The sequence below is a fragment of the Schistocerca serialis genome, chromosome 3 (genome assembly GCF_023864345.2).
Source record: "Schistocerca serialis cubense isolate TAMUIC-IGC-003099 chromosome 3, iqSchSeri2.2, whole genome shotgun sequence".
NCBI lineage: Eukaryota > Metazoa > Arthropoda > Insecta > Orthoptera > Acrididae > Schistocerca > Schistocerca serialis.
This window is the reverse complement of record NC_064640.1, coordinates 621,946,586-622,090,764: the sequence shown is the minus strand read 5'-3', so window position 1 is coordinate 622,090,764 and position 144,179 is coordinate 621,946,586. Positions and strand designations below refer to the sequence as shown.

General features: G+C 39.0%; 1 protein-coding gene across 3 annotated transcripts; it reads right to left on the bottom strand.

Moving 5' to 3' along the window:
- Window positions 1-23,775: 23,775 nt before the first annotated feature.
- On the bottom strand, window positions 23,776-143,903 carry LOC126470511 (isocitrate dehydrogenase [NAD] subunit gamma, mitochondrial). 3 transcript variants are annotated; one of them, XM_050098409.1, is made up of 11 exons: window positions 143,671-143,903; window positions 138,977-139,033; window positions 131,984-132,087; window positions 122,745-122,860; window positions 112,396-112,586; window positions 98,470-98,603; window positions 78,843-79,074; window positions 71,788-71,974; window positions 66,749-66,830; window positions 35,344-35,379; window positions 23,776-25,737 (listed from the first exon to the last, which is right to left on the bottom strand). In XM_050098409.1, the coding sequence occupies exons 1-10, from the start codon at window positions 143,752-143,754 to the stop codon at window positions 35,346-35,348; spliced, it is 1,221 nt and encodes a 406-aa protein (XP_049954366.1). In that variant the 5' UTR covers window positions 143,755-143,903; the 3' UTR covers window positions 23,776-25,737; window positions 35,344-35,345. The 3 variants fall into 3 exon arrangements, with proteins under 3 accessions (XP_049954366.1, XP_049954367.1, XP_049954368.1); XM_050098410.1 differs by lacking the exons at window positions 23,776-25,737; window positions 35,344-35,379 and adding an exon at window positions 35,496-35,875 and having other exon boundaries at window positions 143,671-143,902; XM_050098411.1 differs by lacking the exons at window positions 23,776-25,737; window positions 35,344-35,379 and adding an exon at window positions 61,101-61,119.
- Window positions 143,904-144,179: the final 276 nt, after the last annotated feature.

Genomic DNA, 144,179 nt, shown 5'->3' with positions numbered 1-144,179 from the left:
ATAGTCTGTCTGTACATGGAATATTTGAGATTATGGTTAGAGAGCCCACATGCCTCAGACCCAAACACATCTGCAGGTATGTGGATAACTCTGTGTACGGCAGTGAAACCACTGACAAATTCCTTGGACACACCAACACCATCCACGAGAATATAAAATTTACAGGGGAGGTGGAGACAGATGGCTGCCTCCCATTTCTGGACATTTTGCACACTGATCTGTGTTGGCATGCATCTATCTTCCATCACTTGATCCAATGTACCACAATTCTAACTGATTCTTGGTCACAGGGCTCAGGCTATAACTGACCTGGAAAGCCTGTCCACCAAAGTGAAAAACCTGAGGACAGTTTTCCTGATAATGGCTACAGTGAGACACAAATTAAGAAGGGCATACACACAATGTGCTGCTCTGAAATAAGACAGGAAGAGGACAAGTGAATGGCATTCTTGCCATATGTGGGACCACCAACAGCAAAGATGAAAAAGATCCTTAAGAAATATAATGTTAAAACAGTCGTTCAGCCACTGCAGAAGATTAAAGATTTTGTTGGCTAGGCCAAGGATCCAGTGGGACTGTTCATGCCTGGCATCCGTGAGTGTGGGTTGCAGCACACTGGGCAGACACAATGCTGGGCTCAGCAGCGCTGCTTGTGGTACACCACATGTATTCGCCTGAGACAGAAGGATAAATCAGCAGTCGATGAGCACAGCTTAGAAGAAAACCATATGTTTGATTTTAACAGACAAGAATGCTCAGCAATCCCTGTGGATTTTGAGACAGCGTAATACAGGAAGCCATTGAAATTGAGACCAGTGGTGGCCTCATAATCAGAGATGGTCACTACCAACTAAGTTCTGCTTTGGATCTGTTACTGCCGAGAATACACTGCAGGTGCTCCCAGTTGAGAAACATTTAAATGCCACATAAGGTGACATCTGACCAAGCACACCAGGACTCAAGTGCAGCCCTCACTCCCAGCCCCCCCCTGCTCTAAGGAAGGGTGATGGGGCATGTAACATGAAGAAAACTCAAGAGCTGTGTGACATAAACAAAAGTTGGCAGGCATGTTTCTACATCTGAAAGATGATGTGTATTCAAATTTCACATCAGTCACATAACAGTGTTACTAGTACTGCCACTGGGAGGATGCAAATCAGGTTTGCTTTATATACATGCTATAATGGTCACGAGCGTTATTTAACTTTCAGATTGGATGTGGTGAGTTGATGTTAGTCAAGAACACCTTTAAGGCGACAAAAGGCAACATTATCAACAGCTCACTGAGTTTTAACGAGGTCGCGTAATAGGGCTATGAAAAGCTGGATGTTCCTTTTATGATACTGCAGAAAGATTCAGCAGGAATGTAGCCACTGTACATGACTGCTGGCAGTGGTGGTCATGAGAATGTATGGTCACACGAAGACTGGGTTCCAGATGGCCACATGGCGCTACCGAAAGGGAAGACCATCATGTTCGAGTATGGTTCTGGTGCATCGTACTGCAGCCGCAGTAGCAATTTGAGCAGCAGTTGGCACCACAGTCACACAATGAACTATTACAAGTCTGTACTTCAAGTACAGTTCTGAGCCAGACACCCTCTAGCGTGCATTCCACTGACCCCAAGTCACCACCATTTGTGACTTTAGTGGTATCAAGTGAGTGCTCATTGAAGGGCAGGACTGAGGTCCATTGTGTTTTCTGATGAATGATGGTTCTGACTTGGTGCCAGTGATGGCTGTGCATTGGTTAGGGGGAGGCCAGTTGAGGGCTTGCCACCAACCTATCTGCATGCTACACACACTGGACCTGCACATGGAGTTATGGTCTGGGGCATGATTTCGTATGATAGCAAGAGCATTCTCGTGGCTATCCCATGCACCCGGACCACAAATTTGTACATCAGTCAAGTGATCTGACCTGTTGTGCTCCCATTAATGAACAGCATGCCAGGACATGTTTTCCAACACGATAATGCTCACCCACATACTGCAGAGCATCAACTTGTTACGTTGGACTGCTCTATCATCAGAGCCATCTCCAGTCAAGCACATATGGAACACCACTGGACGACAACTCCAGTGTCATCCACAACCACCCAGAACCATCCCTGTATTGACTGACCAAGTGCACCAGGCATGAAACTCCATCCCACAAACTGACATCTGGCACCTGTATGACACAATGCATGCACATTTGCATGGTTGCATTCTACATTCTGCCAGTTACATGGGTTATTAATGTACCAGCATTTCACATTTGCAATGGCTTATCTCGTGCCAACATTAACCTGTGATCTTACGATGTTAATCACTTAAATACATTATGTAGACAAATGTAGTCCCAAAGTTTCATTACTCTACATTAGTTATTTTTAGTGGATTTTTTTTCACGTCAGTGTATTAATTTGCTGTGTAAGTTTAGTTACATCATATTAGAACACTATGTAATAAAATTTGATTTTCTCTTGGCATCATACTTCAATAAGCAACATTCATCTACATGCTGAACATATTTTGTAATATTTGAAGTAACAGTTTTGATATTCCCCCCCATTTCTTCACATGTTTCAGCAACAGTTGTTCATCTTTGTTTGCAGACCAGTAGGGACAGATATAAATGTGAACTCAATATCAGTACAGTGGATGTCTTTGTGTTCTTCCCAATCACACATGCAGCTATGAAAATACCTGGTGAGAAACTCTGTTCAGTTTCTTCTGATGTGGAGTGACTGTCCAAATTTTCCCTGTGGTACTTGGAAGCATATATATAATTTGTTTGCTAAGTATCCAGCCCTGCATACCTAATGTCAGTCCTGTACCTGTTACTTATTGTACTTTAGCTTTCTCATGTTTTTAATTTAATATTCTTTCAAATGTGATGCCATAATTGAACTGGCCCTGATAATAGTAACAGCCACAGTTCACCTACAGTGTTTCTGTTCAGATATGCTTGAAAACTTTATGGAAGAAAAGGGGGGAGGGGAAGTTCGAGGCTTATTACTTACAGTAGCTACAAAACATCATACAGTGAGGTGATAAAGTCATCGGATAGCAGTACGAACACACATGGATGGGAGTAGTACTGCATACACAAGGTATAAAAGGGCAGCGCATTGATGGAGCTGTCACTTGTGCTCAGGTGATTCATGTGAAAAGGTTTCTGATGTGATTATGGCCACAGGGCAGGAATTAACAGGCTTTAAATGCAGAATGATAGTTGGAGCAACATGTATGGGACATTCCAATTTGGAAATCGATTGGGAATTCAATATTCCAAGATCCACAGTGTCAAGAATGTGCAGGGAACACCAAATTTCAGGCATTACCTCTAACCACAGAAAACACACAGGCCGACGGCCTTCACTTAATGACTAAGAGCTGCGATATTTGCGTAGAGTTGTCAGTGCTAACAGACAAGCAGTATTGCATGAAATAACTACAGAAATCAATGTGGAATTTACAATGAACATATCTGTTAGGACAATTTGGCAAAATTTGGCATTAATACGCTACGGCAAGTGTCTTTGCTAATTACACTAAATCACCTGCAGCTACCCCCCTGGCCTCGTGACCATATCAGTTGGACTCCAAGATGACTGGAAAACCATGGCCTGGTCAGGTGAGTCAGGATTTCAGTTGGTAAGAGCTGATGGTAGGGTTTGAGTGTGTTGCAGACCCCTCGGCCCAAGTTGCAAACTGGGCACTGTGCAAGCAAGTGGTGGCAGCTCCATAACGGTTATGGCCATGTTTACATGCAATAGACTAGGTCCTCTGGTCCAATTGAACTGATCACTGACTGGAAATGGTTATGTTCAGCTAATTGGACACTATTTACAGCCATTCATGGACTTCATGTTTTCAAACAATGACAGAATTTTTATGGATGACAATGCACCATGTCACCAGGCCACAAATGCTTGCAACTGGTTTGAAGAACATTCTGGGCAATTTGAGTGGACGATCTGGCCTCCCACATCACCCATCAAGAACACTACTGAACATTTATGAGACATAATTAAGAGATCAGTTCATGCACAAAATCCTACACTGGCAACACTTTCGCAATTATGGATGGCTGGGTAGCATGGCTCAGTATTTCTGCAGGAGACTTCCTACAATTTATTGTGTCCATGCCATGTAGAGTTGCTGCACTACATCTGGCAAAAGATCTTGCACAATATTAGGAGGCATCAAATGACTTTTGTCATCTCAGTGTAATAGTGTGGAGTTCAGTAATTCAGTATGGTTGGTTACTTTTATTGCCTGACTTTACAAAAGCCAGTAATTAATATTTTACACACTTGTTACACATTTCACAAGAAATGAAACAGAAGTAATCTGCTGAATTATAGATCCACATCAATGACATAAATCTGCAAGAGGATTTTTGAACAAACACTCTATTCGAACATTATGAAATACCTCAAAGAAAATCATCTGTTGATGCGTAGCCAGCATGGATTCATTTTATATCATTCTTGTTTAACACAACTAGATCTTTATTCTCATGAAGTAATGAGTGTTACTGACAGGGCATCTTAAGTTGATTCCAGATTTCTAGATTTCCAGAAGGCTTTTGATGTCACATCATTTTCCACAAGTGTCTTCTGAACATGGTCTCATTGTGCAACTAGATTCATTAATTCCTGTTAGAAATGAATCAGTCCATAGTAACTAAAAGGAAGTCATCTCATTGTGCAACTAGATTCATTAATTCCTGTTAGAAATGAATCAGTCCATAGTAACTAAAAGGAAGTCATCAAATGTTACAGAAGTAATATCTGGGGCTTCCATAGGAAATGCTATATGCTGTCTGTTGTTTCTAATTTATAGAAACGATTTAAGAGACCATCTAAGCCACACTCTTTGATTGTTTGCAGACGATTTTGTCATTTACTGTCCAGTAATCATCAAAAAATTAAAACAAATTACACAGGATATTAGTAGCCCTAGAAAGAGGCAATTGATCCTGAACAATAAGATGGGCAGCTTGTTCTGTATTATTGTGAAATAGGTGAGAAAATGTCATGCATTTGGTCGTTCATAAGAGTACAAAAGACTTATATTAGAATTTGTTTACATGATAAATTATATAAATTTAAAGGTAGCCAATTCAACTAATTACTTACAGATTACAATAACAAATAACTTAACAAACCAAAGACTGTGTTTTACTGGACGAAGATGTAAAAGATGCAACAAATATACTGAAGTGACTGTCTCACAATACTTGTCTGTACTCTTCTGGGAGTACTGCTGTGTCATATGGGATCCTTACCAGACAGGATAGATGGAGGACATTGAAAAATATCAAAGATGGGCAGCTTGTTTTGTATTATTGTGAAATAGGTGAGAAAATGTCATGCATGTGACAAGTGAGTTGTGGCGGCAATCATTAAAACAAAGATGTATTTCATTGTAGCAAGATCTTTTCCCTGAATTTCAATCAGTAACTCTGCTGTATGTGAAAATATTTTGTTAAGTTCAACCTACATAGAGAGAAAATAGGAGAAAGTAGAGATCACATGGAAAAAGACTTACGTGTTCATTTTTCCCATGGGTTATTTGACAGTGGAATCATCATGAAACCCTCTTCCAAGCACTTAAGGCACAGTTCTTACTGAGTTACTATACACAATGCGACTTGCAATACGATGCAGAAGCATCCTGCATCAGCACAGAGCATAGAAACGCAGTGGAAGCCACTTACCCAATTCCCAATGAGATAAAAGCAAGAAAACATTGTTACATATGTCTATTGTATAGCCTGGTACAACATGGAGTGCTGGTTGCTGCATGCAACTTGTGTCTTACAATGCAGGGGGAGTCATATTTCAAGTCATTCCATGTGCCTAAAAAAGAAGTTTTTATATTGATGAAACACAGCTACATTTATCTCTGTAGTTACTTTCTCAGTGATACTTTTAGTTTTCATGTAGATAAACTAAAAACTACTGTTTTGGGATTTGTGCATGTTCTCTGCTATGCAGTCTTTCTCATTCGATTTTGAGGAAAATATTCGGTAAAAATAATTGATGTGTTTGCATCTTATAGTCTGACATCACAACTTGATAATATACTGGTTTTCTTTTTGTTGTTGCTCATGGTTATTGTAATACTTTGAAGAAAGGTAAAACAAAGAACTTATTTTGAAAAGTTCGAAGCGATAAATGTAGCTGCTGGACGGTTTAAATTTTGTTCATTTTATGGCATACTTTGCTGCATACAAAATGTAGCTAACATATCAAAATGGTTTTTAATGGTGGGAGGAGAGACATCTCTCTCTTCATTCTTAAGAAAATACGTGAAGTATACTGGAGGTAGTCCACAATGAGGTTGGCGGCTAAGTGTCACGTGCTAGGCTAAATGCTGCCTGCTGCTATGTAGAGCTGCCTCGTGTTTCTATTTTTCATATGCTACTGATAAATGCTGAAGCACTTACTAAAGTGAAAACACAATGGGATTCATCAGCTGATGATGATGACTGGATGTTTTGTAAGTCTATACTCCCTGATTTCAGGAAATTTTGTGACAGCCATAAAAAAGATTTGAAAGCTCAATTCCCATTACTTCTTAACAAGTGGCTTGACAAAGTCATGAAGGGCACATTGGGATTTTTCTTATCATCATGGACTTCTTCCACTTCTTCAAACACATTGTCCACCCCTATGAAGAGTTCACCACCCACTACTGAACCATCGATGGTGACTGATCTCTCCCTCAATCCAGCAATATTTCTTATGAATGCTCTTCAAGTGGCATCATAAATTACTTTGCAAAACTGAACAATTGTATAAATACTATCATGCTTTGTTACTTGGAGCATCTTCTCATGCTTGCTTACATTCTCCCGGACCAGGCTGAGAATCTTCTTCAGCTTTCCATTTTATTCCAAAATGCTTATCTGTTTCTTCAATAGGTGGAGTATTTAACTCACCACTGTCATATGCCTCTTGAATACTACCTCATGGTTATTTATCTAAATTAGTAAACAGATCAACCACAGCATCAAGTACTTCATCTATAACAGAATTATCACTATCAACAGCAGCAGTAGCATGAGTACGAAATGAAGTAGATCTTGCAGCATAAACTCATCTTACTGCAGCCCACAGTAAAGAACGAGTTGTACCTGTCCTTTTATCTTTCCGTGTTAATGATTTAACATTATGTTCCCATCGTTACTGCAATACAACTGAACATCTGTCTCATAGTACCTTCCTTTTATACCTATATTTGTTTGGATGGCCTTGACTGATCACTTACCAACAGCAAACCATCCCCCTTGCAGTCTCTGACATCAGCAGTCGCTTTGGGCGTTCTTGAAACATCTGCTGACATCAGAGACTGCAGTGGGGGGGGGGGGGGGGGGGGGGTTGCTGTTGGCAAGTGATCAAAGTGATCAGTCAAGGCGATCCACAAAGATATAGGTAAGTCCTGAATGCTGTGAAAAAAGGTACGTATGTAAGATATCACAAAGCAGTATGATATTATTGCATTATTTACCATTATTGTGCAGAGAGAGAGAGAGAGAGAGAGAGAGAGAGAGAGAGAGAAAGAGAGAGAGAGAGAGAATCCATACAGTACAGATTTCACTAATACTGCGTCTACTGTTGATATCACCAGGCAACCCTTTTAACTTCACCACCACAAATAATTTACAACTACCGGGCACCTTTGTCGTGCTGGAAGTATACAGTATATCCCTTCATCTTGAGTTTGATTTGGAAATAACATCATCAAAGATATTAACTCTCTGTATGTCCCTCTTTTCAGAGATGGTTGCAGGACTCTACTGTTCAGTACAGGACATGAAATCAAATGCCTTTCAGCCATCACATTTCCAAACTGTTAGTTTTTATCTGGCTACCAATTTCGATGATTTACTACACCACCTTCAGGCCCCCTGAGATGAGATGATGGTTGAAGTGATCGCTGTATCACGCAGAAATCTACAGACCCCAGTATTTGAATGCTGGCCCCTATTTTGACCAGAACCAAGGTTGGAATCTTCCTACATGTCAGTCAGGGGGTCTGAAAATGGCAAAGTAAATCACCAAAACTGGTAGCCAAATAAAATAATTGTCTGGAAATTAGACGGCTGAAAGGTCTTTGTGATTTGACATTCTCAAACTTATTCTTCACTCTAAACATTAACAATTGCTTCTCCTCACACATAGACAATGCAACCATTTGTGCAGTTTCTTCCAAATGTAACCTTGTATAGCTTGCTGTATGATCCTAATTAAAACTTTATATCACTGGAACAATGTTCTAATACCACAGTGCCTTCCACAGAATTCAAAGCTGGCTCCAAATTGTGTACCTGCAGTTTCTTTATTTTTTTCTCTGTTGCTTCTAAGTTTTGGTCATTTATGTGTATATTTTGTAGGGATTGCAGATGTTCTCAGAAGGAGATAAGTGGGCAGTATAAGTCACACACAGCTCAAAGACAGTTTTTCAACAGTTTATGCACTGCCTGACACAATGAGAAGCACCCACAAGACATAGTTGGACGTCAATATAATTGAGTACACAAGCACACCATCAGCACGTATATAAATGATTGCAATGCAATTCTCTGTAGCAGGTAGAACAGAAACCAGAGTGCATTAGTGTTGTGTCATTTGGATTTGACAGTGGCTCATTGTGAGGGCTGGCATGTGTGTCGTCAAGATTCCAGTCAACTATGTCTGGCCACCACAAGAGAAAAATCATCATATTGTTCACCAAGCAAATTGTAGTTCCTTCACACCTGTGCCAACGATCCTAGAACAAGTAATGGACTCCCTGCAACATTCTTTGTCATCCTGCACCATTGGTCTGAGACTAGCAGCCATTGAGCTATGGAATCACTGTCCCATGCTTAGGCTGCTGTTAACACCACAACACAAACAACTGAGTTGGTAGTGGTGCCATGAACTGAAAGCAGGGTCTCGTGATCAATGGCATTGCACTGTGTTCAGCAGTGAATTGCAGCTCTGCATTACCCTGGATGACCACTGTTAGTATCACAGAAATATTGGGAGAGGACCCATTCTTCCAATGTTTTGGAGGGTTACAGTGGTGATACTCCTGGGGTTATGGTGAGGGGAGACATTGGGTATAACTATAGGTCATGACCGGTAGTGATTGAGGGAACTCTGATGGCACAACAACACATCATGGACATTCAGTATCTTCACGTTACCTATCATATGACAACAGTACTGTGGTGTCATTTTACAACAGGATTATGCTCATCCACATGAAAAATCTTTGTCCACAATGTTGAAGTACTCCTGCAGCCGGCAAGATCCTCAAATCTGTTCCCGTTATAATATGTGCAGGATGATGTCAACTCTGTCTCAGTGCCAGTATCTAGAATATCCTTCACCAATTACAACAGTTGTAATGCACCCTGCCTCATGAGAGGATACAATGGCTTTATGACACCATTGCCAAATGAATCCGTGCATACATCTAGGCCAAATGGGACATACTGATAAGTGGACTCATACTCTCAAGTTCTTTGTAAATTTGACTAGATTTTGTTGTCACTGAAATAATATCAAATACCCTCTCAAACTGTGAAGCTTTAGTTTGTTTCCTCAACCCCTTTGAGTGCTTTACATTTTGTGTCAGGCAGTGTAATTGTACTATCACGCACACATTAGGTAGAAGCATGCTGATGGGCATCAAACTCACTGTGCACAATGTGCAGAGAAGACGAAGCTAGTAGTTGCTATGTCAAGTCTGGGCTGACGGCAGGGAAACCTCATGACACTTACAACCTTGGCAAGGTGGCAGAGGTGCATCATGAACTGGCACAGCAAACTTGTAGACTACGCCAATAGTTGGTCGGTTGTTGGTTGATTTAGGATAAAAGGGGTGGGAGGGGTAAGAGACTAAACAATGAGGTCGTCAGTTCCTTGATCCAACGATCCAAGAGTGGCGCATCAGGAGGTAGAGATGTCCACTGAAAATGTTTTCTGATCCAGTCAGAGTGTCATAACGGTAAATGTGAAGAGGCTAAAAATGTAATGGACATCTTATATACTCTAAATAATAAAAGCAAGATGAAGGAGATAGGAAAGTCAGCAGGTGGGTGTCCCCAGGGCTTTACATGCAACACAAAATGTTCCACCCACAGCTGTCCCACCCCTGATCCATTACAGTCAAGAGAGACCACTATTCAATAAACTGTGAAAGAGAATTGTGTGCAGCAAAATGGAGGCAAACTGAATCTAAAAGTTATTGTAAGAGACTAGCCCTGTCAAGGAGGTAGGGTCAGGGATCCCACACACCTAGCATACAGTGGGAGATGCCCCATCCCAACCACCCTGCCCCTGCTCCAGATGTAGATTAAAACCTTGTTACTGAGAATAAAAACCACATTCACAGAGAAAACTGGGAACCAGTTCAACCATCTGTGAAACATCCACTAATATTAGAGGCACTGAGTCCAGAAGTCAGTACTTTGCGTGGAGGGCCAAATGGTGGAAAGATTCCATCAAGATATGAGGTGCTGTCTGTACAGCTCCACACCCATAATATGGGGGTGGCTCGTTACACAAAAGAAAACTGGGTGAACCTGGTATGACTGATGTTGAGGTGATATAGGACTGTGGATTCCTTCTGGGAGAATGGAACGGAAGAGCACTGTGCTGCAATAGTCTCCCTGACTACATGGAGTTAATTAGAAGGGGCAGTAGCCCACCAGATGTCATTGTGTTTCCAAGCAAGTGGAGATCTCTCACGCACCCATAAATCCAGACCTGGGGTCGGCAAAGTGAACAGGAAGTGAGGAAGTGCTATTCTAGCCAAACTGTAGGCCAGTTCGTTCTCTGGGATCGACACAACTTAGGACCCAGAGAAAAACAACTGAGCAGGCAGCATGAAGGAGGTCGGAGAGCAGAGACTAAAGGGTGGCATGGATAGCATTGGTCAATAGCCTGGACACTGCTCGTTGAGTAAGTACATATTAAAACATGGTCAAGGAGGCCCAATTAATATAATCAAGGGCTCTGCTAATGGCTTTCAGCTCTTCCATATATACACTTTATGTTCTTGGCATCAAATGGCATTACATACCAGCAGGAGATGTAAATACATATATTGTGTGTTCCACACTTTTGAAGTCACTGGTGTAAGAGGTCGTAGCACCATGGAACTCTTTGAAGAACTGAGTGTACCAGATGTCAAAAGGTCATGGGGTGGCTAAGACTTTAGGACCTTTGAAGAGATTGGTTCTAATCTGTGGCCTGGGCACTGTCCAAGGGGGAGCGCACGAGGAAATTGGAGAGATTGAGACCTTGGCAGAGGGAAGCAAAGTGCATTCTTACTGGCAATCCCACTCAATGGTACTCCTTGTATGTAATGAGAATGAGATACATAGGGTGATAAGAGAATTGTTGAACAGTGACTGCATAGGAGACCAGGAGCTAGTACCATCGAATCTGAAGAGGGAGGATCCCCACTTTGGCAAGGGGACTGTCAATGGTTCTAGTGTGAAAGGCACCAGTGGCCAGAGATACGCCATGATGGTGGACTGGGTCTAACAGTTTCAAAGCTGAAGGAGCCACATTTCATAAACCTGGTGACCATAGTCCATTTGGGATGAAACCAGGGTCTGGTAAATATGGAAGGAGTAGCACGATCCGCACCCCAAGATGTGTAGGCAAGGAATCAGAGCATTAAGCTTCCCATGCAGCTACTCTTCAGGTAATGAATATGGGGCAGCCAAGTCACTTTTTAACAAAAAGGAGGCCCAAAAACAGAACTGTGCTACAAAATCCATGTACTGGGTACTTAAGTAGAGTTCTAGGCCAGGATGGACCGTACTATAATGGCAGAAATGCATGATCCATATTTTTGTAGGAAAATTGGAAACCACGGGAAAGAGTCCACGCAAAGGCCTGCTAGATTGCACCTTTTAGCTGGCCTTCAGCAGAGACTACCAAGTGGGAGCTGTACCAACTCTAGAAATTGGCGACATACAACACAGAGGTGACCAGCAGCCCAGCAGAGATCACTAGCCCGTTCATAGCAATCATTAAGTAAGTGATACTAAACAGAGAGCCCAGTGGAACACCATTCTCTTAGACCTGTGGGGAGCTGAGTGAAGTGCCGACTCTAACCCAGAACAACTAGTGTGATGAAAACTGATTAACAAAAATCAGTAGGGGTCATAGAAAGCCCCAGCCATGGAATTGTACACCTTATGCAGGTTGAAAAAGACTGTGACAGGGCGTTGGCATTAAGAAAAAACCTGTCTGATTGTTGTTTCCAACCTAAGGAGATGATCAGTTGTGGATCATCCCTCCTGGAAACCACACTGGTAAGGGGACGAAAGGCCCCAAGATTTGAGAACCCAATGTAATATGTGGGAATATGTCCTTTCAAGCAGCTTACAGAATATGTTGATCAGGCTAATTGGCCTGTTACTCTACAGAGATATTGGGTTCTTGCCTAGTTTAAGGACTGACACAACAATGCTATACCATTGCGAGGGGAAGGTACCTTGGAGCCAAAGGCAGTTGAAGACCTTGAGGAGATGTTGCATTTGGGGAACATTCATGTGTTGAATCATGTAATTGTGAATTGAATTAGGGCTTGGGACTGTGTTGTGAGATGAGGCAAGAGCCTGAAGTAGTTCCAGCCAGTGAAGTGTTCCTTAGAGGATTCAGCTTAGTGAGGAGTGAAACATAAGGGGATGTCTTCAACTTGACAGTTCTGCAGTATAAAGGTAGCTAGATAGGAAAAGCATGTTTACACTGTCACGAAGTGAGTCACAAGGTATTCTGTAAGAAATGATGGATTGGTACAAAGACCTGGAACAGGTGTTCATTGTTGCCAGCCCATAAGACCACCGAGTTTGGCCCACACCCGAGATGAAGGGGCATACGTCCCTTAGTGAGCCTTAGCATGAAGTCGCTTAAAAGTGATAAGATTGGCCTGCAAAAGATGATGTTTGAATTGTTGTAAGGTTCGTCAGCTGTCATGAACAGCTATTGCAATGTCTTTGGTCCACAGTGACATCGGCCAACAGACAGTATGGTGTGTGTAGAAAGGGGAATAGCAGTTCCAGCAACTTGAATGATCACATTTGAGATGCCTCACACAACCTCCTCATTACAATCTGACAGCAGAGGCATACAAAGGCCAGCTGGCTCTGAGAAGTGCCAAATGCGGTAGTCGGGCGGTCTGGCGGTGGTTAGGAAACAACAGGATCACCAGAAAATGGTCAGTGTCACAAAGGTCATCATGAAGTGACCGATATAGCAGATATAGCAAAGCCACATGATTAGGAGAAGAGAAGAGGAAGTTAGATTGACAGCTGGAAAGGCGCCATGAGCAGCACTGAAGTGGGTAGAAAAACCACCATTGAGGAGACATGTATCATGGTCTGAGAGAAGCTGGTCAATTATAAGGCCCCTACCAGATGAAGTGGTACTCTCCCATATTGGGTGGTGTGAGATGAAGTCCCCAAGCAGAAGAAAAGGGGGCAAGTTGTTGGATTACTGTGGTCAATTCAACATAAGTAGCTTGCCTGGAGGTGAGTGGAGGTTGAAAATCGTAATTGCTGAGGTCATTTGCACCAGCACTGCCATTGCTTCCAACAAGGTATGAAGGAGAAGCCATTAACTGACAACATTGAATGAACTCAGGTACAGACCCCTTCAGATTCCCTCTCAAGACCTGCACAGCTCTGACAGAACACATGATAACAACACAGCATTGGAGAATGGTCATCAGTGACTTGTGTGTCTTGGAGAGCAATGCAAACTACAGAAAGAGGAAAAAAGGTGTGATAGTTCCAGCAGGTGACAGTAGTACTGATTGTAGCTCCACTGAATGACTATGTGAATGGCGGCCAGGTTGGGCATGAAGGGGCCAGGAGGACCGCTCACGCCATAGGATCGCTGCCTGTAACAAGTGGAGATGGAGCCACAGCCACAAACATCAGTTCCGAATCTGACTGTGTGGGTGGATCTGGCACCTCTGGAGGGGGGGGGGGGGGGGGTACCAGAGGAGCCTTGTCCAGATTATTATTCTTTTTCTTCTTCATCATCATCATCATCATCATCTTTGGTCACAAGGTTCATTTAAGGGGGCTATCCACATTGAGTGCAGGGACAGATGAAGAACGAACAGCCCTGGTACCCACAGGCCGTAGCTCCTTCATCCACTGTTTGATGTTGGGCCTTCAAGTCCGGGGGTTGCCAGGGAGAGCAATCTCAAAATAGAGTGCTGTCACTGGTAGATGCCGAAGAGGAAGAATGCTTCCCAGCCGGGTGTGGGAAGTGGTTCCCGAAGTAGGTACTGCAGGAACCACAGGAGAAGAAGGTGGTGGGACATCTGGTTGGAGGAAGGTTGAGTTAGAGGTGGTGATGGTCTTGATGTTAGCATAATTGATGATCATATCCACAGGATGTAAGCATTCATATCTGTTCCAGTATATGACAGGCAATCAACAGAGTTGTACTCCAAATCTTCTGTTCTTTTTTGAAAACTGGTGAATGTGGAGGGTGGTGTTCCCACAAATGACACACAAAGGTGGATGTTCACAAGTACTACTCTGTCATCCATAGTTGGCACATTTTGGGTCCGCCATAAATATCTGAACCACCTCATAGGCAGTGGGACATACAGTTTCATATCACACCTGTACACCATGACCTTAATTTTTCTCACTTTCCCTGAGAGGACATTCCTTTCAAAGGATAAGCTAAAGAGGCCCGTATCCGTGTGATTATCCTAAGGCCCTTTTTGTGCATGCCTGATAAAATGTACACCTCACTCCTGGAAATTAGTCCAGAGATCCTCATCTGTTTGGAGCATAAGATCTCTGTGGATAATGAGTCCTTGGAACATTCTCAAAGTTCTGTATGGGGCAATGGTCATAGGTACATCACTTGGACGATCATATGCCTGAAGAGCTCCAAACTGGGCAGCAAATAAGTTTTAATTAATAGCGAACCATTTTGCATTTTTCTCACAGATTCACCAAATTTTTCTTCAATGTTTTTGACATAAAAAAATGGTTTTGTTGTGCTAAAAGTATCCCCCTCATTCCGAGTGCATACCAAGTACTGGATGAAATGTTTCACTTCTTGACATCTGGCTTGTCCCTCTGCCCATTGTGTAGCCAGTGAAGGAAATGTGCAGACTTATTTCTCTGCATGAAAATAAGCTTTCCCATCTCAAGAAACTGCTGCAACCTTTAGGCCACACGTGGAAGATGGTTTAATTTGCTTCATGTGTGGATCTTCTGCCATGGTACTTTCCACTCCAAATGGGGGCTCCCCCATGGGTGCCACCCAGCCACAGCTACAGTCACCTGGCCAGTAAACTTTTGCCTGAAGACCCCATGTTCCAGCCATGATGGGCACATACTCATTGGTTAGCTTGGAGAGTTTCCATCTCAGGCACCAACAGTGCAATCCCTGTGTGGTCAGTGGGCAGGAACTTTACTACTACTATTACACCCTCCCCCCACTGTGAAATGGCTACCATGCCAGGTTTTGGGCATAGTACCTCTCCTGCACAGGCTAACCTCCACTGCATGATCCACATATCTATAAAATATCGAAAAGGAGTAGCAAGTCAAACCAAAGGATGAAAAGTTGCAGAATAATAGAAGGGAAGTAAATGATTGTCCAAAATCGTAAACAAGATCCAAGCACAATGAGAACCAAGAAGATTATCCATGGAAACGCAGAATGGAGAAAAAAATAGTAGAAGGAATGACTTACAGCACAGAAATGGAGGTACCATGTCAAGGTCTGTGGACCCATGGTGCCAGGCATATACTCAACAGATGAGACCCCCTGGGGGGGACGCCTATGCCAATAGCAGGGTTTACTGGCACCCTGCACCAGCTGTGGGGACTGACGGAACTATCAACATCTGGGATGTGAACCCAAAGCCTCAGTATCTGACTGGCAGCATCAGGCATTGTCAGACACCCATTGGCTTGGTGGTTGAGAGGGTCTCAATTCGACCCCCAGTCCATTGGTAATGTGACTTTACCCCCATGCAGTTGGTCATCTCAGAATTATAACTGTGTGAAGGCCACCTCACAGCAGGAGCTTACCCTACAACACAGGGTGATTCGATCCCCAGCCTGGGCAGATGGCCAGTATTTGTATGCACCAGGATGACTTTGCTTGAGTGGTTGCTGCAGCTGTTATGTATGCTGGATGCCATAACATTGCCGAAGTGTCCCATTTTACAATAACATCACTGGTCATTGACTAACAGTCATGCTACAGCTCCTAGGTGGGCAGCATTGCATAATGCTGCATCAGCAGGTTACAGCAATGAGTCTTTGCCTTAGCTTGAACCATAACAGTTTTCTATCTACCCTAAACGACCACCTTTTCCTCTGCCTCTGTTATCTTCTAAGGTTTTCAAATTTTGCCAGTTTCTAGCATTTCCAAGGGAACTCAGCAGTTTTTATTCAAAAGAAACCGCAATGTAATGGTGGAGAGTATTTTGCTTAAAAGTTTTGTAAAAAATATACAAGAGGGCTTCCATTTGAAAGCATTGCTGCAGCCTATATGCAACGTAGCGCTACACCAATGCAGGTATATAAACACAGACATATAGGCAAAAGATTAGTATGGCATTCTTCCCTTCCCAATGTGCATTGCAGTAAATGTGGAAGCATGAACTATGGCGATTTTATTGCCAAATGCATCCAAACTGCACCAGTGTGTTGTTATACTTTTGTTGGCTGCCAAAGGAAAAACACAGATAGACATCCACTGGAGAATGAAGACTGTGTATGGAGCAGCATTTCTGTCGAAAATCACTATTGCGGAATGGTGAGCCAAGTTCCGTGCTGGTCACGATTCGATACATGATGCCGGTTGAAGTCTGGGAAAGATCAGAAGTTATACCAACTCAAGTGGGATGCACTCAAGCACCTGTCCTATAGTCCTGCTCTCCCCCCATGCAATTCTCATGCTTTCAGTTCACTCAGTTAAGTTGTGTGCTTAAAGACCCTATCATCTATTTCTACAGGACTTTCACAGCAACTAAGCAAAATATCCAAAAATCTAGCTGCTCAAACTCTTATTATTATGAATTGGCAAGGGTCATAGTCATATGAATAGTCTGAAATGATTGTTGACACATTCTATGGGTCATTGCTTTCTTAAGGGATTTAAAAAGAGGTAACATCAGGAGACAGGATGTCTATGATATACTGTTGTGCCATTGGACGCCCTCACTCACTACCAGCCGTGAACTGAACTCGTACTCAATGACTCCCCACACTTGACATCAGGAGTAACACTGCTAAAGCCTCTACTAATCACTGGAAGAATGGGTCCTCTCTTCCCACATCGCCACCACAGTTGCTGACAATGATCACCTGGGGTAGTGCAGAACTGCGATTCATCACTGAACACAGTATGATGCTAATCATCAGCAAATCCACACTTCATCATGGTACCACTCTACAAAGCTGTTTGTGTTGGTATGTTAATGGCAGCCAATGCATGGGATGGTAATTCCCTAGTCTGGCTGCTGTTAGTATTCAATAAATGGTGCAGGATGACATGGAATGTTGCAGGGAGTTCATTACTTGTACTCTGATGGAATGCGGAGTTGTGAAGGAGTTATGATGTACTTTGTGCACAGTCTGGCTATCCTTGAATGTGATTGTCAGACGTGGTTGACTGGAACCTTGACAAGTCTGCCTGCCCTCATGTTCCCTTGCAGTTCAATATCTGGCCATAGTTTCATCCCAATGTCACACATTGCACAATTTGATCAGGCTGCCAAATGGAGACTCACAATGAGTCCCATGTCAGGTGCTGATAAAGCTGTCTCACAAGTATACACGGCATCTCCATGTCACATGACTGCTCAAACTCTGATGCTGTTCATGCCCACCCCTCCAGGTATTTCTTTCTGCATCAGATATTCTCATTGTTATCTGTATACTTTGGATCCAGGTAGTCATCATCATCATCTTCTTCTTCTTCTTCCCTCAAACTCCCACCAAAGAACCTTCACTATCCCATGTACCTCCTACCTCGTTGGTTGTAACCTTCAGTGAGCACGATATACAGCAGAACAGCTCTTCCTCTTTAAGGACAATTTTTGTTTCTTTGTGCTACCACACAGTTTGGATCTATTGTACTAATATATATATATATATATATATATATATATATATATATATATATATATATATATATATATATATATATGGAGTGCCCTCAGCCCTTACTTTTGAGTAAATGTAAAATATCAAAAATTTATTTATTTTCAATATAAATATATTGTTCTGAAGTAGCTCAGTAACCAATAGTTTATTGCTTTCAACTTAATGATTAATACTATTATATTAATTTTAGTAACACAACATACACTCCTGGAAATGGAAAAAAGAACACATTGACACCGGTGTGTCAGACCCACCATACTTGCTCCGGACACTGCGAGAGAGCTGTACAAGCAATGATCACACGCACGGCACAGCGGACACACCAGGAACCGCGGTGTTGGCCGTCGAATGGCGCTAGCTGCGCAGCATTTGTGCACCGCCGCCGTCAGTGTCAGCCAGTTTGCCGCGGCATACGGAGCTCCATCGCAGTCTTTAACACTGGTAGCATGCCGCGACAGCGTGGACGTGAACCGTATGTGCAGTTGACGGACTTTGAGCGAGGGCGTATAGTGGGCATGCGGGAGGCCGGGTGGACGTACCGCCGAATTGCTCAACACGTGGGGCGTGAGGTCTCCACAGTACATCGATGTTGTTGCCAGTGGTCGGCGGAAGGTGCACGTGCCCGTCGACCTGCGACCGGACCGCAGCGACGCACGGATGCACGCCAAGACCGTAGGATCCTACGCAGTGCCGTAGGGGACCGCACCGCCACTTCCCAGCAAATTAGGGACACTGTTGCTCCTGGGGTATCGGCGAGGACCATTCGCAACCGTCTCCATGAAGCTGGGCTACGGTCCCGCACACCGTTAGGCCGTCTTCCGCTCACGTCCCAACATCGTGCAGCCCGCCTCCAGTGGTGTCGCGACAGGCGTGAATGGAGGGACGAATGGAGACGTGTCGTCTTCAGCGATGAGAGTCGCTTCTGCCTTGGTGCCAATGATGGTCGTATGCGTGTTTGGCGCCGTGCAGGTGAGCGCCACAATCAGGACTACATACGACTGAGGCACACAGGGCCAACACCCGGCATCATGGTGTGGGGAGCGATCTCCTACACTGGCCGTACACCACTGGTGATCGTACATCCAAACCGTCATTGAACCCATCGTTCTACCATTCCTAGACCGGCAAGGGAACTTGCTGTTCCAACAGGACAATGCACGTCCGCATGTATCCCGTGCCACCCAACGTGCTCTAGAAGGTGTAAGTCAACTACCCTGGCCAGCAAGATCTCCGGATCTGTCCCCCATTGAGCATGTTTGGGACTGGATGAAGCGTCGTCTCACGCGGTCTGCACGTCCAGCACGAACGCTGGTCCAACTGAGGCGCCAGGTGGAAATGGCATGGCAAGCCGTTCCACAGGACTACATCCAGCATCTCTACGATCGTCTCCATGGGAGAATAGCAGCCTGCATTGCTGCGAAAGGTGGATATACACTGTACTAGTGCCGACATTGTGCATGCTCTGTTGCCTGTGTCTATGTGCCTGTGGTTCTGTCAGTGTGATCATGTGATGTATCTGACCCCAGGAATGTGTCAATAAAGTTTCCCCTTCCTGGGACAATGAATTCACGGTGTTCTTATTTCAATTTCCAGGAGTGTATGAATCTAGTATGTGCAAAGTTTGTGAGGCAGTAATGGAAAAATAATCACATTTTCTTTTAAAATCTCTTATTCCTTAATGAACTATTTTGACATGCCCTGGAAACTTATGGTGATACAACCTGAAGCACATGCTCTCTCTCATTGTTTTGCTGATCATTTATTATAGCTCTCCATTAAGTTTGACATCACTTCGCACCCCCCCCCCTCTCTCTTTTTCTTTCTTTCACGCACGCGTGCGCCCGCACGCACACACGCGTCAGCACACACATGCGCGAGCATACACATGCGCTCGCAAGCACGGACGCCCGTGCGCGGCCACACACACACACACACACACACACACACACACACACACACACACACACACACCCACAGACAGACAGACAGAGAGAGAGAGAGAGAGAGAGAGAGAGAGAGAGAGATCCAAGCTGACTTCAACACGTTTGAAATATTCAACTCAGGAAAAGTCATCATACTGCTTTCATAATCACCTACAAAGTGCTCTTTTACTACTAACTGCATCTTCTGGCAAATAATGGATTACATGAAATGAAAGTTGCATTAATACGGTAACACTCTTATTTTATGGACTTCTCCATTCAAACACTCAGTTCTTTGCTACCAAACACTTCAACCAAAGCACACCTAATCCCAATATTGAACCTTGCATCTTCCCTATCCCACGTAACCACCCCCCGTTCCCCTTCCAGGAAGTCCTCACCAACCAGGCTTCACCATTGTTCTTCAGGATCCTCCCAACGCAAACCTCTTAACAGAACAGCCATTTGCCACAACCTGATTTAGTCATCATCCCTGGAGACAAAGGCACCACCACTGTTGTGATGAATCACAGTGACCATATGACAGAAGGCTGCTGTCCACTGTGATGACTCTCGACTACAAGCTCTGCCATAGTGATCCCATCCCAAGAGTCTAACATAACCTCAAAATTCACACTCAGATCCTTAGGCCCAGTTCGGAATCACTGCCCTGAATCCATCTCCCTACTTACCCCAATGACCCCCTACACAATCACATAGAGAGAGAGAGAGAGAGAGAAGAAGAAGAAGAAGAAATCTGCTCTTTTCAACCAACACTTCCAACCAACTGCATGTAGCCTACCCTCTTTCACCAAAACTACAAGCCACTTCCTTCAATTGCATTCTACTATCCCCATCCCATTACCACCTAGATCCCCACATGTCACTGTTGATGCCACCTCTCTATACACCATACACCAACATTCCTCATGCCAGTGTTTTTGCTGCTGTTGTACACTACCTCTCTCAATGTCCTTCAGACTCCAAAACCATTACCTCAAATACCTTATACCCATTACCACTTACATCCTCACACACAATTACTTCTCATTTGGGGTAAGTTATATAAACAAATCCATGGCACAGCCATCAGCACCTTCATGAAACCCACCTATGCCAACCTGTTTATAGGCCATTTAGAGGAAATCTTCCCAGTCTCACAAAACCTCAATCCCTAGTCTAGTTCAGGTTCACTGATGATATCTTCATGATCTGAATCCATGACAAAGACACCTATCCCCCTGACTCCACTACCTCAACATCTCTCCACCTCTTAACCTGGTTCTCCTCAGCCTTATCTACCACCTTCCTGGATGTTGACCTCCACCTCTCTGATGGCTCCTTCCATACATTTGTTCATACCAAGCCCACTGCATTTTGACAGCTGTCATCCCTCCCACACCAAAAATCACTCTTCTTTAGCCTGGTCACCCATGCTGCAACTATATCACACCCAGAAATGAGGGACACACTACCCATGACCCTTCCCCTCCCCCCGTGGTATTCCACCACAGAACCAACCTACACAACATCCTGTTCTATCTCTGTTGTACTCCCACTCCCAACCCCTTGTCACAGGAGTCATATTCCAATGGAAGACACAGGTGCAAGACCTGCCCAATTCACCCACCCAACGTGTCTTACTCTAGTTCTGTCATAAACTTATTCAATCCCATCAGAGGCAGCCATGTCATATGCCAGTGCTGCACAGCATTCTATGTGGGCATGACCATCATCTAGTTTCCACCAGACCGAATGGCCACTGTAGTCTAGAACAAGTTGACCACCAAGTGGTGGATCACACAGTAGAGCACAACATACGGAGTTTAATGGCTGTTTCACTATCTGTGCCATTTGGATCCTTACCTCCTTTTCAACACTACACAGATGAGAGTTATCCTTGAAACACATGGTTCACTCCCATAAACCACCTGGTCTCAATCTTCACTAACCCACTAGACACACACTCCCCTCCCAATTCACAGCTCTATGTCAGTCACCTTCATTGTGCGCCACAGGAATTCACTGGCTCTGATGCCTGTGCTGCACCCTTACACCATGCACCCGCTGTTTCTCCATCCTGCATTCCTATCTCTCACACCAGCTGCCTACCTCAGAGCTGAAAGTTAACTCTTCCTATACCCTTCCTCCTTTCCTGCCTATTTCTCCCTCTACTTACCTTGCCCCATACAGCCCCTCACTCCAATCCACTCTATTGCTGAACAGCAATCCTGGTCTTGTGTGTTGAGCTGCCACAATGATGCTGCACAGGAGAGTGTCTGTGTGTGTGTGGGGAGGGGGGGGGGCGGGGGGGGGGGGGGGGGGAGGTGCTCTAACTCATTAAGGGATTCGTCTGAAAGCTAACAAAAGTTTCATTTTTTCTTTTTGTGAGCCTGTCAATTACTCAACATCTCCTCTCGTTGAGAGGGGTTCTCTTTACTCCTAAATTATTTACATTCAGCCAGACCTTTCCTTACCATATTTGAAACATAAATCTGGTTGAACAGATGTGGAGCTGAACTCTGTTTCTCTTCACTGACAGCCTGGTATCTTCGCAACATCAAAATCTCTATCAGCGCATCCCTGGAGACATCCAGTGTTGCTAACAGAAATAATACATTTTCTTTAATAAGCTCAAAAGAGAAACCCGCAAAATTGCAATGATTTATTACTTTGGGTTCCACCTAAGCAGCCTTAGATTATCCTTTCTCAACCACAGCCCTTGAAATAGAGCTATTGTTGCTTTCTTGCAGACAATGAAGGCAAACATGGTAATGAAGGTACTGAGGGTCTCTTTTTCTTTTTTCTTAAAATCTGAATGAGCAAATTCAGTCGATGACTTTGGAGTTCTATAATACTGAAATGAATCATTCACAACAATCTTGTATAACTTTATACTGTAACTTTATGTCAACTTATTGTAAATTCAGCTTCATGGTAAAAGACAGGCAAATAACTACAAAAGTCTTTGTTAAAAAATGTATTTGGCAATTGGAAACTCTATACAATACATCTCACATTTTTATATAAATACTTAATTGATGCAGTTCTATGGAGGATACAAATAAGAGAACATACATATTTTAACACAGCAACGTACTATATTCCTTCCTATTCCAGTTGCTACAATTCTCATATTCTACAATCAACACTTTACCAACAAACACACTGCATAGACTCTTTTAATAAAAATGTGGTAATATTTAGGTATTTTGCATCAATAACTTTATTTCTTTATTATTTGACCAATTTTATTTCTAGATAGTGGCAAGTTTGGGTAAATGTGCATAATTCAGTTACCAAGAGAGACATATTTTCTGTTTACTCTTGCAGTCTTACTTCAGCAATGGAACACACAAACTGTTTTTGAAGATATACGGCCTCATTTACCCACCACTGTGACAACCATTAGGAGACAACTACACATGAATACATGTAAATGCAGAGGTAGCTGCCAACTATCTTACGTTTTTAGCACTTCTGTGACAATATATTACAATGAATGTACTCTGAACTTCCACTTCCCACATAGAAGAGGAAAGTCATTAGCATTGACACTATAAGTAATAAGTGACACACAGGACTTGAGATTCAGCAGGACTTCAGTGCCAACATCCATTGTGTTACACAAATAAATGTATCAAGAAAAAAAAAAAAAAAAAAAAAAAAAAAATATATATATATATATATATATAAGACAAAAGTGTAAAATGACAAAGAGAGGGCATATTTTGTTGATGGAGGACTTCATTTGACTGATCCAGAAGTCACCAGGACATCAGTACTTACGATTGGGATAAATGTGTAGGCCACTTGCTAAGTGATCATATTCCACATGGTTGAAATGACATCATACAAAGAAACGTACATTTATAGTGTGGAGAAACTAACTTTGATATTCAATAAAACAGTACACAGCAATTTAGTTTTGATGTAATGAGTCGAAAGGACGGCATTCCCAGCACCTCTACATCTTTCCTGAGGTGTGGTTGTTATTTTAAGTACTGGCTGTACTGATGAAGTTTTCTTATTTATTTGTTTTACTACTGGTAGCAAATGGAATAAATAAAATATATTTTGTATATTTGTTCACAATTTGACACACAAAGCCAGTTTGTCAAAGATCATGACAAACATGCTGAGAAGGGACACTGTCTTTGTGAATTACAGCTTTGAAGACAATGATGGCTGCACATTCAATAGATACTAATAATGTGTTTCAATGCACCATATCCAATAAACAGAAGGCTGGATAATGAGGACTGTAGTAGAATGTTATCAAAAATTCCAGCTCCTAAAATTCAGGTACCCTAAAATTCAAGTGCTACCTCAGTAGAGTTGTAAAAATTGAAATGATACAATTTCTGCAGCCCGTTCTCGGCATCTTACTCAAATTGAGTAACAGTTAACTGCAGTTTACCAAAGTTCAAGTCCACTTCTTAGCACGACAAACCTTCACATCACAACAATGAATAATGTATGGCATATGATCACTGAATAAATGGTCCAATAATGTCCTTAAAAATGAATACCAGTGAACTATGAGTACGAATCTAAGTAACACAGCTGGAATACTATGTTGATAAGCAGTTCTTCTGATTTAGTGACGAAATACAAAATTTATTACTCTACTCATGGTAGTTTCTAAAAATACTCCTTTTCCCATTAATGTGAATGTACTAATTAAGTTACATTATTTATTCATGTCATCATTTGCTGTGCATGGAATATATTTTATTCATTTTATAAGAGAGTCCACAATCTGACCATCTGCTGTGTTCAACATTACACATTTTCCAAAATGATAACCAATTTTAATCACGAAGTAAACGATCTGAATAAAATTTAAGACTAATTATTTTGTAATGTTATCTATGTTTCAAAACTACCATTAACTTCTATGTATACCTGCCTGGTGTATATGGTATAACAATTAGAACTGCAGCATTAGAGGCAATTTCTGTTGTTCCTCTGAAGAACTAAATTAACTTCTGTGCAATTATTTCTCAAATAGAAGACTCTTTAACTGTGCAAAATGACAACTCAGTGGCCTGTATGCAAGTGCTCCAATGGTGTATGAAGGAAATTAAAATACCTTTTTGGTAAGAACAGAACCACCATCAGCATGTCAATGTTACACCAGTTGGGGACAAGATGTCGTGCCCTCAGAAACTCATATATTACTAATTATAACCTGTGCAAGTGTATCACAAACAGAACATCACAGTAAATTAAATATTACTTTATGATTAAAAAATGAGTACCTGTCATTGAAATAAGAACAAGACATTTGACTTAGTTTACATTTGCTTACACTTGCAGTCTGCTTAATTCTTTTGCTGCTGAGGTTCCCTCCACTAGGAGAAATATTCATTTTGACAGAAAATTAGCTGATGTGATACAGGAAATGAAATGTCAGTTTTCAGACTGTGCTAATCTTGTTCCCATTTCAAAAACTGGGTGCTCTTAGCCACCCACAGTTTATATTGTGTTTCTGCATTCAACAATTTAAATGAATCCAAACATAATATTAATTGCAAATTTTTAAAAACAATTTCATCACAGATTTATACCTGTTAATAGGACATAAAGAATAATAATACTGCAAAGTCAACATCCAGGTTATCATCTTGGTTGTGTATTGACGAACCTGAAATAAATATGTATAAATTCTAGAAATAAACAAAAGCACTCACAGAAGAATAAATATGATTTCGTATGGGGTATGAGGGAAGGAGACTCTTTATTGATGAAATTGGATTGTTACATAAGCCTTTTCCAGTTTACTACTTTCATTAACTACCACCTAATTCTACTACATTATAAATTATTACACTGAGTATAAAAATGGTAATGAATAATTGAAGCACTGAGTTGTTATGACAATGTCAGGTAACCATATTATTTTAACTCCTCAAATTATTTAATAGTAATTGCACATGATTAAGTCCATTGAGATAATAAAGATAGCAGATCCCACAGAAGATGCATACAGAATAAAGTACTGGCACCTGAATAAATGTAAAGAAAATAGCACTATAATCAGGCCAATTCCTAACAAATGAAGATCATCATCATCATCATCATCATCATCATCATCATCTCTTTAACGTCTTAGCATGTGCAGTGCCCTACCTTTGTGAAGTACATTACGTTTTTATGAGGTAAATGTTAGTCTTTTCCTTGCAGTACCAAATAATAATCTGCACAGCTGAAAGTAAAACTGTATCTTCTGATAAAATATAGTGTAAATAAAGAAATACACACATCAAAAAAAAGTTTTGCATCTCTACAGTTCCAAGAACTCCTGAAGATAGACATTGACTGTGGATATTGTATCACAGACACAGTCCCTTTGACTGTTCAGAGATGCCACTAAACCCACCCAAAGATGTAAACAACCATGCATGAGCAGCGCATATTACACGGAGGGGGTCCAACAGCCGATCAGTTCCAGTTATTCCACCAGGAAGGAGGTACATGGCTCATGTTGTCTGCAGTTCAACCATGCCTAGACAGACAATACCACAGTTCAATCGCATCCACACTGTTACTTTGTGCCAGGAAGGGCTCTCAACCAGGAAAGTGTTCAGGCCTCTTGGAGTGAACCAAAGCTATGTTGTTCGGACATGGAGGAGATACAGAGAGACAGGAACTGTCGATGACATGCCCCACTCTGTCCGCCCAAGGGCTACTACAGCAGCGGATGACCGCTATCTACGGATTATGGCTCGGAGGAACCCTGACAGCAACGCCACCATGTTGAATAATGCTTTTCGTGCAGCCACAGGACGTCATGTTATGACTAACTGTGCGCAATAGGCTGCATGATGCACAACTTCACTCCTGACGTCCATGGTGATGTACATCTTTGCAACCACGACACCATGCAGCATAGTACAGATGGGCCCAACAACATGCTGAATGGACTGCTCAGGATTGGCATCATGTACCCTTCAACGATGAGTGTCACATATGGCTTCAATCAGACAATCGTCGGAGAAGTGTTTGGAAGCAACCCAGTCAGGCTGAACACCTTAGACACACTGTCCAGTGAGTGCAGCAAGGTGGAGGTTCCCTGCTGTTTTGTGGTGGCATTATGTGGGGCTGACGTACCCCACTGGTGGTCATGGAAGGCGCCGTAACGGCTCTACGATATGCGAATTCCATCCTCCGACCGATAGTACAACCATATTGGCAGCATATTGGTGAGGCATTCATCTTCATGGATGACAATTCGCACATCGTGCACATCTTGTGAATGACTTCCTTCCAGATAACGACATCGCTCGACTTGAGTGGCCAGCATGTTCTCCAGACATGAACCCTATCGACCATGCCTGGGATAGATTGGAAAGGGCTGTTTATGGACAATGTGACCCACCAACCACTATGAGGGATCTACACCTAATCGCTGTTGAGGAGTGGGACAATCTGGACCAACAGTGCCTTGATGAACTTGTGGATAGTATGCCACGACAAATACAGGCATGCATCAATGCAAGAGGTCGTGCTACTGGGTATTAAAGGTACCAGTGTGTACAGAAATCTGGACCACCACCTCTGGAGGTCTCACTGTATGGTGGGGTTTTCATGTGCAATAAAAATGGCGGAAATGATGATTATGTTGACCTCTATTCCAATTATCTGTACAGGTTCCAGAACTCTCAGAACCAATGTGATGCAAAACTTTTTTGATGTGTGTAGTTAACTTTACAGAAGCATAAAATAACAGAATACATTTTGACTGGCTGACTAAACCGAAAGAATGAAAGCTATTCAATCATCAGTTCAAAGACATTTACACTTATCCAAAAACTTGAAAACACGCTTCACACTTGTTTGTAACTGACACAGCTGCTACAGCCCTAGACTTGCAAAATGGTAGGTGCTTCCCTGGAAGGGATAGCTATGGCTCATTAGGTACATAATTCTTGCCTGTATTCATCAGACCTCTTTCCTCCCGTGTGTTGAACTGTAGAAGATTGTGCTTATGCTGCGAAGCAATCTGCTTCTACTTATTTGCTGTCTTTCCAAAAATAGAAAAAAATGGGTTACACTGTAAGAGATGTTCAAAATCCTAAGATTTGTGAGTGCTATACTTTTTCACTTGAAGTACATAAACAAAAACACTAATGTATGCACAGTATTGTCTATAATGATAATGCAAATAATCTAATTTCTTTACTATCACTTTATGCCATAATTGTAAGTTATTTTGTAAGGATTAATTGCTATAATTTAAATATTTTATAAATTTAAACCACCCTAACTTTAATCTTTTTCATAACACCAAACCTTGTTTCTTAACATCTAACTGCAACAATAGATTTACTCAATAACAACCCAAAAGCCATAGGCTTCACATGCTTTTTCATTTCAACTACATAACTGTAACTGAACACTTTTGAAATGCCCACTCTTACACAAAGGATTACTGAATAACAAAGTTCTAAGTATTCCACGTAATTATATTTATAAATTTAAGCAATTTCTATACATTAAAACGGTTGCTTATCTGGTAAGCAATCTTTTTTGATGACAATTCTTTCACATGAAATCATTATTAACTGACCCTTAAGATGAAAGAAATCTCCGAAGTAGTGCGTATGTGTCAAGGATAAAGTGTTGAAAATGTATAATGATAAGAAGCCTAGTGACCCAACCCAGTTTTGCACAGGTAGCATTAAGTATCTACAGCTGGTCAACATGTGTGGCATGTAGGTAATTTTGTACACTGAGCACTGCATGGTTATGATAAAAAAGTCCGAGTACAACATCGGGTGACAATACCATCACTTTCAAAAAATTTAATGATTTAAGCAGCACATGCCACTGGACGGTGTACTGCAACATCTAAAGGTGTCATCAGATTGCCCAATCGCATCCCGCTAACAACGCAAACTGTTCATCAAAGGCACTGCACCTTTGTGGCTACTCTCTGTTTGCTGGCAGTAAGAACCAGCTGTTTGCTGGAAATCATCACTGGATACTGCTCCTGCCACTGTAGGTAGTGTGGTAACTTGCAGCCCCCAATATTGCTACATGATGTTGCTCCAAAAGCCAATTAAATATAGTACATATAACATTTGTGCCTCCTGAGAGCTTGCAGACTGCAGAGCCAGTCCACTGCAAATATCAAAATCCCTACAGCCATTACTGACATTAGCCTTTACATAAAGACAGAAAAATGTGGCAGGGGGACTGGAATTCATTGTAGTTCAACCAATTGGAAAGAAATATTTAGAAATTATATACATGAACCTTTCTCATGACTTAACGTATCTATTAGTGAAAAATTTCATCAAAATCCTTACAGTTATTCCTGAGATTAGCCTTCATGTATGTATAGGCTGAAAAAGGCAGTGGAGAGTTTAAATTACAACATGTATAGAAGGAGAATGAATGAATGTACATACAGATTTTGGTAATAATAATTCCATGTGGCTTAATGTCCAAATACAAGTCTTTCATGCGGACGTCACTTCAGCGACTTGCATCTCCCTTGCCAGTTATCCAACCGGCAAAAGGCTAGCTACAATTTAAAGTGGAATCCAAAACAAGTTTCGTTTCTGGCAAATCTCCACATCACTGAGAAGTGATTGCTAGGGTGAAAAATGAAAATAAAATTCCGTGGTCCAACCTGAATTCAAACCTGTGAACTTTTTGGTTTTGAGGCACTTGCTTTACTGCTAGACCACCAGGCTCGATTACGCTTCTGCTCCAGCTCTCTGGAGTTGTGGTAACTTTACTGGGAGATTGCAATGCCTTTGTCGTCACTGTGGTGATGGATTGTGGGTCATCATAGCTCAGCCAATTTCTATGAAATATTTATAAATATATAAGAACCTTTCTCATTAGTGTGTGTGTGTGTGTGTGTGTGTGTGTGTGTGTGTGTGTGTGAGAGAGAGAGAGAGAGAGAGAGAGAGAGAGAGAGAGAATATGTAAACACAGATTTTTGTACATCTTTTGCATGCATGGACAATAATTGTGAGTACAAAGATAACTGAAAAACAGGTGACTTAACAACAGCAACTTACAAAAGAAAGAGGTTTAATCAGCATTGAGTCATTTACCTTGCCACATTTGACTACTGAATTCCCAACAAGCAAACTTTTCCCACATTATTCCAATCATTTCCCAGTTTTTGCCTTGATAACAATAGTGGAAGATGCAATCTACAAATTGATAGGCATGATAAGGTAGTAAAGATGTGAATATGTCAACAAATATTTTAAAATATTGAATCCTTCACATTTCTGTATTGCTTTGTACCGTTTATGTGTCAGATGTAACTAAGTAACAGAACACTTAGAAATTAGACAGGGCACTATTCTCTTGGTCACATTAGCAAAAGTACAGAGGACACATCTTTCTCAGTAAAGTTAATTTAACAGAACACTGTGAGAAATGCACAGTAGAGAATGACTTTGTCAGGAGGAGGAGACTGTACACCTAACTGAATATTTGTTTTTCATTTGTGCCTATTTGTCCACAAATTTCCTTAAATATCTCTTCTTCTAATTAATGCCTGAATTCCTTGTATCAATGTGGTCAGTTCTCTCCCTTTTCTTCTTTCCTGGTGGTTCCCATTCTATGAACCCTCAAGTCAATCTTTCCTCTGACATCCTTGTTGTATGTCTATACCATAGGAGAGCTGCACTTCTGACATAAATTTGCCTTCTGAAAACTTCATTTATGACTCTTTCCCACCTGAATATTCTGCAGTCATTCTTGAAAAGTCCATCTCAGTTGCTGTCAATCTTTTCATTACTTGGGATTAAACAGTCCATACTTCCAATCCGTATGTCATTATGATTCTAATACCTGTTTTGATGATTTTTTCTTTTGTCTCCTTTTAGATCTGAGGACCAAATCACCTACCATTTGACGTTCCAATGGGGAATTAATTTTTATCTTGTTTACCATCTTGTGTGATTTTTATTCCTAGATATTTGTACTCTTCAGTACGTGTAATCATCCCCATTCCTTCTTCCAGGGTCAAATCTCTCTTTGTTTGCCCTGTTCCCAGATATTCTGTCTTATTCATGTTGACCTAAAGGCCAACATTTTACACTCTTCTATTAATTTCGTAGTTATATATTCAATTCCTTCTCCAACTTGTGCCAAAATTAGCTGGTCATCTGCAAACTGTAGTGAATATATAGCACTATCATTTATTGGGATTTCCATATTCTTCCATTTTTCCAATTCTCTCTCAGCATGCATATATTTTATAAAATGTTGGTAATGGGCTGCATTCATACTGTAACATCTTACAAGCTGTAAAGGTTTTTTCGTTCCTCTCCCTGTTTTCATGGAGTGACAGCTGGCCCATTCTGAAAGTAACAGAACTGAACAAAACTCGTCTCAATCTCTTCATTGGCTCTCCCATACCCCATTTTCCTAACAAAGTACCATCTTATAAATAAAACCATTTATATTTATTTATTTATTTATATTTTATTTTTTATATTTATTTCTGTATATTTTGAACCACATCTGAATTAGTTTTGTACAATGACATCCCCGTACTTAGATATGTAAGTGAATTTACCTGTGCTATTATTTTGTTGTTTATCACTATTTTTGCTCTTCTTGCATGATTCCCTTCGATTGCCATTACTTTAGTTTCATTTAAAGATATAACTGTTTGATAATTTTGTAAAATGTTATTCAATTTAAATACATTTTCTTGTAAAGATCTTTCACTGTGCTCGGAGAATTTGGTCATCAAAAAAAAAAAAAAAAAAAAAAAAAAAAAAAAAAAAAAAAAAAATAGTGCCAGTAAATTTCTTCCTTCCCAGGTCCATCTCCTTGGGGTATGCAGAATACCATTCTTCTAGAAACTTGTTGATATATACAGGGAAATTCAAAAGTAGCTGTACATACTTCATGGGTGTAATGTATGCATCAAAACAAAAGTAAAATGTTAAATAAAGTTCATCTGAAATGGCTTTATTTCTGAGTTGTTATGCATAACATCATTTGAGGTAGGCATTACACGATGGGCCAGTAAAGGCTTTTGGCATGTCATATTCACCTGCGTATCGACTGACGTTGCTTTGTACACCCCTCTACACTGCTCAGTTGATTCTGACACAAATGCCTTTGTTTACTTCACTTCGGTGTAGTGGCGCCCAGTGTACTATGTAAATTCATTCTGTCACTATGTCACTAGATCACAGACTAATCATCATTGTGTACAGTAAATGTCGTGTGACTAGGGCCTCCTGTCAGGTAGACCATTCGCTGGGTGCAAGTCTTTCGATTTGACGCTGCTGCGGCGACTTGCGCATCGATGAGGATGAAATGATGATGATTAGGACAACAACAAACACCCAGTCCCTGAGTGGAGAAAATCTCCGACCCAGCTGGCAATCAAACCTGGGCCCTTAGGATTGACAGTCTGTCACACTGACCACTCAGCTACAGGGGCGGACATTGTGTACAGTATGATGGCCTACTTAAAAGGTGATATGCAGATATGCACCTCCATAATAGTGCAGCACAAGGCAATGCACAAGCAACAAGATGATGGCATATGTAAATGTTTCCAAACAGAAGAGTACCAAACCATAGGACTTTCACAGCTGTGGACAGGCATTTATGGGAATATGGCACGTGTGGTGTGCCACAGTTAAGTTGGTCTCAACTGGATGGAGTGAGTGTTGAGAATAGCCTGGAAATGGTAGATGAAGATCTGGTCATAAGTACCTGCTGTAAAGGTGGCACTGTAGGGGTTCCTCAATCAACTGTATGGCATTTGCTTCGCAGACAGCAATTTCATCCATCTCACCTGTGGAAGGTATAGGAACTAACACCTGCAGACTATCCAAATGTCAGAATTTCGATCAGTGGTTACATGAGCGCAATGCTGCTGATCCACTGTTCAGTCATTGGGTACTGTTTATGGATGACAGTCTCTTTATCCATGTGGGTACGGTGAACACTCATAACATGCACATGTGGGTGGATGAGAATCTTTATGCAAGACAGCATTTTGTAGTGAACCTTTGGTTTGGCATAGTAAACAACCAGTTACACGGACCGCATGTTATTTTACAGTGACCGACTGGCAGAGTGTATTGACAGTTTTTGGAAAATGAATTAGGTGGCTTGCTTCATGATGTCCCATTTACTACACCCAACATCATGGTTTATGCACGATGGTGTCCCTGGAGATTTCAGTTGGGAGCCAAGAGAGCACATCAGGTTTCTTATCCAATAAGTGAATATGTCATGTAGGACCAGCTGTCTGGCCTGCCAGATCTCCAGATCTTAGCCCCCCTGGACTTGTACCTTTGTGTCCGTCTCAGGGAACTTTTTTATGGTGTTGTAGTCACAAATGTAGCACAACTACAGCAGTGAATTGAAAATGGCTGGCAACAGTGCAGAACGAGATGAATGGCGTCTGCAAGATTCTGAGAATAGCAAGATGTCAAGCACGTCACTGTCTTCATCTACACAGAAATCATTTTGGTCCCTTCATGTCATTGCTTTCAGAGAAGAATTAACTTTGTGTCATTTGTGTTGCACTTGTGATCCCTACTCTACTGAATATCTCAGTAATAAAGCAATTTCAGACAAATCTTTATTTAAGATTTTACTCTAATTTTGATGCATACATTACACCCATAATGAGTGCACAGATACCTGTTAATCACTCTGTATACATAGAAAAGGATTGGTGAGAGATGACACCCTTGTTTTAGTTCCTGGTTTACAGTCAATAACTCTTCATTTATACTAATTTTGGTGTTATAATGATTTAATTGAATTCAACAAATTTGGCGGTACCTTGTTGTCAGCGAATATTTCCCATGTCATCCTACCTACCATATGAAAGGTCTTATCAGTCTAGGAAGAGCATAAATAGTGGTTTGTTGAATTCTCCTATTTTCTAACAACTGTTTTGAAACAAATGTTGCATCTACACAGGACCTGCCTTTACAAAAGACACATTGCCCTCTCGTAAATATGTTTCTGCTATTGGCTAGAGTTTCCTTTTAATGATAGAGGAATAAGCTTTACAAGCAGCACTTAAAATGGACAGTGCCCTGTAATTTCAGCATTCTTTTTTATCTCCTTCCTTGTATACAGTTATAATTCTTGCTACTTTCCATTCCTATGACACTAAAACTTTGGGCAATGGCTCTGTGATTGCTTCGTAGCTCTGCTAGCAAATCCTATTCTCACATCCATGAAGGTGAAAACCATATAGCCCCTGGGTAAAGCACTCTCTCATTAGGAGTGTAGCAGATGGGAGAGAGTGAAAGTTGAGTTCTTGGCATCCAGTTGTTGGCTTACATCTCAACTGGACTTTTTCGCTAAGGGAGAAAACCCCAAAAGAAAGATCAAGTAGGTCAGGAAACAAAGTGGCAGACCCACCACCTGACTACCCTAGTAAGAGACTGGTGTCCTCTTAATGAAGGAGGAGGAGGGGGAGTAGCTCTTTGTATTTTTATTCTTGCTGTAGTTTTCATATAGGTTCTGGATTGCTTTAATTATGGTATGGAATTGATTTTAAGCCTTCCACAAACTGCATGATAGATATAATCATAGGCTTTTTCTCTGTCTGCAAAAAGTGAAGGGGCTGATTCCAAATATTTTTCAAGTATTTGTAGCAAACAAAATATATGTTCTTCAGTTGATATTCAATTTCATTCCACTTCTTACACTATTTAAATATACTTCAACTATACAGTTGTACTCACATACCATTATTCAACAGTAGAAATGAAGCAAAACATCTGTTGAAACTGAAGAGTGACCCTACAAACACTCAAAAGGATGACAGGGGTATTAATGGTTCAAATGGCTCCGAGCACTATATGACTTAACATCTGAGGTCATCAGTCCCCTAGAACTTAGAACTACTTAAACCTAACTAACCTAGGGACATCACACAAATCCATGCCCAAGGCAGGATTCAAACCTACGACCGTAGCAGTCACACGGTTCCAGATTGAAGTGCCTAGAACCGCTCGGCCACACCAGCCGGCTCCACAGGGGTATTAAAGCATTGCTATTCAAGACACCTAAGATGGTAACAATATCACAGTATTAAATGACTTTCCCTTTGTCTCCCCCATCCAAATGTGTTTAATCTTGTACTAGTTTAGATACTGATATTTCACTATTTTTTGTGACTAAAGAAATTGAAATAGTTCCTACTGATAATTACAAAAAAACATTCAGATATTCAAATTTTCCCCAACACACATATATATAAATGCATATAACATTTGCTTACCTCTAAGCAGAAACCCTCATTGATCCTGGTTTTATCCTGCAGAGAAACACACGGAAGACAAAATATAATGAACAAGTGCTAAATGACTTCTGAACATGGTACACAAAATACATGTAATTTGGAGGACAAGGACCAAAGTGAAAATAATACAATACTTATTATACATTATTATTCAATTTCTACAAGAACGTGGTACATCAAATACAAATTTCTGTACAATTTGGAGTCATGAACTCCTCAAATAATATGTAGCAGTCCTTTGAGAAAACTTCATCCACTCTTAAAAATAATTACATAACATCTGGAAATAAATATTGAGTATAATGACTAGAATAATACCACAAGTTCCTTCAACAGGACTACAAGTCAAATACTGCACTTAAACATTTTTACCAGCAAAATAAGATCAAAGCAAGCACACAAGTATAAGAGCAAGATTAAGCTTACTAAGAACTCCTCACTACAGAAGAATTCTGGATGAGGTCAACAATACACTACATAGACAGATTTAAAAGAAAGCAGGTCACGAAATCTGAAAAAAAGAAAAATAATTCCTTTAACATCAAAATACAAGAAAAATAGATGTGCCTGATAAAGCTATCTGTAAATTTTAAAATAAATTTATGAACTACAATAATACGTCACAGAAAGATTGAACTCCATGTTGAGCTTAGGTCATTGCTGTGACAAATGAGCTAACTTTGTACTTTTCCATTAATGGCATGCAATTTTAATCTTATTGAATTCGGCACACAATCTACCTTTGATTTAAGGTTAGTGCAGTTAAGAAGAGTTACAGAATTAAGGGCTTTAGGTTTATTCCAGCACCCTATGCAAGCCATAATTATTAAAGCAATGAACAAGCAATCTACTGGCAAAAGAGAAGAAAAAAAATGTAACCACTTGTTTTCATGCAAAACAAGGTAAAATTTGATAACATCTTTCTAACAACAGAAGTGCATGACCTCAAATACTCAGAACCATGCAAAAATTTGTTTAGAACATAAATTGCTCATCCCAAAAACAGCAGTATAAGCCATTTGCATGCAAAACTGCATGTCTTATCATGAAATACTTTTGAAGGATCACCTATTCAAGGGCTTTAGGCAGGAACTTTGGTAAGAGGAAGAAACAAAGTATCAGTATAATAGGACAAAAAATACATATATTTTAATGTTGTGATTTACTGTTATATTTCCCTCTGCTTAATATAATTATGCTATTTGAAGAATGAACTTTCCCACTGACTTAATAGTGCTGCACAGTTATACTGTCTTCAAAGTGCAGGTGTGGGATTTCAGTCAGAACAATAGGGACATCTGACTGAAGATGCTTTTTCACTTCAACATCATTTCTGCATTCATGCAGTCCAATATCAAATGCCAATCAAACTGTGTTTTAGATATTATGATATTGGTATGTCCATGTTATGACCTGCCTTTTGCCATGCATACTATAACATAGCCTTTTACTTTGGTGTGGAAGGTCGATTCTAGAGAACAGAGTGAAGACTGGTGATGAAATGATGATTGTGTGACTTGACTTGCAGTTTTTCTCACTGTGGTTTTGCAATATCAACAATCCTTCTCATGCAGAACTTGTATCGCCTAAGGAAATAGACATCAATGGGCTGACAATAGTTTGTTGTATTCAGTGTGGTTTTGCTCCTATTACATTGGTATCTGTTTCTTCACTTTACCAAAGCTCCTCTCTTAGACCTTGAACAGATGATTATTCTAATATGTCTCATGGGAAAACACACCGTTTTGCATACTAGTTTATATTACTGTTTCTGGGATGAATCATTTATATTTTAAGCATATTTTTGTGTGATTTCGAGCATTTGAGGTCATGCATTTCCCTTACAAGAACATTTTCAAACTTAAAAAAAGGACATTTTTTGCCTGGGACTGTGTAATTGTTATTGCCCAATGTCAAAATAGATTACTGTGCTTACACTATTGTGAAATCAAGAGTATCAGCAATATCACAGGAGAAATATATAAACAATTAAGTTTCGTCAAAGTACCGTGAAGTTTCATTACACTAAATGGCAATACCATGAGAGTAGGCAATTAGTATATTTTACAAAAAGTAAGCAGATCTGCATAAACTTCAATAAGAAACATCAACACCTGAAATAAGTGGATTATTGCAGAAAGCACGACTGAGAAACTGCCAGTCAGGTTTCATATGTGGTGTGTGTGTGTGTGTGTGTGTGTGTGTGTGTGTGGTAGAGTCTAAAACCTGATGTCTGGAATAAATTTACACTGACTGTAGATGAAAACACCAAGTCTACTGTTAACTTATCATGCATAAACTGTTCAACAGTGTTATGTTTCCAGTTGTGAACAATTCCATTTAAGAAAAAAATTGTTTAAAAAGATCCCACTGACAGGTCCTTCTGAGATACCTGTAGTAATGAAAATAGTACTGCTGCAATGTGTGTTTCAGGGTGTGCTAGAGATGGGACCTTTTAATCCTGTTTTGGGTAAAAGTTGCAAAGAGTAGGCCAACAATCAACAGATGTAACTACACATTATGGAAAAATCAGTACTACAAATGTAATGCAATAAGCCTCTACTGCAAGTAACCATGTCAGTGAATAGGCTGACAATATGAAGTGGCGTAGTGCCATGTTTTAATATGGAAGTAATTACTAAGAAGTGCACTGTGACAGTCGATATGTGGATTAATTCACAGAGTCAGGTGCACTACATCACACTTACAGCACATTACACACACATTGGTCTCTTGTGAACAATATTTTATTCATAACGAAATTACCCATTGTCAAGAAGACTGGAGAGCATATAATGCAAGAAATAGAAGACAAGATGGCCGACTGGAATATATTTTAACATTTACTATTTATTTTCACTTTATTTTATTTCCCGTACTATCTTGTCATTTAGTATTTTTAACCTTCCTCAAACACACACACACACACACACACACACACACACACACACACACACAGTCATAGTATAGGAAATTATTACTCCATTTATTCCATGTTAAACTTTACTCTTTGATCAACATAATACCATTGTAAATGTCAAGCTGCCAAACCAGCAAGACAGTTTTTGTGAACCAACATTACTACAAAAGACAAATTTAAAGATGCTGTCATTTCAATATGTAAGGCATAATTTTCTACTGCAGGTAAATGGATTTTAAATAAGTTTACATTTCTATTCATTGAGGTAATAGAATATATTTTGTACACAAAATGACTTGAGAATGGTATAGAAAGCTAAACTTAGTTGTGACCTAATAAAATTATACAGCAAAAATTGAAAATGCCACTTTCTATGCTTGACAGAGAGAGAGAGAGAGAGAGAGAGAGAGAGAGACAGAGAGTGTGTGTGTGTGTGTGTGTGTGTGTGTGTGTGTGTGTGTACCCACAATAATGTACACAATTATTTTACTGTCAAGTGGAGTCTTGTTAAAACAGTTTCAGAATTTAAAACTACTTGATGTCTTTTTGAGAGAGGTTTAAGGTTCATCTGCACATTCAATCTGTGGACATCACAAATTGGAGAGTTCTGCTCATAGTCACGAACATGAAGAGAGCAATCATGCTGCCATTTTAATGTAACTATTTAAAGCATACAAGAATCAACTACACATCATTATTGGGCTCTATGTGAAGCTATCCTCACCCTGAAGGTTGGTTTAAACACCACAGTGCTTTACTACTCTCCTGCTAGGGGTAGTATGCCCTTGCCTTCCTCTCACATTTGAACTGAATGACCCAGTCAATTATAGATGGAGCTGGAATGCTGCAAAAGTATAGAAACTAGTGGAGGATGACCTCCTTTCCTTTCTTAAACATGTAGTGTAGCTGTTTTCCGAGTGAAAAGAAAAAAGAAGAATAAATTGGATGACCTAATATGTTTCCATGTCTTTTGATCATTTGAATGAGAATCATTTACATTTCTTATGTATATTTATTACAAACATATAATTTGCAGTTACTTTTCATAATTAAGTTTTATTATTGTTATTGCATCCTGATAACTGGACAGCCTACTTATTAAAGCTTTCAGATTAACTCCTGGGAATTTATTTGGTTTATCAATATCCTGTAACACCTTTGTTAATGGGGCCCTTCAGATCCCAGTATTAATGATTCTCTCTAAATATCTACCTATTTATCAATGTTGTTTGGTGGTAAATGAACATTAAAATCAATGTGGGAAATTTCAAGTTGGTCTCTTAAGAGCTTTACAATGCTTTACTTTGCATAAGGATTTTGTTTTACTGTTTATCTCCACTTTTGATGATTATGAATGACTGTTACAAATTCCACTTTCTGGATGTAAACTGTCTTCCTTCCCTGTTCTGAGGATACGTACTTATGACTTTGTCTTCAAGTTCATTACAGATCGATCATTACTCGAGCTGGAGGGACTCTTTACCTGGAAGGCTCAATATTTATCTTAGTCCTCATACTTATGAATATGAAACCACTGCCTGAACCACATTGGTTCACTTCATAGCTCTATAATAGCCTTACCTGAAGCCCAACTAACCAGACCACTGCTCTGCATATCGATTTCTTTCTTCAAAGAGTTTTGATCTCACTTACTGCGCAACACACAGTACTGCAATTGTGGCATTCCTCAACATGAATGACACTTAGTACTAGGACCATTCTGGTATGCTCAGTCTTGTTTATCTTCTTTTGTTTAGCATTATGTTTTTATCTGAATTGTCAACCAGTTTTTGGACAATTTTTCTATTTAAGTCTGTCCACTGTTTGATGAAGATTGGAAGTAATGAGGATTTTTAAAATAATCCTTGCATTTTTGTAACAGTTTCTTTCTGTAATTTTAATTAACTCTATTCATCAAATAGGGCTCTCTTTGTGGTTGTAGCTTGCAAATTTTAGCTGCCCTTTTCTTTCAGTATAGCTTAAGGGTGAATTTGTTACACTGTTAAACCACCACACATACTGACAGATCCAAAGCCACACCATCCCACATTAGGCTCAAGCATTCCCTACCCCAAGATAGTTCCCCCCTCTCACTTATTTAGGGTTGCTTGTAATGAGATAACCATAGAAATTTTTGCTACAATTAGACCTTGAATTATTTAAATTAACAGACAAATTGTAAAGACTGATATATAACCTGCCAAATCTAGAATGTATAGTATTACTAATAATCTATGATTCTTTAGTAACTATAATCAATTACAACCAGAATTATTTGCACCCATCCTGAAGTTTTGAACATGATTTTATTTGTTAATAAACAAGGATATTGTATTCACAAATAATGTTTTCGTTGATAAGGCCCCATCTTTCTGGAGAGGTCTTCACTGGCACTACACCGGCTTGTAATCTACTGACTATTCTCTAAGTCTCCCATGTACATTTAGTGCGTTAGGCTGCTCTTCTTGAAGTGGAGGCCAACTTGCAGGTTCTGAGCTGCACTATCACTGTCATAATTGACTTTAATCATTAAGGTACACATCCAACCAATTTGATCTAGTTAGAACTGTTGCCTATTAATTTCCAGTGACTAGCTCAGATTTTTCTATGGCAGAAAGGCCTGAAACTGAATCCATTCAGTCACATCAGGCCACATGAGAAGCTGCTTGATAAAATAAGCAGTGGAAGTGACATACAAGCTGCTGACATGCTGTCAAATTTAGAGATTTTGCTGCTGGCATGTTGGCCCATGACGCGACAATGTGACTGCTAAATAATTCAGCTGTCTTTTTGTTTTTTGGGGTGGTGGCAAAGGGGTACTTACATGTTGTTATGTTTGTTGATAGTGTTTTGTTTGGGTTATTATACCAAACAAAACATAAGAAAATTGATGCTGAATGGGGACAAAATAGGAAACAATATTAAAGTAACCCAACCATCAACCACCATTTAAATTCTGACATGTTGCTGGTGGTTTTTAGGTGTGCCCCAAACACAGTCAGCCACATCCATGTATCTAGATGACATCAAAATATGCAACCTACAGTTACCCATACAATTGAAATAAATATAAATATTGTAGAGCCACAGGTTATAGCACATATCTGGGTACAGCAGTGTACAGAAAATCTTGTTTCTGTGGGGGAAGAAAAGAGGACTCCATTCCTACAATTATCTACAAACATGTTTAATACATACACTGTATACCAAATTTATTTCATTTATAGGGAAATGAAATAAGATTGTGGACTAATGTATCTGCCCTCACTACAGAAAAACATGCTAAGAAGTGTAATTTTTCCAATATAAAACAACCTGGCTAAAACACAAACCTTCCTAGAACTAAAACAGAAGAGAATTTAAACACCAACAATATAATCAAACAAAAGTCAGTCTTCAGCGGGCCTGTCACAACACCTGAAAATGTACATGGATGAGGTGGTGGTGACATCAGAATGTGGAATTCCACATTCACACTACACTGCGAAGCAGCAAATGAAGAATCTGGCATGTCAGATTTTTGCCTTGTGGAGAGGAACATGACTAATCACATGCGGCATCAGTTTTACATCACAAGCAGTTTAGGTGGTGCCCTATTGTATGACGTTAAATGCCTTTTTTAAATAAAAAAAATTAGAGTACATAGTATGAATATCCCCCCCATGAACCATGGACCTTGCCGTTGGTGGGGAGGCTTGTGTGCCTCAACGATACAGATAACTGTACCGTAGGTGCAACCACAATGGAGGGGTATCTGTTGAGAGGCCAGACAAATGTGTGGTTCCTGAAGAGGGGCAGCAGCCTTTTCAGTAGTTGCAAGGGCAACAGTCTGGATGATTGACTGATCTGGCCTTGTAACAGTAACCAAAGAGGCCTTGCTGTTCTGGTACTGCAAACGGCTGAAAGCAAGGGAAAACTACAGCCGTCATTTTTCCCGAGGGCATGCAGCTTTACTGTATGATTAAATGATGATGGCGTCCTCTTGGGTAAAATATTCCGTAGGTAAAATAGTCCCCCATTCGGATCTCCGGGCGGGGACTACTCAAGAGGACATCGTTATCAGGAGAAAGAAAACTGGCGTTCTACGGATCGGAGAGTGGAATGTCAGATCGTTTAATCGGGCAGGTAGGTTAGAAAATTTAAAAAGGGAAATGGATAGGTTAAAGTTAGATATAGTGGGAATTAGTGAAATTCGGTGGCAGGAGGAACAAGACTTTTGGTCAGGTGAATAAAGGGTTATAAATACAAAATCAAATAGGGGTAATGCAGGAGTAGGTTTAATAATGAATAAAAAAAATAGGAGTGTGGGTAAGCTACTATAAACAGCATAGTGAACGCCTTATTGTGGCCAAGATAGACATGAAGCCCACGCCTACTACAGTAGTACAAGTTTATATGCCAACTAGCTCTGCAGATGATGAAGAAGTTGATGAAATGTATGATGAGATAAAAGAAATTATTCAGGTAGTGAAGGGAGGTGAAAATTTAATAGTCATGGGTGACTGGAATTCGACAGTAGGAAAAGGAAGAGAAGGAAAGATAGTATGTGAATATGGATTGGGGGTAGAAATGAAAGAGGAAGCCACCTGGTAGAATTTTGCACAGAGCATAACTTAACCATAGCTAACATTTGGTTCAAGAATCATGAAAGAAGGTTGTATACATGGAAGAACCATGGAGATACTAAAAGGTTTCAGGTAGATTATATAATGGAAAGACAGAGATTTGGGAACCAGATTTTAAATTGTAAGACATTTCCAGGGGCAGATGTGGACTCTGACCACAATCTATTGGTTATGAACTGTAGATTAAAACTGGAGAAACTGCAAAAAGGTGGGAATTTAAGGAGATGGGACCTGGATAAACTGAAAGAACCAGAGGTTGTACAGAGTTTCAGGGAGAGCATAAGGGAAAAATTGACAGGAATGGGGGAAAGAAATACAGTAGAAGAAGAATGGGTAGCTTTGAGAGATGAAGTAGTGAAGGCAGCAGAGGATCAAGTAAGTAAAATGACGAGGGCTAGTAGAAATCCTTGGGGAACAGAAGAGATACTGAATTTAATTAATGAAAGGAGAAAATACAAAAATGCAGCAAGTGAAGCAGGCAAAAAGGAATATAAACGTCTCAAAAATGAGATCGACAGGAAGTGCAAAATGGCTAAGCGGGGATGGCTAGAGGACAAATGTAAGGATGTAGAGGCTTATCTCATGAGGGATAAGATAGATACTGCTTACAGGAAAATTAAAGAGACCTTTGGAGAAAAGAGAACCACTTGCATGAATATCAAGAGCTCAGATGGAAACCCAGCTCTAAGCAAAGAAGGGAAAGCAGAAAGTTGGAAGGAGTATATAGAGGGTCTATATAGGGGCGATGTTCTTGAGGACAATATAATGGAAATGGAAGAGGAGGTAGATGAAGATGAAATGGTAGATATGATACTGCGTGAAGAGTTTGAAAGAAACTGAAAGACCCAAGTCGAAACAAGGCCCTGGGAGTAGACAACATTCCATTACAACTACTGACAGCCTTGGGAGAGCCAGTCCTGACAAAACTCTACCATCTGGTCAGCAAGATGTATGAGACAGGCGAAATTCCCCCAGACTTGAAGAATATAATAATTCCAATCCCAAAGAAAGCAGGTGTTGACAGATGTGAAAATTACCAAACTATCAGTTTAATAAGTCACAGCTGCAAAATACTAACTCGAATTCTTTACAGACGAATGGAAAAACTGGTAGAAGCCGACCTCGGGGAAGATCAGTTGGGATTCTGTAGAAATGTTGGAACACGTGAGGCAATACTGACCCTATGATTTATCTTAGAAGAAAGATTAAGGAAAGGCAAACCTACGTTTCTAGCATTTGTAGACTTGGGGAGAGAAAGCTTTTGACAATGTTGACTGGAATACTCTCTTTCAAATTCTGAAGGTGGCAGGGGTAAAATACAGGGAGCGAAAGGCTATTTACAATTTGTACAGAAACCAGATGGCAGTTATAAGAGTAGAAGGGCATGAAAGGGAAGCAGTGGTTGGGAAGGGAGTGAGACAGGGTTGTAGCCTCTCCCTGATGCTATTCAATCTGTATATTGAGCAAGCAGTAAAGGAAATGAAAGAAAAGTTCGGAGTAGGTATTAAAATCCATGGAGAAGAAATAAAAACTTCAAGGTTCGCCGATGACATTGTAATTCTGTCAGAGACAGCAAAGGACTTGGAAGAGCGGTTGGATGGAATGGACAGTGTCTTGAAAGGAGGGTATAAGATGAACATCAACAAAAGCAAAACGAGGATAATGGGATGTAGTAGAATTAAGTCAGGTGATGCTGAGGGAATTAGATTAGGAAATGAGACACTTAAAGTAGTAAAGGAGTTTTGCTATTTGGAGAGCAAAATAACTGATGATGGTCGAAGTAGAGAGGATATAAAATGTAGACTGGCAATGGCAAGGAAAGCGTTTCTGAAGAAAAGAAATTTGATAACATCGAGTATAGATTTAAGTGTCAGGAAGTCGTTTCTGAATGTATTTGTATGCAGTGTAGCCATGTATGGACGTGAAACATGGACGATAAATAGTTTGGACAAGAAGAGAATAGAAGCTTTCGAAATGTGGTGCCATTGGTTTTATCTGTGCAGCTTTCATACCTTCATAAACAAAATACGATAATGTACTCTACACCTATTTTTAAACTACAGTATATTTTTTATTGTTTTACTCTGTAAAAGTACTGTTTGTTCACTGAACTGTCACCTGTTGGCAGCTTCAATGAGTCAAAAGTCGGGTACACACTGTATCGGTCAGTCTATCTGATACTGTCAGTTGGATAGCTTCTTCCAATACTGTCAACAGACAAGATGGCTCCTTATGTTGCCACTAGCACTACGGTGTATATGTTATATCACACAATGAAATGGTTCACAGCGCAAAAAAAAAAAAAAAAAATCTATTACTGGACCATTGATTTCATCTATTCTTCATATTCTGAATATTGGCCTGTAGCCTCCTCTATACTTTCAGATCTGAAGATGGCCATTTAACTGACAAATTAGTAATCGTTTCATCCTTCCTTGGGATCTGCTGCAGTTCAGAGATAGTGGAAATTTGAGTCTCCAATTCATCCACCTACAAGGTCAACAAATGTCTACAACACAAATCTGATGTCCACTGAATAGTGTGTGATGTGAACAAAGGACAATCCAGGTGATTTCTCACAGCCACAAGTGATGAATCATTAAATATGATGCTCGTAATGTCTCAGATTTCACCCTAAAAATCTTCAAGAGAAGGATCACAAGAGAGTGGTGTGTGTGCTAGTAGTGTGCAACACATTCTGAAGAGAGGCAGGTTGTTGTTGTTGTTGTTGTTGTCGTCTTCAGTCCTGAGACTGGTTTGATGCAGCTCTCCATGCTACTGTATCCTGTGCAAGCTTCTTCATCTCCGAGTACTTACTGCAACCTACATCCTTCTGAATCTGCTTAGTGTATTCATCTCTTGGTCTCCCTCTAGGATTTTTACCCTCCACGCTGCCCTCCAATGCTAAATTTGTGATCCCTTGATGCCTCAACACGTGTCCTACCAACCGATCCCTTCTTCTAGTCAAGCTGTGCCACAAACTTCTCTTCTCCGCAATACTATTCAATACCTCCTCATTAGTTACGTGATCTACCCACCTTATCTTCAGCATTCTTCTGTAGCACCACATTTCGAAGGCTTCTATTCTCTTCTTGTCCAAACTAGTTATCGTCCATGTTTCACTTCCATACATGGCTACACTCCATACAAATACTTTCAGAAACGACTTCCTGACACTTAAATCTATACTCGATGTTAACAAATTTCTCTTCTTCAGAAACGATTTCCTTGCCATTGCCAGTCTACATTTTATATCCTCTCTACTTCGACCATCATCAGTTATTTTACTCCCTAAATAGCAAAACTCCTTTACTACTTTAAGTGTCTCATTTCCTAATCTAATTCCCTCAGCATCACCCGATTTAATTTGACTACATTCCATTATCCTCATTTTGCTTTTGTTGATCTTCACCTTATATCCTCCTTTCAAGACACTGTCCATTCCGTTCAACTGCTCTTTCAAGTCCTTTGCTGTCTCTGACAGAATTACAATGTCATCGGCGAACCTCAACGTTTTTACTCCTTCTCCATGAATTTTAATACCTACTCCGAATTTTTCTTTTGTTTCCTTTACTGCTTGCTCAATATACAGATTGAATAGCATTGGGGAGAGGCTACAACCCTGTTTCACTCCTTTCCCAAACACTGCTTCCCTTTCATGCCCCTCGACTCTTATACTGCCATCTGGTTTCTGTACAAATTGTAAATAGCCTTTCGCTCCCTGTATTTTACCCCTGCCACCTTCAGAATTTGAAAGAGAGTATTCCAGTTAACACTGTCAAAAGCTTTCTCTAAGTCTACAAATGCTAGAAACGTAGGTTTGCCTTTTCTTAATCTTTCTTCTAAGATAAGTCGTAAGGTTAGTGTTCCAACATTTCTACGGAATCCAAACTGATCTTCCCCGATGTCGGCTTCTACCAGTTTTTCCATTCGTCTGTAAAGAATTCGCATTAATATTTTGCAGCTGTGACTTATTAAACTGATAGTTCGGTAGTTTTCACATCTGTCAACACCTGCTTTCTTTGGGATTGGAATTATTATATTCTTCTTGAAGTCTGAGGGTATTTCGCCTGTCTCATACATCTTGCTCACCAGATGGTAGAGTTTTGTCATGACTGGCTCTCCCAAGGCCATCAGCAGTTCTAATGGAATGTTGTCTACTCCCGGGGCCTTCTTTCGACTCAGGTCTTTCAGTGCTCTGTCAAACTCTTCACGCAGTATCTTATCTCCCATTTCGTCTTCATCTACATGCTCTTCCATTTCCATAATATTGTCCTCAAGTACATCGCCCTTGTATAAACCCTCTATATACTCCTTCCACCTTTCAGCCTTCCCTTCTTTGCTTAGAACTGGGTTGCCATCTGAACTCTTGATATTCATACAAGTGGTTCTCTTCTCTCCAAAGGTCTCTTTAATTTTCCTGTAGGCAGTATCTATCTTACCCCTAGAGAGACAAGCTTCTACATCCTTACATTTGTCCTCTAGCCATCCCCGCTTAGCCATTTTGCACATCCTGTCGATCTCATTTTTGAGACGTTTGTATTCCTTTTTGCCTGCTTCATTTACTGCATTTTTATATTTTCTCCTTTCATCAATTAAATTCAATATTTCAAGGATTTCTACTAGCCCTCGTCTTTTTACCTACTTGATCGTCTGCTGCCTTCACTACTTCATCCCTCAGAGCTACCCATTCTTCTTCTACTGTATTTCTTTCCCCCATTCCTGTCAATTGTTCCCGTATGCTCTCCCTGAAACTCTCTACAACTTCTGGTTCTTTCAGTTTATCCAGGTCCCATCTCCTTAAATTCCTACCTTTTTGCAGCTTCTTCAGTTTCAATCTGCAGTTCATCACCAATAGATTGTGGTCAGAATCCACATCTGCCCCTGGAAATGTCCTACAATTTAAAACCTGGTTCCTAAATCTCTGTCTTACCATTATATAATCTATCTGATACCTTTTAGTATCTCCAGGATTCTTCCATGTATACAACCTTCTTTTATGATTCTTGAACCAAGTGTTAGCTATGATTAAGTTATGCTCTGTACAAAATTCTACCAGACGGCTTCCTCTTTCATTTCTTCCCCCCAATCCATATTCACCTACTACGTTTCCTTCTCTCCCTTTTCCTACTGACGAATTCCAGTCACCCATGACTATTAAATTTTCGAGGCAGGTTAGGTTACTTCATTCCAAGGGTGGTATAACAGGTAAGCGACAACCATAATTTTGTGAATTCATTGAAGGGATGGTTACATGTGAATTACAACTTATGGGTGGCACTGTTTAATCTGACAAAGCACAACTGAAACTTATTGGAATTATCAGTCAGCATAATGGTGTGTCCTGAGCTGAAGATAATCCCCATGTTAGTGGTGAAAGGGATGTGAACTTGGTGGGGGGGATATGTGGTGTGGTTTGTATTCTAGGGGACTCAAAGCTGCCATGCACTTCCACTTCATTGTACCTAATGGTGGTTTATGATTACATTTTCCCTTCCATTCATACAATGTATGGTTATGACAGATTTTATTACCGACAAGATGGTGGCCTTCTGCACTGTCATAGGGCTGTGCGAACTTATTTGGATCAAAATGTTCCAGGCCAGTCAATAAGATTTAGGGGAACAATTTAACTTTTCTCCATATTCTTCAGTCCCTACAGCACTTTGTCTTTTTTTTCTAAATGGACACAGTTAAGGAGAAAGTATAGATTCAAACAGTATGCAAATAATAATAATAATAATAATAATTTTACGCTTTGCTGCAAGCTTAAACATCTGTTGTGTTTCATACATGGACATGTATCGATGTTGGAGGCCAACAATTTCAATAATTCCAATAACAAACATTTGGATCATACAGTTCAACCAGAAAGTACCCTCATATATATATATATATATATATATATATATATATATATATATATATATATATATATATATATATATATATATATATTACAGGCTCGAGTTCTGTTGTTTGTAAGGTGCTTACAGTATCAAGCAGTAAACAAAAATTGGTTGAAGAACAAGAATAATTAACAAAATGATTCAAAAGTTTGGTCAGAAATTGTAAGGTGGTTGTTTCTGAGGAGAGCCGAGGCACACATTGGGTGAGCCTTTAAGCAATAAAAACAAAATCAGCAATGGATAGTTGAAGGACACTTCACAACTTGAGAAATAAAATGTTTGAGCAGAAGACTGAGACACTGGAATAAACAAACTTATTTGTTAAACACTTTAAATACTAGAAATGGAAGATGTACTATATTTCATGATGTGACCGTTCAAGCAAAAACAACAGTAACAATTAAAAAGAGGATGAGAGTGCATCCAATGACTGTTTTGGATTGTTTCACATCTACTATCAAACAAATGGAGAGGTTTACATTTACAATGTGAAAGACTTAAATGGGAGGGAGATCTCACTAAACACATCAAATCACCTGTTGAAAAAGGAAATTAATGTGTTTACAAAAACAGTATGAATATAAGTATTTTTTCTGAGCTAATATGATACTAACTTCTCAACAAGGGAAAGTTACTTGCCTCATAAGTTTCAAAATGTCAAAAACAAGGTTATTTGTTTAGAAAATGACAGTGGTGGCAGGTCTCATTATGAGCGAGTTGCCGAACACTGAGATCAAACATTAAGGTGTTCTTAATTTTGATATTGTTACCCTCATATTTTATAAGCCTGCTTCCAAAATGGCAACAATTAAATAGATATTCACTTTCAAATGATTTTGAAACAACAATGTCATGTAATTCCTTTTTAATTTTTTAAATGTGTAACTGTATCCATAAGGTGTGCTAATCTTCTAATGACCCACACACTCTAGCTATAAACAAGGAAACAAGCCAATCCCCTGATACCTCTTCATCATATCCACAAGGCAGACTGGTCTAAGAGAGAACAATATCTCGACAATGAAAGACATGAAGTCATAATTAATGCACAGAATTTCTGATTTATGTCAAAAGGCTAAAGAAACATTTATCTGAATGTTAATGATTTCATTATGTGGATGATACTATCACTGAAAACAAACAGGACGGAGAGATGGTTCAAATGGCTCTGAGCACTATGGGACTTAACATCTGTGGTCATCAGTCCCCTAGAACTTAGAACTACTTAAACCTAACTAACCTAAGGACATCACACACATCCACGCCCGAGGCAGGATTCGAACCTGCGACCGCAGGAGTTGCGCGGTTCCGGACTGAGCGCCTAGAACCGCTCGGCCACCGTGGCCGGCCAGGATGGAGAGACTGTTGAGCTGTAAGCAAGGCAGAAGGACAATGGGGGGCGTGGGGATGCACCAGAGAGGGATCCTAAAACCTGAACAAGAATACAGATGACAAATGACATCCTAACCTTGACTGCAGGGAATGAATTGGAGGCATCTGATGCACAAATATTGTCTGGTGATATGCAACAGATATAAAGCTTCAGAGCAAAATAAAATACCCTTCCTTGCATTCTCAAGGCAGACAAGTATGAATTACCATATCTGAGTTGTTCCTTAGAATAACAATGTTAAGGCCATTAAGTTATTTTCCATTTCCTGCAAATATCGAAGCTGTACTAACAGATCTTCTGTTGACAAAACATTATATACAAAAACCCAAAAATGAAGAAGAGATCCATGAAAGATTTTGGACAACAGGTGAAAAGAACAAGTAAGATATGATTTTAAGTTTAATTTAAAAAAAAATCTAGAACATTTCATGAAACTAAGCCTGGTTCGAACTGTCGTTCTTCAAATATTTATCAACTATAATAGTACTGCAATCTGTAAAGCCGTATTCCAGAGAGTTTTGCAAACCACCAAGAGTTGTTTAAAAACAGTTTTACAGGCATTAAAGGCTGGTGCTCTTACAGTAGATGATAACAGATTAAAACTGTGTGCTGGATCAAGACTCAAACTCGGGACCTTGCCTTTCACAGGCAAGTGTTCTACCATCTGAGCAAAAGGTGAAGGTCCCGAGTTCGAGTCTCAGTCCAGCACACAGTTTTAATCTGCCAGGAAGTTTCATATCAGCGCACACTCTGCTGCAGAGTGAAAATTTCATTCTGGCAACATCCCCCAGGCTGTGGCTAATCCATGTCTCCGCAACATTCTTTTTTCCCGGAGCACTAGCTCTGCAAGGTCTGCAGGAGAGCTTCTGCAAAGTTTCGAAGGTCGGAGATGAGGTACTGGCGGAATTAAAACTGTGAGGACAGGTTGTGAGTCATGCTTGGGTAACTCAGGCGGTCGAGCACTTGCCCGGGAAAGGCAAAGGTCCAGAGTTCAAGTCTCAGTCTGGCACACAGTTTTAATCTGCCAAGAAGTTCATACTCTAGGGGAGTTTGAAAGATTTCAGATTTTACTGCATGCACTATTGCGGTACTGCATCAAAATGCAAGGAAAAGATGTTTAACATCATTAACGTGTATGATTGCACAGTAAACTGTAATATGCTGAAGAAGTATTTTATTTTTTGTTGAGAAAGGCCTTGGCTGAAATTTGATCCCAATTAGATGGGGACTCGGAAAAAAAGCTTAAATTTTGAATACATTTGCACTAACCAGGACAGACTTACCGCATTTACTCGAATCTAAGCCGCACTTTTTTTCCGGTTTTTGTAATCCAAAAAACCGCCTGCGGCTTAGAATCAAGTGCAAAGTAAGCGGAAGTTCTGAAAAATATTGGTAGGTGCCGCCACAAATGACTTCTGCCGTCGAATATATGTAGCGCTGCATTGGCATGCTTTGCAGCACAAAGATAAATACTAGCGCCAAAATCTCCGCGTCAGTAAATAAATTTAAAAAAAAAAAAAAAAAAAAAAAAAAAAGGTGGAAGACAAGCCTTCTTCTCCGCCCCGAGTTTCGACCCCTGCATTTTATACATTATGCAACGAAGTAAATACAAATTCCGTATCGTTCATCTTCGAATGTAGCAGCATTTCAATGTAGTATGAAAATCCGACTGGCAAGACTGTTTGGGATGTTTGTCAATATGGCCAACACTACATTCTGAATTTATTCCTACCTGTGAGAAGAGATGGTTGCTAATAGGAACTTTTATGAATTGTGAATCACATACAGTATTCTCTTCGCCATAAGAATAATACGAATATAAACATTTTGCCGTGTATTCTTTCGTGTTTGCTGCTATCTCATTTAAATCCTATCTGCCGAATAAACTACGAAATTAGGGTGAGACAACAGCAAACGCGGAAGAATATACATATCATGTCATGTTTATATTCGTATTATTCTTATGCCTAATAGTGATACAGGCAGAAATGAAGCACGACAATTGACTAGATTTTTAAATCTACGATGACTAATTTCTGTGCAGAATGTAATGTACTAAAGAGGCGTCTGGAAAGATTTTCAAACGGAGAAAAATTTTCGCTAAACTCTCATTCGGAACGTCTTCTATCAAAAGCAATATATTATTTGGTTCTTGTTGATCATTATCAAAGTAAGCAGCCGTGTAAGTAACAACAAATAGCAGTCTCTTGCCATTGTTTTGCTAATGAAACAATTCCTCTCTTTTTTAATTGTAAGCGGCGGTAGCGCGCACGAAAACAAGCCATGCTGCGAGCAGGGACAGGCCGTAAACACTCATTATTTCGAGTCTCAAATTTCAGGTGCGGCTTAGATTCGGGAAATTTTTTTTTTCTCGATTTCGAGTCTAATTTTTCAGGTGCGGCTTAGATTCGAGTGCGGCTTAGATTCGAGTAAATACGGTAATATTGAAGTCAGTGTGACACTTTCACAATTATTTTGCAAATCAACTGTTTGGAGACCCATGTTTGCTGGAACACTTTTGCTTCTATTGCTGTATATGTTCACCAGTGTCAGTTTTCACTACTAATTGTGATATACATTTTACACAGATGAAGCACTTGGGCACCCCTGTTGCCTCTTCCATATGAACACCCTTAGTGACTGCTTGTGATGCTTGGACCTTAAACAGCCCCTGAGAAGGAGTGGAATTTATTGAGGATTGGGCATCAGTTAGATTACCATACTACAACAAACCCAAATTTAAAACAACACATGGAAAACAAAAATTTGTTTTCCAGTCTCATGTCCTTGTGCAGGAACATGCATTCCTTAACAAACAGAAAAGGAGAAAATGCACAATGCTAAAGCTGAAGACTGAAATGGTGATTTTGAAGACATGACATTCTGGGATTACAGATACAAAAAAGAAAGATATTTTTGCACTAATCAAATTACTGTGACAAGAAAATACTGAAATGCTAATGACAGTTGTAGAAGAACATGCATCTAGTGAAATGTATACTCAGAATGTGAAACAGAAAAATGATCATTAATGATCACACAAAGACTACTGAAGATCATTTGAAAGGAAGTCATTCTGGGCTATTCATCCATTTATTTATTTAATTAATTAATTAGAAAAATGCATTTATTTCACATTGTCAATTATATTATTACTAATACATTTTTAAAGGCAAATGTTGTGTGTTTCATTCATTGTTCCATAAAAAGACTTAAGAAACAACTTTCAAATGACCTATTACTTTCCACATTAAGTATATTTGTTTGGTAAAATATAGTTTTTGTTGCAATATGGTCTGAGAACACTACATTCAGTTTTAATGACTGTTTAATAGTATAAAATGGAAAGTTTTGTTTTATTTTTCATGTTACACAATGATTTATGGAAAAACAAATTTAGTACTATATTATCACTTCAAATCACCAAGTCTTACATATTATAATATCATGCAATATATTCAGAAACAACAATATTTTGTATATATTTGACTGAAATTTAGTCTGTATATGAGAGTTTGAAATGAATAAAAAACAATTTAAAATGTTTGGTGTTCTGTATTTCTATTTCAACATATTTCAGTTAAGTCATCATTCCAGAGACTATGTCATTTACCCCATTGTAACACCAGCTTTTTGTAGTCACCTGAATCAATTACTAACTGGAATTAAATTGCCTTTAACACTGGACGAACATTCAACACTAGTATACATTTCCACAGGAGACAAACTGATGCAAAAAAAGAGGCATTCACACAGAACATGACAAACATGAAACAACAAATGAAACATGATCTTTAACAATGGCACTAAAGCTGCTACTGTTCGACAGCACTTCTAATTTACAAGGCTGGTTGTAGTGTTAATGCGAAGTGGTAAAAGTTCTATCAATTCTGCAGTCAGGAGTAGAGAAGACAACCTACTGTTGTCATTAAGTTTGCTTACATTGCCAGTGCTGTAAGGACCATAAACCGTAGCAATCGGTAATAGATGCATAATACAGCCATGACTACTCTGTCAGGGAACCTGGATCTACGAGTTCTCAGTTCACTAATGGTTCACACAGGCAATACAATGTTAATTTTAAGTTAATGGTGTTTCATGATGATTAGGTAGGTAGGTTGGTTGGTTTAAAGGTGGGAGAAGGGACCAAACTATGAGGTCATCGGTCCCTTGTTCCTAATAAAACAATGCTACAAGTGTGAGAATAAAACGGACGAAACATATAACACAAAATGGAAAGGAAGGAAAAGCCACAAGATCGAAGGGAAGGCAACGAACACTAAAAGGAACAAAAGAGGACAAGAAAACAACAGAGACATGCTAGAAACAGAAGAGAGTAAAGCATGAAAGCAGATTACAGTGACTGGTTAACCACGAGAATAAAAAGGGAAAGCCAGCCACTCTGCAACACGACACAGAGGGACAGAGGGACAAAGGACATATGCTAAAACCTACATAGAAGTATAAATTCTACTCTCACAGATAAAACATAAAACTAAAGCTGCTGTGGAGGCACTGTCGCCCAACACCAAAGGCAGGGCGCTGGGAAAGTTAAAAGTCTGGCACAGAGCAGCTAAAAGTGGGCAGGCCAGCAAAAGGTGGACGACTGTCATTTGGGAGCCACAGAGACACTGAGGTGGGTCCTCACAACGGAGTAGGTAACCATGTGTTAGCCACGTATGGCCAATGTGGAGCCGGCAGAGGACAACTGATTCCCTGCAAGAGGCCTGCATGGAAGACTTCCACACATTCATAGCCTCCTTAATGACACGCAGTTCGTAGTGCAAGCTGTTACGCCATTCCATCTCCCAAAGCCAGAAAACCCTGGGGTGTAAGACAGAACGAAGGTCAGTTTTCGAGATGCCTATCTCCAGAAGCGGTTTCCGCGTTGCCTGTTTGGCCAGCGTGTCAGCAAGTTCATTGCTGGGGATTCCGATGTGTCCTGGGGTCCACACAAACACTACGGAATGGTGGGACTGTTCCAGGGCATAGATGGACTGCTGAATGGACGCTACCAGAGGGTGGCGAGGGTGGCACTGGTCGATAGTTAGAAGGCTGCTTAATGAGTCAGTACACAGTAGAAATGACTCGTCAGGGCATGAGCAGATGTACTCAAGAGCACGAGATATGGCCGCCAGCTCTGCAGTGAAAACACTGCAGCCAACTGGCAAGGAGTGCTGCTCAATATGTCCTCCATGAACATATGCGAAGCCTACGTGGCCATCAGCCATTGAGCCATCGGAGTAAACCACTTCAGAGCCCCAGAGCATGTCAAGAATCGAGAGGAAGTGACAGCAGAGAGCAGCAGTGTTAACGGAGTCCTTAGTGCCATGCAAAAGGTCCAGACGAAGCTGCGGCCGAGGCATACACCACGGAAGTGTACGTGAACGGACCGCAAGTAGAGGTTGTGAAGAGTTCGGAGAGAAGGGGCCGCACACCAACCGCTATTGTTAGCCCCGATCTGGGCCGCTGATGCGGGAGTTGGACTGCCGCGGGTGGGAAAAGGAAATGGTAATTCAGATACTCAGGGGAACTATGAATGTGTGCTACATAACTGGCGAGCAGTTGTGCATGTCTGATCTGCAGTGAAGGGACACCAGCCTCCACCAGTACGCTGGTCACCGGACTCGTCCTAAAAGCTTCTGTCGCTAATCGAACCCCACAGTGGTGCACAGGGTCGAGTAAATGCAATGTTGAAGGCGCTGCCAAACCATAAACCACACTCCCATAGTCAATTTGGGATTGGACAAGGGCTCTGCAGAGCTGCAGCAGTGTACAGCGATCTGCACCCCAACTGGTGTTGCTCAGGCAACAGGGGGCAATGAGGTGCTGCCTGTACTTCTGCTTAAGCTGACGAAGATGAGAGAGCCAAGTCAAACGAGCAACGACAACCAGTCGTAGGAACTGATATGTCTCCACTACAGTGAATGGATCGTCATTAAGGTAAAGTGCAGGTTCTGGATGAACGGTATGACACCGACAGAAGTGCATGACACACGACTTTGCGGCTGAAAACTGGAAGCCGTGGGCTAGAGCCCATGACTGCACCTTGTGGATGGCTCCCTGGAGGTGCCGCTCAGCAACAACAGTACTGGAGCAGCAGTAGAAAGGCAGAAGCCATCTGCATATCTGCATACAGAGAAGGTAAGACGGATGGCCCGACAGCTGCTGCTTGACCGTTAATGGCCACTACACAGAGAGACACTCAATACAGAGCCATGCAGGACTCCATTCTCCTGGATATGGATGGAACTATGGGAGTCACCTACTTGAACATGGAAAGTACGGAGCGACAGGAAGTTTTGGATAAAAATCGGGAGTGGTCCCCGGAGACCCCACTCATACAATGTGGCAAGGATATGATGTCACCAAGTCCTGTCGTATGCTTTATGTAAGTCAAAAAAGACGGCAATCAAGTGTTGCCACCTGGAAAAGGCTGTTCGGATGGCAGACTCGATGGACACAAGATTATCTGTGGTAGAGCGATCCTGGCGGAAGCCGCCCTGACATGGAGCCCGCAAGCCATGTGACTCCAGGACCCAACCCAACTGCCGACATACCATATGTTCCAGCAGCTTACAAAGAACATTGGTGAGGCTGATGGGTCGATAGCTATCCACATCAAGTGGGTTTTTACCGGGTTTGAGCACTGGAATGATGGTGCTCTCCCACCATTGCGATGGAAAGATGTCATCGCACCAGATCTGGTTGGAGATGACAAGAAGATGTCGCTTGTAGTCAGATGAAAGATTAACCATCTGGCTGTGGATGTGATCAGGTCGAGGAGATGTGTTGGGGCAATGTGCAAGGGCACTGAGGACCTCCCACTCTGTAAATGGGGCGTTACAGGATTCACTGCAGCGTGTAGTGAATGAGAGGATGTTCCTTTCCAGCCACCGTTTGAGTGTGCGAAAGGCTAGGGGGTCATTCTCTGATGCTGAGGCTCAAGCAAAGTGCACGGCAATCGTTTTTGCGTTGGTACATAACTCGCCATTTATGGTAACACCAAGGACAGCTGTTGGGGCCTGGTACCCAAAAAGACGTTTGATCTTTGCCCAGACTTGGGAAGGTAACATGTGGCACCCAATGGCGGAGACATATCTCTCCCAACACTCTTTCTTCCATTGTTTGATAAGGTAGTGAACACGGGCACGGAGCCGTTTAAAGGCTATGATGTGCTCCAGGGAAGGGTGCCACTTACGCCACTGCAGAGCTCGCAGACGCTCCTTAATTGCTTCAGCTACTTCCGGCGACCACCAAGGGACTGCCTTACGCTTCGGGCACCCTAAAGAGCGAGGGATCATGTTTTCTGTCGCAGAAACAATTGTGCTAGTCATCACATCGATGTTACCATGTGGGGGAGATTCAGCGGTGACAGCAGATGTGAAAGTTTCCCAGTCTGCTTTGTTCAAATCCCATCTGGGCAGGCGTCTGTGTGCCTGACGCTGGGGCAGTGACAGGAATAATATGGGGAAGTGGTCACTACCACACAGGTCATCATGTGCTCTCTAGTGGATAGATGGGAGAAGTCCTGGGCTCCAAATTGATAAATCAATGGTCGAGTAACTACCATGAGCCGCACTGAAATGTGTAGCGGCCCCAGTATTTAAGAGGTCGAATTGCAACAGTAAAATTTCGACATCTCTGCCTTGGCTAGTAAGCATGGTAACACACCACAAGGGGTTATGGGCATTAAAATCTCCCGGAAGTGGATTTCTCTCACTGCTCCTTGGGTTTCCCTGCCTGGGAGGACTTCACTGGCTCAGTCTCCGGGGCTGAGGGTGAGTGTGAAGCCCTACGACCAGCTGCTTTTGGGCTCTTCAGCCACTGGCAGGTGTCGTCTTTCCCACTAGAAGAAACCTGGGAAGGGAGTGACCCAAGGTACCCCTACTTAGCGAGAGAAGCCAAAGAAGACTTATGCCTCTCGTACTTAGAAGTGGGGATGGATGTCCCCTATGGTTGGGGGGGGGGAGTCTGTCCAGGGTTTTGTACTCCAAGATTTTCCTTTCTTTCTGGATAATCCTGCAGTCAGGCGAGCAAGGCAAATGGTTCTCTCCACAGTTGACACAGATGGGAGGCAGGGCACATGGAGTATTAGGATGTGATGGACATCCGCAATCTCGATATGTGACACTGGAATTACAGCGGGAAGACATATGGCTGAACTTCCAGCATTTAAAGCACTGCATCGGGGGAGGGATATAGGGCTTTACATCACACTGGTAGACCATCACCTTGACCTTCTCGGGCAATGTATCACCCTCAAAGGCCAAGATGAAGGCACTGGTGGCAACCTAATTATCCTTCGGACCCCGATGAACACGCTGGACCAAATGTACACCTCGCCGCTCTAAATTGGCGCACAGCTCATCGTCAGAATGCAAAAGAAGGTCTCTGTGAAATATGATACCCTGGACCATATTTTAAGTTCTTATGGGGCATGATGGTTACAGAAACATCCCCAGCTTGTCACAGGTGAGTAACACCCGTGACTGGGCAGAGGCTGCTGTTTTGATCAAGACTGACCAGGATCTCATTTTGGACAAGCCCTCTGCCTCCCCGAACTTGAGCTCTAAATGCTCAACAAAAAACTGAGGCTTCATCATCACGAAAGGATTCCCCATCAGCTCTCGAACATACAAGGCACCGGGGCGAATAAGATCTGTTGCCATCCTTAGCCTGTCGTTCCTCCAATAGTGTGATCAGGGAGGAGAACGATTTGGGGTCATACTTCTGTGCATTGAATTGAGCTCATGATCGCTTAGAGACTGCTGGTGTTTCACCACCAGCAAGAGACGATGTGCTAAGCTTCAGTGCGTACCATCCTCCCCAACGCCACACACTCCAACCAGGGGCCCTCCCCACAGGCGCCACCCAGCTGCAGCAAAGGCCACCTGGCAGGATGGCCATTGCCAGGAGTCCAGATGCCCCAGGGGGATAGACATCTACCCCTTGGCTTATGTGGGGAGTTAACGGTGCAGGCATCAGCAGAGCGATCCCTGTGTGGTCAGGGGGCTACAACCAATAGGATACATGGCGGCCCCACCACAACGGACTGGCTACCATACTGGATATCAGGTGCCAAGAAGTCCATGGTCATCGTCGATGCAGAAATCGACACTGTGTAGTGCATGGTAGAAAACGCAACCAGGAAGTTGTCCTCGCCCAAGAGATGGAGAATGGATAAGACTGCAATGCGACGACGAGAAAGTGGGCTAAAGTTCTCAATGCACGATGGACACGATGCATCTTGTAAAGTGCCCTTCCCCAATTGGCTCACTCTTCGGGAAAATTTTGAAGAATGGAGGTCAAACCCTACAGGTGACCATCACATAAAGGCCGAAACGTGTGAATCTCCTTTTAGTCACCTCATATGACAGGCAGGAATACCTCGGGCCTATTCTAACCCCCAGACCCGCAGGGGGCCATGAAGAAGAGACCACAAATGAATGTGTAGTAGGAACAAAATTTGATGTCACAGAAGTGAATGTTCATAGATGCACCAGATAAAGACTAAATCAAAGCACATGAGTTCTACATGCCAAACTTTCAGGTGACCACAGCAGAAAAGGTCTCACGAATTTGAGCAGAAAGCTGTTCAGTACGGGCAAGAAAAATGCAATTGAGGCTTCCCATTTTTCTAGAGAAATTATCTGTATGAAGATGCATGCTGGAGATAATGAGGAATTTTACAACAGCACATGTCACAGATTTCAAAGTAAGTGCTGGATGGTGTGTGAGAATAATGAACAGTGTGGGGCTTACAGTATGACCTAGAACCATGCTAACTTAGTGACTTCCCATGGCATTTGACAAGAAACTGCTGCTGTATCAGTGTCATATAATCAATCTGAGGAAACAATATGATTATTTGCTACCCCATATGGGCAATACCAATGAGACACTTGTTTACTTTGGCATGCCACAATAGTAGTGATAATGAAGATTAAAAACAGTGATACCATGGACAACAGGTTTACATAGTAAGGAGAAAAAAGAAAATGAAAATAAGAATTAATCTGAAGGATTTATTTTTGTTTATTTTGTTTCTTCTTGTATACTCAAAGCGTAGACAATCAATAAATGGCATAAGTTTAAAACCAATATAATGCTAACTTTTTAGGTAGGAACTTTATGTCAATAAAAAAGTTCATTAATTCCATAGCAGAAGGCTACACATACACCCTGGATAATGCTAAATGAACTAGCAATACTGGCTGTCAGGCAATCTTGCAATTTGCTGACCATAAGACACATTCTACCTATCTCAAAAAGCCAACCTGCTGTCACAACTAATGAATCGTCCTTCTCAGCACCTACTGACCAGAAAACTCTGACACTATGTCTGAATTTGTCATATTAATATAGAAAAGCCAGTACCTATGAAAACTTTCAAAAAAATAAAATATTGACCTAGTTGCTATACAGGAAACTCTTGCTGAAATGGAGGAGCAACAACAAAAAAAGGGAAAAATAGTGGGCTATGAAGTGTTAGATGCTACTTGTTACCCATCACAAGGCGTAGCAACATATATTAAACAAGATAGACAAAACACTTCTCTTGTTTCCACATCTACCAATGACAAAATCTATATGCTGTTGTAAAAGTTGTGAGCATTTCTGTTTCCAACACTCGCAAGCCACCAGCCATATACTAGTCAGTTCAAGTTCTCCACACACGTCCTTATCACACTATATATGTGGGTGACTATAACAGCCAACACTATCAAGGGAAATACAGAGACTGCAATCATAATGGGTACATACTATGGTCTGATTTAAAGTAGTTGTCACTTGATGTTTGCGCTGCGAAGTTGCGGCGTTGTCACGTCAAGCACTGGCTGGAGGCAGCCGCCTCAGCGCATCGCTACCCCCGGCGACAGAAAATCGTTTGAAAGCCTGTATCTTCTACAAAAAGTAAGCCAAAAATTTTAAACCCACATATGATGTATATCTCTACAATGTCTCTCAATCTGTCAAATATCTATTCTTAATTTTAGTTAGGACAAGAGTTACATTAATTTGTTTGAAACCATTTAAATTCTCGATTTCACGAACAGCTTCTAACTTATCATGTCATTACAGAAAAACTATTGGTGTCACAGCAAAATATTTTTTTCCATTCATTACCAAAATAATGCACTCAGCAAAGAATCCTTAAAAGTTTTCGTAGTGCATCACGTTTCCTGTATATAAATTTCTGAAAACAGCATTTTTAAGCAACCCTATCAGTACTGAACTCAAAACAAGTATGATGTTTAAAATCTCTATCTCCTACAAATATTATGTAAATATTTTGAAATTTAAGTACAGTATCAGCCTCAGTGGTATCTATAAGCAAATCAAATATCTTTTCTTGATTTTAATTAGGGCCGTTGTTACATTAACTATTGAAGTGTGAGAAATTTTCACATCCGGAAAAGTTTTCTTCTTTAGATTGCAAATCTCGAAAACTATTACACACATTGAATAACATCTTGGTGTATATACAAAATGAAATAGAATTAAAATTCAGTCTAACTTACCATAAGGAGATGACGAGAGCTGGCCAAACAGTATTTCTTAGTCTCACAACAAAAATAAGAATTAATCGAAATAAATTCACAAACACAATATTTAATGGCAGTAAGTACACTACACACTAATCAGACAATGCGAAAACACCACTTAATTCAGAGTCAGAGTCAGTGGAACTATCCGTCTCGCTGCTCGTATTGACAGATATAATCAAGTCTTTGACACTTTGTTGTAAGATACCTTCATTGTTCCATGCGTCCTGTATCACTCCTTTCACGTGATGTACTACTTTCTGCCAGTCTTCCGATGTCACAATTTCAACTGCCTCTTTCAAAAGGCGTTCCACTTCGGTTAATGTGAATTTCTTATTTTCTGCAGCAATATGCCGTTTAACCTGAGCCCAAATCAGCTCTATTGCGTTGAAATGGCAATGGTAAGGAGGCAATCTGAGCACTTTATGCCCATATTTTTTTGCTACTTCATCTACAATGTAAATCGTGTTCTTTGGCTTGTGTTGCGATACAAGTTCTAATAATTCTGCCCTTGTAAAATTACTGTCGAACTGTACCTTATGTTTCTGTAACCAGCTAACAATGTCGTTTTTCCTCGTTGCCTTTGTGGGTGCTTTGTCTTGTATTACTGAATGATAAGGAGCGTTATCCATAACAATGATAGAGTTTTTTGTTAAGTTCTGGAGCACACAGTCTTCAAACCATTTCACAAAAGTATTGTGGCTCATCTCTTCGTGGTAGTTGGAGGTCTTATTTGAACTGAATAGCAGCAGAAAATTTGGAATGAAACCTTTTGAATTTCCGGCATGTGCTACAATTATCCTTTTTTCTCTGCCAATCGGAGCTGCCATACTTCCGCTGATGGTACCGTCTGTCCAACCTTTTTTTAAACTGTGTCCTGCATTCACCCACATTTCATCAAGTCAAACAATATCATCAAAATTTGTCCCCACTAATTCTCTAAGAAAGCGGCATCGCCAGGCTGCAATTTCTTGGCGTTCCATTAGTAACATTCTGCCAGAGATGGGTTTATAGCAGAATCCTAACACTTTCACAACTCGTAACAAAGACGATTTACTACCCTGAAATAAGTTAGCCGCTGTGAGGGTAGCATGGAGTTTTTTGAGTGTTGGATACTCCCTCCTCGAATAAAATGTGTATATTTGACGACGAATGCCATCTTCCTGAAAAGAGTCAAGTTTTGTGACCCTCTTCTCTAGTCACCTCCTTTTCCCAAGTGTATCGAATTTAGATGATTCACTTGAGCCTTCTTTCATGAATTTCTCCTTGCAGATTCTTATTACTGATCGTTCGCTAACTTGCAGAGCAGCTGCAGTTCGCTCCACCACCTTATCCAAAGGAACGAGAGGCCCTCCTGCATCCCTCTCTCTCTCTCTCTCTCAAAATACTCCCTTAAGGAACACACGTACTCACGCGCCTGACTGCGTATAACGATGCCATGTCCGCTACTTTTTGGAGTTTTCCGAGGAGTGTGCAGCCTCGGCCTCCCTCTCTTGCGACTGCTTTCATCAGACATCATAAACACGCGAAGCTACAAGTCACTCAAATCTCTCACCCGCACATCTACAACGGCTCGCTGAGGACTGGCTGGCACAATGCCTTAGTCAGCTCAGCAGGGCGAAGTGGCAACGCAGTGGCAGCCGACAGCGCTGGCTGCCATTGGTTTATTGGTGGCGGGAGCCCTGAAGCCCGTTGCCTGTCAAGTGACAACTACTTTAAATCAGACTAAGGTAAAATGAACGGAAGGTGAACACCTTATGCTTGTGTTCACTGCTAAAGACTGACCTATTTACAAGTCAGCAGCACGGAGGCAGGGAAAGCCCAATCGATGTTTCGTTTCAGCAGACAACAATGGCCAGACCTTAGCAGTCTCACAAAAAGTCCTTGACAATTTCCCCACACAGCAAGCACTAAGCAGTAAAAATAGTGTTAGGCACACAAATTGCTCTAATCACATTTATTCTTTGTACAAGGTTAAATTTAAAGAAAGCCAAATGGTCCAAGTTCTCTACAGAACTTGACAACTTACATTGGATACCCCCTATCAGCAAAAACTACAGAAGATTTGTCACAGCCAGGATTTCCAAAATGTGTATACCAAGAGGCTACTGAATGCAATACATCCCTGGCTGGTCCCAAAAAAGTGAGGAGTTGTACTGAAGCTTCCACAAAAATGGTGATCTACTACACACTCTAAATGCAGTGAGATGGCAAATGTGAGTGGAAACTGAAGAAAGCTTGAATTTTCTGACAATAAGTACACAAGCATGGATGTTTTTAAGGAAACTAGGAAGCAGAGACCCCACATGAAGCACTAAGACAACAGTTAATCCAAATGCCATTGCTTGACATTTAGTAGCGACTTCAAGAGCATTGAGGGACAAATTGCTTACAATCAATGCGAAATGAGAACTTCAAACCCTAAAATCAAAAGCCACAGAAACTGAAGAATCCTGTCCCTTCACTTTTGAAGAAGTCCCCAACAGCACTTAAACATGTTAAGCCAGGAAAAGCTCCAGGGTCTGACAATATCCATACTGACTTCCTAATAAACTGCGGCAAATACATAAGCATGGATGGCTCATTTCTTTACAGATTATGCAAACCAGCAATATACCACAAGAATTAAAACTCTCTTAGATAATCGCTATATTAAAACCTGGAAGACTGGCTGATAGCCATAAAGGCAAGACTGCACTGAGCAGAACTGCACTGCAGCAAAGCAGCACCACAATGAGGCTCCACTTAGTACACTGCATTTCAACTGCAGCTGTGCAACAAAATGTAGCAAATTTTGTATGAAGTCGTATGGCAACCTCTGAGAAAAATGGACAAAACTGGCATGGATATGATAATTTCTTTATTAAAGGAAGACGAAGACTATAAATTTCACACCACCATGGGATCATAAGAAGACATCAAACATGCAAATTCCAAATTGGTTTTTTTGTAGGGACTTCCAAGTTACACAATTACAAAGATGCACGAGGTAAATGATGTACAAAAGACTTAAATTAGCAACCTATTTAACCAGGTAAGGTAATATAAATAATGGTTGCAAATAAAAATTTGGACAAAATTCTCCACACTGCTAATGGATAAAACAGAAGAAATCATGTGTGTGAGAGGAACATAACCTTATACTGTGCTGTAACAATTTATTCATATTGATAAACGAGTACAAGGCAACAAGGAATGCACTTAACAGTCAAGAAGTGAGACTTTTTGATACTTGATGAAAGGACAGATGAAAAAATAAATATTATGAATATGCATATAGCTTGTGATGTACTTTGAATAGAGTTTCAGGTGTTTGGCATTGGAGTATGAAAATGCACAAGTAGTTCAATCTGAGGACATGCTATCATAAAGTATTTTGACTGAAGGATACATACAATAAATCATCCACAAAGGAATGAACATAAGAAACTGAAAACTCTCGAGTACAAGGCAAAAATAATGGAAGTGTGCTGCTTGGCATAATCTTGTCGATTAACTATCTAGCCATGATGCTGCAAAGCAGTATGAAATGGAAAGAGCAAATAAGGTCAATAGCAGGCAAGGCGAATGATCAAATTTGGTTTATTGGGGGGAATTATTGAAAGTTTAGCTTGACTATAAAGGAGACTGTGTATAGAACATTAGTGGAACCCATTACTGAGTGATGCATAAATGACTGTGACCCCCACTGCATTGGATTAAATGTCAGCGAAGCTACATTTGTTACCAGTAGGGTCAATCAACACACGAGTTTTGTGTAAATGCTTTGTGAATTCAAATGGGAATCCCTGGAGGAATACAATGCGCTTTTTGCAAAACACTATTGAGAAAACTACAATAATCACTATTTGCAGTGGATTGCAGACCGATTCTTCTGCTGCTAACATACATTTCGAATAAAGAGCACAAATACATGGTAAGAAGAATTAGAGCTCATAAGGAGGCATCTAGAAAGTCTTTTTCCCTTGCTCTATTTGCAAGTGGAACAGGAAAGGAAATGACTAGTTGTGATAGTGCAAGATACCCTCCACTGTGCATCCTATGCTGGCTTGCAGAGTATGTATGTATGTTGATGTAGATGTTTGGTTGTTAAACTAGAATGGAAGACGGACAAATCACCCACTTTGGAAATTTGTCTAGTCAGAGTTCCAGATGACAATATAAAAACTATATATAAGATGCAAGAAAAAAACTGGGAAAGTTTGGTATTATGCACTTCACTCAACACAGATCACACGGAGTTAAATTAACAAGATCAAAATGCTGTAGCCTTAGGGAAGTTAGTGGGAAAAAAATGTCCCCATGCAACTCACTTCACAGTCAAAAGAGCCCTTACATATTAATTTGAAGTTTTGAACTCTTCACATTGTCAATGAAAGGTAATTAATACAGTTAAGCATTAATGACATAGAAAATGCATGTTTTTAAAGCACAACTACAACAGAACTGATTTCTGAAAAATTATCCACACTAATAGGTAATATATCATACAACCATCACTATGATTATGAAAATTTATCAGCTAAAAGAATATCATATTAGCTGACAATAAATTTACCGTCATAAAATTTTATGGCCAAAATAATTTTTAGGCATTACTCATAAGCATGAAAGACCAGTATTGGCAACAGTAAGTATAAAGGCAATGCAAGCCAGGACACTTTGCCAATGATATTCATACGTTGGCAACAAATCAATTTTTCATTGCCAATCAGAGAATAGTTTTGGGTAACCAATGATATGCAAAAAAACAGATGTGCTTTTTGAACTGAAACTGTGAGCTTGGAATTCCTTAATATGTAGCACAGTAATATTCAATAACTACTGCCAAAATACGTATTTAACAGCTCTGGCCTTATCCTTAGATTTTACCCACTTTTGCTTTTTATAGTACAAATTCTTTTTCAAGAGATTTCATTCTTAACAAAAAGCTTTATAAAAATATAGTTAAAAAATAACACATAACTATATTTTTAGGAGGGACTTACCAGTAAATAGACTTTGTTGTTTTTTGAACATGTTTCAGAATATTTTCTACAACATCTGTACTTGATGCAGTTCCACCCAAATCTGTAATAATTAGTACAAGTTAGTACATTTAAAGGGGTGAAGTAACATACTGCAAAATATAATAATAATAATAATAATAATAATAATAATAATAATATGTAAATGAAATATTACTAAATGCACCAACAATTTCTGTACCTTCACCACCAAAAATACCAGTTTCTGAAAGAGTTAATTAGCCTTAAATTGGCAAATAATGCCTAGGGAATACTCTGCACCTACAATAAAAATTTCTTACATTAAAATATAATTTCAGAGAAACGAGAATAATATAGTGTCTCGAAATTAGACTACAGAAGTTAGTGACTAAAACAGGCTGTAAATTTAATGAGTTTGCCCCAAATCTCAAACTTTTTGAACCAAACATTTCTTTTCCAGTTAGAGGAAAGTCACTAATTCATTTGATTTTCCTTCTTGTCATATTTATATTAGTTCTCCATTTGATGGGTCTCGAACTCACAACAGCCTCTGGTAAGATTTACACCTGCATACATAAAGCTGCAGAAATTTTAATTCATACTGCTATTTGGAGCAGTATATATGGAATGTTGCTCAATTCTTCTTGGAAGGTGTGCTCTCTGGAGTGAAACAGAGCCTCTCTGACACGCATCATGCCCCTCTTATGGCATCTGAAACTGGAGCTGGTTGAGCATATCTGTTACAATCCCACAATGATTTTAAGTGATTTGTGACTTCACTTTGATTGATTCCTAGTGAGGTTCTGATGATTATGATGATGATGATGATGATGATGATGATGATGATGATGACATCAACGACCAGCATCAATGATTTCACATCTGCTGCTGGATAACGGTCTCCTCTACACTATTCCATCTGATACAGCCTTCAGCCAAACACACACACACACACACACACACACACACACACACACACACACACACCCCTTCTTCAGATTTTCTAATACTATGCAGCTAACTTATATTAAATTGTTTCTAATCTCTAATCCTGCAAACAACTTCCTCGGTCCATGTACCATCCAACTGCTTGTAACCATGTCCTACTCACATCTACCACACCAATTGTCATGTGTCGCCAATAGGTATTCTTTCAATACCTAATTCAGCTGCTGTCAAAATTATTCACACTGTGACTAATATTTCGGCATTTAACTGTGGCTGCAGATCATTAACAAATAAATATATTACAGTGACTAAACATTCATGGCTATTGCTAAATGTCTTGTAAACTAGGCAAAAGCACACAAGAGGCTTTTGTGGTGCAAAGAGAACAAAATATGGACTTCTAGACAATATAGATGATGAGCACCAGAATGTGGGGGGCGGTGGGGGGTGGGGGGGGGGCGTACTGCAAAAGGAGAGGAGTAAAAAGATGATGGGTGCATTGGTGGAATAGAGGGCTGTGTAGTGCTGGAATGGGAACAAGAAGGGGGTCGGTGGGTAAGGACAATGACTAACGAAGGTTGCGGCCAGAAATGTTACGGGAACATTGGATATATTGCAGGGTGAGTTCCCACCTGCTTAATTCAGAAAAGCTGGTGTTTGTGAGAAGGATAGGCTGTGAAGCAGTAACTGAAATGAAGGATGTTGTGTTGGGCAGCGTGCTCAGAAATGGAGTGGTCCAGCTGTTTCTTGGCCACAGTCTGTCGGTGGCCAGTCATGCAGATTAGCTTCTAGATAACATGACTGGTTTCACAGATGGAATAGGTGGTTATGGTAGGAGAATGTATGGGGCAGGTCTTGCATCTTGGTCTATTACAGGGATATGAGCAATCGGTTGGGAGCAGAGACTGTTTAGGGATGGACGAAGATACTGTGCAGGTTCGGTGGGTTGTCGAATACCAATGTGGGAGGGATGAGAAGAACAGTGGGTAGAATACTCCTCAATCCAGGACATGACAAGAGGTAATCAAACCCTGGAGGAAAATGTGATTCAGTTGCTCCAGTCCTAGGTTGTACTGACTCACAAGGGGAATGCTCCTCTGTGGCCTGATGGCGGGACTTTGGGAGGTGGTGTGTGACTGGTGGGATAAGACACGGGAGATACGTTTTCGCACAAAGTTCGGAGGGTAATTACGGTCTGTGAAGGCCTCAGTGAAACCGTCAGTATATGTCGAGTGGGACCACATGTCACCAAAGATGCAATAGCCATGAATGGCTAGGCTGTATGGAAGTGACATCTCAGTGTGGAATGGATGGCAGCTGTCGAAGTGGAGGTATTGCCGGTGGTTGATAGGTTTGATATGGACAGAGATACTGACGTAGCCACCTTTGAGGTGGAGGTCAACATGGAGAAAGGTGGCTTGTTGGGTTGAGTAGGACCAGGTGAAGTGAATGGTGGAGAAGGTGTTGAGACTCTGGAGGAATGTGAATAGGATGTCCTTACCCTTGATCCAGATCACGAAGATGTCATCAATGAATCTGAACCAGGTGAGGGGTTTGGGATTCTGGGTGTTTAGGAAGGATTCCTCTAGATGGCCCACGAATAGGATGGCATAGAATGGTGGCACACGGGTGTCCATAGCAAGATTTGTTTATAGATAATGTCTCCAAAGGAGAAGTAATTGTGGGTGAGGATATAGTTGGTCATGGTGACTAGGAAGGAATTTGTAGGTTCAGAATCTGTTGGGTGTTGAGAAAGGTAGTGTTCAATGGTGGTAAGACCATGAGCACTACGAATGTTAGTGTAACAGGAGGTGGCATCAATAGTGATCAGCAAGGCACCATGTGGTGAAGGAACACAAAGTGTGGAGAGTTGGTGGAGGAAACTGTTGGTATCTCCCAACACCTTGCCTCATGGCTCATATCCCTGTAACAGACCTAGATGCAAGACATGTCCCACCACCATCTACTCCAGTCAGATCACAAGCATCACCTAACCCTACAAAGACAGGGTTACCTGTGAAACCAATCTTGTGACTAAAATCGAAGCTGCAACCACTGTGCTGCATTTATGTGGGCAAGCTATCTATCTGCATGAATTGTCCCATGACAAAACTGTGGATAAGAAACAGCTGGACTCTCCATTGCTGAGTATGCTGCCCAACACGACATTCTTCATTCCAGTGACTCTTCACATCCTCTACCATCTGGATTATACCTATCAACACCAGCTTTTCTGAACTGCGCAGGTGGGAATTTTCGCTGCAATACAACCTACGTTCCCTAACGCTCCTGGCCTCAACCTGCATTAAATCATTGTCCTTACCCACCAGCCCATTCCCTGTTCCCATTCCAGCACAATGCCAATGCACCCACAGTCTTTTTACTTCTTTTCCGCTGCCTGCCTCCTCCACCCCCGCCCCCTCACCATCTAACCTCCTGACTGCACATAGCTGACCACCTCTATTTCCACCTCACCCCTGTATGCTCCCACAAGCCACACTTTACCATTGCCCACCCCTACCCTGCTATCCCTCCCCATCTCAGCCTCCTCCTACCCCTACCACATAGTTGCATCTCCCATCATGCGCTGCTGCTCGCATTCTGGCCCCAGCAGCTAGAGATTGTGGTTGCCTGTGTGTGTGTGTGGGGGGGGGGGGGGGGGGGGGCAGCAGGCACACTGTCTATTTCTGATGAAGGCCTTGTTGGCTGAAAGCTCACTTTCAGACAGTCTTTTTGTTGTGGCTATCTGCGACTCATTATCTCCACTATATGGTGAGTAGCAACTATCCTATTCATAATATTGTTTAGTTCCTTCCTGGATTTTCTTTTGTATTGTGGTACATTTATTTATTTATTCGATTTCTGGGTGTTTACAATTTTTGTAAAGACACTCGGGATAGCTCTTGTACTCCTTTCATGTGTTAGTTTTTATTACAGATGATGTAAGCCAATATGGCTCTGTTAATGCATTGTCTTTTCTGCATTGTAATTTTACATGATTTTGTTGCCTAGCCTTTACCACATCCATAGTGAACTGCAATCATGTATGACACCACTGTTGCTAATGTTCTGCCAACTGATGGCAGACACAATACACCTTCACTTGTTAGTTTTTATTTCAAACTTTGTAATTATTTTCTTATTGAACTTTTATTATGTACTACTGTCTATTACTCTTCATACATAAAATTCACTGTCATTCCTGGTGATGTGCAGCATCGCAATCGCTATGATTCTGCAACCTGATTGTAGCTATGCAGATGTTCTTGTTTTTTTTTTTTTAAAAAAAAAAAGAGCTAGCTTTCTTACTGTTACAATGTTAAAAATATTTGAGTACTGTATTTTTACGATTTAATTTTTTTTGATTATGCTGCCACCATCACTACTATCCTGGCATCTGATGTGAATGTTCGCCTCAAGGTTTCATGTTAAGATTTCTTTCATTGATCTGTTGGTCTGCTTAAGACTTACGTATACATCTTGCAACCTTTATATCTATGTGAACCATGTTGCTCCCAGGTATGTTTTTTCCTGAACTACCTTGTGTGTGCAACTGAGAGTTGTTCTTGCATTTCGTTATTCTGATTCTGTTTCGTTATTTCCATATATCTTTACTATTTTTAACACATATTTGAAGATGTCAAGGTCCAAAATGCACCATATTACGGGCAATAAGTTATTCTATTTTTGAAGGGCGTTTTTTTCTTTTTCTTTTTTAATTAGCAACAAACTGAGCCTTAATGCAGTATTACTATTCATTTCCAACATGGTCATCTACCACCTACATGACATGTCACAATTGTGTTTCTTCACACTACATTAAAAATTGTGGTAAATTTCTCTGGAATAGCATTTATTGAAAGGTTTAAAAAATGGACAACAATGTCTCTAGCTTTATAACTATATCAATTTTGTAGTAAATGTCACACTACCTATTTAACATACATCCATTGTGATGAAACAGAGGTGGTCTTTCACATACACCAATATTATTGGATGCTGAAATTACACAAAATAATTATATAACTGTATTTATATGCAAGAAAGGAATGTAAATTATACAATAAACAATCACAATGAAACATAAATACCTGGTGTGTGGATACGGTCTTCATTTACAGTTTTATCAATAGCTTCTGTGATAATCTTTGCATGATGGACATGACCTAAATGGTCAAGCATGTCTACAGCAGCATTTAACATTGCAATGGGGTTTGCTATGTTCTTTCCAGCAATTGCAGTTCCTGTGTTCCTGGTGCCAGGCTCAAAAACTGCATACTGCAAATCACAAAATGTAAAAAAAAAAAACAGTAACAATATGCGAAATTTATGATTCAGTACTTAATTCATGTGTAACATAACTTTATTACAAAAAAATCTCTGTATTATAATTAAGAATACTAAAACTAAAATCTCATTGCTATAAACAGGTACCGCCCAACATAGTCTACGTAGCCTGTGTTGCAGTAGAAATCACTGTCAAATTTCAGACACTAAAGTTTGGGATTTCGACAGATTACGTCTGACTGTAATTCTCAGGGTCGAGTAATGGCAATACATAAACAGCTGGTTAGGTTATCCAGTGACAATGGTAATGTCTCACTATAGCACTATACATAAATCTACCATAGGAAATGGGAATGGTGGCAGTGTGGGGAAAGTCTGGTTCCATTCTAGAAACACCACAAATTTGTTAATTCTGAAATCTAAAATACACAATTACAAAGGAACACCATTGTATATGATTCAAACCTAAGATCAATGATGTTAAATGGCACAGTATTTGCAGTTGACCCAAAATTCTATTTCTTAATTTGCATAGACTATCTGTTTTAAATGACAGTAAAAAATAAAAGGAAAAGAATTGGGTGAAGATATCTTTCCTAATCAACATAAGAGCTTCCAAGATGTCACTATGGTAACTCTGTAATATGTAATGAAGGACATAAACATCCATCCAGTTGCAAAAATTTTATTGCACTGACTTGGTGTCAATACTAACAAGGGGAAGGCCTCAGACATGGCCAACCGATTCGGCTCAGATTTGGCAGGTCACTTGTGTATAACCCAAAATGAAGGAATCGAAGATATTTTGGGTCAACACCCCCACGTTTTTGAGAAAATCACCCCTAAAGGTTATGACGAGTAATCGACTCAAAATTGGTGGGATCAATAGATAATTGTAAATAGAGCATTTTTCATCATCAGGTATGGGGTACAAAAACACATACTTCTCCAGAAATCAAGGTAAGAAACTTTTAAAACTGCCTCTTCTGTACCCGCATGGTAAACACTTTTTGCCAACAGCACCGATAGCGCAACGGCCAAGGTAACTGGCTGGGAATCGGAGAATCCAGGTTCGAATCTCGAAGAAACCTAGTGGATGTTGTTCTTTTCATTTGTGTTTTTCCATATCTCGATTGATAGGGATAGGTGGGGTAATAAGATAAGTAAATCAATTTCTCAAACTTCTTGGGATAGTAAACAACTAGAATGTTACTCCACGTCACTTTACAATGGCTCTTCCAGTCACTGTTGCGTGTCCTCACTTTTCTTCGAACAACTAGATGGATGGTACTTGTCATATAAACATTCGAGACAAATATACTCACAGCACCAAGAACATCTAATGAATGCAATCTTTCGACAAGTACACTGTTCCTTCCAAAGAGTCGGCAGAAAACAAACATGGTTTACATTAAAAAATATGTGTTTTTCGGGAATTAATTTTGATGCGCACCACACATACGATATCATTGCTTGAAAAATCAGTGTGCTGAAAGTTGGTTATGAATTATGCTGTGAATAGTTATTGCATCTGTGTGGTTGTGCAATTCCCACTGGGTTTCCAGAAGCACACTGCAATTCTGAAGCCTGGAAATAAAGTTTTTAACCTGGCGATAGAAATGAACATCACACGGCTGGCACACAAGTGTGCAGTTTGGTAGTATTACTTTTACTGTGCACGTCGGCTGACCCTCGCCATCTATAAACATTGTGTCATATATTGTAGCATTAATTTGTCCACTCCAGGAATCCAATATTAGACGAAACTTGTTATCAGAAATATATGGTTTTAAAATATTCTCAAGAAATGATCTGTAAATCACATTCGTATGTTTCCCGGATTTGGAGCAGGTAATGTAAACATTTTTCAATGAGTCGGTTAAACGATTGACCTCTTCTATGACCCGAGGACCAAATGTAACATTTGTTTCTTGTAAACACAGGAAAACCTCAGGCAACACTTTTCCAGAGGCTGTGATGGCATATTGCAGCGTGTACGAATGTGTTAGTTTGTTTTTACTACCAACTGCGACAAGGGTTTGTTTTTCTCCCTTATGTGAAAACGTCCGTCGAATGTTCACCCAATACTCGCATCCTGTTTGTTTGGTGTTGATCACATAATCACGATTAAAACCAGTCATAAGTGACGCTGTTTGTGTGCTAAAAGAGCCACCACTTTCTGTATATCTTCATATTTTGTACCTCCTTATTAGAGATGTATTTAGTGATGCGATGTTGACGAATTTTATACTCTAATTTGAAATTTCTTACCCAAGATAATGATGCAGCAAATGTAAAAATCCTCGTTGGCCATATATTGAAGCGCTGCACCTGCAGCCCACTCCTGAAGTATTCTCGTTGTTACATTCTCGTTACAATGAGATTCGACAAATCGGTTGTATGTCCACTTATTTATCGCCTGGTATTTGTCGTATCTTGTCCCTCCTTTAACAATATCACTTTCCCACAATTTCAAGTCCTTCTTCCTTCTCAGGGCTGTTGTTGCTCCATTCTTTTGCAGTTTTTGTAAGTTACACTTTGGATGATTCCTGGCTAGCGCTACCACCTTCACTTTTACTTCAAGGGGTACAGCGCCGTAGTTCAATCGTTTAGTAACGGGTTCGTAGTACTCATCGGGAACAAATGAAGCACATATTCCCAGTGACGTGGAGATTTCCAAAGTGTTATGACCATTTTGTGATTCATTAGTCGGGATATCTTCCACTGAATCATCTTCTGCTCCATCTTCATGGTACAGTACTTCAGTATCAAAAAAAGTCATTTCGTTCATCAGCTCCAAAAATCACTTGACGACAGCCGCTCCTATCAATCTGGAACACCGAGGAACAGAACTGCATGCTTCCAGTAGTGTATTGATAATGCATCTGTCTTGCAACACTTTTACAAACCAAAACACAGTGTCTGTAACTTCCCGCTTGTCATCGTCTGTGAGAGGCTCTTAACTATATATTACAGCACTAGTCAAAGGGTGTACGTCCTCCATTATTCAGATTATGCACCTGGAATATATGACACAACAAACAATAACTAGTTACTATGGCATAACAGACAAGCTAATCACTACAAACTACATACAGTACTCGTCATATGTTACTTAAGGAAGAACACTGTATTCATTCACAAAACGTATTTCATTCAGTGCATTAACGATGGAAAAATCCCTACATGTATCTGCGAGGTTCACGGCATCCTAATGACGGAAAACAACTCTTTCCGATTGACTTCTATAAGGCTCGTGCTGGACACCTTCACTCTTCCAGGTTCACAACTATGATATGACGAAGAGGCAACCGGGACAACATAACTCTCCCTGTGTGCATTCTGTCCCATGCCTTGCTGTAAATAAGCGTCGTGCGGTTGGCTATCTGTGATCCCTCATGAGGAATTCACAGCACTCTTACTCGGAGCTGTTTTCATGTGACAAGGCTTAAAAGTTTAATACTTTACTAACTCACGGCATTTGAGAAATTAATTTGCCTACCTTATTATTATCATTCCTTATTGATTTACTTACCTTACTGACCCTCCTATTCCTATCAATTGAGATATGGAAAAATACAAATGGAAAGAACAACATCCACTAGGTTTCTTCGAGATACAAACCTGGGTTCTTTGATTCCCAGCCAGTTACCTCGGCCACTGCGCTATCGGCACTGTTGGCGAAAAGCGTTTACCATGTGGGTACAGAAGTGGCAGTTGTAAAAGTTTCTTACCTCGATTTCTGGAAAAGTTTGCATTTGCGGACCCCATACCTGATGATGAAAAATGCTCTATTTACAATTATCTACAGATCCCTCCAATTTTGAGTTGATTGCTCGTCATATCCTTTAGGGGTGATTTTCTCAAAATTGCAGGGGTGTTGACCCAAAATGTCTTAGAGTCCTTCGTTTTAGGTTGTACACAGGCGACCTGCCAAATCTGAGCTGAATCGGTTGGCTGTGTCTGAGGCCTTCCCCTTGTAAGTGTATGTTCATCAGACGTTATGGTTACCTACAAAAATATTTTAATCAACATAGGAGAATAACAACCATATCAAAAACTGTAAGTAGCACTCGTAGTATTAAAAATAAAACTGGGATTACTTACATAGGTTCACATTACATGGAGGGATAATAAAACCATATAAGCTGAAGGGCGCAAATTTTGAAAGATCCTTCTGAAGCTCAGATGTTCCATTAAAATGGAATGCATGGCCCTAATAGTAATTTTAACCTTGTCTAAATGTTCTCTGATCATGATTTCTCTCTCTTGCATCACCAGGATCCTTACATGATCAATAATAACCTCATTTGCGGACATTGAGAGCCTACCAGAAGATGCTTCACTCTTCACTGATGAGTGGCCATATTTGAAACAGCTGTACCATTTCTTCATCTGGGTGATGCCCACTGCTTCATTCCCAAACATTTGTCAAATCTTACAAATGGTTTCCACTTGAGAATTGCCAAGCTTAAAACACACACTGGATGCAATAACATTGTTCCCCTTTTTCTGTAATTTTACCCACAATTCAAAATCAGACATCAACAACTTACACATGTTCACTTGTCAATGGCTAGCCAGTGACTTATTGTTTCCGCAGTCATGGGGAGCAGGCGGGGGTGGGGGGGTGAGGGCAGAAATCAGGCATGCACACAAACAAGAGAGAGCACATGCCCACATACAACAATTTATATGACTGGATACTTTTTGAATAGCCCTCGTAAAGAGTATTTATTAGGAAGAAAGGGTACTAATGCCTGTTAAGTGTCCCTTGTGGATTATTTGCTTATTACAGGCCACAAATTGAAGGGAGGCAAAATTACTATCCTCCATAGAGGAAAGAAAGGTTATGTAAGAGACTTTCAAAAATAAATAACTGGAGGCATAACTACAGAAACCAGTATCTGTATGTTAGAAGTATTAACCCTGGCTGTTGAGACACTTGTCCCACTGTGACACAAGGCAGTGAATGGCTTAAGTGTTCATCACTCTTAATCACACCGATTTGCCTAAAACTGAAGAAATATCACCATTCTCCATCTCCATAGTGAGTTTTGTGTTATCAGTGTGAAGTCTAGGTTGGGATATCAGCAATTATGAGAATGGCAGATTGTTGCTCATCATAAAGATGATTTGTTGAGTTGCAGACAGACACACTGAAAAGTGTGTTAATATATACTACGCTTTTGGCAAAAGCTTTCTTTAGAAAAGAAAGGAAAAAACACTCACATTCACAAAAGCAGGCACATCTCCACACACACAATTGCTACCTCTGGCCACTCTAGCAAGAATGCTTTGATGTTGATGCTACATTTCAACCTTTTGAAGGCAAATGGTCCCTCATAACATCATATTTGCCATTCAGTATTAGATTGAGTGAGGTGATGATCCTCCTAGGGCAAACACATCACTATTTGATGGTGCTGTTACATTTCATTTATGTCCAATGCAGATATATGAACAAATGCGTCAACTCTTAAGAACAGTCACTGGAGATCACATAAGCTATGTTCAGTGCTGGGTACACAAACGGAATCTAGTTGAAAATTTTTAAGGTACTTTATGAGTTTAACACTGCAGCTAAGAAGGGTGCTTTCCTGAACACAAGAAAGCCAGGGAATTTGTATTTACAGTTTTTCGGAAGAGAAAAGACAAGCAGGGGAGAAAGCTGAACTTTTTTTTTTCCTTCTTACAGTAACAACATGCTGTAACTCTTGGCTTTCCATGGCCTCTTACCTGGAAGAATATTTTGAACAAATAGTCGAGTTCTTACACAGTGATGACGTAATTACCACGTGCAAGCACTGAATATTTTCATTCACTTTGTTCTCACTAAATAAATTCATCTCACGTTTGTTAAATGTGCCAGTTACTTAATGAACCTGACACTATACGTACCCTACGAAAGACCCTACTTCCTACAAACTCTATTCCATGGTAAACTAGTTTGAAGATGTCTTCACATTTTTGTTGTTTAGGTGATGAAACCAACAAACCTTGGCACCCACATGTAGAGGCAAATACTTCAAGCAAAGGTACAGGAAATAGTGAAATGCACTAGGTGGCATCTTTGAACTAGGCTGACAAATCTTATGGTCACAGAGCTATGAAAGTCTGTGTTCATTGCCCTAGATTCTTTTCTCAACCCCAGGATGATGGTAGTCATCTCTATCAGTGCTGATGTTGGACAAGTCTTTTATGAGTAATAGAAATGGCATGTCTGGATGGTGTAGATCTTCTGACTGCATACAAATCCCTTCAAAATTTAGTGGAAATGCAACTTTCCATGGCAGCAGGAAATGTCTATATCCAACAAAACATGGCAACCCCCAATTCCTTGTTGTTACATGTCCCAGTATAAACTCTAAGTAGGTATACAATTTTGATGTTATGACTATACTTTCTTTTGAAAAACTTCTGGTGATTTACGAGTATAGAATTTTTTTCTATAACTGATTAGACTCAATAAGTTTAACGTAAGTACTGGTTTCTTTCCCAACAATGTAAATAAATGCATTTTGTATGCCCAATAAATTTGACAGAATTTGTAAGAATATTTTAATTTTCAACATAACACTGTAAAAAAATGTCATAAGACAAAAAAATAAAGAACAAACTTGAAAAATAAGCCATCAGAAATAAAACCAACACCATAAAAAAATCAAATTTGCTTAAAGATAATACATAAATTGGCCAAGAACTATTTTTTTCTGTCTCTAGTTGTTTAAGTATTCTCATCATGCCTGACCCAAACACCAGACATATCTAAAGGACAATGTGTTTTTTATTTTGGTATGAAAATCTGAACTTTTCAGTTTAAAATCAGTATGAACAATGTAAAGTGAAAACAACTTACATGGTCTCCATAATTCTTTCCCGATAGTAAGCCAGCACCACCAACTATTCCACAGACCACATTTGATACTATTGTACCATACAAATTTGTCATTATCATAACATCAAACTGATGTGGATTAGAAACCAGTTGCATGCAACAGTTGTCAATGATCATATCATTATGTTCTATATTCGGATAATCTTTTGCTACCTGACGGGATGTTTCCAGAAACAGTCCATCTGAAAGTTTCCTGTAAAGCATTAAAAACACAGCTGTCAAGATGACATTACTCTACACAATAATTTAGCAATAGCAATTACACTGATCAGCCAGAACATTACAAACAATGGCCAACTATCAACATAAACCCATCCAGGCAATAGCAGCACCACCTGGCAATGAATGACTGCTAATCAGACATACACACGCAGTGCATGTAGTATCAGTGAGTCTGCTGTCCGTGTATAGAATAGGGAAAGTACACCATTCATCTGAGTTTGATTGAGGGCAGATTGTGATGGCCCGGAGGCACGGCACTAACATTTCGGACACTGTACGACTTGTCAGGTGTTCAAAGAGTGCTGTGGCGAGTGTCTTCAACACATGGCAAAATCTAGGTGAAACCGCATCAGACATCATCAGATTGGGCGGCCACCGCTCATTACAGGTGTCAGACGTCTTAGGCTGGGCAGACTGGTGAAACAATACGGACAGTGAACTGTGGTGGAATTAACATCATCAGACTTTAATGATGGACAAAGTACACATGTATGTGTAAACTCAGTGCACTAAATACTCCTAATGATGGGCTTCAGCAGTCGATGAACCATGTATGTGCCAATGTTAACACTACATCAGCAACTATGACTGAAATGGGCATGTGACCATTGGTACTGGACATTGGCACAGTGGCAGAGCACTGCAGGGTCTGATGAATCTTGATACCTTCTTCATCCTGCCGAATCCACCATCTTCCAGGGGAACAGCTCCTCGACATGTGTACTGCAGGACAGAGACAAGCTGGTGGTGGCTCCATTATGCCCTGGGGAACATTCATGTGGACATCCATTGGTCCACTGGAGCTCACGCAAGGCATCATGATGGCCACAGAGTATCATACACTGGTTGCAGACCATAGATAAAGCACCATGTCACAAGGCCAGTGTGGTGGAGTGGTTCAAGGAAGATAGTGGGAGTTTTAATTAATGTACTTGTCCTCCAACGTACCAGATCTGAACTTTATCGAACACATCTGGGATGTGATTTAATGTGGCTTGGCAGTTCATCACCCCCCCCCCCCCCCCGAATTTATGAGAATTAGGTTGTGTGTGTGCGCGCGCGCGTGCTTGCAGATGTTGTGTCAACTACCTCCAGTGACCTATCAAGGTCTCATTGCTTCCACACCACGATGCGTCACCTCTGTTATTAGTGTCAAAGATGGACATACCGGCTATGAGGTAGATGGTCATAATGTTCTGGCTAATGAGTGAATATGTACTGCAACAGGCTGACAACACAAGGATATTTATTTTCTCTGAACAGAAACACCCTATTTACCAAGAAATTCTAAAACTGCAGAGAAAATGAAGACTGGCCAGTACTTACCTCTATGAGACAGAACTTGAATATATCTGCAGTACTGAAATTCTGACTCCTGATGGTAAGTTCAGGCCAGCTATTCAATGTCTTTATAGTTTCCACAAATGAATTTTTCTTTTGATACAACACAATTTTCATGCTTATTGACTTTTGAATCGTACAACTTCAAAATGGAAAATTTACGGAACAACACAACTAACACAGTATACAACATGAGTTCAGGATCTACGAACTCTCTTATCCTACATTCACAGATAATTGTAAAGAAGAACAAGTACTGCTGCAGTAAAATCTGTGACGTACATCAGACAATAATTCTCCATATTGTAAGGTAACAGGGGATAATATGGCCAGACAGCAGTTTTGCTGGCAATGGAAGTATCTGCTACGAAAAATTGGATGGGATGTGAAAAGCACAAACACAAGTCAATACCTTTATAGACTCATCTTTCCCTGATAAAGAGAAGGCAGCATTCGGAAGTTTCAGATGGTTTAAATTACTTGGTTACATAACTGCATATAATTACTGTACATGACTTTGCACTTAAGTAAATAATGTAGGGTGTGCTTGTAATGCGAGTCCTTGGATTTGCTGGATACCTAATCATTGAAATAGAAGTCATGTGAAAATGAGGTCTTCTACGTAGTTTGTAATTTAAATTTAAAGCACAGCAGCAGAAATAATATGTTCGGCTGGTGTACTTCAATCAAAACATTTCATAGTAGAATTAAGTTATAAAGATGTTTAGAACAACTGCAAACTAAGTCATTACTTTATTATGAAGACACAATTCAGTTTCGATCTTTGTACTGCCAGACAAGTATTTGTATGTCTCATATTTCGTGCAAAGACATGATTAAATGAAGGGAGAGGGGTGAAACTGTGCCAAAACATGGAGTTATTTCTAATTATGTAAATCTGATAGCATGTCATAAATTAGTACTGATTTTAATTTTCCGTGCTTATGAATAAAATTATGTATTAAATGTTGAGTGAAAATAGTGTAATGCAAAATGGACATGAAAGTACTTGTTTTGTGTTTTGATGAGCATTCGTAGTTCCTTTGCATAGAGTTTTTTTTTTTTTTGTTTTTTTTTTTTTTTAATTGCTAAGAATTATAAAATTATGTGGTGATAAATGTGTGTAAAATTATATAATGTATTCAGGTTTAAGTATTTAAATCTAATGAAATTGTAAATGAATTGTGGCCATGTTTAGGAATTATTTTGATTAACGTAGAATCACGTGACCTGACTCAGGACTGGGGATATGAGCGTGAAAGTGGGACTTTTGGTCATTGTCTGTTGTGGTGGCAAGTTTGGAGTGGCAAAGTGCCACAAATGTAAGCATTGATGCCAGTGTATGCGAATAAATTGTGAAGCAACAACATGAAAGTGCGTAGGTGCGAGACAATAAACCATGTGTACAAATTGCACTGAATATCATTTATCCAGATCGGATTTATTTGTGAACTCTAATATGCATGGCCACAAAGTTAGAAGTGTGTGTGTGTGTGTGTGTGTGTGTGTGTGTGTGTGTGTGTGTGTGTGTGTGTGTGTGTGTGTATATTTTTAAATAAATAAGTTTCAATCTGAACTTGTATAGTGTACCTCATTCTGCGCAAGGTTGTGGTATAGTCAATTGTGTATTCAATTCACAGCTGTTCAAAGGCTAGCCAATATATGACTCAGTATTAGGGGTGCAAAATGCAACCGTTCACTACCAACCACCTTTGCAGATGAGCCCGAGTACAGTTGCCATTGGAGGCTCAGCTGGGAAAGGACTTTTTTGTTTTCATTCTATTCCATAATATTTCGGGCTCAGGTGTCCGTCTAATGTTTAGGCTTTTGAACATTCAGTGAAGGGGTTCTGAGCTAAATCAGTGCATTAGCAGTAGCAGCATGTTTGTACTGGACAAGATATGCGCTGCAGCTTGGTTACGCCAATGTAAGGCCACCATGATTGTGATGCAGTCATTGACACAGCCTGGTGTGTTGACCATGTGTACCACAGGCGCCGAACACACGCAATCTTCAGTGCTGCGTCCACGTGTTGCCGCGGGTAAAACCGTCATCCATACTGTGTCCATGTGTTGCTGCGGGTAAAGCAGTTGATGAAGCTGTATCCACGTGCTGCCGAGGATCATACCATTGTCCGTGCCACCGACCAACACTTCTACATGCTGCCAGGGGCCCATGCCCGTCCTATCGCTCCTGACTGAGTTTGCTGCATGTCCATGCCGCCGACTATGATCCATTGCATAGCTGTGCCACCACTGATGACTGCAGATGTTGCGTCACACGAGGATACAAAAGATAAGTACAGCCAACAGCTACATTGTAAAATTGTCCTCTTTCATTAGCCACGGCCGATGAGATGCGTGAAACTCAAAGTGAAGGCAAATTAGTGGATGTTAGGAGTAACTGTAGTAGCCCTAGCATGCCAAAAGAAATAGGTTGGATACCAGGAAGTGACCTGAGTGCACTTTTTGTAAAATTTAATAGTAAATTAGGAGAAATAGAGTCAAAAATAGGGAATTTAAATCTGGAATAGTTGGAGAAATGGATTCAAAAATAGGAGATATGGAATTGAGGCTTAGTGATAAAGTGATAAAATAAAGACAGTGAGTGAAAAATTTTATCAGCTAGATCTCAAATTCCCTCAAATTACAGATAAAGTCGAAAACATGGTTAAAATTGTTGAAGGAATTATTGAGAGAGTTGATGAGGTTGAGAAGGGACTAGTAGCCCAGGTGGACACTGTGCAAAGCAATCTTGTGGGGCAGATTCAGGCACAGGAACAGCAATGCATGTTATTTCAGAAACAGAGGCAGACATTGATTTCTGCCCATTTCATCAAGAGCAGACAGCCTGGAAATATCGCTACTACTACCGAGTGAGCTAGCTTGCTATTGAGACTTTGTATTAGATTAGACATGTACTACGGCTTCATACCTACGTGCTCATCCTAGCCAAAGTTATGTATGCCTTTTATTTTTACTTGTGTTTTTGACTCGATTAAAAGTGTTTAAGTTACATGCAGTGCTCCTGCGAGCAGTTCACAGGAGCAGACCCACACACCACCTATCCAGGTACGATACAAAAAAGTAAATACCATGCAGCTGACTTTTTAGCTGTGTGTAAGGATAACTTTGTGACAGGGATGAGTGAGCAGGCAAAAATTAAATATGTTAAGAGGCAGTTGGAAGGGGGAGCTCAAACATGGGCTAACCAAAATGTTACAAAATTTTGTGATTTTAAAACTTTTGAAAACCTGGGGCCAGGCAAAACAATTAAGATTGCAAAGCGATTTTTTGAATGGATCCAGTTACAAGAGTGGAAAGGAAAGTATGAGAGAGTTCTGTGTTATAGAACTGGATAAATTAAATCATCTGGATAGGCCAATGGGTATATTAACAGATATATCAACACTAAAGAGAAGATTACCAGAGCATTTGCAATAGGATTTGATTCACAGTGCAACAGATTCAGTGGAAGAATTTCTTAATTTTGTGGATAATATGGACAGGGCATTATGCTACAGACCTAAATACATGGAACAGAGGGAGAGTGGAATGTATCATGAAAATGTAAACAGTATTAATTATGAGTACAGTAATAATCATAACAGGTGGAGAGAGGATAGAAGTGATGAGAATAATCAGGACAGAGATTGAAGAAGCAGGCCACAAAGATAACAGAAGTTTTGGGGAGAGAAGAGAGAATTTTGATCAGAGGAGGAGTGACACAGAAGGTGTGAGAATAGAGGGAATGCCAGATACAAATGGACAGGGTAGGCAGTCAAAAAGCTCACTTATGGTCCACAGGGGGGCTGGTAATTCTGGAAACAGGGCCAGACAAGGACATGATGGGATGAGTAATAAAGTCAGCAAGGAAAATAGGGAAATTGGAATGTACATTGATGACATGTTTAAGATGGAGGAGAAATTACAAGCAGAGGAGGACAATATTGGTTTGTGTGCAACAAAATTCATTAAAAGATCAGAGACAGATGTAGTTTCATCAAAAGGGGAAACAGAAGTGGAACTGGAACTAAGGGGCAATGTTCACAGGAATAATGGATGTGATGAATGGGTAGAGATGTCTATCGGAAATAGTACGGAGAATTATGGAAAAGGTGAGGAGAGGATTATTCAGTGTGATGTATAGGTTAATATGAATGGTGTATGGGACAATGTGGAAAATGCTGGTAAAATACCTACTGATAATGTTACTGTGCTTGTGGGTGCAGGTGATAACTGTTGTAGCGATAATTAGTTCAATGTGGATATGGAAATGTGTAATGATATGGAGAATGTTGCCATAGGTTGCCCTGAAGATAAAATTGAAACCTATGTTTTCTTAACTGATGAGTATGCAAGCCTGAAAGCTGATTATAATTTGAGTGATTGGGTATCCTATGCAAAATTACATAAAGCTTTATTGCCTGAAGAATGGAGTAAAATAAAATTTAAAATTGCCAGAAAATTTGAAGAATTAAGTGAAGAAAAGAATGCTGAGTTTGCTATTAAGGATCTGTTTGAAGGGGATACTGATGTATGTTTTGGAGAAAGACCTAAAGATATTTGCATTATGCAAGAGGAAAGCAGGAGTGAAATCGAAAGTGATTTACTACAGGAATCAGGGTTGAACAGAGTAGAAATAGTAGTGATACAGCCAATAATTGATATTAATGTGGGAGGAATTACAGACATAGTATTATTTGACTCTGGCTCAAGTTTATCTGCAATTTCTGAATCTTTCTGGCAGCAAATTAAATGTTTAGGATTAATAGAACTACCAGCTACAGGAGTCAAAATTAAGACAGCAACTGGGACATGTAGTAAGCCCATCAGCAGAGAAGTATCTCTGGAATTTAAGAGTAGTGATTATTGTTTTGATATTAGTTGGTTTGTAGTGTGGCACTGAATGTAATTTTGGATGTGAACTTCCTGCACAAATATGACTGTAGCAGTTTTGTAAAAGACAGAGTGGTAGCATTTGATGCTGGTGGAAACAGACGAAGAATAAAATTTAAAGGGGATGAGACAATGACTCATTTACAGAGGATAGATGAGGTAGGTGATGAAATGTGTACCGAACAGCTGATATGCGACAACAGTAAATGAAATGGGACATTTAAATGAGGAACGAACGGTGCCGCTTACAGATTTATTGTATAAACATAAGCATGTGTTCTCTGACAGACCTGGAAAAGTTGTAGATTTCAATTATGTTTTGAGGGTATTGCCACATGCTGTAATAAAGGCCAAACCTTATCCTATAGCAATAGCTGATAAAGAGGCTGTAAGGGCCAGGATACGGAAGATGTTGAAGAGCGGCATACTGGAAATGGGGAGGAGTGAGTATTGTAATCAAATAGTATTGGTGAAAAAGAGAGATGGTTCTGTAAGAATAGTATTGGATGCAAGAAAGCTAAATAAAATAATAGTCAAAGAAAATGATCAGCCAGAGAACATGAATGAGCTGTTGGAGAATTTTTATAAGCTAAAATTCTGTCCAGTGTAGATGTGACTTCAGCGTTTTGGCAGGTGCAATTGGCTGAAGAGAGCAGGAAGTACACTGCTTCCTTATTTGAAGGAAGGACTTATATGTTTACAATTGTGCCATTTGGTTTATCAATATCTGTAGCAGTTTTTGTAAGGGCTTTAAGTCACGTGTTGGGTGATGAACTAATGAAAAAATTGACAGCGTATGTAGATGACATTTTGATCATGATTAGCAATTGGCAAGAGCACTGTCAGCTGTTGGAGAATGTATTCAAGGCTATATCTAAAGGGGGAATGACACTTAAGTAAATGCAAATTTTTTCAAGAATCATTACTATTTCTCAGTCATCAGCTAACCCCTGATGGCATTTTGCCGAATAAAGAGAAAATCAAGGCTATTGTTGACTGCAAGGTGCCAAGAAACAGGAAACAACTGAAATCATTTATAGGACTATGTTCATTCTATAGGAAGTATAAAAGTGATTATATCCTGAATTCACCTAACTTATGTAGACTATTAAAGAAAAGTGTAAGGTGGTGCTGGACATCTGAGTGCAATAGGGAATTTAAAGCCATAAAGAATAGCTTAAAAAATAGCAAAATTTTGTACTATCCAGATTTGTCTTTGCCTTTCTGTATTGGGGCAGACAGCTCAGATCACGGGACAGGGGCAGTGCTATTTCAGGAGAGGGTAGTAGATGGGCAGACAGAGCACAGGACAATCGCTTTTGCAAGCAGAATGCTGTCCAAACATGAATTAATGTATGATATCTCAGAGAAGGAACTTTTAGCCACAGTTTTTGGATTTCGGAAGTTCAGGATATATGTGGAAGGTAGGAAAATGATTGTTTACACAGACCATAAGACCCTGAGCTATTTGCAAGAATGTGAGCTGTTAAATAATAGACTCATGAGATGGGCCATGTTTCTGCAGCAATTTAACTATGAGATAAGATATGTAAAAGGCACAGACAACAATGTGGCTGATGCCTTATCAAGGTTACCTTTCACTGGAGAAGAACATAAAGGCAATGGAGACGAGAAAGAACTACAGATACTGTATATAAAAGGAGTGGGTGGAGGGAAGGAAATCAAATCCATCTGTAAGGACATGAGGAGACTTCAGACTGGGGACCAACCCTTGAAGATTATCAAAACAAACTTTGGAAGTAAAGAATATGAAAAAATTGCTAAATATTATAGAATTTATAAGGGGATTTTATTTAGCCAAAGAAGTTTGGACAAAGAGGAGTGGAAGAGATGTTTTCCAGATGAGCATGTGGAAACATTAATCAATTACATCCACCTTAGCCATGGGCATTATGGGGCTCAGAAATGTTTGGAAATACTGCAGGACTACGTTAGTTTTAACAACATGGCCAGGAGGGTAAAGAGACAGTTGCCTCCTTGTAACAAATGTCAAAAAGTGAAGTACAGTACTATTGTAGTACAAGGAAAGATGCAGAATATTGTTCCTAAAAGAAATGGTGAACTGCTGGCTATTGATTTGTTTGAGATGCTGCCAACAGGTTGAGGGGGTGTGAAGTATGTTCTATTAGCTATTGATGTATTTTCCAAGTTTGTAAAGCTGTATCCACTGAAAAAGGTCACTAGCCAGAAAATAATTAACAAGCTAGAGAAAGATTACTTTGTGAATGTTATAAAACCAGAGAATGTTTGTCTAATAATGGAGCACAATTTGTTTCTAGTGTGTGGGGGAAATTTATGCAAAGATCTGGGATAAAGCATATAAGGATTTCAGTGTATCACCCCGCGGGAGACCTGGCTGAGAGGTATATGAAGGAGCTGGGTAGACTATGTAGGACATATTGCAGTAAAAGGCATAGAACTTGGGCAGAGTACATAACTGTGTTCGAGGATCTAATGAACACAGTGAAGAGTTGTGCAACAGGATTTTCACCCTATGAGTTCATGAAAGATATCAAGCCAGACAATCTAATAGCAGAACACATTAATTTTTCTCCATCTCAAGGCTTGACAAGTCAAGAGAAGATGCAGCTGGCCAGACAGCAAATGTTAAAGAAAGCACATGAGAGACAGAGGAGGCACGGAGAAAGATATAAGACAACCTACTTCACGGAGGGAGATAAGGTGCTATCAAAAAGTTATTTGAATTATACCATGGCACTTCGAGATAACTGGTTGTCCACACCCTAATGCATATAGGTTAGTATATCCAGTGTCCAAAAAGCCATATGGACTGAGAAATGTAATGGAGTTGAAACAATATGTGGTGAAAGAATAAAGGGTAAGGAAGTGAGAGATTCCCATGTACACTACTGTGTCTAGTTAAAAATTTTTAGGTTTGTTTATGCAGCTATAAAAATTATTGGGGGCTATATATATGCGTATTTATAATTGGAGGATTACTTGTGTACTGTGTATGTTGCAATGCCATTGTTTGGTGGTCAACAAACTTCATTATACTGTATGTATTTGCATCAAGTGAATCTGTTGTGCAATGAATTTGCACAACTGGTGTGGGTATGATAGAAGCCTTGTCGGAAAAAGTCATACAGGAACTGAAACCTACTGTATATATAGTCTCCATTGCTGTATAAATGAGTGTGGAGAATACAGAAGCAGGGAGGACTCTGCAAATAGTTTGTTTAAAAATAGTTAAGATTTTATTAAAATTTCTAATGTATCTGTTGAACCTGGAGTTGATACTGGTGTGCAGGTGTAGGATTGTTGCTGGGATACTCATGTAGGGCACTTACCAAATATGCAAATTGTAGAGGCATATGGGAAATAATTAACTTGCTTATTATAAGATGTTAATGAGGGAAGTAAGGGAAAGAACACTAATGGCTAAGTGGATGCATGTAAAAGTTTATGACCTTAGTGAGTTTATTTGCCATTTTTTATTGAATCTAGTTATTCATGGAAATGGCAGAAAAGAATGGGTTCCAAGATATTGCCAAATATTATGTGCAAAAATGATATAGGAATTTATGCAAATATTTGGAGTTTATTTATGTAAGAGGTCCTGATTGGGAACATTTGAGGGGTGAAATAGAATATATTTAATTATACCATGTTTGTGTTTGATTTGTGTGCATGTTTTCCATTTGTATAAACCCCAATAACAGCTGATCAGTGAACACAGGATGTTCCAGGAAGAGTTTGGAAAGCCTGAATCCTGGGAAACATGGGTCTGAATGTCTAGGCAAGATTTAACAGGATTTGATCAAATTTTGATAGGATGGCTTGGCTAACGAGAGGAAGCAGAGTACTGTTGGCTGACAAGTTTGGAAAGCCTGCATTCCAACGCATAAAGCTGTGAACCCAAGGATCTAGTTACAACAACCTCATGCAACTACAGAAACAACTGTGTAAAAAGTGGAAGTGTTAATGTGCAGTAAGTGTGCAACCTACATTTAGAATAACATGGGCATTTATATATTATAAATTTCTTTGCATTTTGCAGGCCGAATCAGCCACAATATGAGACTATCTAATTATATATTTAGGTTGGCTACACTGTCGGACAATGTTTGTACATTTTCTGAAGACAATACTCACACTCATTAACTCACCACTCTAACACTGTTCTACATGTTTTGGTGATATAAATAAAAAGTAATATAGGTTGGCTGTGTTTGGTGCTACTTCATGTTGCCAATACTAAGGTAATGTCTCCATGAAGTGGGGGTATGTAAGGTAATGGGGGATAATATGGCCAGACAGCAGCTTTGCTGGCAATGGAAATATCTGCTACGAAAAAGGATGTAATGTGAAAAGCACAAACACAAGTCAATACATTTATAGACTCATCTTCCCTGATAAAGAGAAGGCAGCATTCAGCAGTTTCAGATGGTTTAAATTACTTGGTTACATAACTGCATATATTACTTTACATGACTTTGCACTTAAGTAAATAATGTAGGGTGCGCTTTTAATGCGAGTCCTTGGATTTGCTGGATACCTAATCATTGAAATAGAAGTCATGTGAAAATGAGCTCTTCTACATAGTTTGTAATTTAAATTTAAAGCACAGCAGCAGAAATAATATGCTCGGCTGGTGTACTTCAATCAAAACGTTTCATAGTAGAATTAAGTTATAAAGATGTGTAGAACAAATGCAAACTAAGTCATTATTTTATTATGAATACACAATTCAGTTTCAATCTTTGTACTGCCAGACAAGTATTTGTATGTCTCATATTTCGTGCAAAGACATCATTAAATGAAGGGAGAGGAGTGAAACTGTGCCAAAACATGGAGTTATTTCTAATTATGTAAATCTGATAGCATGTCATAAATTAGTACTGATTTTAATTTTCCGTGCTTATGAATAAAATTATGTATTAAATGCTGAGTGAAAATAGTGTAATGCAAAATGGACATGAAAGTACTTGTTTTGTGTTTTGATGAGCATTCATAGTTCCTTTGCATAGTGCCTTTTAATTGCAATGAATTATAAAATTATGTGGTGATAAATGTGTGTAAAATTATATAATGTATTCAGGTTTAAGTATTTAAATCTAATGAAATTGTAAATGAATTGTGGCCATGTTTAGGAATTATTTTGATTAACGTAGAATCACGTGACCTGACTCAGGACTGGGGATATGAGTGTGAAAGTGGGACTTTTGGTCATTGTCTGTTGTGGTGGCAAGTTTGGAGTGGCAAAGTGCCACAAATGTAAGCATTGATGCCAGTGTATGCGAATAAATTGTGAAGCAACAACATGAAAGTGTGTAGGTGCGAGACAATAAACCATGTGTACAAATTGCACTGAATATCATTTATCCAGATCGGATTTATTTGTGAACTCTAATATGCATGGCCACAAAGTTAGAAGTGTGTGTGTGTGTGTGTGTGTGTGTGTGTGTGTGTGTGTGTGTGTGTGTGTGTGTGTTTTTAAATAAATAAGTTTCAATCTGAACCTGTATAGTGTACCTCCTTTTTTGCAAGGTTGTGGTATAGACAATTGTGTATTGAATTCACTGCTGTTCAAAGGCTAGCCAATATATGACTCAGTATTAGGGGTGCAAATGCAACTGTTCACTACCAACCCCCTTTGCAGATGAGCCATGTGAAAAAATAGGTAGTGAATGAACCCAAGTACAGTTGCAATATATCAAAGACCTCTTCTTGTCTTTCAAGTCAACAACTACATAACGTCTCAGTCAAAAATGATTCAAATACATTATAGTAATGGAAAGATAAGGTAATTTACAATGGAGAAATACTACTAAAACTAAAATCCATCCTAACAGACCTTGGAAGGCCCAATGGTACCGACCGGCCACCGTGTCATCCTCAGCCCATAGGCATCGCTGGATGCAGATATGGAGGCACATGTGGTCAGCACACCACTCTCCTGGCCGTATGTCAGTTTAAGAGACCGGGGCCGCTACTCCTCAAGTACCTCCTCAGTTTGCCTCACAAGGGCTGAGTGCACCACACTTGCAAGAGCACTCAGCAGACCGGATGGTCACCCATCCAAGTGCATAATTTTTGCAATATCACAAAAAAGTCGGTTTGTTAACATTATATCCAAAGCTTCAGCAGAGTAGATTATAATTTAAGTTACTGAACTACAACAAAACTAGACAAAAAAAATTTAATGCAGGAATGCAAGGTATGATTGCAGATATAGCTGAAGTATAGATGATTTCAGATGAATGAACAGAAAAGGAAATAATACTAACGTGAAGCTCTTGAAATTTTAGATAGTAAATTAATCAAGTAATAACACAGTTTAGCAAAAGATCAATTTTTTTTATATAAATAGTGGCTGCTGTCCAACATCTTAACAGAAAAATCTTTAGCAAAGGAACACTACTTCAAAGATACATTTTGTTGCGCTCCTGGAATGCTTCAGAGGGTAAAGAGGACAGGAAGACAACTAATCTTAATGGTTCTATTAAGATTTGAAGTTGCTCCTCTACAATATGCACTAAGTAGCCTGCAGTAAATCCACATATTTAGATGCTAATAAATCTATGACATACTTGTGTATTAAATGTTGAATGACTAGTTAAAAAACCTTACAAATATTCAGTGAATAGCCAATTAGTGACATAGACAGAGGCAACAGAATAAATGGCAGTTAAAGCGGCGTCTGTTCAGAAATAAGTAAAACTGTCATCACAAAGTAGAGAAAACAACAAAGAGTTGACAATGCAGCAAGGGAATCAAAATAATTGTATGAATTATTGTATTCTTGATGGTTGTAGAATAATTTAATAAATAAAAAGGTTTCCTATATCCATTTAGGGCACCCCCTTCCCAAGGTTTCTTTACGACAGAGGAAGGAATAAACTACCAGTTATCTGTATGCACTGTGAATGTACATTACACATTTTGTTGCCATCTTCGGAAATGCCATTTCGGACTTTGTTATGTAAGTTTAAAATGATGTGTTCTGTATCTTTGGCATATGTTTAAGAATTTTGTAATAACTGTATTACGTATGAGTGTAAATTTGGTTTTCTGTCCTGTAGGTCGATTTGAAAATGGGTCTTGGCCTCAAACTAGTCATCGAATGAAAAATAAAATATTTGCAACTTTGACTAATTTTTCATTCTATGGAATGAATACAGTTTTTTTAATACACCAGTACCAAAGTCTTACAATATGACTTTTGAAATATGAAGAAACATTCATTATTAACCCTCATACTGAATTAATGATAACTAAAAAGGTTGGCTAACAATGGAGAGGGTGAAACAAAGTAATTAGTGAATGAGTCAATCCCAAGATTGCCATCCACAATGTGATTTTACAGGATTACAAAAAGTAGTGTGGATGTAAAAAGACTGCCATTGTTCTTTCGCTTGAGTTTTCTTTCAAAGACAGCAGTCAAAAATTTGTTTCATGTGTTTTGGATAGATGGCTCTTTCTGTTTGACACAGTGGATATCCTGCAACAGCAGTGATACAAGGAAACACTGAAACTGTAAGAAAAGTTATCGTAGATGATATAGTCCACATATAAAATTTGCAGACATCTACAAAAATCCTAAATATAGGATTGAATGCAGTGCAAAACAATTGAAAATGAAATTTTAGGTTCTACAAAAAAATGTGCACGGTGTATTCCTCATTTACCAACACTACAGCAGATATACTGGTGGATGGACTGATGTTTGTTTATTTCTCCTAAATACAATACTGTAACACCTCACTCAACACAAGTTAATGAAGTTCATTTCTTCACTGAACATAAAATTAAGCTTAAATTTATGAATCTCACTCCATCCTTATGAAAAGAATACTAATAATAATTCTGATCTATACATGCTCCTTCATTAAGATTTCAAGATAAAGTTACGAGAATGTATAGGAAGTGAAGCTTCATTCCGTGCATATCAAGAAGAAAACAGTTGGCACCTCTCTGACAGGTAATTATCTGACTTAACAGCACTCATTTAAGATGCAGTGAAATGCAATCTTATTATCATATCAGGTACAGGTGTCAACATGTTTTTGATTTGCACAGTTAATTGTCTTGTGCAATGTGTATACCTGAAAGCAGATGTTTTGAAGACTGAACCTTTTTTTTTCACACTTTCACTATTTAAAAAGTTTAATAATCAATTTTTCCTTATGTCATCATTCACTTGTTCACTATCAACCCATTTCAGCATGTGGCCATTGGTCAAGAGCTTCAAAACTGAAAATTGCACATACAGTCTACAGTCATTGGAATAATATGAAGGGTAAACTTAACTCTTCAGCAAATGCACAAGGATGTTGTGGTGTGTGTTTCCTGTATATTGTAGTTGAAGGAACAATAATACATAACTGACATTCTGCTGTTTTGGCACATAAATGCAAAGGTAACTATGGCAAAGCCACAGAATAAACAAAGTAATTGGAAGTCAAGTCAAATATTTGTAGAACACAGAGCAAATACATTGAAAAAAAAAACTAAATGATGAAATTATTAACTAAACACAGAAATGTATAAATGTTGCAAAGACAATGATTGACAGATGACAAACCACCAACTCATTTCTAATGCAGTGCACCCTTGTGTCTGATAAGCAAACAGTCATATTGACTCCTCAGATGTTGGCACTCACATTCTTCAAATACCGATCTTCAATTTCAGAAACAAAAACAGGGTCAAGATGAATTACTGAGTATCTTTTGCTAGTGAGATTACCCAGGTATGAACATACAAGAAAGGCCTTCCTGAAATTACAAGTTTCAGGTCACACAATGACAGTTAAGTGTAGTGAAATGTTAAAATAGCAAGGGGAATATTATGTAATTGAATCTGTGTGTTTTGTAAGAACATTATTGATTAAGTGGGCTCATACAGTTTGAATTAACTATTGTTTCAGCAATGCATGAAAAATAGTTTTCAGTCAAATATTAGATGATTGGTTACTTAACTGATGAAAGCTATCTTGAAGGATATATCAATAAAAGGATCACCTCAAATGAGTCTTAAGATTAATGACTTACTGGTCTAACAATATAAATGGAAAATAACTTTTTTCAAAAACTTCAACAATTAGACATATTCTAAAACAAAGCAGAAGCATATGATTTTACAGTGCTGGTATCGACAGCTTAGTTGACACATTGTAATTTTTATTATTTTTTTAATTCTGTTAAAATTGTCTAAAAAAAACTTCTGGAAAACATGCTAGTTATTGATAAGCCTTTATTCCAGGATTATAAACAACAGGTTTTTGTAACATTGTGATCACATGTTCAAGTGAAAAGATATACAAAAACACACAGTGTGGATCAGAAGTAAATTAACAATATAAAAAATGTAAGGCACTTAAACCAGATAAAGAGGGAGTGAAATACTCAGGTAGGTAGTTTAACATTAGGCCAGTGAAACAGTAAGATCTCCCAACATTCGGATGACGCAAGACATTAGCATTGTCAGTTAAAATGGATAGTGAGAAATCCAAGAGAAGAATATAACCAAAAATTAGTGGTTGCAGGTCATGCAACTGAACACGGTAAGTCACATTTGTAGATCTAAAAAAGGACATAGCATAAGAAACAAAACAAAACTGTGGGGAAACTAACTTACACTAAAATAAAGGAATAATGGCTCACTGCAAAACCAGTGGAAAACAGCAGTGTGCAGCAGTAAGGTCATACCACCAGATGCAGGTGTGCACACAGCCAAGCACTGAGGAAAAGTGATGCTGGGCAATGTGCCATGAAAGGGCAAGTGAGCAGCAGTGGAATGTGTCGATAGAGGGTACGAAAGTGGTGAGGAAGTTACATTGATATGTTTTTAAAGCAAAGGTTGGGAGCCGTTACATAAACTAGAATGTATAGATAAAAGAAATACAGCATAGGTAATAGAGCATCAGCAGCCTTACATATATATGAAATGATGAAATTATGACAAATACTGTAAAAATTATTAAGATAAAATTATCTGAAAAATTACTTTGATCAAACATCAATAATGTCAAAATTACAAAATGAGCTTAAATTAAGGCTAGTTAAATTATTAAGTATTATTAAATACTCCAGCAGGGATTATAAGAGAGAGATACTGAAAGGGACAAATGAATGTTTCCATAGTATTAAATAATAATTACATGTAAAATGTACAAATACACGAAGAGATAGGCTGATAAAATGAAACAAAATTGCAAGGACCAGTATGCAATAAAAAAGAAGACAGAAGCAAGAAAAACAAATAAAATTAAAAAGACCAATCATGAAAGACATTATGGTGGGAGCACTGCTACAGAGGGCACAGACAATCAGAATCTGGAAAGATGGGATAATGACTAAGTTCTGACTGTTCAAGGTGTGGTCAGGAAACTTTAAGGAGTGCAAGATTAGGACTTCCTCCAAAATGTTGAGGATATTGCCTTTGTTACCATGGCATAAAATCTTTAAGCTTGTTGTCAGGTCAGAAGTAGTGTCCAGTATCACGTAAATCGGTGGTAATATCGGTAACAGGAAATATCTCGTCAATAAATTATTCCAATTAACCTTCCTGTGGCACAAATTTGGTTTATTTGGATATTAAAGATATGCGTACATCATTACCAGTAGATAAAGTTCATAACATCATACACGACAGTCAGTGGCCATCCTACTGACAAAATTCACGAAGCCATTCGACTGCTAGACCTGGTTCAACTATTTTAGGTTTCGTGATAGCTTTATCCTACAAGAACAGGCCTGCGACAGGTTCGCCCTTGTCCTTCGATCTTGTTAACATTTTTATCATTAACTTGGAAAATGATATGTTTCATCAACTTACAAGATTTTCAAACAAACTACTAGCCTGATATTGCTACACTGATGTCATTCTATTTTTCTCCATTGGGTCAAATGAGGACTGTGAGTCCTTCATGAAGGAGCTGAAGAACTCTTATTCGAGTATACAGTTTACTATTCAATATAGCAGTCAGGGTTCACTTTCATCTTTAGACCAGTTAACCACTCTGAGGGACTCCGAGATTAAATATGACTTAACACAAAGCTATCCACCATGGATGTGGAGATCCACCAGACACCCAATCACCATGTCGGTTATAAAAAAAAAAAAAAAACTGCTTTTAGATTGCTCCTTTAAAGACTACATACTGTTCCTATTGACGCCTTTTACTGTGAATTGAACATGATTAAGTACATTGCTTACTATAATGACTACAGATCTGTTTTTGTTGTTAATAAGGCCATCCAAAAGAAAATTAACCCTATTCTTTTCCCTATTCAACAGCAAATAACTGTCACAAGTAAATTAGTCTAACAAAAAGACAAATTTTCACAGGATATCCCATTATGGCAGAATCTCCAAAACAATTAAAAGGAAAAAACTAAAAGTAAAAGGTATTTCCCCAGTGTCTTGTATTCTGAGAGGTACTGGCATCCGGTTCTGTCACAATGAGCAGGCCAGTTTCAACATATTTGATTTGGCAGGTATTTATTACATTTTTTGTAACGACTGTTCAGTTACATTGTATGAACAGAACACAGTTTCTGCATTCAATGTAAAAAACATTTAAGCCTCACAAGTTCTCAATCTGCTCTTACCATCCACTTACATAATACTGGACACACTTTCTGACCTGACAACAAACTTAAAGATTTTATGCACTGGTAACAAGGGCAATATCCTCAACATTTTGGAAGAAGTCCACATCTTGCACTCTTTAAAAGAGTTTCCTGAGCATGCCCTGAACGGTCAGTGAGAACTTAGGCACCATCCCATACTTTCAGATTTTGATTACATACGCACTCCCCTAATCGTGTTCCCACCATGATCTCTTTCATTATGGGTTTTTTAACTTTAGTTTATTTGTTTTTTCTTGCTTCCATTTAATTTCTTACTGTGTACTGCCCATGCAATTTGGTTTCCTTTATCAGCCTACCTCTTTACATATTTGTAATTTTTATGTGTCATTATTACTCTATACTCTGGTAATATTCAATTGCCCCTTTCAGTACAGTTCTCTTATAATCCACATTGGGATTTTTAATAACGTTTAACAATTTTAACTAGCCTTATTTTAAGTTAATTTTATAATTTTGACATTATTGATCTTCTTCTTCTTCTTCTTCTTCTTCGTCTTCTTCTTGCAGATTATTTACAGGTGGTACTGCTTTCCATCTCCTGTCGCCATTTGTGTTCGACCAAAGTAATTTTTCAGATTATTTTATCTAAGTAATTTTTACAGTATTTGTCATAATGTCATCATTTTACATGTAACAGTTCTGTTGCTCTATTACCTATGCTGTATTTCTTTTATTTATACATTCCAATTTATTTCACGGCTCCCAAACTTTGCTTTATAAACATCCTCTTTCAAGCCCTCTATTGACACATTCGACTACTTCTCATATGTCCTCTTGTGGCGCACTGCCCAGCATCAGTTTTCCCCAGTGGTTGGCTGTGTATATACCTGCATCTGGTGGTATGACCTTTCTGCCGCACACACAGCCATAGTCACTACATGTGACTCCTTGCTGTTTTTCACTGGTTTTGCAGCACTGGTGAGCCATCATTCCATTATTTCAGTGTAAGTTAGTTTCCCCACAGTTTTTTGGGTTTCTTATGCTAATTCCTGTTTTAGGTCTACAAACACGACTTGCTCTGTTCAATTACATGGCCTCCAACCAGTTATTTTTGGCTATATTCTTTCCCTGGCTTACTCACTCCCCATTTTAACTGGCAACGCTAATGTCTTGTGCCATTCGAACACTGGGAGACTGTGCTGTTTACTGGCCTAATGTTAAACTAACTACGTGGGTATTTCACTGTGTCTTTTCTTGGTTTAAGTACCTCACATTTTTTGTGTTATTAATTTGCTCCTGATCCACGTTATATGTTCCTGCAAATTTTTTCACTTGAAGATACGATTACAATGTGATAAAAACCTGTCATTTATAATCTTGGTACAAACGGCTATCAACAGCTAATGCTGTTACCTGAAACTTTTTTTAGAAGATTTCAACAGCTCTGGAAAAAAAAAAAAAAAAAAAAAAAAAAAAAAAAAAAAAAAAAAAAAAAAAAAAAAAAAACAAAGCCGAAGACAGAGCAAAAAGGCAACTCTTACTCACATGATATTAGCCTTATGGATTGTAGTAACCTTCTTTCGTCCTTGCTTTTTTGCATATTCAAATGCATATCGTGCCACTCTTTCAGAATTTTCCTGTGTCACTACCTTCATACTTTCGATTACACCTGTAACACTCTGAAAAAAATGTGTAAAATTAAGATTGTCTATCAGGTGAGAGATTATATAAAGAAACTGACATCGTTAATAATATGTTCTGAGACAATGTGTTCCAGTGTGATAGACAACAATGACAACTCACCTTAACTCTTCATAGTGAAGGCTACATAGAAAATACTGTAACTGGTAAACAACATTGTTATTTAAACATGAAACATTATGTGGTATAAATGAGAAGTGACAATAATAATATGACATTAGGATGCAAAGGTGAATCAGGGATAAAGGAATGTAGCAGATACAATCACTATACCTGGTACATTGGGTGAGCACAAATGACTTGAAATTTTCTAAAGATGAGAGGATAATACTGTAACCATAACTGTTATGCTATACTGGTACTGTGTAATTAAGGCAATACTTTCTGTACTGAACTTTTTGACAGAGTAAGTAGGTGTAAAGAAAGTAGATAAGGATCACTAAAATGCGGAACTTGTGACAATTCCCAAGATGAAGATCCTTTTAATGACAATAAGTACTGTGCACACAAAGACATCATGATGCAATCAGGATTATAGATACCCAAAATGAGGAATCTGAATGCACAAATGAGGCATGACATAGACTTTGAAACATTGGCATGTACAGACCATTCACAGGGTTATGGAAGAAAGGAAGAGCTACTCCCAACAATACGAGTTATGTGGGTTCCAAGGTGCTCAAGAGAATTTCAGTAGTTGGATGATGACCAAGCCCTGTTCACTAAAGTCAACAGATAGGCTGTTATGACACAATTAATATCCATTTTCACTTTAATAGCATAGAACAGTAAGGGTTGAAAAACAAGTCCAATAGCTGGGAAAAATTCCAGTTAGAAGTTATGTATGCTTTTGGTAACAACTTGCAGAAAGTCTGCATATCAGAATAACAAATGAAGCTGAGTCATGCTACTCCGGAGGTACACAGTCATATGTACATAGAATTCTGGCATGGTGTCATGAGGTGAACCAAATTATGTTGGAAACCGACAACTTGCACCTAATTAAACAAATCAGAAAACTGTGCATCTGAGGCGAGAAGATTTTATCAAGCGAAACTAACTCATCAAGGCAACATATTGAAAATAGTAGGTCAAAATAAATTATGAGTTCCTACTGTTGTTATCTATGGAAGTCATGAGCAACCACTACAAGCTTTCATTCGCAATACGATGGGTAAGGAGGGATGAGAGGTAGGAGTTACTGTGAGCCATGAATGTCAATCCTCATAGCATGAGGTAGGTGCACGTCTACAAAAATAGGTTCATCATCAACCTTTGACACCATTTTTTGCCATCAGATATTGGAGAACTAAATCCGCAACTTTAGATACCATAACCATCAAACAGCAAACAAGCCAGCCAATAATTTGCACACAATCATCACCATTGCCAATTTGGACAACCAAAAGAGAAAGGTGTGTCAGGAGCACAAGGACTCTAAGCCAATATGCCTCCAAAATGGACATGTAGTGAATTTCCTCTGCTCTTGGCAAGAAGGGTGAACAGAATGATGAATATTACTCTCAAAGATTTCATCCACACCACAATTATTCCATACAAAATGACTGCAAACAAATACAGCTGACACATACCGACCAAGGTCACTCCTAAACACGCTGTAGCCATTTCCCTCATCAAACAGAGGTTCCAGCTACCCACCTGGCTGCCACCAAAATCATAAAAACTAAGCTCAACATTTATACACAGAGATGGGGTTCCCACAAATAAGACAAACCAGCAAGTAACACTGAATAAATACTGGGGATCCACTTATCAGTCACCACTCTTTGTGGAGACACTAAGTGTCTGGTAATTTGGAAGAAGGGGATAAGACGCTGTGAGATGACATTCATTTGTCAGAAGCCTTGTTCCTTTCCTGTGGTTGTTATGGACACTGAAGAGAGCACATGGTGTTTCTGCATTGAGTAGTGATGCCTGAACAAAAAGACTGAATGCTAGCTGATTGAGATGGACATGTCGGAGCAGGAAACGAGTTCCTTCGTAATACCTGATAACCTCTATGATTTACATAAAAAGAAAATTCACTCACAAAAAGTGTGAGACAACTGTCTGCAGCACTTGCCTTCTGGAGGCAAAACATTTAATACATACACATATAGATGGACACAACACTAGTCTGGCTTTCAGAACTATTAGTTCCTTCCTTGACAGCATACTTGGGGGTGATTAAAAAGGAAGGGCATGTCACTCAAACTTGATGATGAGATGGACCCACCTGTTGCAAGGATGAGGGGAGACAAAGGTGAAAAAGGAGGCATCAGAGCAAGGAGGAGATCAAAGTAGTACATTATTAGTGCAGCACCAGTTACAGTTCTGTGATGATGACAGAGTAAGAACTAAAGAAATATTAAGAGTTAGAGCAGTGAGTAATGCCATTTGGGACTAGAAGCAATATGGGGGGAGGGGGGGGGGGGGGGGGAAACCACCCTCGTAGAGAAAGAGGGGAGGAACAATGAGTACCAAAAAAGTAAAAGCAATACACAAATTAAGTGAGACATAACACATAAACACTGATGAGAAAAAACATTATGAAGGAACAGTTTACTAGCATGTTGGTTCACCCTTTAACACAATATATTAGTGACTCAATGTGACATGGATTCAACAAGTCCTTGGTTGGTTTCTGGAGGTACATGGCACCAGATTTAATGCACAAGTCACATATTTCTGGTTAATTAGGGACCAGTGATTTGGGGTTGTGAAGCTGGTGCCGGATAGTTCCCAAATATATTCCATCAAGTTCACATCAAGTGAATTTGGTGGCCAAGACATTAACACGACATGGTCCTCAAACCACTGTACTCTGATTCCGGCTTTGTGACACTGACAGTTGTCCTGTTACAAGGTGCTGTCAGGGAATCTATCAGGCAAGAAATGATGCAGGTGGTCCAAAAAAAGTGTTCACAAAGTCTACAGCTCTCATGGTGCCTTCAATTACTCTCACAGGTCCTTTGGAAACCCAGGTGAATATCCCCTATACTGCAACGCTCCCCCACAACAGCTTGTGTCCATAGCGAGTTGCATGTTTTAAGCAGCCATTTACCTGGATGTTTGCATCTCTGGACCCTACCATTGACTTGATGTAACAAGACATGTAATTCATCTAACCAGGCAACATTTTTCCACTGCCCCACAATCCAATCTTTATGATCCCATTCTCACTGTAATCAGAACTGATGATGCTGATGGCTCAACATGGAAACATGTAGAGCTCATTTGGTGCAGAGCCCCATGTTCAACAACATACACTGAACAGTGTGCTCTGAGAAGCTTGTGCCTGCACCAGCACTGTACTCTGTTGTTAGATATGTCACAAACTGTGGCTCATCCCGCTTTACATGGAGGGCAAGCCTCCGAGTACATGTTCTGTGATAAGGTGTGGATGTCACTTGTCCTCACCAGCCAATGACAGCAGATATTCAGAACACAGGACAAGTGATGCAGTCGGCCAATAGCAATATCACTGTTAAGTAGTGCAAACACTCAGATATGTGAAGTTAATGGTTTCAATTAATATACATGAAGCATAGCTACAAGCTAAGCTTTCACATACAATATTGGCCATCAAATTTTTTTTTGCTTTTTTTTCTGAGTGTGTGATTAGGCAGGGTCCCAAGAACACAGCTTAAATTGGAGCAGCTGAATATTTCTGACAAGCACGATTATGAATTTCACTACTGTGCACTAAACATTTTGTGTGTTACCTGGCTGAATACATGTTCCACCAAGCACTCCAACTTTTCCATAGAAAAGCCAATTATGTTTGCAATTGCTCAAGAACTCACTTTGCACTTAGTTATACTCTTTGCCATCATTATTGCATAATTTGTGATCCATGAGAGAACTAATATAAATATGAAAAATTAGTCTTGAAACCTGGTCTTTCTTGGTGTGTGTGTGTGCTACCCTTTAAGGTATATCAAACACAAATGTGCCAGTACAATATTAAATAAAGGCATAAATGGCTGGTCTTCTGGGACTGAAATTTTTCTTAGGGGCTGGTCCACAGAGTTAATTCTTGAATGAGAATCTAATATTCTGCAATTTAAGAAATTCATTGGACATTCTCACTTGTAACACAACTCATCTTAGGTAAAAGGAAATTTACATTGAAAGTAACACTTCTCAAACCACCAATCACAATATTTTCCCACGATCTGTTAAAAATGTAAACAGTTGTGATCTCACACTCATCGAGAAAAGGCCCCACAGTGTTTTGTTGTTATAAATGGCGGATTTTCTTTGCAACTGAAGTTTTATTTTGGTGTTATTCTCTTATTTATGTTTTACTATTGCAATATTGTACTGCGGCAGTGAGCTAAAGTAAAGTTCTTTGTTAGAGTTATCTGTTCTTACCAGTCAAAATTACAAAAATTTAAGTGAAAACTAAAATAAGGAAAAATTTCCAGAAGTCAAAAAATTCCCAGGCGTTTTCCAGATTTCTTGTGGATGAAACAATTCTCAGGTATTTTCTGGATTTCCCAGTTGGCCTAGGGTGTATACACTCTGTATTAGAATTTAAGTCCACTCTCAAGTGACAAAAGCTGTAAAATTTTTACAGTCTTGGTATTTTCTAGTATCATTCACAACATAGCAGAAAATGCTGTCTAATAACATACATAACCACATCATCAATGGGATATCTGTTTGTGTACCTTGCTTTGCCTTCTTTAGGGCAGTTACTTTAATCCCAAATTCATAATCAAGGACCTTTTAAACATGATCTTATGTGTGTTCTCTGCATGCTAACATAGTCCTGCAACGCAAATCAATGATTGCGACTACCTTCATATACAACATTACAACCCACTTAACATTCACAAAGCACTGATGGGAGTGGGTATCTCTAAACAGTATATTTATGGTGAGGCCATGATGGCCCAGTGATGCACAAGCATGCTCAAAGTGCCATCATATCAAGATCATTTGACCAGATCAAGAACCATGATGCTGAAAAATCATCTAGAACAGCATGTCACTATTTTCCTAGGAGTGAAAGCAATACTGCAGCCTAAATATTGTAAAGTATGATGAAGTGTTTACAGTTTCTTGTTGGTGATGCACAAGTGGCAGGTTTGATTCAGACTCGCCAGTATTGGTCACAAAATATTTGAGATTTTTAACAGATTCTAGAAACTTTTCGTTAAAAAAATATTGGAATGTTTAATGAAAATTCTGTTTCGTATCAGCAGCAGTGCTGAGGAGGCAGTTCAGCTCTGTCTGTGCTCTGCTTTGCTTTGTACTTATACACTATGCGATCATAAGTATCCGGACACCCCCAAAAACATACTTTTTCATATTAGGTGCACTGCACTGCCACCTAATGCCAGGTACTCCATATCAGCGATCTTAGTAGTCATTAGACATGACGAGAGAGGAGAATGTGGTACTCCGTGGAACTCGCAGACTTCGAATGTGGTCAGATGATTGGATGTCACTTGTGTCATACGACTGTACACGAGATTTTCACACTCTTAAACAGCACTAGGTCCACTGTTTCCAATGTGATAGTGAAGTGGAAACATGAAGGGACACGTACAGGACAAAAGCGTACAGGCTGACCTCATGACTGTTGACTGACAGACCACCGACAGTTGAAGAGGGTCGTAATGTGTAATAGGCAGACATCTATCCAGACCATCATACAGGAATTATAAACTGCATCAGGATTCTCTGCAAGCACTATGGCAGTTAGGCAGGAGGTGAGAAAACTTGGATTTCATGGATGAGCGGCTGCTCATAAGCCACACATCATGCCAGTACATGGCAAATGATGCCTTGCTTGGTGTGAGGAGCATAAACACTGGACGATTGAATAATGGAAAAACGTTCTGTGAAGTGACGAATCACGTTACGCAATGTGGCTACCCAATGTGGATATGGGGATTGCCCGGTGATCGTCACCTGCCAAGGTGTGTAGTGCCAACAGTAAAATTCGGAGGCGGTGGTGTTGTTATGGTGTGGTCGTATTTTTCATGGAGGGGGGGCTTCTACCCCATGTTGTTTTGTGTGGCACTATCACAGCACAGGCATACACTGATGTTTTATGCACCTTCTTGCTTCCCACTATTGAAGAGCAATTCGGGGATGGCAATTGCATCTTTCAACACGATCAAGCACCTGTTCATAATGCACGGCCTGTGCCGGAGTGATAACATGACAATAACATCCCTGTAATGGACTGGTCTGCACAGAGTCCTAACCTGAATCCTACAGAACACCTTTGGCATGTTTTGGAATGCCAACTTCGTGCCACGCCTCACCAACCAACATCGATACCTCTCCTCAGTGCAGCACTCTGTGAAGAATGGACTGCCATTCCCCAAGAAACCCTGCAGCACCTGACTGACCATATCCATGTGAGAGTGGAAGCTGTCATCAAGTCTACAGGTGGGCCAACACCATATTGAATTCCAGCATTACCGATGGAGGGCGCCACAAACTTGTAAGTCATTTTCAGCCAGGTGTCTGGATACTTTTGATCACATAGTGTACAATGAACCTGCTTTCAGTATTTGGGTTTGCTCATACTCAGTATCAGTCCTGTTGGCCAAGTTACAATATCAATTAAAATACATATTCATATTCAGTAGATGTAATGAGGTCACAAATCGAAACACACACATCTTTTTAAGTATTCTATAAAATTAGTGGAATGTACCACTATTCATATCTGCAGTAGGATACTACATGTGCATCCTGGATAACGTTACATGAGTCAGCACAACTGGCATTAGACCATCACTGAGATCTCCTCACACTTACATCACATATCACAGCATGATTCGAACCAACGAATCTTCAATGGACCACGTGACTAGGAAGCTCAGAGTCTCGCTATAAGTTTATCACTTTAATATGGAGGGAATATGACAACTGAATGTCAAACCTTACAAAACATTTTAAGTGATAATGATATCAGTTCTAGCTTTATCCCTGTTAGGTTTCTTGTTAGCATTAAATTTTTAATTGACGAAACTCAACTGGACTGACAATGTAGTGTTGTTCATACGTACTTTATGGTCATCAGATGATGGGATAATCTCAAGACATGCCGTGACAAGAAACAAAAAGAAATTCGCAAAAAAACTCTGAATATTTTTACGCAAACTAACAGTATTTTTTAAATTTATTTCATAATTACTGTGATACTGACTGTATTCATCTTTGAGGATTTTCAATCCAATTTAGATACCAACCTGGTCGTCATACAGGAAACACATGTTCAATCAGCAGAAAACTTTCTCTCAAGGGCCACAATATCTGAGATCAAATACTGAAAATGCATCTCTCACAGCCACTTCCACTGACAATTTTCACGAAGCATTTGTGAAGATTGGTGAAATCGCTGTCATTAATGCCTACAAATCTCCTGCTTGCAACCAGCTAAAAAATGTGTTGAACACTCGTCCCCATGCTACAGTCTATCTCAGAGAGTTCAACAGTCAAAGGAAAAGATGAAAATGGTGATACTTTGATTGACTGGACTGAGGAGCATTCCACACACCTTGTGTTTGACACGTTCTGATCAGCAGCCTAGCAGCAGGAGTATAGTCCAGACATCTTATCGGTATCCCAGTAATACGATCTTTTCTGCGAGCTAGATGCAATTTCAAAAGAGGTGACAGGGAGGCTTCCTCCACTACCTTTAACAAGTGCACGAGATTAATGTCATGAAATAAGAACTATCAGAGGTTTGCTGAGGCAGTTATCAGTAAAGTTAAAGACGACACTACGGAAGCAATACATCCACGGTTGCACTGTTGAGTGTGAGGACTTGTATAAGGAATTCCCGAAAAGTGGAGACATGACATAGTAGATGAATTACTTCACAATATTGATACTGTGAGACACAAAAAGTGGGCAGAGATGTTTAAGGCTTGGATTTTAGAAAGTCAAGTAAAAAAATTTGGTCCTCACTAAGGAAGCTATGGGGAACGTGTATGCGACTTTGTGTCACCAAATCAAGTCACTAACCTCATTGTGTCAACCTCAAGAGCTCAAGACTGAAAGCATACAATCACAGTTAAAAAAGAGCTAAAGACCATTAATGCAGCCTGCAACACATAAACCACATACCAGGTCCCCTTCAGCATGGAAGAAATCACAGCAGCTCTTCAAGAAATCTGGAAAGTTGTGGTAAGTTCCTATGGGACCAAACTCCTGAGGTCATCGGTCCCTAGGCTTACACACTACTTAATCTAACTTACACTAAGGACACACACACACACACACACGCACACACACACACACGCACACACACACACACGCGCACACACACACACACACGCGCACACACACACACCCCTGAGGGAGGACTCGAACCTCCGATGGGGGAGCCATGCGAACCGCAGCAAGGTGCCTCAGACCGCGCGGCTACCTTGCGCAGCAGCTCTTCAAGAAGTGAAACGGAAAAGCCCTTTGTTTCGATGGCATCCATACCTAATTCCTCATATATTTTAGTAACTATACAGAAAAGTGGCTTGCCAGATTTTTCACTGATGTCTTGCACACAAGCAATGCTCTCCACCAACTCAAGAGCGCCAAGATCACCACCATCTTAAAACCAGGAAAAATAAATGATTCCTCACAAAACTATGGACCAACTGCACTGCTCAACATGATTAGCAAACTTTTGGAAAGATTAAATATCTCTAGGCTGATCCTGTTATAGAGGAATCGGGAAATGCTCTTGCCACTGAAGATTGTAACCCAGTGCACAAAGACAGAAGTCTCTACATTCCACCTCGACAAGTAATTAGCCAACAGAGAACTCCGTATTTGCTTTGAGACCAAACTACTATCCCACAATCAACATCCAAAATATTTAGGTGTCAGCCTGGATAGATCACTGAGCTTCATGAATCAACTATCAAACACAGCTGCCAAACTCTGAACACTCAAATCTTGCATGTGCTGGCACTTCACGGGGATTTTCAGACAGTACACTATTGACTTCAGCTTTAGGTCTTGTCCGTCTGGTAGCACAATACTGTTAACGGGTTTGACTCAACAGTTCTCACACTAGTCGCATCACTGTCCAACTACAACTGTGTGCCTTATAATAGGCACAACAGAGGCAACCACAATCTACTGGCAACCCACACTAAACAATATAGCTCCTTCCTATCTGAGATGCGAGAAACCACTTATCAGAGAATGCAAGAAAGGTTGAGCTACCCTCTTCTACAGTAGTGGAAATCTGTAAAGGCAGGGTTCCTATGAAAGTAGTTTACAATGTCTGAAGTAACATTTAATGAATTTATTATGAACGTAGTAGATACATATATGACATACGAAATCATTATGGAATTACACAGTTTCTTTCATAACACAAGTAACAAAATAGGGTGTTCGCATTTCTTGGATGGAAATCTGTATAAAGGCACTCACTGACCTGTTGTACTATTGCATTGTTATTACTTTTTCTGACTTCTGTTCTTTCTAATTATCTCTAAAACACTCTTCAGCATTGATTTTGTTAGTTTGTAGTTCTTGAAGTGAAATTGTTGCTCACTCTTCTCTTACCATTGTTTTCAGCTAAAATGTGGCCTCAAATTGCCTTCCATTGTAACAAACACAACGTGGATGTATTCCCCAAGGTTCTCCATGAGGTTCACATCTGGGCATGAATGCAGGTCACAGCAATTTATTGATATCTTTATCTCCAATCTACTTTTTGGTTGTAGTACAAACATCCACAGACGCATTATCTTGTTGAATTTTCTTTCATCCACTGAGTCCTCATACACTTCTGTCTCCAGCATCTTAGTGTACATGTTAAAGTTCACTATTTACTTTTAGCGCAGAATGCTGCCAAAACCATAACTCTTTCGCCATCAAAATTTCTGCTCATTCTTACCCGCTACTCTGTTCTTAGACCACGCCAATAATATTGAAATCCACCCACCTATCTAAATTAAACTACTTCTTATCACTGAATATCACTTTCTCTCATTCTGAAGTCCATGACATATGTTTTTCAGGAAACTCCTATCTAGTCTGTTTATGTTTGGGTGTTAGAGCAAATTTCTGCAGTTGTTTCTTGAATGCTAAATATTTGTCAAGTGACCAAATTTGTCGTACGTCTGGCAGTTACAGATCACTGTAAATCAGCAAGTTGAGAAGAATAACAGTCTGAGGCCCTTGCTATGCCCAAAAGTAACTGTTTCTATGCATCAAATAATTTTCTACTTTGCCCATATATCCCGTTCTGTCCGTATCGTGTATCCAATCTAACAAAATTATCAATCACCATACTTGAATAGTTCCACTTCTTGGTGATTTGACAAACAGAGTTCCAATTCATTGTGTGCACTGATTTTTACTTTTTCCATCACATGACAACTGTTTTCCGTGTGGCATTGTCACAATCATGGTTTATGTACACAACACACCCTGGTATACTACTGACATCAAACGCAATACCATCTGACTGCATTTGTTGGTATACTGGCTCTCACATACTATTGCATATACACTGTGCACAAGTACTCCAACTGACAATGTTAATTTTCCTACAAATACCCATGCCTTTATACTGATTTCTACTACTATACAAATCCGTCATGACATCCCCAACAGTGAGAGAACCACACTGCACTCTAGAGATCCACCCCTAAAGAGTACAAGAATTAGATGAATAGATGAACATGTATTCAGACTAAGTGATTGCTGGATGGAGCAGTGGGCCAAGGAGGCACCTCCTGCTGTCCGTAATGTGCCTGGCCTCAGCACACTTTGGAGTCAACCAGCCTCGAAAAATCTTGGCCACGCTAAATAGTGTATGACCAAATTGTCATTCATCTGGCTGTATTTGTGTTTCTGTATATAGTGAACAGTGAAACCCTACTTATACACTTTTCAAAAAAGTAGTGTAAAATACAGGAAAATGTAAAATGTGGGAAATAACATATCAAGTTGTAAATGTTATGTATATGATACCCCTTTGCATTTTCACACTTAATGTGCAGTATATGTACATAATATGCATCAAAATAATTGTCAGAGACTTTTTTACCAACTACTAAAGGTTTATTATCCAATAAAAATCGTTGATGTAACTGAAGCTGATAAACTGTGTAGGAACTAGAAATGTTTGACTCAATTTCACACATCATAACCAACGTTTCTGAAAAGCATGCAGCTGTCATTCATTATTTAAACAATGAAACACTGCACAAGTTACATATTTTTTCATGCGTATCATGTTACATTTCAAGAATTTTTTTCATTGTCAAGTGTTAATATTTACAAAAGTATTTTGTGTGGTGTTGTTCTGCATCTCTTGCACTGTAGTCATCTTTTTGAGGTTATCAGGTACTGTCCCTCCTCAGTTATGTAGAAACCACACAAACACAAACTATCATTCACGTTGTTTGTTTGTGTAATATCACAAAAAATACGTATGTAAATACTGTACTTGGCAATGAGAATAAATTCTCAAAATACATTATGGTCAGCATGAAAAAATATGTAATTGGCACTGTTTAAACCAAAAACATTTGAGCAATGCAAATTGAGTGAAGGTGTCAATTAGCACTACAAGCGGCCAAATGACAAATCACGCTGAATACTGTTCGACACAGGTGTCACAACAATCACAAAACTGCACATGCACACCAGAGACAGTTTGGAAATGGTTGTGATTGGTCATATCTTTATTGAAACGAACCTAATTACTCCCATCAGGTGCCATGCCGAGTAGAGCTTGGCATTGGCAGGAGATAGGGAACAGACTGCTCCTACTTTCACATGTTTACCGGTTCAAGTCCGCTAAGCAGAGCACCTTGGTGTCAAAAAACTTAACCACATAATGTTTGTAAACACCACCTGATGGCCATCATCATGCCACCATCATTTTACATCAATTTTTTTCTCCACAAACATTTTTTCATAAAGCGTAAATCACAGGAAGATTATAAATACGTTGATGCAAAGTCAGATGTGAATTAACATTGTGGACGAGGAAAATTTGATGCAAGTGATAAAAAATATTGTAAACGGTGAGAAACCATTAATGCTGGGAATATAAAATTGGGGTTATACTGTATTTTGTGAATGTATATATTTTATGTATTTGTCTAGTTTCTTTCTTTATACATGACTTGTACATCTTACTTGAATTCTTCTTAATGTCTACAATAGAGACTACTTATATATTATTAATTCATGTGATGTATGTACTACGCCATAAGCTAAATAATAAATCAGTGCTCATCATAATATAAAAATTTATTTGCACGCATAATATAATAGAATTCTTGAAGAAAAAGGATTGCATCAGAAAATACAGAAAATCATTCAGCAGAGATTAACAAATACAACATCCAAAGTGAAATTTATGGGAAAACTTTCAAAACCATTCAAGATAAAAACTGGGGTTAGACAAGCTGATGTTTTTCAATTTAGTTCTATGTAGAGTCATGGAAGAATGGGAAAAGAAACTTGAAGAAAATTGCTGGAAACAAATTTCACTATGGAAAAAACCACAACCCTACAAATCCCCTTCTCAGCCTTTGCGGATGATCTCACAATACTGGCAGATTCTTGTGAGATGGCTATAAAACAGATAGAAACTCTAAAAGAATGCGCAGAGAAAGTTGGCCTGCAAATATCATTTGAAAAGACGGTGTTTACAACAGAAAATTAGGAATTTTCAAATTACAAACCAACATGGAGAAATTAACAGAGAATCACACTTTACATATCTAGGAGAAATTATCTCTGAAAAATATGCACAACAAGAAAGAATACAAAAAGCTCATTAAGATTTAGGATTAGTGCAAAACCTCTATGATAAAAAATGCTGATCTTTAAATGCCAAAATCAGACATTAAAAAACAGTAATTAAAATATCAATTTTATATGCCAGTAAAAGCTTGGTACTAAACAGGAAAACTGATACAGAAAATCTAAAGAATGAAAAAAGAAAATAATTTGGAAAATTTTGGGACCAAGATGGACTGAGAATATATATAGACTACAGAAAATGTCCAAAATTGAAGAATATTCCAACACAGAGACAGACATGAGGAAAACATGCCTCAAATTCTATGGCCACATAATGAGGCTTCCTGAACACAGACTAACAAAAAGAATAGTAAAGTACATAGTTCCCTTACTAATGGAGGAGAATGGATCCAAAATGTTAAAAAAGACTTGGAATTACCAAAATCAGCAAAGAAGAAATAGACATGAGAAACAATTTTAGAATAAAAGTACAAAAATGGGAGGTTAAACCAGAGCCAAAAGCCTGAAGAACCGGAACAAAATGGAGCGAAGAAAGAGCTAAATTCTCACAAACAATGAAAAACTAGTGGCAAATCAGAAGAACAAGAAGAACAGAAAATGAACCATCTTTACTTAGCGTCTTCCACTCTGGGAGCTTTGCGACTAATAATAATAATAATAATAATAGAATAAACAGCATACTTTGAGGGCAAGTGCAAAAACATAATAATAGTTGCAAGATTTGGCAGTTCTGAGGCAGTAGTTAGTAATGTTACAAACACTGTTCTATTCATTAACAGAAATCAGAAAAATTGTGCTATGAAAGTGTAATTTTTTTCTTGTCAACTATAGGCAAGAAAGAACTTATATTTATTCAGCAAACATCATTAAAAATTTCTGGAAAGAAAAGGAGACCAAATAAGTAGGATATAAACAAAGAATGAAGTGTGAAGCATGAATTCACTTTCAACCACACTAAGTAAAAGTACACAAGTAAAAAAAAAAACATGTTCTCACCTCATGCTCCAACATGGCATACTCTCCTTCTGTGTTTTGCCTTACAATTAGGATATCAACTCCCTTCTGTCTTGTGGGAATACCAGGATAAGATTTGCAGTGGAGTACGTTCACATACAGATCCAATTCATTTCGCAAAGCCACATTTCGTGATATTACAGCTCGATTCATACTGCCAGTTTCAATGTTACCTGCACATTTAGAGAAATTGTTCTTACCACTAAAATTTGTACCTAAAATGACAATATAAAATATTTAATTTGAAAAATAAATTGCCACTTGTGACGTTACTAACTGGGCAGAGCTACTGACTGGGCAAAAGTTACTGACTGGGCAAAAGTTACTGACTGGGCAAAAGTTACTGACTGGGCAAAAGTTACTGACTGGGCAAAAGTTACTGACTGGGCAAAAGTTACTGACTGGGCAAAAGTTACTGACTGGGCAAAAGTTACTGACTGGGCAAAAGTTACTGACTGGGCAAAAGTTACTGACTGGGCAAAAGTTACTGACTGGGCAAAAGTTACTGACTGGGCAAAAGTTACTGACAGGGCAAAAGTTACTGACAGGGCAAAAGTTACTGACTGGGCAAAAGTTACTGACTGGGCAAAAGTTACTGACTGGGCAAAAGTTACTGACTGGGCAAAAGTTACTGACTAATAAAATGCTGAGAAAAGAAATTGACAAAACAAAGGAAAACGGGAGAAGCAAAGCATGCAGGTCAAGTTATGAGTATTTTTACAATTCAATATAATCAGAAATCATTTCATAGGTGTGTGTAGAAATGATACTATGAGTATAAAATATAAAGTTAAATATCACATAATAAACAGCTAGCTGTAGCTGAGGCTACTTGTTTACAATAGCATTTCCATCACATATTACATTTTCTTTACTTAATGCACTTTTAAATAAATGAGCAAAGATCTATTCGACAACTCGTACGTACATATCACACTCTCTTCATATTTCCACTATTTACTATATGAATCATCCATTGCTGATTAAAAAATTCAGTACTGCTTTTTTCGTGATTGTATCCATACTATGATTTAGCTCAAAATTATTTCCTCCTATACCTCTGCCTAGTATGCACACCATAAACAGATTCTTGGTCATATATTATGGAATAAAAATTAATGTTTAGACACTTTAAAACTAACAACAGCACTATTAAAGTCAATATGCTAAACTGTTTTCAAAACTTTTCTTCATAATAAAAATTATTAATTTTTATTTGCGACACCACTCCATGACATCGAATAAAAACACTTTTACGAGGCATACTGCCAATGAACTCCTATATTTAATAGTCAATATGATTTCATTTTGACTCCAATAGAATATTTATTTAATTCTACAGAAAACATCTGGTTACGGATAGGCACAGACACATTTACATAGAAAATGGTCATTTATTACATTACATGTAAAAATGTGGTAAGCAAGGACACAAACACACAATAATAAAAGTGTCCATGAACATCTAAAAAAGGACTGCAAATAATATACTGACATACTAGGAAAGAAAAGAAACTAGGGCCTCAGGTGAAAGAAGCGAATCAGAACCTTGTCAAGTGTGTGATTAATAAAGATGATACAGGAAAGCAAAAATCCATCCAGCAAGAAAACAAGAACAACATGTGTGTTCTTGTAATACAAGGAAGCAGGATTGAGTCAGAATAGAGAAATAATTGAAAAAGAGGAAATAGTGCAAGAAGTGAAGGCAGTAGTGTAATAGTGTGCCATAGATGGCTGAAACAATCAGATAAATAAATAACTAGTCAAAGAGGAGATATGAAACAGAATAATAACATCAGTAAGAGTGATTTTATTTCCTTAAGAGAGGAGTATAATTTTTTACCATTTATGTGGTTAAAAAAAGTTTTCTGCCATCAGCGAATATCAGTGGGCACAGCGAATGAAAGAATGAGCATTATAGAAGTAAACAAGGAACCTTACCATGAAATGAAAAAAAAAAAAAAAATCCAAACTAAAGGCAGGCAGTCTGAAAATCCACATTGGTGAAATCAAAATATCCTGATGAGTAACACAATCCGGTATAGCTTCACCTTGTGTATTCTAACAACATAGGCTCCCCCATAGCATGTTGTCCATAATGGTTGAAAAAATGTATTTGACCTCTTAGAGACAAAAAATAATCTTGAGCAAATAGGGTGTATCATAATAAATACAGGTATTAGTGACCACGAGGTCATCATAGTGAGACCGAGTACTGTAACATACAAATCCACCAAAATAAATCTATTTAAAAAATCAGATAAAAATTCTACTTGATTGCCCTCCTAAGAGATAGTCTTCACACCTTCCAATCTAATTTTGTAAGCATGTACCACATGTGGTTTGAATAATAATAATAATTATAATAACCAGTAGCGATGGCAACTGAAAGAGATATACCAAATACATACATAAGAGATGGTATTGATCCTCCAGGCTATACAAGAGAGGACAGAACATTGTTGTGGAAGCAACAGAAAAAGCATGCTAAATTTAAAAGAACAAAAAATCTCCAAAATTGGTGAAGTTTCACTGAAGCTCAAAACTCAGCGCAGACTTTAATGTAAGATGCCCTTAATAGTTTCCATGTTGAAACTCTGTCTCAAAACCTGGCATAAAATTGAAAGAGGTTCTCTTCATATAAAAAGTACATCAGCAAAAAAGTACACCAGCAGCAAGAAACAATCAATACCTTCCCTGCATGATAGCAATGGTAACCACTAAAGCAGAGGTACTGAACATGGTTTTATAAAATTCCTTCACGAAAGAAGACCTAGTAATTTCCCAAATTCAAATCAAGAACAACTGCCAACATGAATACCTTACAAGTAGATATCCTCTGTGTAGCAAAGCAGCTTAAATCACTAAATAAAGGCAAGGCCTCTGATCCAGATAGTACACCAGCTAGGTTCCTTTCAGAATATGCTGATAAAATAACCCCATATTTAGTAGTTGTATAGAACTGCTCACTTAATAAAATAACTGTACATACAGACTGTAAAGTTGCCAAGGTCACAAAAATATTCTAAAAAGGAAATACATACAAGCCACTGAATTACAGCAGGATTTTGGAACACATACTGTGTTCGATCATCATGAATTACCTCTAACATAAATTATTGACAAATAGCCAATATGGATTCAGAAAATATTGTTCTTGTTAAACACAATTAGCTCTTTATTCACATGAAGTAATGAGTGGCACTGATAGGGAATCTCAAACTGATTCCATATTTTTAGATTTGTCGAAGGCTTTTGACCCTGTTCCTCACAAGCAACTTCAGGCACGTCCTGATCTCCACATATTTTCTGTTTAATGGAGAATACTATGAACAATGAACAAATGGAAGGAGTCACAATGGGCAGCCCACTCTCACCTGTGTTCGTGAATTTATACATGGAGAACTTTGAGGAGGAAGCCCCTAGCATCATCCAAACGGAAACTCACTTTTTTTTTCTGTTATGTGGATGACACATTTGTCACCTGGTCCCATGGAAGGAAAAACTCCTTGACTTCCTTACACATCTGAAATCCATACATCCCAACATCAGATTCACTATGAAGACTGAAGCAGAAAGAAGATTATCATTCCTGGGCGTCATGGTCAATAAAAGAGCTGATGGCACTCTGGGTCATGGTGTGTATCAGAAGAAAACACACAATGACCTGTATTTGCATGCAGACAGCTGCCACCACCCTTCAGAGAGGAACGGGGACCTAAAAATAATAGTACATAGTGCGTACACCATTTCAGATACACAGAGTCTGCTCCAGGAGCTGAAACACCTCAAAACAGTATACCAAAAAAACTAGACCCTAAATGGCACTTAGGCGTGCTCTCCGCCCCACCTCAACAGTGCAATCTGTGAAAGAAATCGTGGACAAAATGGCAGGCACTGCCTTCATACCCGACATTGGTGCACTATTGGGAAAAATCAGATGCATACTGAAGAAACATCAAATAAAAATTGTTCTTTGCCCACCCAATAAAACATAGCATTATTGGGAAATGTCAAAGATGAAAAAGGCCGGTGATTACCAGATTCCACGTCAATGTGGGAAGACATACACTGGACAGACAGTGTGCACCGTCTACAATCACTGCCGAGAACACCAGAGGCACTTTTTACTGATGTATCCCAACAAGGGAGCATTCAGAGAACACTGTTTGTCCGAGAATCATGTGATGGCATACAAACATACAAGGATATTGGTAGAGACTTCCAAGTACTGGGAAAGCGTCGTTAGAGGGGTCATAGACATTCACACCAGGGACAATCTTATTAATTGAGACTGCAACCATAATCTTAGCAAGGTTTGGGAACCAGCACTGAGTTTAGTTAAGACGACTCTCAGTAGGAAAGACAATCGGGCAACCAGGGTGCATAGAGAACTTACATCAACACTATCCCAGACACCGATGCTAGCATCTGCGTGGGCACCGGCATGTGGCCAGGGGTGCAAACCACAGAGGGAGCAGCTCGCAGGGGGTTCACTTCGTCAGCACATCTGATGATGGCAACACGTACAATCACCAAAATATTGTGCCTGTTGGACACTTATGAACTGGTAGTACATTTGCGGATTGTTCGACCGACCTCTAATCAAATTGCATGCCAACAGAGTATTGCCTCAGTTGTGTGATTGGATTCATGATTTCCTGTCAGAAAGGTTCCAGTTTGTAGCAACTGATGGAACGTCATTGAGTAAAATAGGATATCTAGCATTCCCCAGGGAAGTTTTATATGTTCTCTGCTCTTCCTGATTTATATAAACAATCTAGGACACAATCTGAGCAGCCCTCTTAGATTGTTTGCAGATGATGCTGTCATTTACCACCTTGTAAAGCAACCAAGTGATCAAAATCAATTGCAAAATGATTTAGCCAAGATATTTGTATGGTGTGAAAAGTAGAAATTCATTCTAATTAATGAGAAGTGTGGCGTTACCCACATGCGTACTAAAAGGAGTGTGCTAAATTTCAGTTACATGACAAATCACACTAATTTAATTCCTGTGAATTCAACCAAATACTTGGGGATTACTGTTATGGATAACTCAAATTGGACTCATCACAGCGATAATGTTGTGGGGAAGGCAAACCAAAGACAGTTTTATTGGCAGTTAGAAGAAGTAAAACATCTACTACAGAAATTACCAACACAGCACTTGTCAATTCTCTGCTGGAGTGGTTCTGTGGGATCCATATCAAATAGGACTGACAGATGACATCAAAGAAGTTCAAAGAAAGGCAACTCTCTTGTGTTATAGCACAACAGGAGAGAGACTAAAACAGATACGGTATATGAATTGGGGTTGCTATCATTAAAACAAAGATCTTTTCATAAAATTTCAATTACTAACTCTCTTCTCCAAATTTGAAAATATTTTTCTGGCACCCACCTTAACAGGGAGAGATGATCTTTGTAAAAAAAGAAAAAAAATCAGAGCGCAATCTTTTCGAGAGTGGAACAGTAGGAAAATAGCTTGAAGATGGTTCGATGAACCCTCTATCAGGCACTTAACTATCAACTGCAGAGCAGCCAATGTAGGAGGTCATCATGTTGCTGTACAACTCTGCTCCACTCTTTGACAGTGGCCCTCCTGAAAGTATCCAGTGTATGAGGTGGTTTACTGTGACGTCACACTGCAAGTTTTGACCTGTTCCAAGAGTGCTCAGCTGGGTTCATGTCAGCAGATACTGCTGGCCATTCGATTTAGTTGATTTATGCCTCCTGGAGGTAGGTGTTCACTAGGTAGACGTGATGTGATCATGCACTATTGCCTTGAATGATGACTGCATCATTAAAACATTGTCTGTAGGGCCGGACAGTAGGTCGGAGGACTCGGTCCCGATACTGCACAGACCTCTACATAACCTCAACAGTGATGAGAGGTGTCTGATATCTGTTCATGAAACTGGTTCAAAATATTAATGAGGCATCCCTATGTTGAACCCACAGAACCATGTGTCTGAGACCACAAATTACCTGGTCACTCCACACTCATCAACAACAACCATCAGGTATCAGACATATTCTGCACTTGTTGGTGAAGAGAGAATATGATGTGCCATTCATCTACATCAACAGAAAATTTGCTGTCCACAAATCAGCAGAGATTTAGAAAGCATTAATCATGTGAAACTCAGCTTGCCCTTTTCTCGTGAATATCCAGAGGACTATGGACAAAAGGTAAGAGGCAGAGTCCAGAAAGTATTTGACACGGTGCCCCAATGCAGGCTGTTAACAATAGTCCAAGCATACGGGATTGGTTCTCACAGATATGAGAGTGGTTTGAAGACTTCTTACATATACATTGTCCTAAGCAGTGAGTGTTCACAGAGACAAGGGTATCATCAAGAGTGCCCCAGGGAAGTGTAGTAGGACCGTTAAGTGTTCTCTATCTCCATAAACAATCTGACTTGTAGGGTGAGCAGCGATCTGTGACCGCTGACGATTCTTTAAGTGTATGGGAAACTGTTAACACTGAGTGACTGTAGGATGATACAGGATGACTCGCAGATTTACCGTTGGGAATGATGAATGGCAGCTTGTTCAAAATGTAGAAAAATGCAAGCTAATGGACATGAATAGGGAAAACAATCCTGTATTATTCAAGCTTAGTATTAGTTGTGTGCACTTGATACAGCCATGTCAACTGAATATTTAGATGTAATGTTGCAAAGCGATGTCAAATGGAGTGAGCACTTAAGTTCAGTAGTAGGAAGGCAAACGATCGACTTCAGTTTGCTGGGAGAATTCTACGAAAGTTTAGTTCATCTATAAATGAGACCACATATAGAACACCAGTGCGATCCATTCTTGAGTACAGTTCAAATGTTTGGGGATTCTCACCAGACCATTTTAAAGAAAGACATAAGAAGTAATTCAGAAGTGTGGCATTACATTTACATTTGACAGTGGCAGATTTAATCAGCATGCAAGTATTATCGAGAGATGCTTCATGAACTCAAATGGAAATCCCTGGAGGAAAGAAATGTTCTTTTTGTAGAATGCTGTTCAGAAAATTTACAGAACCAGCATCTGCAGTTGACTGCAGTATGATTCTATGACTGCCAACATACTAAGATGGGATATGAAGTAATTCCTTCTGGTGATAAAAATACTAACAACAACCACACAAAAGTGGAATCAGTGCAGATCTTACGGACAGGGGAGGGAATGACTAGTAGTGGTACTAAGTACTCTGTTATGCACCACATGGTGACTTGCAGAATATGTATCATTATGAAAGCACTCCAATTTAGCACGTAATCAGAACAAAAATTTAACTCTGACAGATTTTTGACCAAAAAACCCAAAAAATTAGGGAGCACTGAGCCACAGAAACCCCAGAAATTCTACACAACAGCATTATTTTTTATTTTAATTATTAATAACCTTCAAGTTCCATACTTTTAAGAGAAACGAGTAAAAAGTTTGTCTAACTTTTTTTTTCATTTTCACAATCTTTATTTTTAAACTAAATTTTGCAGTGGTATTTCTTGGGGTCTTTACAGCAGCATAAAAAACATAACCAGTACTTAAGAAATTTAAAATTAGTCTGACTGTCTCTACAACACATTTTGCATAAGAATGACTGGACAAGATAAGGGTGAATATCATAGACAAAGGAGATTGGAAAAATCATTTTTCCCAAGTGGAAGCTAATGACGAGTAACAATGTAGAGAACCCTATGCCATACATTATATAGTGCCTTATAAAGTATGCATCTGTTAGGAGCCATAAAAAAAAGGGTATTTACTGTTTCTGAAAATGATGAATTTATTGGTACAATTTTAACTGGGTGCTTTTTGTTATAACTTTTGAGGCTTTGGTGCAGAATTTCTCAGCCAGGATCCACTATTCAATTTTGGGATCTTCTGGACTACTTTTAAAACAATTTTCAGAATTGAGAATTTCACACTCAAACATTTGCACAATGTTTATGTGGGCACAGCTGTTGATTAGTGTACAGTTAATGTGCATGGCACTGTGACAAAGCTAGACAAAAAGAATTAAATTTTAAGAAAATGTTACCCACAGCAGCACAGACACTTAACTTACTGACTCAAGACATCATCATATGTCAATAACATTAACCTGAATCTCTGGGTCTCACTGTATGAACTATATTTGTTGTCTACAATTAAAGTCAGTGATGTGTCAATTACTGAAAACCTATGTTATTCAAAGGTCAGTTAAGAATGGTTGCGGAAAGTTTAGACTAGTCAAAGAGGCGAGGAAAGTAGAAGCTCCAGATCTGTTGCACTTTTGTTATGTTACAAAACAAATTTTTATATGGCAATGAAAAGGGTGATGAGCCATGGAGTGTTTTCTTGAACCTGAGACTACGAGAAAGCCAATGGAAGGGGTGCCCAGATTTTCCAAGAAAGAGGAAACCCATAGGACTACAAATAATAAAAGAAAGATCATATCTTAGTTCATTTGGGATGCACAGGGATTGATTCTTGTGGAATTACTGGATCATGGTGGCATAACAAATTTGGGACCATAGGTTGTAACTTTAAAGCAGTTTCTGCAGGAAGGAACATTTCAATGAAGGATATCACACAATTTTCCTTTGTATGTTCTTCCACCATCCACTACACAGCCAGGTACTTATATCATTCAATTTTGGCCTCCTCCAGACTACTTTGAGAACAAAATTTTCAGAATGGAGAAATAAGTAAAACATGTTAGTGATTTTCTTTGCAGTATAATTCAGTTTAGAATGAAGTTATCAACACAATGAGTAAATTTAGCTTTTTTTTGTAATATAAGGAAGAGACAAAAACACTTCAGTCCAGAACCAAATTTCTTTGACAGGATTTTTAGACTTACAGTTAGATTACAGGAGACCATGTACAGTAAAGTATTGGGTGTGCAGTGAATCTTAAGATTACTATTTTTAAAATACAAAAAAATATGAGGTACGGGAGATATTGAGGTAGCAAGTAACTTTTGAATGTGAATTAATTTCTTAGGTTGAGGTCTCACTGTATTTGTGTCTCCTCTTTTCCACTATTCACTTCAATTTATTACTAATGTTTGAAGTCTGCATGTGCAACCCTTAGTGTAGAGGATAAATCACCAAGAGCTTTCAAAAATTTTCTGAAACAATGGGAAGTCAAACATCAGATTTGTGTGTTTCAAACATGTCCAGTAGGTCACTGCCTTACCACCTCTAACATAATCCAATACTAAGATAGCAGAAGACAAGACCCAATTTCAGACAAACTGTCAAACCCTTTTTATTGCTCACAGAAAATAATCAAAAATTATAAAAGCATTCAGACAATTTACCAAAGCTATGCATGTGGGCATTTCAGTGTCCAAATTATTTTGGGAATCAGAAATCTGAACTTAAGTAAGACTCTTAAATAAATATAAAAACACACTCAAGTTCTGGAGGTAAATACTTCAATAGGTTACAATTTAAGCAGTCCATTGCATGGCAAAAATGACAGTGGAAACTTCTGACCTGATAGTTATAGAAACTAAATGGTTATTATCCTAGATTTTAATGTTAACCAGCATGATTAATCTGTGAAATACTTCAACATCAGTTTTTATTGGTTTGCAATCTCTTTAATACTTGAAATTAATAACTGATTACTAAAATGGCTAAGCGCCCAGAATAAATTTTTATCATATTTCAGAAGGCAATACATTAAACTCAAGAACGCTTTTACCTACTACTACTACTACTACTACTACTACTACTAATAATAATAATAATAATAATAATAATAATAATAATAATAAAGAATAATAATGAGAAAGAAAGAAGAAATTAACACAACTAATCGAAATATCCATACCCAATACAACAAATATACAAAAGAAAACAGGAGAAAAAATTGAAAAATACATCCAACTGGCTGAGGAAGTCAAGGACATATGGCATCAGGATAAAGTTGACATTATACCAATTATACTATCAACTACAGGAGTCATACCACACAATATCCACCAGTACATCAATGCAATACAGCTATATCCAAACTTATATATACAGCTACAGAAATCTGTAATTATTGACACTTGTTCAATTACCCGAAAGTTCCTAAATGCAATGTAACATATACCGTACAGTTAAAAGGAAGTCACGCTTGATCAAGGTCCGCGTCACCTTCCATTTTTAACCAGACATAACGTCTGAGACAAGAAAGAAATAATAATAATAATTATTATTAAGGAGACTAACATTACATTAAAACCTACTTTAATGTAACTGGAATTCAAGTGGGAGCTTTTCAAGTGAATAGTTTCAAGTGGGACATTTTGTGGCTACTTAAGTTTTACTACTTCACAATATATGTACCTTTTATAGCAACACCATTTCTCCTAATTGAAGTTATTGCGTATTCTAGATCTTCATTACTTTCACTCTTTGGGTTCATTTGCACATCCTCAAAATCGACTGGCACACCACCAACTCTAAAAATGTAAACAACAATTAAAAACAATAAACAACTGTTCACAAAAACTGACTGTACAGTAATTCTGTTTTACAGTTAATGTGTCCAATCATCATATGAAAAATACTAAATATACTGTATTTTATTTGGGCTTCAAATATGAGAGTGGTTGTAAAAAAGAAGGGTCACAAAAAGAGAAAAGTCTGAACACTGCAGTAGCTGAATAAACAAAATTCACGGAAAACAGAAATTTTCTTGACATTTATCACTAAAAATTTAAATGTTAATAACAAGCCAAATCAGCTCAAGAAATGTATCTGCACTACATATTAAACCTACTTTCCCACTGGTGAGGGCTTCTCAACATCATAACTTCAGTGCTGCTGCACAAGTGAAAATCATGTTGTCAATGAACTTTTATCACTGAAATGTTTAGAACCATACTGGTGTCCACTATCGACACTTCCAAAAATTTAATTTGAAATATTCCCAAATTTTGTGGGAAAAAGTGACATTTTTTATGTTACAATGCTTATGTTATGTTTTAAAAGCACTCAAAGTTAATTTTATGCTTATTGTAGTTCACTACTTATGAAAAAACAGCTGGAATGATCATAGGCAATGAATTATAGGAAAATTAAAGGTTGTGCCAAAATGCATTTATTATTACTCACTCATTACTTATTCATATAGACAATAAACATAACAACAATACTTCCTGAATAATCCTTTGTGAGGTACTAAAGAAAATTGTTTTTACTTCACCGAAGTGCAATAGTATGACCTACAAATTTCACTGGACTTCTGAAGTTAAAAACTTACTTTTACTGCAGTTAATACAAAGTCATGTGTCATGGGTAGTTAAAACTAGCACAGGTAAATTTATGAGGAGAATTTAAATCCAGAGGAGAATTTAAATCCGTTCTTGCACATTATCATCATTCTCCTACAAAGGCTTGGAAAAGAGCAGAGCAAGAGTGGATGAGGTACTGGCAGTAGCAGAATCTGCTCACAAATAAAACAGAATGGCCTGCACAGCTTATTGCAAGTGCTGTATAATTATTGAATGTAACAATATGTGCAACACTAAGAACAACTGATCTCTTCCTGAAGTTAGCTAATGGTTTACTCTTTTGAAGTAGAAATGTGAGGTTAACAGAAATGGGGAAGGAGGGGTATTGCGGGTGAGGCAGGACTGCATGCACTTAATATATTCTCATGAAACTATAATTTGATTTCTTTAATTTTCAACTTTATTAATCCTCACAACTCATCAGAGATAATGGAAGCAGCTAAACCATACAGGAAGCCATCACAGCTTGTGTGATGCAACTGCCAATATTTCGGAAGATCACTTGGGTAAAAAATCCTCACTTTTGTTCAATAACACCTGTCTGCAGCAGTTGGAACTTTAGAAAATAACTGGGGTGTAATTTTCATGTGAGCAGTTAAAACGTACACTGGATCTAGTACTAATAAATGTCTTTGAACATTAACAGCAGCAACTCCTACTGAACCAGCTCTCAACTCTGGGAGGAGCAGCGGCGGCAGCAGCAGCAGCAGCAGCAGCAGCAGCTACCCATCATTGGTCCAAAAATAAGCAGTGCTGTTTATCTCAGTCCTCCCCAGAATTTTCACTGTATGTCAAAGCTACGACAGCAACATTTTGACGTCTTTTGGGTAACAGATGCACAAAGCCAGAAAGCTTTATTTCCCTCATCAGATCCCAATTATTTTGTTTATTGTGTAAATTATATCCCTAGGTGGGCCATGAGCCAAAAGCACTCCCACCCACATTACTGTTGTCAGTGGTCGATCTTTGCAGCATTCCCAAGAGCATTTTTACTTATCACCTTTCTTATAGTTTCTCTTATTTGTGGTATAGTGCTTGAATAAGCCATGGATATGGTAGTCCGACAAAGCATATACATCTCAGGAGCCCAAATTAGATACACTCAGGATCATGTAAGCCTTTGAGTTAGCAAAATCAACAGACAGACCTATGTAGGGTCTCAATCAGTATCTTTGTTGGACATATCTGAACAAACAGCCCCTTCATAGTGTTATCTTTCACAGCAGTCACCACTGCCACAGTACACAACAACAAAACTGCCCGGATGTACCCTGTTGTACAGAATAGTTTATGGGCTGTTATGCAGTCTTCTGACTTTCTTCAGGTCAAGTAACAATCAGTATCAAGTACAGCATCCTACTACTCTGTAAGTTGCAACTAAGCCTCTGGAAGTCCTAATTGTGAACTGCTATATTCACTGTTCTTGTGTACAGTACATGTCTGCCCAAAAGACAGAACAAAGCTCAGGGCATCCAATAATGCAATAAATCACCACTCATCACTGGAAAGTACAGATAACTCAGCTGAGGACATAAACTGAAAACTGGAGACAAAATATGTAGAGGGGAGAAATTTCTCAGCTTGGCACAGTGATAGCACTGATAATGACAAAATTTCATTTTTTGTTATGTTGGTTCCGGTTGCATAATAACAGAAGTGCCACTGAACAGTTTTGTTTCCACAACTTTTTACAACAGTTGTGTTGTATAAGGTTCATTCAAATTGACAATCTGTAATACTGTGATATCATAAAATTCTTTGCCATGCAGTTTACTGCAAACAAAAATGTATGCAGATCTGGAGAAGGTTTATAAGGAAATTTGTACTTCATTATTAACGTCTGAGATATGGACAATGATATTCAACATGGTTGCACTTTCCTTGAATATGATCTACATTAAGTATATCACAAAACTGCAACCACAGACAAAAACACCAAGGACGTACATAATGTGATATTGTGTGAACAGAAATTATGGTCCAATCTACGTGAAAGGTTTCGTACTGGAAGGAAGCTGCATTTGATTAATGCAAAAATGATGTTCTCCACGATACTTTGACCACTTGGATTCATACATAAAATGTGATTTTTAGTGCAAGCTTAAGACTTTTCCACTTGCTTCCATACATTCACCTTGTCAGCTTAATTAACACATTCAAAGCTGACAGTTCGCTTCCAGTGCATGAACTGATGTTTAACAATAAGGATAAGTGTTTTCAATGTGTTAATTTATGATGAAAGAAGGGATGCTCATAAACAGCCTGCAATCATGTTTTAAGTCAGCTGACACAGGAAAATATCCACAAGTCCTACATACAAGCAACAGATGGGTTCGTTCAAAGAGTAATACTACCCTGATTTTTTGTGGTCGTTTTGCTGATTTTATGAAACTTTCTTATAGGCAGATAGTAGCTTTTCTATGAACGTTTAACTATGTTAACATATCAGAGGGTGAGGAAGGCAATCTCTTGTAGATAGACCCACACAGCCAATCTTCCCATCCCTCACCAAAATCAGCACTACTACTGTTACTGTCAGAGGATGTAATCATTACACAGCATTCCTATAATTGTTAGGAGGCTCACAACTGAATGACATATGATGTTCAGGATGATGAACAATTATATAACTTATGTAGCTAAATGGTGTCCACAGGGGTGGTGAATTCAATGAGCTTTGAATTTTAACATTTGATATCAACATCATTAGCATACATATTAAAATTTAGGTGAATGTGATAATTGTAAATCAGTATATTGTACTGTAAAATTAATGTGATCTGGGAAGTCCTGGGTTCAATTTTAATTTTTTCCTGCCCTTGTCTTCCCGTAATTTGTAACTGCTAATATCTGGTCTAGTGTAGTCTAGCAGCCGTGACTAAGCATGCTCTGTGGTCACAGTGTCGTTTCTCCCACTGCTGTGGTCCCAGTAGTATTATAAGGAGCAACAACTCCATCCAATTCAGATAACAATACCTGTATGAAACCCAAAAATAAAAAAAAAAAATAAAAAAAATAAAAAATGCCCATCACAGTTGAGAGTATTAAAATCCTAATGGTTAACTGCTAAAGCATTCACAACAAAGTGCCGGAGTCTGAAGTGTACCTGAGAAGCAGTGAAGCATACTAGGTACAGAATGCTGGTTGAAAACTGAAATTGATAGCAGTGAGATTTTTGGGTAAAATTTATGTGTATATTGAAAGGGTAGGCAAATGAGAAATAGAGGTGGAATTTGTCACACAAGACAAGAAACTCAAATACACCAATACAGAAACTGAAGCTGCTTGACAGATTGATCGAACAAAACTTAAATCTCAGAGATGGGCATAAAATTATAATTGGTCCCTTTTATTGCCCACCAGTCTCATCTTCCAATGTATCAAAAACTTTAGAGAAAACCTCAGATCACTTGTATGTAAGTTCCCCAACCATACTGTAATCATAGGTAGAGACTATCTTCCAAGAATCATTTGGGAAAATTACAGTTTTGGTAATGGTGTGCATAATAAAACATACTGTGAAACATTACTAAATGCCTTCTCTGAAAACTACCTAGAACAGATAGTTCAGAACCTCGCTCATGATGGAAATATATTGGACCTAATGGAAACAGACAGACTTGACCCCCATGAGAACATCAGTGACCATGACATGGGTGCAGCAACAATGATTACCAAAGTACAAATGACAACTAAAACAAGCAGAAAGATATATATGGTCAGTAAACTAGACTAAAAAAATCAGTAGTGTCACATCTCAAAGAGGGAGTTGAAACTTTCAGCACAGGGCAGGAACATGTACAGGAACTATGGTTCAAGTTTAAGAGACTAGTTGATCAAGTACTGGTTAGATATGTACCCAGTAGAGCAGTTCATAATGAGTGGGACCCTCCATCGTATACAGTCACTGTAAAGAAACTTCTAAAGAAATAGAGGCTACTGCATAATAGGTGTAAAACACAGCATAGGACTATAGACAGGGAGATGCTGAATCAAACATGTTTGGCTGTCAGGAGAGCACTGTGTGAAGCCTTCAATGACTACCATAGCAGAATACTGTCAAAATGATTTTGCACAAAACCCAGGGATATTCTGGTCATATGTAAAGGCTGTTAGTGGCACCACAGTTAGCATACAGTCCCTAGTGAATGAGACAAGAACTGAAACTGAGGGTAGTAAATCAAAAGCAGAAATGCTTAATTCTGTTTTAAAATGTTCCTTTATGAAAGAAAACTCAGGAGAACTGCCCCAATTTAATCGTCATACCAATGAAAAGATGAATGAAATAAGTATTAGTGTCAGTGATGTTGAAAAACAGCTGAAACCATTAGAATTTAACAAACCTCCAAGGCCTGATGGGATCCCTATCACATTCTATACTGAATTTGTGGTTGAGTTAGGCCCTCTTCTACCTATAATCTATCCTTGATCCCTTGAACAAAAAAACGTGCCAGTTCTTGGAAAAAACCATGGGTCACAACCGTCTGCAAGAAGGGTAGTAGAAGTGATCCACAAAACTACTGTCCAATATCAATTTGTTATAGAATCTTAGAACATATTCTGAGCTTAAACATAATGAGGTATCTCTAACAGACTGAACTCCATGCCAATCAGCATGGATTCTGAAAACATCAGTCACGTGAAACTCAACTTGCACTTTTCTCACATGACATACTGAAGGCTTTTGGATTAAGGCAGGCAGGTAGATGAAGTGTTTCATAATTTCCGAAAAGCATTTGACTCAATACAATTGTATTTACACTTATTGTAAAAGTATGATCATACGGGGTATCAATTGATATTTGCAACTGTATCGAGGACTTTTTGGTAGGGAAGACACAGCATGTTATTTTGGATGGAGAGTCATCGCCAGATGTAGAAGTAACTTTGGGTGTGCTGCAAGGAAGTGTGTTGGGGCCCTTGTTGTTTATGCTGTATATTAATGACCTTGTAGACAATATTAATAGCAACCTAAGACTTTTTGCAGATGATGCAGTTATCTATAATGAATAATGTCTGAAAGAAACCGCATAAATATTCTGTCAGATCTAGATAAAATTTCAAAGTGGTGCAAAGATTGGTAACTTGCTTTAAATGTTAAAAAATGTAAAACTGTGCACTTCACACAATGAAAAAAAACATAGTATCCTATGACTATATTATCAATGAGTAACTGCTGGATTCAGCCAATTCATTCAAATACTTGGGTGTAACACTTTGTGGGGATATAAAAGATATGAAATGGTATGATCACATAGACTCAGTTGTGGGTATAGCAGGTGGTCAACTTCGGTTTATTGATAGAATACTGGGGAAGTGCAATCAGATGCTGAATCAAACATGTTTGGCTGTCAGGAGAGCATCGTGAGGTGGTGAACAGTGATGTGTTTAAGCACTGGTTTTTTATTCATTACAGTGTTCCAGGGAGAGTTGAGTGATAATGAAGGATAAGCACAGTTACAATTCAAAAATGGACATAACTTCTAATTCAAACTACAAGGAGGGAAGATATTACACAGTGGCCAGAAGAGAGAAATATTTCTTTTGGACTGCTATGCGAAAGCATGAGATGTTGGAGAATGTATGGCATGACAAGCATCTTTATAATGTTTGAACTTGACTGCTTAGTAGCAGAAACTGCATGTAAGGATGCAAAGCTTCCATTTTATCATTGCAAATCCAAGGTAATAGGAAATATGTGTTGTGCAAATGAAATTAAATATGGCATCCAGAAATTGCACATTCCAATTAAAGATGTGCAGAATTTACTTGTAGAAGCTATTGATAATGTTACTGTGAAATACTGGATTAAGTTAATAGGCCACATGGAAGAGTCTCAAGAAAATGACTTTCTGAAGGAATGCATCTAGCAAAATTTTGCAGGAAATTTTTTAATAGCTTAAAATGACTCCTTGGGCACAGAATATATGGGCGTAACATTGAAAAGCGATATGAGGTCGAACAAGCATGTGAAAACTATGGTATGGAAGGCAAATGGTTAACTTTGGCTTATTGCGAGAATTTTAGGAAAAGAGTGGTTCACCTGTACAAAGAGACCGAATATAGGATGCTGGTGCAACGTATTCTTGAGTAATGCCTGAGGATTTGGATCCATACCAGGTTGGATTGAAGAAAGATATCGAAGAAATTCAGAGGAGGCTGTTAGATTTGTAACTAGGAGGTTTGAACAAACCGCAAGTGTTACAGAGATGCTTCAGCAACTCAAATGGGAATCTCTAGAGGGAACGTGGTGTTCTTTTTGGGAAACACTATTAAGAAAATTTAGAGAACTGGCATTTGAAGCTGACTGCTGAGCAATTCTACTGCCACCAACATACATCACGCATAAGGATCATGACGACGAGATACAAGAAATTAGGGCTCATACGGAGGCGTACACACAGTTGTTTTTCCCTCACTCCATTTGCAAGTGGAACAGGAGGGGAAATGACAAGTAGTGGTACAGATACCCTCCCCCGCACACCTTACAGTGGCTTGCGGAATATTGATGCAGATGTAGATGAATGAAAACACAGAAAGGTTAAATAATGGAATTATGGCTGCTGTTTCACTACTGTATTTTTTTTAATAACAATTCTGCAGTCATAACAAACTATTAAAAATAAAATGTTGCCTACTTTTGGTTGTAAAATCTTTATTGGCGTATTTCGGTGACCACATATTTCCAAGTGAGCATCTTACCACAGTGTTCAATGCTATCTTGTACAAACATCTTCCTTAACCCTTTCCACTCCAATGGCGAGTGGTGCTCGACATTGGAAATCTTGTCTTCCACTCTGATGTCGAGCCTCATTCGACACAATTTTTCATAGCTCTCACATGGTCCATTTTTAATCCTGACTGTACTAAAGCATCAAAGCTGCATAGTACTGGCATTTAGGAAAACCTATGTTGATTCTGTGTCTAACTGTAGCTGTTGTGTTTAGTGAAATGACGATGGAAACCATCCGCCCTTAAATGTTCCAACAAATACCAAACATTAAAAACTTTTGTATTGTAATGCTTATCTAAATATATTTGAATGAAAGCACACTTTTTGTCAATAAGTGGCCTTGTTGTTTCCACAAAGAGACTCGTGCAATTTTCTGTGGCACTTGCATTGTTACTTAAAAATTTTAAACATGTTTTGATAATTAATAAGCAAACAATTAGAGGAAAAAAGTACGCAAGGTCACTAGTAATTTCAGCTAACACTCATGTGATACACGTAAGCAGAGCCGACCTTTTGAAAATTAATGATTTTTTAAACTCTTAATTACATAAAAATAACACGTATTTTGTGAGAATATTGACTGAAACTGTTTTTCTTTATGTTATAATCACTCACAATAACAACAATACAAAACATATTTCTAACAAAGGAAAGTTGTCTATTATGAACTCACTTTCCACCCGGACACGTCCTGGTGATTTTTCTGTAACACAGTCGCTAAATCTGACACTAAAACTGCTCAATATGTTTAAAATAACAAATTATAGGTGCAAATAAACTCAATTATGTTACCTTACTGCCCCAACCTCCTAGCCATAAGCCACCCTTCCCCTAGACTTCTGCCTCCCTCCCGACTACTTTTTCCGCCTCATCTGCTCCCCTGCTCCACCCAACACAACTTTATCAGACTACTGTGGTGGGACACTGTAGACATGTATGTGTATGTGCATTTTGTAGTAGTTAGCACTGGAGGAGGACACTGAAAGCTCAGGAACATTTGAAATCTTTTTCGTGTGTCTGTCGAACGATCAACACCTCAACTATACAGTGAATGGTTACATTTATTCCTTTCATTATTTGTAATCCACCCAGAATTTTCTAGTATCATACAAGTGTCAAACATCCTTGTTGACAGTACAGTTTGACAGCAAGGCTTGACATATTAGATTCTACGCTCACAGGTGCACGCCTAATGGCTTCCGATTTCTGCTGAATTAGGTCTATGGTGAGACTGTGGATGGAAGAAGCAAAATGTGGAGGGAAGGGTACTTTCCACACCTGGCTCTCCAGCCACCAATTTCTCTGCCACGCTTTCAGACAATGTCCTTCCTCGAGTTAACCAACTACGACTACACACAGAGGTGGTGCTACACGTCATATGGTGAGATTTTTATTACAAGGATTGTACACTTACAACATCTTTGGTGCTGTATTTTACTGCTTCGCAAGTTTGACCATAAAAAGAATTTCACAATTTTTTTGTGTTTGCAGCAACAGAAGTATTGATAAACTTACAACTACTCCATTTAGTGAACAGATATAAAAGTAAAATTCACCTGAAGACTTGTTTCACGTAATTCATCAACTCTGGGCCTATACCACCACCAGCTAACATTGTCACAGCATGGCGTCCTCCATACTGAGCTATGGGGATGGCATCCTGAGGAGTCCATGAACAAAAATTAAACAATAGCAGTAACCAAATACAGCACTAGAATAACATTATACACCTACATCCAGAATAGTTTGTGCATTATAGTCTACATGATGATTTAGCAGGGTGTCCAGCAATTTTTTATATATATATATATATATATATATATATATATATATATATATATATATATATATATATATATATATGATGATGTGACTTACCATACGAAAGCACTATATATATATATATATATATATATATATATATATATATATATATATGATGATGTGACTTACCATACGAAAGCACTGGCAGGTCGAAAGAAACACAGACACATACATACACACAAAATTCTAGCTTTCGCAACCAACGGTTGCTTCGTCAGGAAAGAGGGAAGGAGAAGGAAAGACGAAAGGATGTGGGTTTTAAAGGAGAGGGTAAGGAGTCATTCCAATCCCGGGAGCGGAAAGACTTACCTTGGGAGGGGGGGGGGGGGGAGAAGAAGACGGGTATATACTCGCGCGCGCGCGCGCACACACACACACACACACACACACACACACACACACACACACACACACACACACACACACACATCCATCCGCACATACACAGACACAAGCAGATATATATATATATATATATATATATATATATATATATATATATATATATATATATTTTTGTGATCAATTTTATGACGGGGGCTATACTCTGAGGAAAAAAGGAAACAATACCTCGGAATGAACTTGGTTCACTTTAACCAAGAAATAAACATACCAGGATCTGACAAATTAAGTGTAAAATGTAATTTGAATAAAAAAAATACAGAAAAATTAGAATGAGACTAGGTTTCAAAGATATCTTAGTAAAAAATTGCAGTTTTTACAAAGAGATCTAAGAATAATATTCAAATACTGTTTGAGCAAAATGATTATGGAAGGAATAGCAATAGACTAGACAGATATTTTGTAATGATAGAACTACTGCTTGAAATTGAGAAACCTCTTTCTCAGCATTTTAAATTAGGTCCCCCCCTTAGCTTTTTTCTATTCACTTTCTTCTTTCTCCAGTTTTCTTTTGAAGACTTTTCACCATGTGCATTTTGGAAGCTATGTATTAACTGCTTTGTTATAGTTACAGAGACAAAAGCCCTGTTATCTTGACTGCATCAGGAAAAGCACAAAAAGCTGTGAAAGAGGCTTGTCAAATTTTTGATCAGAATAGAGCTATTCAGAAAAATCTTTTCCAAGGCTGGCATTGCCATGGACGAGAATGCAAGCAACCTTGATAAATCTCTTCACATTTTCATGTCCACTCTTGATCACAATGACCATCATCCAGAACTGATTGATGTGAACATGATCCCCATCAAATTCTTTGAGGATTTCCTTTACTGACATGGTTTCTACTACATTTTGGAACTCATCGGCAATGGCATCAGGCTCGTGACCACCAAAGTGATTTAAGGTAATGAGATGCGTCAATGCTATGGCCTAAATGTCTTTTCTCATAGGTACCGTTAATTGCCACTTCTGGGTCTAAAGTTGGAATGTCCTTCATAACAGAGTATGCCAAGGGTAATTTATCCAGAACTTTGGTTACCATACTCTTCATAAATGTAAGGCATTCATTCCAGAATGCAAACACATCTCCCCCCCCCCCCCCCCCCCCCGTAGACCAACAGCTTTCTTTGGTTCTGTACCTGATGTCCACTTTCTGAGGTTGTAACTAATTAATGTTGTCATTCAGATTTTCTCCTTATTCTCTGGCCACAGAATGGAGGGAAGTATAGAGAAGTGAAGTTAAGGGGGCATCTGACTGAAATTTAGTCAGAAACTACTCAACCTGAGTTTCCAGTCTCAAAAAAGGTGAAATGAGCTATCAGCATCTTGACCCTCAAAGACACACACACTACTTGGTTGCTATGACTCTTAGGATTCCAGTAGCAACCTCAGGTTTCAGTTTTACCGACTTCCGTCCCTATTTACTTTACACATTTTTAAATAGCCGTTAATATTTGCTGAGCCCAGACTGAAACCATTTTATTTTCCACAATGGTGCAAAACTTCTGCAGTAAAACAGAGGTGCTTGTAATATTTCTGAACTCAGCTTGGTGGAAAAAAACATGTTTAATAAATTATATGAAGCTCTCAGAAGCTGAACAAGATTCCAACTACTGTTAATACAACCTGTCCCAAGGTATAAAACCATGGGACCCTCTGGATTACCACCTGAACGACTTGCCTTTTCAGATTTACCTTAGATTGGGGTGCACCTGTCCAAAATCCTCCTAAATCTTTTGCAGCACATTTTCTCAAAAAAACTGAAGTAAGATACTTCCTCAAAACGTGGCCCAATGTACTTTTCTAAAGACACAAAAGCAGATCAAACTCTTGACACTACCATGTCAGAAACAGCAACAACATTCTGTAGTTGTTTAGTGAAGAATAGCTCTAGTCCAAAACAATGCTATAATTTACTTTTAGCTCTTGAAGCTGCATTTTAGAGGCAAAGTTACCGTCTAGGAACATAACTGATAAGAGGTTAACAAGCTTCCAATGTCATGAGAAGATAGGAGTCTCACAGCAGCCAAAAAACACAAATGGATCTCTGCCTTCATCACAGCATCCCTCTACATGTAATCTAGCATTATCGGCCATCAGCCAGAAGTTTCTGCAGTATGTGCTTGATGTGACTACCTCAGAGTAGGACCTGGTTGCTGGGACACACCACAACGGCATGCTGAAATCTAAGCCTGTATCACAGCAGACTAAAATTACATGCATGCCAACTAGGAATACTACTTTTCTTTCCTGAAAGTGGCAATTTTTTGCAACCTACATTTCTTTCTTTCTTATGAACAACTTCCATCCCATCCCCTCACCTACCATCTTTTGCTGACTAGGTCCAAAGGAAGGCAATAAAATCTTCCTTGTGTGCATGTGATTGAAAGTAGTTCTTATTGACTAAGACCAACAGCAGCATCAGAAATGTTAGCCAGTGAGAATATAAATGATGCAAAGAGTTGCTCCCCCCCCCCCCCCTCCCCCCTGCCAATGCCCAAGCCACCAACTCCCACAATCCCCAGCCACCCTCTGGCCACCTGCATTTCACTGTTCCCATTGTAGGCTTCAGCTCAATGTTAACTAAACCAACAACCACGTGCCAAAGTGCAATGACTGCTTGTTAGTGTTCTAATCACACTATTTTATACTTAATGCTACAGAGCTGTAATCACACTTATTTGTATACAATGCAGTCAGATCAATAGCTGTTGGTACATACAACAGTAATTTTTCGGTATACATCCAAAACAATGTACAGCATGCAAACCTATCATGCCTTAGTATTCCTGGTTCAAAATAAACGGATTTGAATGAGCCACAAACTCTCCTAAAAACATCTGTCTCAGTGATTGCATACTGTTTGTGAACAAGGCAATACTTACATTAGAACATACGTAAATGGAAACTGCACTAATTACTCCACACAGATACTTGCTCGTCACATCACGTCACAAAAGCACAAACCCATGGCACAACAACAAACTGGGGTAGGATGGCCAGGTTGCAGCAGCAGTCATACAAGCTATTCCATACCAACAACAACAAACTTCCACACAGCTTGTCTGGACTCCACCAGGTTGGGCTGATTGGCTGCTGTATTGGACTGAATGAGGGAAGCGATTGGGAGATGCCAAAACCCAGGTGGAGGTCGGTTGCACAGCATGGATCTGAGGGTGAATGGTGACAGCAGCATTTCATCAAGCCAAGCAGAAGTAAAAGAAATGTCTCTGCCCGGAATCAAATCAAATATCATGGCTTTTCGAGGGATTTTAGGTAAAACACAAAAATTCCCTTCCCCTATTTTCCTGGATGCTGGACACCCTGTTTATTAGTTTTTGAACACAGATTATCCCAGTTCCCTTTATTTATTTAGTTACTTACAATTTATTTTCAACAAAAATTCTTATCACATTTGTCTGCAGAATCAAAAAACAAACTGTCTCACATGTGATACAAAGTCTTAAAAATATTTATTTCATGACACCCTGTGATAATGTATGAGATTGCAGTTCTCATACTTCTGCTTTTAAAACAGGGGGCTGTTACTAAGCATATCTCTTAACACACAATTCTGTGGTTGTTAATCCTAAGAGTACGGCTTTTCAAGAAGTGTGTCGTCAAATCCTTGGGAGGAACTGTACATGCAAAATTATCATTAAAAGATTTTCTCAATTTTCTCAGCTTTATATAGTACATGCACAACTGAAACACTTTCAAGTAAACAAGGCATTATTACGTATTGGTGTAGAGACTGGGAGAGGCAAAGGAATTTACATTATCAAACTGAAATACTAATTAACAAGTACTGAATGAAATTTTTTCATTAAAAACAACTTATTTTATTTATATCAATAATACTGTTTTTAATATTATGTTTTTTTACTCATAATCTCTACAAATAAAGTGCTTTACTTTCTATTCAATGTTCTGCATTTCTCTACCCAACTTAAATTTGCTATGAATACCTTTTAAGACAAATGAAACATGTAAAATACAAGGTGGAATATTGGAGTTAGAATGTAAGGTCACAAAAAACTTACAACCTTGCCACAATAATTTAATTTGTAAATGCCTGTCAGAGGCACAGGTTTTAAATGAAAATGGAATGACATTCCTTGCTGAAGGTGGCTTAATTCGGTACTGCCACAAAGCAGTTAACAGAAATTTCAAGTGGTTGGGAGATGGTAGCTTCAAGAGAAAGAAGCCCAATGACAGCTACAGGTCCACTTACTTAGCATATTAATGGTATATTGCAGCAGCATTGTCAGAAGTACAACTGAACCATTTTATTAGCTATTTATATGCAATGCCAGTGTGACTAGTAATCAGATAATGTTCAACAGCTCACTGAAGGAAGGAAAACTAGAGCTTAATGCCCTGTCAAGAGTGCAGTCATTATAGAAAGCGCACAAAATCTTATTACGAATGGATGAGGAAGGAAATCGACCATGTTCTTTTCAAAGGGACCATCCCAGCACTGGCCTAGAGCGAAATAGAACACACAACCGTAGAGTGTCGAGACAGGAAAGTGACCAGAAAAATGGAATAACTGCTTAATTGCTAATAGGTCTACATCAGCTCAGGGGTTATAATCACACATTACCAGTGTTGTCTGTGTTAATGTCGCTTCATATAACTTTTAAATTTGAATTCTTCATTTGCGTGGCCACAGTGTCTGCAGCTGCTTTACAATTACTAAAGGTACTTAAAATACAGGGTGTCAATAAAGTCCCTTTACAACTTCAAAATTATATTGCAATGGTAGTTAGTGAAATATTTTAACTAAATTTCTTTTAATGTAATCACTGTTTAATACAGTTTTTATATATACTAAAATTTTTCGTTTCAGATACTGTGTTAATGGAAGAAACTGAACCTCTATAAAATGGCCACTCCTCAAGAGAAGGCAAAATGTGTGTCCTGGTTTATTGAGGCAAAATCGGATGTTCAGACTCAATGAAACTTCAGAATGAAGGATGGAAGAGATCCACCATCGCACCCATCAATCCGTGAATTGCACAAAAAATTTATGGAGACAGGGACATTGTTGGATAAAGAGAAGACATCGATCACATTTTAAACGTCTTCAATCGTTCAGCTATGAAGTCCATCCACACTGCTGCCAGACAGTTGCAACTACCACGTTCGACTATGCATAAGGTCCTCCAAAAGAGCTTTTGGTTGTAAGCTTACAAAGTGCAACTATTAGAGACACTTGAGCCAAATGACAAGCCAAAATGGACAGAGTTTGCACTCAATATTCTGGAACACCTTTCAGAGAATGAAGCATTCCTCAAGCAAGTTTGTTTCAGTGATGAGGCAACTTTTCTTGTTTCTGGGACAGTAATCAGACACAGTGTGAGAATCTGGGGATCTGAACACCCCCATGTGACTAGAGAGCTTCACCGTGATAGTCCAAAAGTGAGTGTGTAGGGTGGAATCATGTGCAACTGAATAAGTGGTCCATTTTTCTTCAACGAGTCAACAATTACTGCAGATGCTTACCTCGACCTTCTGACCGAATAAGTAGCACCACGATTGATTGATTTACAATCAACTATAATTTTCCAGCAAGATGGTGCATCACCACATTGTTGACTGCATGTTCATTGATTCCCCAATGAAACATTTCCAGACAGATGGATTGGGAGGAATGTGCCAAATCCTTGGCCACCGCAAAGGATTTGTAACGCCACTGCCACCATTGATGATGCTATGCAACAGCGAACATGGCAAGAAATCGAGTACTGTCTTGTGCTTCATGTAACTAAAGGCCCCCATATAGAGGTCTATTAAACACTGTCAAAATTTTTTTTTATAAACACTGATTACAATAAAAGGAATGTTGTTAAAATATTTCAACAACTGCTGTTGTAATAAAATTTTGAAGTTGTAAAGGGACTTTATGGACACCCTGTATATCTCTGAATTTCTAAAATTTTAGTACTTGCAGAGACAGATTTTAAAGACTTAATAAGTTTGGGCTGGCTATTACTGATTATACACCTGTTCTAATTGATCTCCTAATCCCCGTGCTTTTTTGTCAGTAACCACTCCTGCAATAACAACATTATGGTCAATTACACCAGTCCCATTTTGAAAGTGTCATATCTATTTGATATTAGGACAATTGTGATCATCGCATTCCTTGACCATAGCTTAATTATACACCTGGCTCATAATTGGAAGAGAAATGCAAATTGTTATCTAGTAAAACAAAAAAAATCCTCATTCTTGTTCTCTAGTTTTCAATACTATCCATCCAGCCGAGGAAAGGGAGGGAAAAAAAGGGAAAGGTGTACCTTATACAACTTAACACTTACCACACGTTTTGCAACTGGCATTTTATGCTGAGCTTCAAAGTCAGTGAGCACTTCTGCCTGTGAACAGTGGAACATCTCTATTGTATACATCATATAGTCAACAAAGGCAGTATCAAGTATAACATACTAGATGCTTGAAATGGTACCATGTTAATAACATTCAATAATTGGATGTACTGTGTTTATGTAATATCTCAAACGAAACTTAACTATACACAAAGTAAAATAATAATAAGAACACAAGAAACTATATGATGCAAAAAAAGTACACACTGTTGTATGACACGACCTCGGAATATGCATGTGTGCTGAAGAACTGCCAAACATTTCTAACATACAAATTAATTACATGTACTAAGACATAACAGAACTGGTACCACATGAAAGAACTCTTACATATTTAGTATGCTGACTAAGGACAATTCCTTAATGGACTCTAAATCTCTGTCTAAATTATGCAGTGCATCACATGGAATAATTATTACCACCCAATGTTAGATTATGTAAATATTGAACAAATACACACATATATTTTATTATCCAGCCATTTTACACCCCAACCATCTCATCTGACAAAAAAGAAATCTTGGGTCAATGGAAGCAGCCAATTCCACCAATCTGCTTTGACCTGTGACATAATAGTGCTGTTGTGTGTGACATCACTACAGCATGGAGTTTTTGAGTTGTTTGTGTTTGTAGACGTCATGTGTTATATTCGATGGTGCCCACTGGTGGTGGATGTAGACATGCTGAGTTTAATTATAGTATTGGTTCATTCGTTTGTTGTCATTGTGCTATGTGGTTCTGAGTTTAGGAAGTTCGTGCGCGATAATGTGGGCAGTGGAAGTGTTTTCAGTGAGTTATTAAGGTCTTTATTTGTTTATGTATTGGGATTTTTGTTAAATCTGATTAGTTTGGTGTAGTGTATCACTGCATCTTGAGATGGGTGATGACATGATGCCTGCCATACACTTTCTGCAGATTTTGGTCTTATTGCTAAATATGTTACATGTCAAGTTTGTGGCAACAACATGAAATTGATGCGAGTTCCGGCAGTTCATACCGTGTGTGTGTGTGTGTGTGTGTGTGTGTGTGTGTGTGTGTGTGTGTGTGTGTCTGTGTGTGGGAGGGGGGGGGGCACTTGCACACACTTTGTAGGCAACATAGATGGTATTGCCAGAGACATTTGTTAGTATGTGATTTTTTTTTTAGTTTTATTCTGTAGTAATTATGAAGTTTTGTGTGTTGTGTATATATGGTAGGTCGGTCATGTTTTAATTGATGTAGTGAATATGGGATATTTGGGTTTTTGAGTTATTGGTTTTGGTGGTTTTGGTTCCACTTTTCGGAGTTGTCGCTGTTTGTTGTTTGGTATCAATAATTACAGTTGAGCTATGCAGGTCAAGGGAAATGTCTCATTCCTGTGGTTTTGTCAGTGTAGCAGAGTTCTGTGATTTAAAGTTTTTAGGCTATTATTTGTTGTGGTATGAAGCCACTTTTTTTTACTGTTGTACATTTGGCTTGTCCCTGCCTCAAACCCACAATTTTCTGTGGTTGTCCCATTAGTTTGATTTTATTTTTGGAGTGAGACATTGTGTCATTTTTCCTTTTGTTCGCGTTTGTTGGTCTGTGTATGTAGTGACGTCACTTTGTATATGCTGGAAGTAGCCATTTCCGCCATACTGACGACATCACAGGCCAAAGCGGATGGGTGGAATAAGACACTTCTGTAATGTATTTATCCGACATCAGCAGATGCCCACATTTTTGCCTCACAGTGTTATCTATTTTTACTGTCAATGACATTGTTCTCAGCATAATGGTTTAAAAACAACAACACTATAATTAAAGCCAGACCATTTGAAATTAGTTTCACTAGTTTTTGGTATGAGAATATTACAAATGTCCGACAATTCTATTTTGTGTCCTATTTTAAATGTTTCCTGACACCTCAATTGTCCATTCAGTGTTCCCTTCCTTATAAGACTGATCATAAGTTATCATTTAGTTAACATTAAATAATTTTTTTCACCTTGGCAGCTGAAATATATACCAATAAGTTGCATGTGCTGAAATCTATAAAGGGCAGCTTATTTATAACATCTATTAATACAGCTATTGCTTTTCTAAATATACCTTGTTTCTTACTAAAGAAGATAACCAATAATATTAACACCAAACCACACAAATCAATACTTATTAAGTGATATCAACTCCAAAGAACAGTTTTGTTTTTATAAGGAGTTTCTTTCCTGTATGTGTTACCTGCTTAGCTATGAAGGAAAGGCTGTATGAAGTGTTCCTGCCATTTCATTTCTGATACAGTCCTATGTGTGTCACTCAAAATAACTAACAGAACACCTAATACTTTCACTTCAGTTACACCATTATTTCATACCATAAATGTTAATTTGTAATGACCTATCAAAGATCACTACTCTTTTTCCTTACTTTGAAATTGTAATTATTATTATTATTATTTTCATTTTATATCACACTGAAAAGCTGTTTTCATACTCATCTGGTAATATTTTCAACACACAGGTTGTAAAAGTACGACAACAATCGCTTTAATTCTGTCCCCCCCCCCCCCCCCCCCACTTGAATAGTTTCAATTTTTTCCTGAATCATAGTGCACCTTGTCGGAGGATTAAGACTCTTCTTTGGACTGTACTTCAAATCCCACCTCCAAGTTTTCTTTTACATCATTAGATCATACATTGACATCTGCAGGAGCATAATCATACAATTCATATGGATTCCAAACAGAATTGTCTAACACAAAATAAGGTAAAATCACTATAATATTTCCCTTTCATTTTTACAATGGATAGGAACTGCAATATTTTTGTCAACCATATGGTGAGTTCTCCTCCCCTCCAGTCCAGAATTAGCCATGTAAGACCACCCATCACTGCAGCAGCTTCCTGTTCCCTGCCAAGTACTTCCCCAAACTTTCTTCTCTTACCTGCATTCCACAAATTGCAATCCGTCAACCATATTTCTGGTGTTTGGTTTTCTGCCTTATGTGAACATTGCTTGATACAGCATAAACAATCACATCATGATGACAGTATATAGCTTTCATTCTACCTCTTTGATCATCTGTCGAGCCTGGAGGTCTAATGATGCCAGGAGACCAAAATGCTGTGGGGTTGAATCCTGGTTGGACAGTACAATATTTCACTCTGCCTTTAACCTAGCCTTCACCTCTTATGATGTGAAGATTCACTAGTAACTACACATGGTTCATATTCTATGCTGAAATGTAGCTCCCATTTCCCCATTAGGACTACTGGGGTACGGTAGGCACATGTTGCACTAGTAACATCCAATTTAATGCCCTGAACCAAGCGATTAAGCCACACACATTTATTGTTATAATTTGATCTAATCACAGGGAAACACAAAATACTGAGTACTGCTACCACAAACTTTCACCATCAATACTCCAACTACTACCGTATTCACCTTCACTTCTGCCATGCAGTGAGTATAATCATCCAAGTGATTCTTTTAATTACATCTCTTCTCATTCCTGGCACCAAAATTACTTGGTTTGCAGTCCTGTTCTGTTGACTTCTTGTACTTGCCATTCCTAATGCACATGTGTTCCTTTCACTTTCAAACTTCTTGTTCCTCCACCATGAAATTTTGTTTTCCGCACCGAAATTTTTTTCACGGAAACAGTTTTCATTAAAGCTTGCTCATTTGAAGTCCTCAATTGTTTATAAGTCCCTGTTTACATATCTGATGAAAGATAAGCAATATTCCTTGATCCATCCATCAATTGACTTCTCTGCCCACATTCTGTGCTTTCTACACCTTCATTTCACTGAACTGTACATACTAGAAATAGGAATACTGCTAATTTCATGGGCAAGATAATGTCTGCCACAGCTAAAGAATTTTGTTTCTAAAAAGAAGCTGTATTATTTAATGTAAACATGAAATGTTACTTAGCAGAAGTACTTGCACGCCGTACCAGAACATGCATGAAAAACAAATATTTCTCTTATCTAAAAAGATGCTGCTACCAAAAGGAACAAAAAACCTAGCTGAGAATCACGCAGCATACACAGCAGAGAGATATTATCCACAGACACACAAGTTCAACAATATTATCGAGCCCTTTTCTCTGTCAAGCTACATACCATTATTTATGGAGACTATACACTCTTCAGCATATTTCAAAAATGCTAACTCTCTCCTATAACATAAAAAATAATATAGGGGAGTTTAGCCTGCAGTCGTACAATACATCAGACAGACAGATCTTATATTGCCATCAATCAATGTCAACAGACCCAAAATTGTTTTTCTGTTAACAGTGATGGGTATGAATCCCACAAACATATTGTTCTAACTAGAAGTTTACATTCTGAGTGAAGACTAAAGTGAGAGTACTCAGCATCCCAATGACGTCATCCTAAGAAGCACTAAATAGAACATAGGTATCGCTTACTTTACATCCAAAATGATACACAGGGTTGAACAACAGTTGGCCAAAACCAATTATTAACACACAGACTTCGCATCAATACTTAGTCTCTGACGATTCGGTTAAAACGTATTAACCTGTCGTCAGGTTCAAGTTTGTAAGATACGTTGGCAAAAATACAATACACTATATATGTTATGCATGCTAACGACGAAGTTAGGAATTAATCATGATACATTGCATTTTGGCATACCTTCTTCGTTATAAGATTTCGTACTTGAATGGCGCCACCATTTTTTACCACCATAGGTATCCTTCTGCTAACTGTGGCTGCCATAACTAAGCTGATGTTAATTCGAATAGAACAGCTGTCACCGGCTAAGATTTCAACTTCGTCTGTATAATAATTTAATTGTTAAGCCCTTCGACCGGCGTGTATATCAGCTGGGTAAAGGGCATGAAACTTATCGATATCCGGTGTTATTAAAAAATCAATATCGACAGTTACTAATCGATACTATTAATCGACATTGAAGAATTTTATTTTTCTTCGATTGTGTCCTACAATTTAATCGACTTGGAAGGATTTGGTTGTTTTTTGAATGCTTTCTACAGTTTAATTGTATTAAATTCATTGACATAATATAACGGAACCGATGAGGTGAACTGAGCGAAATGCAGCGACATGAAATGATGTCAGTGAAGTACATTTAGGAGCTCAAATGTAGTTTATATGTCGTTACTAGTGAAAAATTGTGCGAT

Excerpts from the sequence above, each read along its gene's own strand:
- LOC126470511 (XM_050098409.1), bottom strand. The coding sequence starts at position 143,754 with ATGGCAGCCACAGTTAGCAGAAGGATACCTATGGTGGTAAAAAATGGT. Across the intron at positions 132,088-138,976 it reads TGCCAGTTGCAAAACGTGTG|GATGCCATCCCCATAGCTCA; the intron begins GTAAGTGTTAAG and ends TGGACTCCTCAG. Across the intron at positions 122,861-131,983 it reads TACGTGAAACAAGTCTTCAG|AGTTGGTGGTGTGCCAGTCG; the intron begins GTGAATTTTACT and ends TTACATTTTTAG.